The 143,419-nt window shown below is 44.1% G+C and overlaps 5 protein-coding genes across 20 annotated transcripts in view; 4 read left to right on the forward strand and 1 right to left on the reverse strand.

Annotated features, from left to right (window-relative positions):
* Positions 1 to 3,260: 3,260 nt before the first annotated feature.
* Positions 3,261 to 12,759, forward strand: LOC111863184 (transcription factor HES-1-A). Of its 3 annotated transcripts, none has more exons than XM_023849256.1 (6): positions 3,261 to 3,597; positions 7,504 to 7,599; positions 8,489 to 8,623; positions 9,411 to 9,651; positions 9,998 to 10,143; positions 11,144 to 12,759. In XM_023849256.1, the coding sequence occupies exons 1-6, from the start codon at positions 3,496 to 3,498 to the stop codon at positions 11,453 to 11,455; spliced, it is 1,032 nt and encodes a 343-aa protein (XP_023705024.1). In that variant the 5' UTR covers positions 3,261 to 3,495; the 3' UTR covers positions 11,456 to 12,759. The 3 variants fall into 3 exon arrangements, with proteins under 3 accessions (XP_023705024.1, XP_023705031.1, XP_023705041.1); XM_023849263.1 differs by having other exon boundaries at positions 8,492 to 8,623; XM_023849273.1 differs by having other exon boundaries at positions 3,261 to 3,567.
* A 12,633-nt stretch (positions 12,760 to 25,392) lies between these two features.
* LOC111863075 (probable tRNA N6-adenosine threonylcarbamoyltransferase, mitochondrial) lies at positions 25,393 to 38,050 on the reverse strand. 4 transcript variants are annotated; one of them, XM_033751044.1, is made up of 8 exons: positions 37,391 to 38,050; positions 37,171 to 37,304; positions 34,402 to 34,517; positions 33,178 to 33,306; positions 32,153 to 32,360; positions 27,837 to 27,985; positions 27,473 to 27,675; positions 25,393 to 25,667 (listed from the first exon to the last, which is right to left on the reverse strand). In XM_033751044.1, exons 1-8 carry the CDS (start codon positions 37,654 to 37,656, stop codon positions 25,559 to 25,561), a joined length of 1,314 nt encoding a protein of 437 aa, XP_033606935.1. In that variant the 5' UTR covers positions 37,657 to 38,050; the 3' UTR covers positions 25,393 to 25,558. The 4 variants fall into 4 exon arrangements, with proteins under 4 accessions (XP_033606935.1, XP_023704830.1, XP_033606938.1 ...); XM_023849062.2 differs by having other exon boundaries at positions 34,393 to 34,517; positions 37,391 to 38,049; XM_023849071.2 differs by lacking the exon at positions 25,393 to 25,667 and adding an exon at positions 25,674 to 26,683 and having other exon boundaries at positions 34,393 to 34,517.
* A 51-nt stretch (positions 38,051 to 38,101) lies between these two features.
* On the forward strand, positions 38,102 to 61,958 carry LOC111863215 (RNA-binding protein 33). 2 transcript variants are annotated; one of them, XM_023849320.2, is made up of 16 exons: positions 38,102 to 38,150; positions 38,705 to 38,804; positions 38,930 to 38,994; positions 39,601 to 39,752; positions 41,675 to 41,887; positions 43,073 to 43,402; positions 44,422 to 44,663; positions 46,490 to 46,804; positions 47,868 to 47,969; positions 49,126 to 49,455; positions 51,227 to 51,307; positions 53,515 to 53,680; positions 57,185 to 57,576; positions 58,221 to 58,493; positions 59,102 to 59,272; positions 60,713 to 61,958. In XM_023849320.2, exons 1-16 carry the CDS (start codon positions 38,137 to 38,139, stop codon positions 60,848 to 60,850), a joined length of 3,084 nt encoding a protein of 1,027 aa, XP_023705088.1. In that variant the 5' UTR covers positions 38,102 to 38,136; the 3' UTR covers positions 60,851 to 61,958. The 2 variants fall into 2 exon arrangements, with proteins under 2 accessions (XP_023705088.1, XP_023705096.1); XM_023849328.2 differs by lacking the exon at positions 47,868 to 47,969.
* A 95-nt stretch (positions 61,959 to 62,053) lies between these two features.
* On the forward strand, positions 62,054 to 115,846 carry LOC111863225 (solute carrier family 2, facilitated glucose transporter member 1). Of its 10 annotated transcripts, none has more exons than XM_023849357.2 (13): positions 77,267 to 77,294; positions 78,785 to 78,810; positions 79,396 to 79,428; positions 80,095 to 80,154; positions 80,493 to 80,513; positions 106,381 to 106,479; positions 110,296 to 110,512; positions 110,622 to 110,755; positions 111,361 to 111,574; positions 112,168 to 112,355; positions 113,019 to 113,234; positions 113,378 to 113,581; positions 113,728 to 115,846. In XM_023849357.2, the coding sequence occupies exons 2-13, from the start codon at positions 78,799 to 78,801 to the stop codon at positions 113,869 to 113,871; spliced, it is 1,542 nt and encodes a 513-aa protein (XP_023705125.1). In that variant the 5' UTR covers positions 77,267 to 77,294; positions 78,785 to 78,798; the 3' UTR covers positions 113,872 to 115,846. The 10 variants fall into 10 exon arrangements, with proteins under 10 accessions (XP_023705108.1, XP_023705116.1, XP_023705125.1 ...); XM_023849365.2 differs by lacking the exon at positions 77,267 to 77,294 and adding an exon at positions 78,307 to 78,434; XM_023849383.2 differs by lacking the exon at positions 80,493 to 80,513.
* Positions 115,847 to 121,173: 5,327 nt separating this feature from the next.
* Positions 121,174 to 143,419, forward strand: part of LOC111863091 (neuralized-like protein 4) — a 28,989-nt gene continuing 6,743 nt past the window's right edge. Inside the window, exons 1-22 of the mRNA XM_023849115.2 lie at positions 121,174 to 121,345; positions 122,307 to 122,408; positions 123,435 to 123,548; positions 125,594 to 125,741; positions 126,059 to 126,315; positions 126,952 to 127,152; positions 127,528 to 127,668; positions 127,814 to 127,910; positions 128,258 to 128,357; positions 129,407 to 129,583; positions 130,564 to 130,654; positions 130,780 to 130,997; positions 131,126 to 131,319; positions 134,342 to 134,506; positions 136,235 to 136,505; positions 136,840 to 137,108; positions 137,981 to 138,147; positions 138,224 to 138,450; positions 138,572 to 138,872; positions 139,527 to 139,685; positions 140,862 to 141,041; positions 141,740 to 142,301. Coding sequence (XP_023704883.1) covers positions 121,187 to 121,345; positions 122,307 to 122,408; positions 123,435 to 123,548; positions 125,594 to 125,741; positions 126,059 to 126,315; positions 126,952 to 127,152; positions 127,528 to 127,668; positions 127,814 to 127,910; positions 128,258 to 128,357; positions 129,407 to 129,583; positions 130,564 to 130,654; positions 130,780 to 130,997; positions 131,126 to 131,319; positions 134,342 to 134,506; positions 136,235 to 136,505; positions 136,840 to 137,108; positions 137,981 to 138,147; positions 138,224 to 138,450; positions 138,572 to 138,872; positions 139,527 to 139,685; positions 140,862 to 141,041; positions 141,740 to 142,301 — 4,300 coding nt within the window. The 5' untranslated portion in view covers positions 121,174 to 121,186. The remainder of the gene's footprint in view (positions 121,346 to 122,306; positions 122,409 to 123,434; positions 123,549 to 125,593; positions 125,742 to 126,058; positions 126,316 to 126,951; positions 127,153 to 127,527; positions 127,669 to 127,813; positions 127,911 to 128,257; positions 128,358 to 129,406; positions 129,584 to 130,563; positions 130,655 to 130,779; positions 130,998 to 131,125; positions 131,320 to 134,341; positions 134,507 to 136,234; positions 136,506 to 136,839; positions 137,109 to 137,980; positions 138,148 to 138,223; positions 138,451 to 138,571; positions 138,873 to 139,526; positions 139,686 to 140,861; positions 141,042 to 141,739; positions 142,302 to 143,419) is intronic.

A 143,419-nucleotide genomic window follows, 5' to 3' on the forward strand; every position in this document is an offset into this window, starting at 1 on the left:
TCAGTCTAAAGTTACGGCGTCCCATGACAGGAAGATTGGCGAATAATGAATTGTAAAGGACATGGGAGGAGCCAGGATAACTCAGTCAGTATAGCGACGGGCTGGACGGCTGGGGTTCGATTCCCGGCAGAGGCAAGATTTTTCTATTTTTCATAGCGTCCAGACCGGCTCTGGAGACCACCCAGCCTCCCTTTACCAGTTGAGGAGACTCGGAAATCAACGGACGAATTTCCGTCTTATGAGTCCAGTCCGTATACTTCAGAGCACCCCCCCCCCAAAAAAAGCAGGAGACACCTAACCAAACTAACTAGATTCGGAAGCGTGGGATAGAAACCTGATGACGTAATCACCGAGAGTGTGGCATTTCAGAACAACGAGGCTCTTTTAATTGCATTACGCCTGCGATCGGCTGTTTCGATTTTCCGCAACACTCGCTCGTAGGTTAAGTTTCCTATGGGCACGGCGCTTTGATGCTGCTCCCTCATTACAGCCTGCGTCTCAATAAAGAGCTTCGGGGAGATTACGTAAATTATTAAACCTTTGGCGCCTGAAGATAATTGGAAGAATACATAAAAAGCTAGTTCCTACCTCACAGAAAACATTGCGTCTCCATTCAAAAGACCAATCGGCGATACTAAAGCAATCCTGGGTAAGGTAAAGGCAAAGCTGTCCCTCTACTTAACTAACTAAAGCGCTAAGCCATGGACTGGAGGTGAAGCCCAGTTCTATAGAATAAATCGGTCAATCAGTCATATCTGTAGTCGCGTCACAAAATCAAGTCTGCTCGCGAGGTTAGCGGATTCCTTGAAGACTTTAAATGTCCGTTCCTGTTAGGGCGCTTAAACAATTTTAAGCATTGTGTTTAAATATGCTGTGTCTAACACAATTTTTATGATAAATGGATGGAATTGACGTTATTTGTATCAGCAAAGAACATAGTGCCGAATATTATAACATTAGATTTGCAAATTGTTATACAAAGTGTTACAGGCTATTTCCAATTTTTTCTTTCAATTTTGATGCGTACTGTAAAAATGGTTTCAAATTTCTTCATAGAGTTTTTCTGCATTATAAAATCAGTCCTGCTTGTAACACTTGACATATTTTAGCAGTCCCTGGTGTCATAAAACAGGTGGAAGCAATAAAATCATTTGGACTTCTGCTAGCGCTGCTTACACTCTTTGGATTTTCGAATATTTTGACTAAAGGACAGAAGATGAAAGCTTTGCTATTCAAGAAAAGCCAGAGGGGTTCCTTCTTCAGGTTAACCTTCCGTTATAGCTGCAAGAGATTACTGCCCTTTCTAGGGCCGTGGACAGACAGTTTCATCGTGGCTGAGATACAGAGCGCGATCTGTTTTCTGTGCGTTCACAGTGAAATCGAATACTGTGCTTTCAATTCAGCCTATATATACATCAAGCAGATAACAACAAAAGGTATGTACATCGAATGTTACAATATATTTTAACTCATTAATCTGCAGAATCTTCATTAAAAGTAATGGCTCGTCGATCAGTTTGGGCATAACTCATAAGTATAGTCGTTTTTGTCATTGTTCAATTAGGTATCATCTTAATTCCTCAATTAGGGTTTTACTCAAGTCTGTCTGGTAATTACTGCATTTAAAAATAAAATTTTCGGACTGTGCGCGCGCTTCCACTAGCGGAGTTTAAATGCCCGACTGGCCAAAACGGTCAGCTGAAGCTTACCGCCATTTCAAAAGTCCGGCGTTTAAAGGTTAATACCAATGCGGCGTCCGTAAGTGCGACACTAGCCCTCACATATCTACAAAACTCTGAACGTTTGAGGAATACCGATATATCGCAGAAATAGTCTCATTAGTGTTTATTTGTCTCATGCCACCAAGAAAACACTTCATGGCTCTATTACAAACTATTTTCACACGATCTCCAGGCAAGTTCAACTACTCTCCGCGTGTATGAACTCATAACTGGCTTAGATATCCGACTAGACGCGGCTGGCATTCCTGTCTCGTGCAGACACTGCACCGCCACCTTCACAGAGCGGCGAATAACCAAGCCACACATGGGAAAACAATGGCATGGGATATCGCCTATTCCGCTCCCTCACCTTGGGTTCCTTTGCATCTACTTCCATCCTCACGGTAAGGATGGCATCTTCTCTTTTCTCTAACCCTGTCTTCTCCCACTGATGTCTCTGCCTCCGTCTGATTCGTTATCCTCGCTCTCCTTGTCTCCTATTTCTCAGATGTTCTTTTAAAATTTTCGTCACATTTTATTTAGCATGCCCGGGAATTCAATCCTTTCCTGATATGTCGCCTTTTCGTCATTTCCTTTCCATATCCGTTTTCTCAACGCTACTTCACGTGTGAGCTTGTGCGTTCCAGTCACTTCGTGCCTCGATCTGTCTGCTTCTTGTTGCTTCGTGTCTCGGTCTGTCTGCTTCTCATCACTTCCTGTCTCGACTTGTCTGCTTCTCGTCATTTCGTGTCTCGGTCTGTCTGCTTCTCGTCACTTAGTGTCTCGGTCTGTCTGCTTTTCATCGCTTCGTGTCTCAGTCTGTCTGCTTCCCGTCACTTACTGTCCCGGTCTGTCTGCTTCTCATCACTTACTGTCTCGGTCTGTCTGCTTCTCATCGCTTCGTGTCTCAGTCTGTCTGCTTCCCGTCACTTACTGTCCCGATCTGTCTGCTTCTCATCGCTTGCTGTCTCGGTCTGTTTGCTGCTCGTCGCTTCGTGTCTCGGTCTGTCTGCTTGTCATCACTTCCTGTCTCGGTCTGTCTGCTGCTCGTCGCTTCGTGTCACGACCTGTCTGTTTCTCATCACTTGCTGTCTCGGTCTGTCTGCTGCTCGTCGCTTCGTGTCTCGGTCTGTCTGCTTGTCATCACTTCCTGTCTCGGTCTGTCTGTTGCTCGTCGCTTCATGCCTCGATCTGTCTGTTTCTCATCACTTGCTATCTCGGTCTGTCTGATTCTCGTCATTTCGTGTCTCGGTCTGTCTGCTTCTCTTCACTTACTGTCTCGATCTGTCTGCTTCTCGTCACTTACTGTCTCGGTCTGTCTGCTTCTCTTCACTTACTGTCTCGGTTTGTTTGCTTTTCGTCATTTCGTGTCTCGGTCTGTTTGCTTCTCATCGGCTCATGTTTCGGTCTGTGTACGTCTCATCGTTTGGTGTCTCTACTCTTCGTGACTTCATGTCTCGGTCTGTCTGCTCTCCCCGCCACCATACTGCATGCAAGGTGAGGCGGCCGGCCGGGCTGTGTCTCTCAGTGCGGCACGAGCGCTCTCTCTCGGCGGTCACCGCAGCGCGCTCTCTCACGTGTACAACAAAAGAATGTCGGAATGAAGTGACGCAACAACAGTGTTACGAGATCACGAGATATTAAGAAGCTTATCTTCAGGAATTCGCTGCGAGTGCATCAAGTAATCAAAATTTTCGTGTGAAATGATAATTGATTTCCCGATGTGACATTCGAGTTCTGAAACCTTTTGATGATACAAACAACCTGAGACGCTATGACAGCGAGACTTGTCAGCAGCAGTAACAACAAGAACAGCAGCAGCAACAACAGCAACAGCGTCAGTTTGGTGAGCAGCAGGCCGTCGGAAGGGCGCAGAGTGAGTCGCACGTGATCCATCTTAATGTTATCATACTGATGACTGTTCGCACGTGTTTCTCACTGCACTCCTACATGCTGCACGTCCTATAAACCTCAGCCTCCCTTATTTTACGATCCTCAAAATTATTTCATAAGGGTTGCGAACTTTTAAAATCCTGTGTAAGATTTGAGTTTTCCACGGCGGCGACTATGAAGAAAGCCGTCTTCTGGGATGTGGCAACGTGTAGATATTGTGTTAACCGACGTTTCGGAGGAACGTATCGCCTCCATCTTTTAAAATCCTCATGTGTATTTTAGAAGCCGAGATAGCTCAGTCGGTATAGGAACTAGGCTAGGGGCTGGGCGATTGAGGAATCGGGGTTTGATTCCCGGTAGGGGTAAGAGAATTTTCTTTTCTTCATAACATTCAGCTTGGCTCTGGGGCCTACCCAGCCTCCTATACAACGAGTACCAGGGCCTGTTTCCCCGGGGATAAAACAGCAGGGACGTGAAGCTGACTACTCACCACTGTCTAGTGCAGAGGTTAAGAATAGTGGCGGTATGCTTCCACGCCCCCATACGTCTTCACGGCGTGCTGCTTGATTAAGGCCAGTGATAACTTTACCACTGTGTGTAAATATTGTCCCTAGTCCTTTTACCGTTCACTTTTCTTGGGCCCCAGTTCCGCGCGGAAGAAACTATTTTCTGCTGCCCATCCGAAGAGAGAATTACGACTGTTTTATTAATTACAAAGTTGCGTACCATCTGGTGAGACAAGAGGCTAAGTTGAACGGTAAGCGGAGGTGGTCATTACCGATTACCACGAAGGATCCAGAAGCAGGATACCGCGATTCGAGGCAGGTATCTCCCGATGCTCTCAGCTCACAATTTGCAAACAACTCCCGTAGAAATGATTATTGCTTCCTAGTTTTCTTGATTACGCTGTTTCAACTGCGAAGGCTTCACACGGGAGTGTCAACTGTTACACAACCCCACTTCGAAGTAAACACGGTTTCAGCATATTGCCTAAGTCTGAACAAAATCTGTCCTGATGAGTCAACCCATCCAAAAATTCTGTCATTACAAAATTCAAATCTCAGACGTGCAAAGCTCTGAGGATGGAGGGGTGAAGCGAGGAAGACATTCAGAAAATGAATTTATTTGTTTCTGCATGTTTCATGAAACCGCGTAGTTGGCAGCACTGATCCAGAGCAGGTTTGCAGATTGGTAACGCTCTAGATATGTATCTTGACCAGAGCACCATCATGGCAGAAACTTTTCGTGTCGAAGTCCCACCAGGAAATTTCCGCGCAGTACCTTGATTAGGTCAGGACCTCTTCCTTCTAAATCCTTTCCGATTCATTATTCAGCAGTCACTTACCACTCACGTTATATAGTCGACAAGGGACAAGTATCAGCACAGACAATATAATAGCGAATGTCGGGATGAATTGTGAATCATGAATTAGAAGGTGTGTGCACGGTAACGGCACCACCAGGCACTTGCATGAATGGACGAACCAAAGAAAGCCACGACACAGCTCGGCCGGACACAAATAAAATGTAAACCAGTTGCAAATTTTCTCGATCTCGAACTAGATGGTTAGATATATCGGCTCTCAGTGTCACAACAGGCCGGGCACCTCACTGACGGGGAAACAAAAAATGTCTACTGAATGTTCAGCTGCTCCAGGCTTTACATGAGACGCAAACTAACTGCATGAAGCCTCCAACTGGCCTTGGGCACGGTATCCATGGAAACCGTGACCTCACATGGCTGCTCAGGAACTTCCCGCGGTTTGCTATGGGGCCACAAGTTGGTGGGAATGTGGAGCCCTATTCTGGTATCTGCCTCGAGCGACTGAGAGCATCCAAGGAGATTCACTAATACGTTAAACAACGGAAAGTTGGCCTACATACAGTCAGTCGGAAGAACCTGTAGAATCCTGCAAATATGTATGTAGAGTTGTCCCTACGCCTAAACACCACACTGCCATGGCCTATAGGCAATTGAAGGTATTCACAAATTTGCAGTCATACCGCTGCGTAGATGTGAGTGGTCCTACTGCATCAAGGGGGGTGAAAGGGTCTAAAAGTTGGTCCGACCTTGGAGGGTGACCCCGGGCGTTCAGCCCATCAGAGTAGCCCCACAAACTTTGTACTGTGTGTTTTACTGAAAATGACAAAGAAATACTGCTTGTACTTGTATTCGTGATACGAAGGTCCTAATTTTATTTAAATATTTTTTTTTATAATTCGCTTAGGTGGGGGGGTGGAGTCCAACTGGGTCCACTCGGCACGGCGGCCACTGATTGGCCTATTGTAGCCTGCCCCGGGTGATTATGATGATGGAGAATTTGGTGGAATGAAGATTGGCAGGGGAAACAGAAGTGCTCGGAGAAAACCCGCCCCAGCGCCACTCTGTCCACCACAAATCCCACATGACCAGACCCCGGGATCGAACCCGGGTCGTCGCGGTGGAAAGCCAGCGACTAACCGCTTGAGCTATGGCGCGGCCTATGAAGGTCCAAAGTCCCAGTGGGACGGTGTGACGTACCACACTTCAGTACAACGAATCGTCATGCAAAGTTCTGATTACAGTGTTTCATAGTGGAGCCATGCGGGGAGAACTGCTGTGTGAAACACTTGTCCGCGGAACTATGTGCCTGTATCCCACAGACTACGTTAAAATCTTTTTGTTTATTTCAAGTAAGAGCAGAGAGAGCTGACCGTTTCAGATCGAGACAGTGCTATTGCAGAACCCAGTCGGCCGCTTTTCGTAAGAGGAGCATGCACTGAGCAGGTTGGCATAGCGGAAATACTCTAAGACTCGTAGCCCACTCAAAAAGTCCTCGGTTCGAATTTCGGCGAACACACCAGCTATCTTGAAGAGATTTTTAGTGGTTTTCCTTACTTGCTCCAGGAATATGCCGGACATATCTGGATTAGACCATGACAGCTTTCTTCAAAATCATTTCCATTTCAATATTCATCTATCGTCCCGTTATCCGTCGCTGTACAGCCCAGCTATCAACAAGATCCACCCCAAGAAGACCGTGCCACTAGACTGACCGACACAGGGTCTCTTGTTTAATGATACTGCTTCAGTTACAGACGTCATACAGCACCGAAACACACGGCAAGATTCTCAAACACGGTGACTGTGTAGCAGTTTGAAAAGAGGCGCTCGGGATGCATTCCAAGGGCATTCATCTGGAGACACCGAGTAAAACCTCGAAGATATGTCATGATAAGGGGCGCAGATTCGAACCCACATGGCACTGGACGTAGTACGTTTGGCAGCCTATCCAAATATCTGATGGAGGAACCAGGTTCAGTGTACGCAGATTTCTCTCTATTGGAACCTAGTCCGCTAGATCAACGACGTTTCGGAGGAAGCTTCTGGCTCCATCGCCAACGTAGAACAGTAAGCTCAGGAGTGGCTGGCCCGAACAAGCGTTAGCGTCGTCCCCTGAACCTCCCGAGTTGAGCGTGTGGACACGTTACGTTCAGGAGTCCTGTGCTCTGGGTTGTCGTGTCGTGCAATCTGGTAGACAGGAACTGACATGCCACCAGTGCGTTCCACCGAAACGTCCCTACCTCTTATCGTAGCTCTCGGCGGGCGTCACATCCCAGCACCGAAGAGGTAGCTGACTGACCTGTCGGAACACGAAGGCTCGCGAGATAGATGCCAGCCGGAGGCCGAAACAAGATACTTCTCTTCGGCGAACTCAGTGACCGGAAGAGAAATAGGAGAAGTTTTGTTGTCGTTGTTAAGGTGAAGTCGTCCCTGCGTTTAATTAAGTGTCACTCCATGAACAGGCATGGGGGGAGGATATATGGAGGCGAATGGTGGGCCCCAGCGCCGGTCGCTCGCTGCAAGCGAAGTGCGGGAGACGCTGACGTCGTTACGTTTTGATTGCAGGCCAACAAGCCCCTGATGGAGAAGCGACGGCGAGCGAGGATCAACCAGTCCCTGGCCGTGCTCAAGACCCTGATCCTGGACTCGGCTAGGCTCGAGGTAAGCTGACCCTAGGGTCACTGCGCTGTGGATTCGTACGCTTTCTGAGATTCGGTAACCAGGCAATGTCTCGTCTCTTTTTAACTTGGAAGTAAACTGTTGTCATGACAACTGATGAAGAAACAGGTCGCTTACTTGTAAGACCCACGAGATAACATTAAAATTTGTCATAGTAAGTTCTCGGGGGCATGAACTGAGTCCCACTGTCACAGGATGGGGAATTCTTTGCTGTAAATATTATGATATTCTGTGATATGACACCGTGTAGTTTGGTAGATAGATATAAAGTTTCCTAGGAATTTCTACCTCCATCTTCGTGAGAGAACAATAAGGCACGGGAAGAACAAGCCAGTGATGTAGGGAAGGGAGGATACTAACCCTGTAAGTCAGCCGTAACGTGGGAACCTATCTACCAGAATATACGGCATCACATCTCGGAATGCCGCCATCAGAACAGAGACTCTCGCGTGTGGTGATAGTTGTCAGGAGCTCAGGACGTCACTGAAGCTCACGGAGGCTGGGGGGGGCAACCAAAGTACTCGAGGGCCACGCCTAGACGGCGGACCGTATTTTGAAAATCGCGGGCTCCTAACCACCCACCGTTTGTTTACTGTAAGACGCAGTTGGTGTCCAGACTTCATGGCGTCGAATGGTAGGCCGATTACTGAAAGATGAATTGGAATGTGTTTGGATGGAACCGGCACCTGTCCAATAGATATACCACCAGTCCGGTTTTTGCCTGGAGGGGCTGAGGAAAACCATATAACCTCAGTCCGGTGTTCGAACCGAGCATCTCCCAAACACAAGTGTAGAGCGTTAGCGCTGCGCCAGCCTGCTCGGTTAACCTCTGTCAAGAGACCCTCAGACTAACCAAGATCCCGTGTTGCAGCAGAACACTAAGCATTCCAAACTGGAGAAGGCAGACATCTTGGAGCTGACAGTTCGACATCTTCAGCGACAGAGGACTCTGGGATCAGCCGTCCTCAACAAGTACAGGGCCGGCTTCCAGGAGTGCACGCGAGAGGTAAACAGAAACTGACCTCTGGGTTGCAAGAAGGGGGACGTGCAGTGGTTGCAGCTGCATAGGGGGACGGAGGGTGACGCGCTGTAACATAACATATACTTTCTGATTCCCACGTAAATATAGGCCGGCGCTGACTGACATCTTCACGTCACTGCTCTTACTACAGAGACAACGCGGAACAGTGGAAAGAACCACTTCGTTGAAAGTACGAGAACCTACTAAGGAACCTTTTGACGATGACGTCAAAACATACGTCACCCTCGAAGTTTGCTTTAGTTACACTAGTAATGGCGAGGATAAAAGAAAATATAAACTAAAAAATATATATTTAAGTTAAATTGGACAGCGGAGATGGGAGGAGTAGACGCGACCGAAACGTCTATACGTATCAAATTGCACACGTCACATCTCGGATCCCTTTAAGTTTCGTGCGAAGCCTTTCTCCGCATGCGCACGCGTCCATTTCGGGCCCCCGTAAAAACTGTTGCCCTCTACAAAAGCTGCACGTCTCCCAAAGGTCTGCTCATTGACACTGAAGGGACTTTGAGGACCATATAACTACTCCGTCCTCAGCAGTGTGGGTAGTGTGAGGCGATCTCTCATGTCATGATAGCCAAACCAAGTTTAATGGAAAGCTAATTAGGTTGCAGACAGCCGGGGACGATTCCTCACTTTTAACAACATGGAAGGCCGGCCTACATGCCTCACGGAAGCTATACGCCACTGATCTAGCCTATACTTTAAGAAGCAGTACGCCCTTGATCACCAAACTGCTTCTCCACGACAGGTGAGCCGGTTCCTTGAGTCGCCCGATCTGGCGCTGACGCCCGGTGCCCCCACGCCTGCCCTGGACCCGACTATAAAGCAGCGTCTGTTACGTCACCTGGACACCTGTGTGGCCGAACTGGACCTGGACATCGGTTTGTCGTCGTCTGCAGAGGGCAAGAGAGACGCCGTGAAGGCAGAGGCGGACAGCGAGGCGCGGCCCGACAGCAGCACCACGACGGGAGGCGACGAGAACAATAACGGTAATCAGGCCAGACCACGGGCTGTTCAACGAGTTAGTTCACAGCGGCGCGCGTGTTCGCCTGGTCCGCCCGGGTCTTCAGTCCCCAATACCTTATTAGCTCAGGCCAGCGCCGTTTCCTTTCACATCCTTCGCTATTCATTATTTGCCGATCATCCTACCACTCAAGGCTACACTGTGTGAGCTACTGGCAGCGTCGTTATTCCCGGCCCTCGTTAGCAAAACTGTTTCTTTCCTTCAGATTCTCTGCTCTCAGTTTTTGTATGCGTTTCTCATCCCGTTCGATCTGCATACCTCACCACTCCGTAACACTTTCGTAGCTCCATTGTCTCCGTCCTGTGTCGCAGGTGCGCCCAGCAGTGTGGGGGGCAAGACGACCCCACAGTCCACCGGAACCGTCGCAAGTCCGGAACCAGACATGGAGCCCGTGACGGCCGTGGCCACCACATCGTCGCCCATCGCTGCAAGCCCCAACACACTCTCCGTGGTGCAGGTAGGCACTGCTGTACCGGCGAGACCAGCCAGCGCGTTATCGCAAACTGGGAGAGTCAGTAAATGCTTCACAAATGTATATAAAACGTAAAACATGTGATATTCAAACCTGAAGGAACCTCCACCAACATTCATATACACTTGTCCCATCGCCTTACCAGTGGGCAGCATAGAAGTCTTTTGACTGTTGTCTCAGCCACTTCCGCACCCCCGTTTCAACTTCCTCATCAGCGAAACATTTGCCACCGTAAAAAGGGATGTTTCTTTATGAATAGCCTCTGCATTCAGTCCTTTGCCCACAGAAGGCGCATAAGAGAACGATGCTCTACGGTATTATAGTCAAGTACGGTCGCCATTTTGACTACTGAAACCAGCCTCTGAACATGTGCATGCCCGTCTGCTACTTAGACTATCACGAACATAGATTGTTCTGCTGCCTAGTGATACACATAGAGGACCTATTACGTATATTACAGCTGTTTTACTTCCACTTGTGACCTACGAACAGACTCCCCCTCGTATTATTTTCTGTCTAAACCATCTTTGAAGGTGCAGTGTCACCAGACGGTGACATGTCATCATCATAAAGTTACTAGATCCCGGAATCACTGTATCGAGCTCTGGCTGAACGCACCGTAAGGTTGCCTACTCCAGGCATGACGCGCCTCAAACGTGACTAACTGAGGTGCAAGTCAGTCAATGTTCTCGACCCTGCTCTGGATGAAAACAGATTTTCTGTGTCTGAGATGGCGTAGAGGCAAAGCTTTACGTTTTCTGGCCCTTGTTACTGGACAGAGATGAGCGTTCGGTTTCACGCCCCAACCCCTTATCTTTGCCCACAAAACGGTTCTGGACACAACAGTGATGCGATAGAGCCCAACTCCCTTACCAGGAATCGAACCCCAACTCCAGAGTCACTCAAGCCTGCAAGGAATGGCATGTCCATTCTTCACAGACGAGGATAAGTGAACCAAGCCAGGGCGGTTTTGTCTAATTTCCAGGTGATTCCGTCACGGCTCCCGGACGGACAGGTCGTGTTCCTACTCCCTAGCCACTATGTCCAACTCGCGGCGGCAGCTGCTGCTTCTTCAGAGGTTGGCAACCCTGCACCATCCTCCACAACGACGCTATGGGCGATGAGCAACAACAAAATGTGCATCGACAACAACGCGGGCATTGTTGCTATCGACGAGTCGCTCGATACCGAGTCCTCGTCGGATCAACCGATCGATTTCACGGTCGCTAAGAGGAGTGAGGATGGCGTGCAGGCGGGAGAAGTGAAGGAAGAAGGACCCGTGTGGAGGCCGTGGTAATGGAGAGGCTGACCGACGGCTGAATACATACTGTTGGCATGAGAACGCGTGGCGCGTTGCCAAGACTGTAAATAAGAAACTAGGGCTGTGTCTCATTGTTGTATATATATTGTGTAGACCCACATACAGTCTGCTTCCATTAATTAAGAAGTAACTTACGTGAAAATATGTTCGTGAGGACATGCTGTAATTAACTTTACGTCATGAAATTCCATTAACTTCGTCGGGGCCCGTTGCCCAGCTCAGTGCAGCACATGGCGGCCTGACTGTCCGGTTACTGGCAACGCTGATAGTTGTTCTCGACAGTGGTGCTATTGCGATTAATGGCTTAGTCAGTCTGGTTAGCGAATTAATTCATTAAATATCGACAAACGACTTTCCAACACAGATATGTCCGTTCGTTGTCCGATGTGAAGGGGTGCGTGAACTGGGTTCGAAATTAGCTGAGTCTCTTTATGATGAAGTCATTAATATCCTAATCTAATATAAAAATACGTAAATTGTCCAGTGCCCTGTTTCCTGCCGCGGCCCTAACACAGAAGATATTGCGGAAAGCACTACCTGCTCTTGCCAATATGTACAGTAGCCATGGCAGTTGCGGCAGAGATTTTGGATGTGATTCGAATCCCAGTTCCCAGTTCATTTTTGTTTTTAAATGCAGTTTCTTAATCTGAGTGCTATTTCTGTCTCAAAGATTTAGCTGCTACATAACGGGGACACCGAGAGGGTACCGCTGCTTGTAAAGAAGCGCTAAGGGCGAAAAGCCCGCAGTTCCCAGGAAACTCACAGCAACTCAGTCACATGCACCAGTCGGGTTGGAAACCAACAACCCAAACCGTTGGTACATTAAGTTACAATTGCTCTTTCAAAAGGTTTAATCGATTGTAGTCGTCGATTTGTTCAATTTTCCACTTAAAACGTTATTTGTTGCAACAATAAAGATAAGGTACTAGTGGGCATTGTTTAACTCGCGCCGACACCAAAACACGGCCTTCGTGTTAAACCCGTGCTGTCAGTCAGGGTGTTGTTTGTGGCGTCGTGTTGAGGACTGGCGACGTGGTGTACCGATATTCTCTTTTCTTGGAGAACATATCCGGTTTGAGGCCGGCCCACTTATCTGTATACCACTTCCGTGTCTGTGTGTGTATGTCTCACTTTAAAACCATATTCTGTAACCCTAAGCCTCCACTAAAATTTACTGAATGTGACGTCACAGCTTGTTACAGATAGGCCTAAGAGTGACGAAACTGGTAGACCACATGTATATGTTGTAAATAATAATGCAATATAGAACGTTAATTTAATGGTTTGTCATTTATTATTCCCTTAAATGGATCTTAAGGATGTATGAAAGTTTGAACTGCATTCCTTTGGCACAAAACAGGTGAGATTCTTGCCTAGCTGAGCAACTATTAGCTCCTGAAGACGGACGCTGCTCCAGAGATTGACTCAGTCCATGTGCCCTTGTGGTGACACCCTCTGAAGCACGAGGGATGTACTGTATGTTATGCGTCGGACGGACAGACTTCAGTTACGTTTCGTAATGGAGATGTTAACACCACGATCAAACCTCACCGTCAGCTAGCTCTTCTCTTCCATCCAATTTCAGGAACCTGTGTACACTCATCATTCAACATATCGGGATAGCAATAGCTGCTGAAGGCTGTATAAACGCACAGAGAGGCAGACTCAAATGCAGACATGGCCGTGGCTGTCGGAAGTGGTCCCCCCCCCCGGATTCTGGAAAACAACATAAATCGAAAAAAAGAAGTAAATACAAGAAGAATTCACAATTAAACTCTCAACTGACTCAACCAAGTCAAAGTCAATGTCAAGTTACTTTACGACTGGAGGTTTACCTCAAATCAGTTCATCTTGGCGCCAAACCCCTTGAGACTCACGACCAGAGATTTTTTTTTCCAACTGAACTCTTCCGGTAATAGTCCTTATGTAACGTCCTCTCTGACGAGAAGATTGGTTTGTCTCTTATGAATATGGTTTGCTTTTGTCAAGTGTACGTATCACACATGTAGCATGTTATTGAAAATCCCTCCTTTTGCACTGTATAGAAGTCCTCTCTGTCGGCGCAGGCTTTGTAAAGCAAATCATGTCTATCTTGCTTATCTTATGCTACAACGGCAGCTTCGTCACTTGAAAGGTCGTAAGCTTGACCACCGCCACGTTCAATCCTCTTATATTTTCTATGTCTGGCGTTGCGTTTTCCTATACTGGGAATATGTTCATTCTCATGTTTCTGTAAGACTTCTGTTTGTTGCCAGCATAATTTTATCATATAATCGTACATGTGCGGAAGTTTCTGTCGGTCTGTAAGTTAAATTGCTGCTGGCCTTCGTCAGCACAGTCATTCCCGGCTTCAGTCCCCTCGAGATCCATGACCAAAATTTTTTTCTCTCCTAGATAGGTGTTTCGAAAGCGGGCCTCTTTTTCGACGAGGGAGGGGGTCGGTCTGTCTATATGGGCGCTACGTTTGTTGCACCGCAGTTTCAGCACGAGTATATCCACTCTGTAACGGCGTCCAGGTCACTACGCCCTTTGTGCATCCTTTGCCACTGCATTATACTGAGTAACATTTATACAAGGCATACAGAGGTTTCCTGTCAGTGCAGGCTTGTGCAGCAGGTTGTGCCTTGACTTAGTCAGCTCAACCGCTCAAATCACTGAGTAAGAGTCAGAGTTACTTTACAACTGGCGGCTTACCGCCAATCAGTTCGTCTTGGCGTCAGAGACTTTTTGGCAAACTGAATGAGCCCTTGAGGTCACAGCCCTTATGTAACATCTCTGTGATTAGGCCCCAATCACTGCATTACTAGTCCTAGTTATATAGCCTCGGCACGGACCGCAGAGAATATTTTCTTCCATTATTGCGTGTTCTCTCGTTGCCGAGCAAACAACGTGCCCACAGAGCTGTTTCCTAGCTACGGCCGTTGTATTGTTGCCTGTTTACACAGCTGATACTTGGCAATGGGACTACATGTTGCAGTATTTTAACATGTGATACTCTGCCCGTTAGAATTCTAGCAATTACTGGAACAACAAGCCACCCAGTGTGACATTTAACAGAACAAATCAAACCCGAAGCCATATCCTTACATCGTTAAGCACTGATTCAGTGTTCGGACGTGAAGTCTCTGTCATAAAGACATATGGGGGACTGGAGGTAAGCTCCACCTTTCTCGACCTCGGCACTAGATGCACGTGGTCACCTTCACGCCCCGGCCGCCTTGACCCGGGGAAATCGCCCTTGATACCCGTTGGATAGAAGGCCCGTGGGCACCACATTCGGTATTGGCACTGTGGAGAGCAGAAAAATCGTGCACTGCTTGGAATCGAACCCGGGCCTTGCAACCAGTAGAGCTATCCCAACTACTTGTATTTTATTAGTAGGTTATTTAACGACGCTGTCAGTATTGGATCTATACAGCGTCGATGATACGTTGAGTGGACACTGCGGAGTGTCGGGTGGAATGTGAACTGGCAGCGAAAATTCGATGTGCTCGGGGAAGAAACCGGCCCAGTGCCAGCAAAAGTGCCACATGACCTGACTTGGGACTGAAGCCGCTGACTGACCGCGTCAGCTATGGCACGGCCGATGAGGATTCATTACGTTTCTATCTTAGTCCATTAAACAATGCGGTTCTAATTCACCAAAGCAGGTACATTTAAAAAATTAACTACTTCAACGCCTGCCGACAATTAAAAAAAGAGCTATTCATTTCAGCCTCACATGTCATCGAATGATACGCCATCTCCAACTAATAACACCTGCATAAAATTCAGTGGCAAACGCCCCCTATATTATATTTATATAGCACTACACTCCACATCAAAATGTTATCAACAGTCGCACAACAAACATGGTACACGGGAACAAAAGACTGGTCGCTGCTTTGTGATCCCCTATACGTGTATATAACTTGCAACCTGCAACCTATTGACACTAGAAAATTTGTTGCTATGGTAACCCAAAACTGCGTAATTTCAGAACTCTCACCCACCCCTTACATTACTTTCATATATACTGACGGACACGTGACATTCGAGCGTGAGATGTCCCGAGGGAGTCGGAACAAGAAGTGACTGTGTTGGCGAGGGCCAGCCAGCTCCTATCTGACACGTCGCATATAAGAATGCCCAACTTACAGCTCGATTTGAGCACAACATACGTACAGTTAGTGTCAATATCTGACAAAGACTAAGTTGACTTACCGATTTATCCATGTAACAACAAGTTAACAAGATAAACGGTTAGTAAGGTGGTGACTGAGTTAATTGTTTAGTAAGTTATGGACTTACGTACCTGCTTAGTAAGTAACCGAGCTGGTTACTTAGAAAGCCTAAGTTTATAAGTGAGTTACTTAGTAAGCTAGTGACTTGGCTGCTTAGTTAGCTGCTCAGAACGTTTGTTGCTGAGCAAGTGAGTGAGTGAGATTATTGCTTAGTAAGTTAGGGAAGAAGTTAGCTGCTTTAAGCAACTTGGCACACACACACAAAAGTGCAATATGGGCCCGAAATTAAAGAACGGGCCACCGCTGACCCGGGGCTGAGACGTCGTGGTGCCCCGCAGCGCCTCAGGTTTTAATTAGGCCTTGTTTCCGCTGATCGCTCTCCTCCCGCCCACGTCACGGCACACGAGCAGGGGCGGTCCCCTGCACACGGTAACGGTGCGCACCCAGTCGCTCTCTGTCTGCTCGACAAGGCAGTGGGAACGGTGATCACCGTGCAATGCAACTGTCATCGATCTAGTACGTCTGTCTTTAACGTAACTGATAAAAGGGCACAAAATGAGTGAATACAGCAACAAACAACGCTACAGGCTCAACAACTGGGAAATCGGGCTTGGATTTCTGGGAGGAGCAGCAGACTTCCCCACACAGCTTCCTTTTCCACTACGCAATGGCAGCTCTTTCCCCAGAGGTAAAGCTGTAGGAGAGCGAAGCTTATCACACACCTCTCTCTAATGCCAAGGTTAGGCACGGTGGAACTACACTCCCACTCCCCAATACGTCTTCATGGGATGATGTTCAATTAAGCGAAAGGTACAATCTTACCTGTACCCTTGCCCGAACATATTGTGGCGTATAGATCCGTTGCTAGGCAGCAGATTCTTAATAATGCAACAGTTGGACGCAACAATATAAGAGCTGCGTTTTCTATGTGGTCCGTGCAGAGATGTTATAAGCAAGGGACACCAACCAGACCCCGTCTATAGCCACATATACACATGAAAATGTATTAGCATTTAGTATACTTTCCTTAGTTTGATAAATGAAAGTAGGCTTATGATATCTCCGTGCTGTCTGTGTGTTTCTGTAGCCTTTCCTATTAACGTTTGAATGCTTGAACCAATCTTTTTGAAACTTGGCATGTATATCATGACACCCGAGTACATCTCAATGACGTTCTTCATAAATACCTCCCTTCAGTCTGCCTGTCTGTGTATCCCGCATAATTGCTCGGCAACGGTGCGGTAAGAACGTTATCGCTACAGCGAATACGCACGCAAGAATGTAAGAATTGTTAGATGCGTCGTTTTCTATGCGGTCCGTGTCGTATCAAGGAAAGTATGAGATTAGTTATTCTCAAAACGTCTTGTTAAACACGTTATTGTGTGTTTATGTTTCCTAAAGTAACAACAAAGAGCGGTCACATCCACAAGGCCCTGTTCTTGCTAAACACAGTGCTCTAGAAGAACGTGGCAAGATACTGGTATGGGCCTACGTAATAATGAGGTGTGAGATGCCAACTTAATTATTTTGCTTTCGTTCTGGCCATTTCCTGCGTTCCGTGGTATCGTATTTTCTTCCCGAAATGTTAGTACATGTCTACCAGACTACACGACGTCACATCTTCATAATCACCTCCGTGAGAAACTCAAGCTCATAGGAATCAAGAGTGTTTACTCAGACTTTGTAGCTTGTTCAACGGTTTCCGCCTGACCAGAATATACGGCGTCCGCTGGAAGGACGGTTTGTGGATGTTCAGCTGAAGAGAATGCGAAGCGAGCGGACAGGGACTCACTATGAGCCCTATCCTGGCATCTGCCTATTGGAGAGCAGCAACGTGAAGTGAGTAGTCCCTGGAAAGGGCTTCGAGAGACAGACACAAGGAGAGTGATCGTGTGTCGGGGGCTTGCGAGAGGGCGGCAACACGCAACACTCGCCGCGACCCGGTAGACAGACAGGCAGCGCACGAGAGCGAGCCGAGCCCCGGCGCAACCACGCACCACGGTTTGTAGTCATGGCAACACACTGGACCAGAGGAAGGGACTGATACGCGACACCGCCCGCCCCTAATGAGTGACGTCGTGGCCTATTTCAAGACCGACCCATTTCTTACAGTCTCCAACCCTGATCGAAGACTTCTTACCGCTTCATTTGATACATGGTCGCTAAATAGAGGCCAATCTTGGTTAGTACTTCTGCCACTTATTCGGGTGGTGCCGTGCACGCCCAGCCTAACTGGGAGATTTCTCTCAATCCCTCCAGCCACTTGCTGGTATAATACTTCAAATCAGGCCACGACCACTTCATTCCATATCATTTCAATTCATTATCCACTATCATCCTAACATTTCATGCTATACTTATGTACTGTAGCGCGTAGAGCCGTTATCCAACGACCGCGAGATAAGCAAATATACAAGCGCCACTTCTAGGCAACGGCTCGGTAAACAGGTTCCCGTAGCAACAGACACGAACGCAACAATGCTACAGCAACAGAAAAACGGTGTTTTCTGTGTGGTTCATGCCGAGCTGTCATAACCGGGACGGTTTTCGGACAAGTACTTATATATAACAAAATTGTGGTGGTGACAGGCATACAAAATCCTCAGAAGGATGGGACAAGGTGAAGCCAGACACAGAAAATATAAGAGGATTAAACGTGGCGGTGGTCAAGCTTACGGCCGTTCTAGTGACTAAGCTGCCGTTGTAGAATAAATACGTAAGATAGGCATGATCTGGTTTGTAAAGCCTGCATTGAGAGAGGGGGTTTGTATGTAGTGCTACCGTATAAGTGCGAAACGTACAGTTGACAAAGGTGAAGCCTACTCGTAAGAGGCAAACCCATCTTCTCGTTAGAGAGGATGTTACGCAAGGATTCAGCTGGGGAAAAAATCTCTGGTCGTGAGTCTCAAGGAGCTTGACGCAAAGGCGAACTGATTGGCAGTAAACCGCCAGTCGTAAAGTAACTTGAGATTGACTTTGGCAAGTAATTAGTGCTCAGTTGAAGGTCTGGCTGTGAAGAGAAGACTTTATGTGTGTAATTCAGTGAGACTGTTATAGTTCCTGTGTTAAAATCTGTTGCCAGGAAACGGCTAGTGGAGACTGTAATAGAATAAGGATATCAGTCAGTGTTAATGATCTGTAGAGTGTGGAAATCTGCAATGTACTAAAGTAATTTGTAGCTGCGACCTGTAAGTGGTCAATAAATCCAATATCCAATCCCAAACCCCGTTTATAGTCACTCATACATATGACAATACACACATATATAATCTGAGTTACTGACAGCGTCGTTAAATAAACAAAGAAAAACAGATATCACGGAGTTCATGGTGGGATCGCTGCGCACATCTAGCACATACTGAATGTTGGTGTGGAAATCGACCGAAGAGTTACCATAATAATATTAAAATGGATATTAATGATATGTACTTCGGAGATGTGAAACAGATTGAACTAGGCGCTGAGTGAACTCACCGACGATTAATTTTGAGGACGGGAGTAAAATAAAGTTAACAAAAGCGGGCACTGGCCCAGCGTCCATTTGCTCGATCCGCTGCTGCTTCTGACGCAGTGACACGCTGGCACCGAGCGGCCAGGTCGCTGCGCGTGAGCAATGTCTCATGGCACGGATCGGGGTCGAAGAGGGGGCTTCACATCTCGATGCTAGCATGTGATCAGGCTACGTTGATAGCCTCTGACCTTAGAACAAGGCTGCTGTTATGGCTTATTAGTTCGATCTAAATTAATATCGTCCTAAATTCTTCATAGTACCTTTTGGATCGTATTTTATACCAATTACCTTGACAGCATAACTACCTCTGTTACTGCTGCTCCTGAAAGGGACCGTAACATTTTATGGTCGCAGCCCCCCCCCCCCCACACCCTACACACTGATGCGTGGGGAGTCTCCATGACAGCCGGAAGGCTCTTCAGTAATTTCAAGTAGCCTCTGGCGGCGGTTGTCAGAAATGATAGGGCAGGTATGGGCCGCGTTCCCAGCAGGTTGACTGCCTCCAGTTTCAGCTGTGATTACACTCATTAGGAAAATGATGAATAGTTGGGAACAACGGCCCGTCACTCATGCGCACCTGTCCCCCGTGAAATTGCAGCAGCAACACTATAAACGGAAGAGCAAAAGTATGGACATTTCGGTGACACAAATCATAAAAGTAAAGTAAAGCTATCCCTGTAACGGGCCATGAAGGCCCATAGGGTTGTGAGACGTTGAGGGTCCCACATTATCTAGACAAACGGCTCAAAGACGGCGGTAAGGTTGTCAGCCTTACGCGCCGGCCGCGCTTTACTCCCCAGGAAAATTGCTAAATTAATTCCTGGTACTATTTCTGTTAGAGGCTGAGTAAACCCCAGGGCCTAGTGCGGCTGGAAGGATTAGGTCATTTGAAAAAAATCCAATGACCTCATCGGGACTTGAACCCGCGACCTTCCGGCTTATCTTCAGGTAATTTTTAGTTCAGAGAATTGTTATCCTCGTCATCCGTCTTATTCAAAAGGACTGCCTCAAATCCAATTGGAAAAGACGCTAAAAGCGTATTCTCCTTTCCGGCGGCTATGGGGGCATAACCAAAATGGCGTGTCAAAACGTAGGACAATTTTCTCCGGAAACTGAAACTAGCCACAGGAGCGAGGATGATCTTATAGAAAGAGGATGTCGATTGGATTCATCTGGCTCAGGACAGAATCCTGGGGAGCCCTCCTGTAAACGCGGTAATGAAACTTCTGGCTCTAAAGACGGGGAACTGGTTAACCAGCTAAACGACTGTGAGGTTCTCAGAGGTCCTTACTGGGCCCAAAAGGGTACTCCTTTGGGGGGACAAACATGGTCAAAACTTGGAAGTCCAATCAATGGGCCACATCAAGAATATTTTAAATACTACCTTCATGTCCGCAACACGCCCTCATACGTGTTATTTGTGACGGTTCCTGGCACATTGTTTTTGGGGCATCCGGTGCGACATGAGCAGATCGTGTGAATTATAAGTTATAAAATCCGAGGGCTGGAATTCTATCAGGGCTAAGGAGGGGGAGTGCGAACAAAGGGTCAGCATCTAGATGTTTTAATCACGTGGCATCGCCAACAAAACCTGCTCTTCAGTGTAGCCAGCCCAAACCAAGCAGGCTGGTGAGTCGGTGGGTTGGTTGTTACAATGAACCCTCGCTAATCCGGATTAAATGGGGGGGGGAGGGGTGATCGTCCGGACTAATGGAGCAAAAGACAGCCCTAAAAGACAAAGAAACCTGCAAAGTAGATAAATGGAAAATTTAATATGGGCAGTGCTGATGAAAATAAATACAAATAAAATCACTGCAGCAGTTTCTTCCTGTCAGAAGCTGAAATCCAGGGTCTCCTTCATCCAGCTCAAACCAATCTTGGGTTTCAGTCTCTAGAGCTGCCCTCAGCACAGCCTGGAAGTTCTCTTTCTTGAATCCCTCTTGCCCCTAAATTCCATGCGTCTTTTAAGCGATGTACTCAACTGTGAACAGAATCTTTTTTCGTATTTCGATCCGGATTATCCGACATACGGATTACTGTAACCAGATTAGCGTGGATTTACCGTATTTGTCTGAAATATCCTTCAGTGTACGTCTGCCTTAGGGGAGAAAAGTCATGTGTGTTTAATGTTATCTCCGGAACGGTGATCTAGTTCGCACCATGTGCTGAAAATAGAACAGGGCAAGTTTCTAATGATGAACAAACGATCTACATCACCATCTGGCGATAACGCGCCCCTACGAATTGTTTGGGCACAGTATAGTTAATTGTTTAATACGGTTGAAACAATGTCCAAGTCTAGATTAAATATTTATTTTTAATCTGCAAAAAAGCAAAAATGGCAAACACTCCCACCGGGATCCTGAGGGGTTTCTAGGCTTTCCTCAGTCTCTCTAGGCTAGTATCTCATATTCGGCCTCGACATACTTTCTAATGTATTAATAAGTAATCGGCGATCTATAGTAGAGTTACCGAAACTCGTCGAATGAGCAGCAAATGAGTAACCTACGAGTACATCCAGACCCTCTGTCTGTCTGTCTGTCTGTCTGCGGAAGTGGGAACTGGTAGAAACTTAACAAAGTTACTTCTCCCTCCAGGGTTGCAGGGAATCATCTCCTAATTCGACTGTGAGAACTCAGAGAAACCACACGATATGTGTTACCAGTCGACAACGTCACACGAAGAAAATGAAACGTTCCCCTGAATAATATGATGACATTTCTTCTATACGAAGCATTTTCAGATGTACAAATAAGTTACTAAAAGAAATATAGCAAGTTAGGAAATGTATGCATAGAAATAATTCTAACGTGTTCGCTACGTTACTGCGTTAATTTTTTTTTATTACGAGCATAATCTTCTCCATGTCGTACTATTATTGCTCTGCTTAAAACAAAACTAAACAGAGTTTCTGTAAAGATAATTTAATATTTCTCTAAGAAAACAGGGATTTTTTGTCACCAGATGTATGGTCTACGAATCCATATTTAGGCTATATTACCGAATACCACTTCAAGTAGGCTTATGAGACTGTTGGATCTAATTTATAAAATCTTAACAAATTAAGCCACACGATTTTGAGGTTATAAGGTGACAGTAAAAAATTCTATTTAATTATTTCGGGAACCGTACTAATTACTGGAAAACTGTATTGGATATAAAATGTTTCATTTTTCGCTAAAACGATTGTTCGGAATATTTTCCGTTCTAATAAATATTTTGCCTGTAACACTCGATGTGTGCGCATAAATGAAAGGAAGTTTTCACGTAAAGGGTTCGTCAATGTTGACCGATTATTGCCAACATTGGTTGTGCTAACAAAGATTAATAACACTTTTCGACATCAAATTTAATAAAGATTCGCTTAGCGTTTCTAGAGTTGCTGCATGTAGACCAGACAGACATAACGAAAATATAGACAATTTTTTTCAACCGTGGATTGTGAACGTGCCATAAATACACGCAGTAATTCTAAGTACGCAGGACTTGATGGAATTTTTTGGCTTTCATACAGATTTTTATCTATCCTGCGTGAGGGCAGGCAATGGGAAAGGATAGTGTCTAAAATACTTTCTCTAACAGAGGAACAAGTTCGAATACAGTAGCCTAATCTAAACAATCAGATATTTACCTTACTTGTGAATTGACATAATACAAAATGACTCACCAATAACTGTGTCGCTATTTCACTCGCTGTCCTATGAAGTTCATCTTTAACACTTCAAGCGATTTAACGGGGTGTGAAAGAATATGAATGTGGCGTAGAATCTGTTGTGCAATTTCCATTTATATCTGTCTCCAATGTATTATAGAAATATCATTATTAAACTATGTCACAGATCACAAAAATTACAGCATAAACAGAAGCACTTTATCGAAATAAAACAACGAATTGATGATAAGAAATAACTGAATTGAACAGATTACATATTTCGCTCGCGAACACATGATTACGATTCCTTGCCCTCGATATCTGATTATCAATCGTACACCCGAAATAATATCGATCCCGATTGATCGTGTGATATTTTCGATATATCGCTCGCATTCATTGAGTATTAGCTAGGATTTGCGTTGTGAATTATTTAATTACTTTATTATTTAATGAGTCTTTGTACTTTTCTCCAAGTATAATTAGAATGCTCAAGTCAAGGAGGTTGAGGTGGGCAGGACATGTAGCACAATATTAAAATGGATCTTAATGTTATGGATTGGATTGATCGGGCTCAGGATAGGGACCAGTGGAGGTATCTTGCGAACACGGTAAGAACCCTCGGGTTGCATAAAATGCTGAGAAATTCTTGAGTAGCTGCAGATTTGGCGTCTCCTCAAGAAGAGCTCAGCTCCATAAGTAAGTATTAGCTAATGACAATGTGAGTAGCATAGAACTGTACTCTTAGTAGTGAACAGTGGGTTGGAAAATATGTGTAATGACACAGTGCTGCCCTGATGTGAGGTGCAATCTCACTGTTGGCCAAGGGGGACTGAGGAAAATCAGGATAAACCTCCCTCACAATATAAGGACTCAAAGCAGAGGTTTGAACCTTAGACCTCTCAAATAGGAAGCAGATATGTCAATTTCTCACTCTACTGCAAGGTGCTGTTGTCCCATTGTACCTGAAGTGAAATAAGGTCAATTTTTAAATGAAAGCATGGGAATACAAGATGTTCCACTTTGGTCAGAGCAGACAAAGTAACCAGTTTTTTTCATAACAAATTGTTACTCTGTAAGGCTTATAATACTGTAGTATGTGACCATTAAGAGTTTACACCAAATAATAATCTCTAACAAAATCCTCTGCTCACCATAATGGTGTGAAATAATGCAATGCTAATATGTTTTAATTTCTTTCAGCAGAAATGGACTTGAAAAATTGGTTTATGCTTATTAATAAAACTTTGATATGAATAAAACACTAAAAATCTGTGATAGGTAAGAGGTAATTTCATCAAATCATTTGTGGAAACTTGTTTCACATGCAAACACCATTTTTTTTTTGTTCTTGTCATGTCATGTGAAATATGAGAAAGAGAGCAACATAAAGGAAGTGACTTAGCAGGGAGTGTGTCCAGACAAAACAGGAGCAATTAGAGTACTTGGTCTATTGAAATTTGGGCTTAGAGTATATTTAACATCATACATAAGTGGTTAATACACCTGCTTCATGGTTGGACAATCAGGTTTGATTTTCGACTATTTTTCACAGGTATTTTGTGGTTTTTTATAGTCTGGAAAATGTTTGGGTTGTACCTACAGAAACAGGCTATGACCAGTTTTTTCCTAATCAAAACCAATATAGCAGTCACATCAAGTATAAGCAGTTGAGAAAGCACTGGTAAAAAGGTAAAGTTGCTCCTGTGCCTAACTAATTAAGCACTATGCCATGAAGGTGTATGGGGGAGTAGATGTATAGCTCCACAAAAGAAACAAAAAATTGCACACAGTTTTGTAATAAACATACGTGCCAAAATTAGTGAAGTGTAACTGTTTGCATAGTGGTGACTATGAAGATTACTGTTGTCTCTGGTGTTACACCATATAGACTGTCAGAAGTTTACCAATGTTCTGAATGCACATACTACCTCCATCTTCAGGATGGTAAAGCAGACAGCACTTTATATTTTAGAAACAATGAGCTAACCACAAATAGCAGAATTTATAGAACAATACAGAAGAAACTGGAAATAATATGGATTCTAAAGATATCTTAGAACATCAACCAAATGGAAAGAGATGTTTAGAAAGATCTCCGAAACAGTGGAAGGGTTCAGTTTCGCAATATCAGCAACAAGTTTCAACATGCCCAGTAGTAGGAAAATGATGTTGACATATATTATGCAGGAAATCATTAAAAGTAGATCAACTCATACAAGATTTCAGGTTTTTGCATTACTGTACTGATTTTCTTGGTTATCACAATTCTCACCCATCTCATATATATGGATTTTATCACCTTTATTATTTTGTGATGCTGTATACCCTAGCAATAGTTTACCAACATTTCAGAGACACATACTGCCTCCATCTTTAGGATCAAAGAGCATCATTATTTGACCCTGAAGATGGAGGAAGTACGTTCTTCAGAAACTTCTACCACACTACAATGTGGTACATCCAGAGGACATTATTTTACTATGTAGGGTTTTATTTTGTAGAAAGTGAAATAACGAAACATTCATTTGAAGCATACTGTATGTTTATTTTCCTTTTGATGATGATACATAATTGAAACGTTTTGTGTGTTGATACATGTACGTGTATTTTATCTAGAATCATGAACTTGGGGATATGCGTAGCTTTCCCACAAACGTCTGGAACTCTGCTATAGCAGTGAACATGCACATTTATTCCTGACTGGTGGAGTGTTCCTTAAGTAAAGGTGTAAGTTTTATCCATTTGCACTTAATGCTGGCCTTAGCTACTTTATCTGTCCAGTCCTCTCCCAGAGGGCACCTGCAAACAAGAACATCAATCTACAGATATGTCAACATACATGTATGTAGGTTTTCTGATGGGCTACTAAAAAAAACAAGAATTTATATCCAAACCATTTATATTGCTGTTTGATGTACATTCAACAGGGACATGAGGAAGCATAGCAAGGTTTTTTAATTAACAAAAAAAGAGAAGAAAAGGGAATTGTAGTAGTTATTGTTATATTTTTAAAATTCTTAGTGATGTTATAGGGCAAGTACAGTTTTTGTTTATAGTCTGATACATTCTAGGATTGTGGAGCTTTTGACAATGATGTATTTGGTGAGTTGACTTGTTCAAGTGTTGCAGTTGTAACAGTATGAATGCAAAATAAATATGAAATACCGTACACTACTTTTTGACATACTTTCCACCATATTTTGAGCATCCTGTTGCATTGATGTACGTTTATAGTCTTTTTCATTTTCCATCTATAATGCAACAAATTAATTCACATTTAATTCATACACTGATCGTTATGTGTATAAAATGTTATTAAAATTACTGAAATATTAATATATACACACACACACATGTTATTATGCTGCTACATGCCTCAAGAGGCCATCTTCAGGCAACACTTATTTAGAGATTCTAATTTGCTGTATCCTTAAGCATCTTCGGCACCCAGCACAAACACAATTTCCGAAAACATAGTTTATCAGACGTAATTTTGTGAAGTGATCGTGAAATTTATGGAAAATGCAGGGAAAGTGATGAAATGGCGAATCGTCTGTTCTCTTGAATCTTCTCTTTCACTGCACACACATCTTCATTAACCACAGACAGTCAGCCACTCTGCGGATCGTGATGCACATTTTCGTGTTCTTCATTAAAGTGTCTTACCGATCTCCGTACCACTGAATCACTCATGGCCTGTTCTCCATACACCTCACAAAGTTAATGAATGTCAGCTGGTTTCATGTTTCTTGCATTCAAAAAAACGATTACAGACTGCATATCACATGTGGCAGGCTTCTTGATTTTCTTGAACACTGTAAACACACAGGACGATGCGTAAACACAGATCGATTGTCTTCAAATGGCGCCTGTGCCTTCCCAAAGGACCAGTAAACTCTGAATGCATGTACACCATCATGACCGCAGCTCTGCAGCGGCAAAATTTGCAAATGCAACTTATTTTGTGGATGCACCTCGTATAAATGATGGGGTGGGGGGGTCAATAAGTAAACATCTGAAATGAAGATATGTTAACTTACTTAATATTTCAACATGGATGTCAAATAGATATTGTCTAGTTCTTTGCATAAATGCCATAGCAACTGAGGTGTGTGTTCCAAAATAAATAACCTGTTCTGTGTCATACAAAAAATAAATTATGACTCAGGGTTTGCTTCCTGTAGATGGCACAATGTTGTCTAATATCAGTATGCATTCACTGTTGCCCAGTGATCAAGGAAATAAGAAAGGTGAATGCCCAGGGTATCCCAAAATGACAACACCAGCTTGCACTCAGACTGCTCAGATCTTGTGCCTAGCACCAAAGAAGCACTACAGTAGCAAACATGACTTCCATAATGATCAGATAAAAGCTGAGGTGTGTCAGTGGGTATAAACACTGGGGTCATAATCACACACGTAGTACATCGCTGGGACAGATACCTCATTTAGTCTGGTGGTGATATGGAGAAAAAAATGGAGGACTTCTCACTTACTGCTTGTTGTTTTGGACATCTACATCAAAGTAACAGACATGAGTGTGACAGCCTAACATGACATTCACTGAAATACCCATCTGTACATCCATATTTGTGTAAACTCACTTTGAGTCAATGTCCACAGAGTCCAAGTCATGAGTGATGCCAATGTCTGCACACAGTCTCTCTATGCCATTCCAGGCAATCATGATTCCATTGTCAGTACAAAGATGTGGTGGGGGGACAGCCAGTGAGTAGCCCATGTGCTGACAGACTAGCCCCATGGCACGCTTGATGAATGTGTTGCATGCCACACCTCCAGACAGCACCTGTTCATCAGAAACAGGAGCCAAACTACATTCACTCAGCACCACATACAGAGTGATGTAGTAAGTTAGTGTTTGTCACAAAACAAGTTTATAAAACAAATCTAACCTGTTTACAATCAAAGAGACATGTTTCAATTGAACATACACTCTGATATACAAACCAAGGTTTTGTTATCTCTGGGCAGAAGGTTCTGCAGGGTCACAAACTCCATACCACGTTGCAAACGCTGACACAAGTGACGTGTGACTGCCATCTGAATGCCTGCACACAGGTTGAATACATCTGGGATCAACTCATCTCCTTCGACACCTGGTATGAGAAGCAATCTTATCAGCGGTTGGAAGGTTATATACATCTGAGGTGCCCAGAGCACTGGTAAGGCTAAGCACCACACTGTTTGCCTGACTCCTATATAAGCAACTTATGGACATTCCCCACTTTCACCTTGACAACAGAGACAGCAGTTTCCAAAACATTGGTTGCAACTCATCTTTGAAGTAGATGAGTGCCCAAGAAGATTTTAGAACTGAAAGGTTCCCAAAAAGAGGCAGGATCTTAACAGTCAACTGCTTAAAGATGAGCCCGTGTTGATTAAATTTCAATAGCAAATTGCTGATTTCTAGCCCAAAAGACACAATATGGTATGTATTACATGTGAAGCAGACTTGATAAATGCATGTTTTAATAGGTGGGAGAAATAAGGGCAAGGATAATATGGAAATAAATGTCCCATAAATGTGATTTGTGTAAAGAAAAAAAAAAGTAAAGCTATCCCTGTAACCAGTTGTGGAGGTCTATTGGGTTGTGAGAGGTCAAGGCTCCCACATTTTCTACACAATTGGCTCACAGATGGTGCTGAGATTGTCAGCCTTACGTGCTGGCTGCACTATGCTCCCAGGAAGATTCCCGGTACTCCCATTTCTGTTAGAAGCTGAGTCGACCTCAGGGCCATAGTGCAGCTGGAAGGATTAGGTAAATTGAGAAAAATTCAATGACCTCATCAGGAATCGAACCCATGACCTTCCAGCTTGTAGCACAGTGCCTCAAAGAACTACACTAGTGGGTGCCCCCTTATAATTTGTGCATAGCATTAATAACCAGGCACACATCCCTAGCCACTTGAACTCCAGAGAAAGAGACCCCGAGTACATACGGAATGAGCTTGCATTCAATGGTGGTGAGAATCTCCTCCCCTGCCAGGAATATATAATACGGGAATGCGCACAATGTGCATAGAGTAATTGTTTTCTATTCGCGACTGTATTCGGTTATTGATGTGGTTAAGTTTTTGCATATGGTAATGTGGTATCTACTGCACTTTTTATCACAGTGTTTACACACACACGCGTCATTTGCTTCGTGGAAACGTTCGTTCTTGCATATCTTGTGGTGGAATCCGTGTGTTGCCAACCTAGTAATTGTGTGTCGTAATTTTCTGTTGGGTCCTGTCCAGGTTCTGTCAGTCATTGCATCAGTGCTGTAGAACTCTTCCCATATTTCCTCTCTTTTTTGTTTTCTTTCTTTGATAACTTCCTCTGAGTTTTTTGTGCTTGGCAGTTGATATCTGAGTTCTTCTAATAGGAAATTTTCCTTGCAGAGTTCGTATGTTAGTCTGGATTGTGTGTTCTTAGGAAGCCCTAGCGCTAGTTTAAGGTATCTTGCCTTCACTTGTTCCATTTTCCGCAGGTTTTGTTTGGATAGTTTTTCCCAGGTTATCTCTATGCCATATAGTAGTATGGGACAAATTTTTGCATGGAATATTTTCATTGCTGTTTCTAGCGATAATAGTTGCAGGTTTCGGATGGTGTATATAGCTTTGATGGCTGCTGTGCATTTTTCTGTTATGTGTGCTGTGAATGTTGTAGATGTAGACTGCAGTGTTAAGCCGAGGTATTTATATTGTTTTACTGATTTTATGTGTTCTCCATTAAATTTTATTTCATCATTTTTTCCTTTTCTTCCTCCTTTTCTGAAAGTCATTAGTTGGGTTTTGTTTTTATTTATTTGAAGTTTGTTTTGTCTTGCCCAGTTCTCCAGTGTAGTGGAGGCTTCCTGTAGCTCCTCAATATTTTTTCCTCCAATTGTCATATCATCGGCATACATAATTAATTGTACCCCTGTGTGTTTTTCCATTGTTTTGGCCAAGTCTGCTGTTGTAATATTGAATAGTAATGGGCTGAGGGGGTCCCCTTGCAGTATGCCATTTGTTTGGGTTATTTCTTCGGATTCTGACACCGTGTCTTTTATTATGATTTTATTGTTTTTGAGGATGTCTCCTATTAGTCTTGTTGTTGTGTTCTCTTCTCCTACTATTTCCTTCAGTTTTGTTGTGATTATACTCCTGTCGAGTAGGTCGAATGCCTTGCTATAATCTATGAAAACTACATGGTATTTTCCTCGTGGGTGTCTTAATGCTTCTTCAATTGCTTCTAGTAGTGCTGTGATGGCTTGTATCGTTGATCTTTGTGGCCGAAACCCAAATTGATTTTCCGGGATAAGTGAGTCTACTGTTGTTGTTAAACGGTCAGTTAGGATTTTGGTCAGTATCTTGAACATTGTGTTTTCTAACGCTACCCCTCGGTAGTTGTTCGGGTCTTCTGGGTCTCCTTTTCCCTTGTACAGTACTTTCATCAGGGATTTTCTCCAAATTTGTGGTATGGATCCAGTTTCGAGGCATCTGTTGTATAGTCCCGTTAGTGGTTTTGATATAATGTCCTTTGCTTCTTTTATATGTTCATAATATATTCCATCTGGTCCTGCGGCTTTCTTGTTTTGTGTTCTTTTTATAGCTTTTAATACTTCTGCATGTGAGATTGGTTGACATGCCCTGACGTCGTCTGTTCGGGGGCTGCTGGTGGGTGTATTTTGGCTAAGTATCTTGGTGAAATGCTGTTCCCATATCTTTATATTTACTTCTTGTGGCATTTGTTTCTTGGTTGTTTTGGTTGCCACGAACGGGTCTTTCTCGGCTTCTTCGGCTATCATTTTCCCTTCATTTTCGATGTGTTCCGTTTTCTTACTTTTTATCAGTGCTTTGTATCTTTCTCTTTTTTCTGCATATTCTTTTAGTTCGTTGCTATTCTGAGTTTGCCTTGCTCTGTGTAGTGCCTTTATTGTTGCTTTTCTCATATTGTAACATTCTGCATCGAACCATATTTTGGCCTTCCTCTCTTTGGCTGTTGGGGCAGCCTTCTGCAGTATTTCAGTCATCTTCCGTGCGGCATCGTCGATTTCGTTTTGTTCTATTATTTGCATGATGTCCTCTTGCTTTCCCAATATGTATTTTTCGATTCTTCTTGTTTTTTTCAGGGTGCTTGTTTCTGTTTTCATTTGCTGTTCTTTGCCCCCATATTTGAATCTTGTGCTTATCGGTAGATGTTTCCTTAGTGGTGAAGTTGATGATGTTTTTATTGTTTGTTGTTCTATTTCTATCTCGTTTCCTTTCTTGAACACGAGGTCAATACAGCTGCATCCATTCGGCGCTATGTATGTCATCATATCTGTTCTATTTGCTAGACAGAATCCTTCTTCCTGTAGTAGCTTCGTAACCTCTTGGGTTTTTTTGTCAGGTTTATCAATTCTACAGTTTATATCCCCTGCGAGTATGGCTGGTTTTTTGTGGTCTAGTCTACTGACTGCACTTGCTATCTTCTCTATTGCATCTTCTATGTTGCCAGGAATGGAACCTCGATTCTCCAGTCATCCATCCCATACATAGCCTAGTGACTATACTAAGCTACCTGACTGTAATAACAGAAGTAGTGTACAATAGGTGCATGTAAATTATATCGTAAGTTAGTGAATGAACTCTTTCTTTCCACATACACACACACACTAGAATATTTCAACTCATAAATGACAGTTTGCTTGATAAGACAGAGATAGGTTGCTCAGTGGTATAAAAGAGACTCGACCACAGTGATTACTGTATATTTAATAAATAAAGAACCAAAAGTCAAATTAAACTAAATTTGGTAGTGCTACTTCCTCTAATGTTCATACCACCAGCATTATATAATGGTGGACCATTTTTTCTTACCATATGTGACCCCTGCCATTACATATGTACCCTGTGACAGGTTATGTTAGATCAGGGATTTTTTCCTAAAAACATATCTGCTTGTGGTTTGATGCTGGGTTTAGCACTGAAGTTGAAATATACAATGCACTGGCAGATATGCGACTTTTGAAAAGTTTGCCAATATGCAGCAATTGTTTGTCAGAATGTGTACTGACGCATACCAGCTGACAAGAAGGCGTTACATGAAGTTAAATTAGGTTACATACATACACATGCATCCTCGACACTTTTCTATTCTAATTTTGTTTAAATAACTTGGCAAAGAAAGGGTTAATTACTTGTGCAAACTGGATGGGTTGAATAGCACTGAATACACATGATGAACTGAGAAGGATGTGGAAAGAAGTGGTCTCCTGCTGCTGCTTACTGTGCAGCGTTCTCTAATTGGACAGTACCATGCAGTTTCTCCTGCTGCAGAATGTGTCTGCGGACACAGTTCTTGATGCCAGCCATGCTGAAATTGCAGTCTCTGTACTGTGCCATCACCATGGGGAACTCGAATGCCTGAGGATCTGTACTCTTGCTAGCCGCTAGCTCAATGGCCCTGCCACCTGACAATGTTCGAAACTCTGGCAGGTTTCGCAACTTCAGTCGCCGAGCTGCCTGGCAAGAGTGAAAGGTATTTACTGTGGCAAATGCTAACAAAGAGAGGTAGGGGTACTGACTAACACATGGCTCAGATCATGGGGACTCCTCCTGTGAAGCAACCACTTCAAAACTGAAGAGCAGGGTGGAGTCTGAGATTGAAGTGGTTCCCAGGAGTGAGGATGGGACTCAGCAGGCACATAAAAGGGTCCATTGGTTTCATAAAAGCAGGAAATCTCTTGAGCAGATGAGTAACCCCTAATTTGTCAGGTTAATTGACATTGCACGAGGAAAAGTACATCAAATGTGTGGAACGTGTGACATAAGCTGCGACGGCAATCATGTCTTGGACATGAATGGTGACGTCTTCATACTACAGCCTGAGATTGTCAATAAATTCATCATTTTTATAAAACCAAAGGTTTGTCACATCATTGTACCCTGTCCTGAGCCAGTTAATTTATTTCCCTTCCTCACAAGGTAATTTTCCCGAGATATGGCAAACTCCATTGTTGGTGAAATTTGTCACTGCTTCTTCATACCATTTTTATCACAAAGTGTACAACCTCTGTCACACCTTAGGAAACACATTTCGTTTCATTAGTCTCTGTATGGGCCACCTTTCTCTTCTACATTAATGTTAGTTTAGCAAGTTCTTTAATCATTTAATTGCCTGTGTGTCTGGTCACTAACAATGGAAAAAATATTTTTACATTCAGATGTTTTTCTGTCTTTATAACTCAGACTACATCATACTAAATTTAAAGTATTAATAATTTCTTGTTCTTAATACAAATTTTACTTTTTCTGTAAGTAGCTGCAATATTATAGTAACCTTGTCAAAAGCTTCTCCTGGTGCATCATCCAAACTTTGCCCCAGCAGCAAGAACTTGTCCACAGCCTGCACTACAGCTAAGAGGCAGTGCCCTCCAGAAATAAGAAGAACCAAGAATGGGAAGTCAACCTGAATTGATAAGCCATTATCAGAGAGACTGTCAGCAAAATAGACATAAAATAAAACATCACGTGTAATGTTAAATGTTGAGGACTATCCCCAAGGACGAGTCCTGAGAGTATATTTTAATGGCACAAGCTGGTAACCAATTTAGTTACCACAGCAAGTAATCAGCTTGCACCTCTTGTTGCTGGGCTTGGTTCCCTCAATTGGCAACTTCTCAATGCCATCCACTCAGCTTAGTTTTGGTTTTATTAAATATCAGTTTTAGTGGACCCTGCATCTTCCATCCCAAATACATGAGGCTAATCAGCTCCAGTACAGCCCCTCATGACATATTCTGTGACATTTATATACAACCCATTTCCATCTCATTTGCACAGGGTCAAGTTTTAAAGACAATTATGTAGGTATATACAAGACGCACAAGAGGTGACAAAGAAATTCTTACATATGTTGTCATACTGTCATGGAATGTGGCACCATGTTGTGTAGACACTTATCAAAGTTCTGGTGGAGTATGCTGCATCTATCATCTCTACCTTGAAGATGAAGGCAGCATATTCCTTGGAAAAATAGGTAACCATTTACCAGTTTACACAGCATGATGGAAATCTTACCATTCTCCACAATGCGAACCTCTTTCACTTCTGTTTCTCTTATTTTTCAGCGACTTCTTCATTCTTAACTTGTCACTGAATTCACATTTATATAAATACAAACCATGACACCAGACAGGTTAGTGTAGCAATACTCCTCTAGCCCTTTATTCAGGGGGTGCTTGGCTAGAATCTTGGCCAGAATTGTGGCTATCCTGACAGGTCTGTCATGGTTTACCTCAGTTCCTCCAGAGAAGTGGCAGGAAAGTACATAAAATCTGCCATTACCATGTCCTTCCATATACTTTCCAGTTAATTATTCGCTTGTCTTCCTACCATTCTTTCTGCACTATATAGTCTGGCAACATTGTACAGTAAAACAGAAATAGAAAACAAACTGTGAGAGGCCAAGTGAATCCTGCAACAGCCAAAATCTGCTCTTGTGCATCCCATACAGTATAGAAGAGCAAACATTAACATTAACCAGCCAATATACCTTCTGTACCATTCGGATCGTGAGAGCGTGGGCCTCCATGTGGTGTACTGGAATTAAAGGCTTCCCTGATGTGCGAGACAGGTGCTTCCCATAATTCATGCCAACAACAAGTGACAGGGGTAGACCTAAAACATATGTAATTCCTTTAAGAATTAAAAAATAGTGGAGAATCAAGATTACAGTGCTCTGAGGTGTTACACCATATAGGTGCCAGTGATTCAGAGGAAGCAGTTCCTTCATCTTGAGGACAGAGTAGTAAGCCAAGCAGGGAAGAAATTACATGTGATACAGAGATGCCATGAGACAATGGGAATCAGTATCCCTGGAAGGGAATGTTTTGTTGAAGAGGGAACTGTGATTCTCAAAACGGCTGTGTCCATGTGGAGAGAAAAGAAAGAAGAGAGGAAACAGACAGGGAGAACAAAAACTGAGCAGAAGGAAGAAAAGACCACATGAAAAGGAGGCCCTGAAAAGAACAGTGATATTCTTTGTAGACTATGATCAGGTATCCTATGCCTTTTGCTATTAAATTGTTTGAACCCTATTGCTGTGAAAAATAATACAAAATAAGCAATGCAATTAAAATTCAGGAATATCTGTAACAAATAACTGATCAGTACAAAACTCTTCCATGAATTCCAGCTCGATTATTTGTTTATTTAATTGCAATTCTTCACCATCATCATGTGACAGGATAATTGTCAAGGATGGTTCAGGAACAGTGTGGATGCAACCGTGGCCTGCTTCATGGTACTAACCCAGCACTGACTTGGAGAAATGGAGAAAAACCAGAGAAAATGCCACTCAGTACAGTTGGACCTAATTTTGAACCCAAAATCTCCTGAAAATAAATAGAAGTGCAACACTTGCTAAAAATCTTCACTTTCTTTTAATATTATCAGATATATGTGAAATCTGTGGAACTATTTTAAGATAGCAACTAGAGGAATAAAAATATTATGTTTCTGGACAATATCCATTGTCCTGATGGATGTCAGTAGCACAACAAAAACTGACATAACCTCATTTATCTCTTGGAAAAACAACACAACCAATTTCCTCTTCCTTATGGAAAATATGTTCCAAATAGATAAATCTGAAAAAAAAAGTTTTACAGCATGGGCCCAGGTGACTGAGGAGGAAGAGAACTAAATGGAATAGATTACAGTATACACACATACACACATACATACATCACATTCCATAGATCCAAAGTAAGTCAGAATGACTGTAGGATGTGGAACAAGTCATACAAATACAAAAGCCATCTGGTACCGAAGCTGGTATCAAGATACTGTATTAAAACACTGTAACCACGTGATCTGCTGTGTAAATAGCAGAAATGATAAGTATTGACATGAAGAAGAAAAGAGTAACCGCACTGTAAATAACAAGTACATACATATAAAACAAGAGATAACAGCAACTATCATAGGTATGTACATAATTTAGAAGTTTACAACAGTAAACCATCAGTAGCAGGTTGTATCTTCTATGACAAATTGCTTAACAACATAAAACAAATATGTAACAACCAGTTTCAAGAGGAATTGAAGGACTTACTTATTATTAAGGGATTATATTATTCAATGAAGAATTCTGTAATGTTGGCTACTGACAAGCAGGTGTGAAGAATAAGCTCTATTTCTAAAAAGTTTATACTACAATCACTAATGTATTTTGATAAATATGTCCTATATCAATTTATTTTCATCTACAGGATAAAATAAAAATAAAATGAATAAGTAACCTTGCTTGGGACGGGGTGAGACTGAGTCCACTTGGTACATTGGCCACTAACTGGCCTATTTATTTATTTTGTCTCTATAGATCATTGTTACATGATATAGGACAAGTCAGTTACTGTACATTGGCTGATTACAATAAGAGAATAATGTTACAATACTTAAAATTGTTTACAATAGATTACAATAGTTAAGATTTCATACGATATTCGTATAGTGTAAGGTGGAATCCATATTAGGTCCCCTCGGCACGTTGGCTTCCATATGTCCTATTGTACCTGTACTGGTGATAATGCTTATGGAGAATTTGATGGAATTAGGAGGAATTGTGCCAGCCCTGGATGACATATGAGTATGGAGAATTTTAATGGAGCATTACTTGGAGAAAATCTTCTCCAATGTCACTTTGTCCACCACAAAACCCACATGACCTGACCCGAGATCAAAACCAGGCCATTGAAGTGGGTAGGAATTATATCTGTGTGTGTGTGTGTGGATATATTTTAAACATTTGAATACCTCATATGACCAGTGTAGATTTTTTTAAGTGAATGCTCTAGCTGTGTTGTACATACATGCTTTGTATTTTTATGACTTATTCCATATCCAATGCTAATTTCTGACTAACTTCTGAACCATGAAATATAACGTTTGAATGCATGTAAAAGATTTGAGCCTTCCGTATTAATGTTATAAAGTAGCAGTGTACATGATTTATTATATTTTACAAATAAGGTACTGTCATGTAGAAGGCACAGTATTAATTTTCATTTTCTCTCCATGACTTACATTGCTGTTTCACTATTAGCAAAAGGGCCACAAATCCAGAATGTTAAAGCCTTCAAATAAAACAAGGAGAACACCACTACAAGAACATGGAACTTACAGCCATGAACATTCTCACTGAGAAAATAAACTGTTTCTCTCTTGCTTCAGTTTCTGTGTGATCCAGTAACATTAAATTTTTTTCCCACCAAATTTAAACTACCCACTTGACTCATGTGACACAAAAAAGTACAGAATCCATTCATACCAGGTTTCACAGTTGTTGCTATTGCATCTACATCTGAAAGCTCGATACTTGCTATCCTCAAGGCATCATGAACTACATGTTCTATGTGTTGTTTGTGTAGGTCACGGGCAATTGGGGGAATTATACCACCATGGCTGCAAAAAAGGAACCATGTATAATTACACAGTGGCTGACATATCCAATTCGTATATTAGTTAGGAGTAATGAATATCTTTATTACTTGAGATGAATCTGTTGCTGAGAATTCAATGCCTCCCCTAGGATCTTTCCATTACTGTCCACAATAGCACACCCAGTATCATCACAACTTGTTTCAATTCCAAGAACAATGCCTGTAACTTTACTTGAGTAACGTCTGTGATACATAAAATTCATCGCAATTTTTAAACTTGACCCGAGCCTTACATGCTGTATTCTGCGTCTTACAACATGATGCATGAATTGTCTGCAAATTCGATAGCATACTATTGTTTCGATCTGCATCATATTTACGTAAGAACGAAACTTCCAATATAATGTATCAGATGATATCGTAGCGCATTTTAAAGACTGTTTTTCTGTGTATTTGAGGTTATGCTTGGAAATTTGCGAGATTCTTTCAAATCTTCTTGGTAACAAACTCAGTCCGTTTTATTGTACTTGAATTAACCTATATCATAGCATATCTTCAACTGAAAAATCTGGATATGTATAACCGTTTTGTAAAACGAAAATGTGAGTAACATTAGTACACTCCATGTTATGCTTGAACTTCACGCAAAATTTTCACGTTCCATACGTGTGTACAAACAGAGAATACAGCACGGATCACTTCAGCTGCTTCAACTCTACCAAACTCTGCCTCCTTTCACGGTACATATGTAGCTAGGTAGCTACAACGGTTCGGCTCCCTCAAAATAATGTAACGGGTCGTGACTATTCTCTTTCCCATGGGATGCCTAGCGAACCTGGCGAACGCTGGCGAATATGTCTGACAACAAGTAAGGAAGCGTCAATTAAGATTTTTGATTAATTTTTGCGGTCTAACGGTTCAGATTAATATTGTGTCTTTATTAACGAATTTTGAAGCAGGCTGACATGCTAAATGGCTTTATAGCATGCCATAGCACTATAATGGCGAAATTTCGTATTCGTGTATGTTTGCAATAAATGGTTGGGTTAGGAAGGGTGCACTAAACGATGTTAATATCTCATACATACTTGGTTTCCGCATATTCTTGACGCATTCTGAGTTTCGAGTTCTCACTGCTGTGACTATGAAGATATTGTCTAGGGTGTGAGCTCGTGTAGTCTGATTGAAGTTTACAGACGGCTCGAAAGAAAGTTTGGCTTCCATCTTCAGGGTTTAAAAGCTAAGCCAAGCAGGCGGATGAAAACCATTTTTGCTGCTTGCGTGGCTTACTATTCAAGCCTGAAAATTGAGACAGTTTATCTCTTTTGAAACGCCAATAAATTTCTCCTATACTCTGCAGCATCACATTCCAGAAGATAGTACCCACTTAATTCACTCTTTGACGGGTTTGTTTGCCAACAGTGATGACACACTTCTAGAAGGAGATATAGGCGACGATGTTGACTATGATTTAGGAAATGAAGATGAAGATGCCTTATTGGCAGATGATTATGATGTGCAAGTGAGTATTTCCATGCAAGTCTTACTGGAAAATTTGAAATAAAGCATGTTTGTTGACATACTTGTATGAAAACATATGCACATTCAGATAAACCATGCTGTACATGATTGTATTCCATATTACAGGGATCAAGTCACCGTACAGTTTATTTAGGAGAACAAGACGTATTGGGGAGCCGAGATGGATATCGGTAAGTTGATATAGTAGTTTATACAGAAATGCCAAGAAAATTATGATTTAAGCAGCCTTAAATTTCTTACTATGATGGTCAGTGCCCAAATACAGTTTTTCCTTCATTATTTATTTGTTTATTTAGTCATTTATGTTTTGAAACATGCAAGAAACACAAAGAAGTAACATGAGGTTATTATTTCTGGATCCTTGTTTTTATATATTCCTTATGGTGGGGAGGGAACATAGTGAAATTAGTAATAATGTGACACAAATTGAGAATTTAACATAAATAAATGAAACCGTTTGTGACCTCTTACAGTTGGTAACTGATGGTGATGGGTTGTAAGTGGAAAGATGTGTTTTCTAAAGCCTCCCCTTTTGTAATATCATGGGATAATAGTGGAAGATTGTGGCAGTATGAACTTTATTAACATTTATGTTGATTACAAATCTGTACTCTGCTGTCACCCATTTGTTCCAAATTTCAAACTCCAGAAACTATTTTCTGCTCGTTCAGGTATGTTGTCTAGCATGTTTAAGTAGGTGGCTGGATTGCAAATTAGAGTTAGGACACAGTCCGCTCACCCATGCATACTGTATTGTGTTTCATGAATTCTAACAGCAGGGAGCCAGACGAACCCTTTGATGATGTGTTAGATCTGGGTGTCACAGAAGGAGATGATTTGGACTCGGAGCTTCAGGAATCCCAAGAGCCAGAGAAGCTGAGGCACATGAAGGACTCAAACCTCCTGCATCGTGTAGAACAGCAGCAGGGTGAGGCCAACATGATATGAGGCAGTGGTAGCTGTTGGCAACATTCATGTACTGATGCAGCTCAAGTTTTACTGTGCTATCGGACAACTCAACTCTTGATGGATTAATCTTGCTAAGGGCCCCCATACACACACAGTTTGACCTCCTGTTCAGCCTGCACAGTTGAAGGCTGAAAGGCAAAACTGATGCGTGTGGTGCTGCTGGCCGGCCATTCGTTTGGACTGTTGGCCTGTAGGAAACCCGTCAGTTCTACCTGCAGGACCATAGCACATGACGTGTGTGACTCAGCAGTATAGGCTGGAAGACCGTGACTGTGGCATGAAGCCTGCCGGTATATCTGCGCGTGTATGGGGAAGGAACGGGAGAGGGAAAACTGGAAGTTTTGCGTGTAAGGTCAATCGGAAGGCCAAACTGTGTGTGTATGAGGGGCCTAAGATGTGCCACGAATGCACAAAAGATGTAAGTCACTTCAGTCCATCAGTGTAACCAACAGGTAAAGGAAAATTGCACTACAAGTGAACTCTTGATTATTCATGGCAGTGGAGAGAAGTAGCATGTATAATGAAAAAGAATGGATAATGCAAAACTGTGGGAAATACCCACTGTCCATGCTGCACACAAAACACAGCACCCCAGACTGCACTTGTTTGAAACCCAGCTCTGCAAATCTCTGTAGAATGGGGAGCCGGGCGAAGGGGGAAGTGACAACAGGCTTGTACCTGCCTGCATTTCCCCTGCTTCTACCCACAGCTCAGTCCTCAGTTCTACTGGTCATACTGCTTGTCGCTAAAGGAGGAGGAAAATATGTTTATAGCAGAGTAAAGCAACCCTTAGGTTGGGGCATAAGGCAGTAGTTTACTGAAACAGAAAGTTATGCAGGTTGAGAAGATGTACAGTCTACTGCAAATCATTGTAAAGCATGACTGATATGTATTATTGAAATGGATGTCATAATGGGCAATACTTAAACCTTTACAGGAATCTATACTCAGTATCCAGGGCCTTCTGAAAGTTCTGTGCTTAATCTGCAAGTAGGTTGTTGAGAGCCTACTGTATAATGGCTTTGTTTCTGTTGTGATGAAGCTTGCAGTTACAGCCTGTTCAACATTCCCAAGCCTGTCCCTACCTCAGTTTATAAGGCAGACACCTCCACCCTCTGTGATAAGATGTTGATGGATCTATGAGATATACTGCATTTTAACATGGGCTCTGAATGGTGCTGCTGGCCTGGTATTCCTCAGATACAGAAGGTTTTGGGTTCAGGTTTTGTGTCAGTTTCGCAGTCTGGTGTGATATCTCTCCAGCCCTCCAGACTGGCGCCACAGTTGTATGTGCAGTTGGACCTCAGCAGCTCCTCCCCTTTCAGTTCATTTTCACTAATCGTCTTGCCATGTAACACTATGTATTCTGGGCTACTGACAGGGATGTAAAATAAATATGCATGCATATTTCAAACTTCCATTATGTTGTTGATGAAGCAAGGAAAGACATGCAGAACACACTGCACATTTAATCCAGCTGGTCATGAACTGAAGACTGTAGATACAGAAGCCTGGCATTGTATGTACAGACCAGCATGACGCTGCACGGTGAGAACCATTCTTGTTTCAAGCATACGTGTTTGTGATGAGTCTGTTTACTTTGAATAGATAACATTAAGAGAGATTTGAGGTTCTCATTGCAGTGATGTTGGAGGTTAGTGTCTTCATTGCCAGCACTTCAAAGGAGCATGCTGCCTCCAACTTCAGGGTGGAGAGGAAAAAGCGGTACTCAATTAAATGAGGCCAGGTCTTATGTTGGAGTGAAGAGATGTGTTGCATTTGCGGGTGTTAATGTTGTCTGTCTGAAGTGGAATGCAGGAGAGGAGACATAATTTTAAGTTGTGCCGGCTGTGTTGCTGAATGCGGATTTCCCTTTCACAGGGGAGCTGATGGGCACAGCACATATCTCTCAGGAGACCGGGTATGTGGAGGGACAAGAGATATCAGTCACTCAAGGTGTGCCTGGGGTAGAGTCTGAGGAAGAGGAAGAAGACGCAGAAGAGTCCAGAGGCGATCGCTTCAAGACAGAGCGCACCACCATTGTGTCCCTGAAGACCCCAAACAAGTCTTATGGGAACATTCCAGATTCATTGGGTATGCTTTGTTGCCAGTAGCAACAGCAGGATCAGTGTGAAAGTCACGCTGATACCTGCCACACTGTTGCATCACTTTATGATGGCAGCCACTTAATTGTGGTGTCATACAATTAGAAATGAATGGTGAAGTTTGTGTTTGGTTCAGAATTTGTTTCATTCTGGTCAGTCATTTACAAGAATGATGGTGCAATTGACAGTTACTGAGCCCCTCAAGAAATGACTTGGCTTCCTGGAACTCAGAAGAGTTTCATCACAATGTTCACATGATGGGCAAGTATTCATGAGATCCAAGGTTCTGAACTTCGCCTAGAGACTGGCTGCCTTCACTATGGTCCTTGTGACTTACCTCAGTCCCTTGAGAAGAATCACAGGGTAGTACCTCGGAGCAAGCCACAACTTTAATGTTTACTAATAATCTGAGCTGTTGAAAGTATTGTTATATAAATCAAGAATAATGGAACGTAGGTCTCTCAGTCTCTTCCCGTGGGTTTTAGGATGAACACTCTGTGTGTATGCTCTTAGTTTCGTCCTCATGCTGTTAGTCGTGCCAGTCCCATAATTCCTCCTGTGTTCTTAATTGATGAGTTACAGTTGTGAAACTGCTTGTTATGCAACTTTGTCTGTCCCCCTGTTATTTCCGCTCTCTTGGGTCCAGATATTGTCCTCAGCACCCCATTCTGAATCCATGTTCTTTTCATAGGGTCAGAGACCAGGTTTAACATCATGAAAAAAACAGGTGAAGTCATAGTTTTGTGTATTTTAATCCTCACATTTTTATGTCGGGTTTGAGGTTCTTGGCAACAGCAGACGTGGAGAATCCAGTGTTGTGGGATGTAACAGAGTTCTTCTGGACTGCATGTCCTACTGTCTCAAAAGATAGAACTCTTCACATTCGTAGCAGAAAAATTTTGAACTGAGTGGTAGTGAGCATTCTTTGAATTTGATTGCTGTTTCAGTAAATTCATTGTGAATATCTGTTTTGATTCTCAAGTACTTGCACATTGATATGTGCTGTAAAGATTTGTTGACTGTCCTAATATGATTTTCTTCTGATCAGGAGATGTTACAGTAGACTCTAATTTAGTGTTGAATGAAATGGTTTAGACAGATGTGTCAGGTCATCCTTGAGTGAGTAGTTCACTAAGCTGTATTGTTTGTGAGTGGTATGTGTACTCTGTTTCAGACAATGTGTGTGTGGAAGATGGTAAGCAGATGGTGAGACGAGATGGAGCTTGGAGAGGGGGTCGCAGGGGTAGGGGGGTGTTCATAGGACGTGGTGCTGGTGGAGGTCCTCGACCACAGTTCATTGGTAATTTCAGTGTTCATCCACTTCAGCAGCAACAGCAGGGGTTTGCTGGGCCTCGTTTTGGAGTAGATGGCTTTGTGCGCCCAACTGGCCGTCCGGGTGCTAGAGGAGGCATTTACAGTCGACCACAACTGAGCCAACAGCAGCCTCCTCACAAGATTCTTATCAATCCCCACTTCAGAGGTGCTGTGCAGCCACATCCTGAAGGTAACATATTTCATATTAGCATCCTTCCATCAGTTCTGTTACTTTGCAAAATTATTATATGTCCAAAATTATGTGTGTATTTTTTGTTTCTTCCATTTCATCTACATGTCTGGCCCATTGATGTCTGGTTGTAATGTCCTAAGAGTAACCCTTTACAATTCATCTGTGTAACTGGGCTGAAGCTGAGACACTTTGAAGCCAGCTTAATTGTAAGGTAGCCCATGTGAATTTTGTAGTACAAGTAATGGTGTTATCTCACTTCCAAACCATTGAGCATATCACCAATGATCCATACTTATCTGCCATTGTCCTTAACTCAACTGTATCATTCCTCAGTTCAGGTAGACTCCCATAGGAAACTGTCCTTGGAAAAGAGGTTGTTGCCTGGTAATGGCTTTCATCAGTATCCTCTTCTGCTCACACAGTTGCTGGTTTTTGCCCATCTCACAGCTTGCAAATAATTCATGGCTGCAATTAACTCATGATGATGACTGATGGTCAACTTGGCTGGTGTCCTCGTTCTATAACCTTGGGTCAGACCACACAGAAAACACCGTCTCCCACAATTCTTCCGTTGTCAAATCACGTATTTGTTGCAATGGCCCTCTCTTCTGGCTCCACAGTTGTGGCCTTCAGCCATTATATCACAGTATTCTAACATAAAGTTCGTGCTGCACAGTAAACACAGTTGTCCTCCATAGGGAATGTTAAAGTAGAAGCCATATGTGGTTGCCGCTTTGCTAGAAAGACTTCATCGTCCGACAGTCCTCACAGGCTGCTATGATGTCACAGCTGCAGCCCTCAGCTGAGAGTTTGTCTCTGACCTGGTCCATAGTGGAGTCAGAATGAAGAAATTTGCTGATGGCTGATCTCTAAATTGTTTGTGATGGTGAAGAATGTATGTGGCTCATCTGTATGGTGTATCTGCTAATTGTATGAGTGGTTTTGGACATGTGAGGTCTGATGCTTGAGAACCCCAAAATGTATCGTGCCTGTATTTTCTTCTCTGTTCATTTCAGCGAGGCTGATCTGGGATCCTGAGATGCCACCCAATCAGACACTACAATCGCAACCACAACCGCCGCCACCCTACCAACCTTTGGAAACTGCGTACCAGATCACCCCACCAGGCAGTGGCTACACAGTGCAGCAGTTTCAGCCCCCACCACCACAGCATGATCCCCACCCATTAGCACCACCCCTGCGTTATGACTCACCCTCACAACAAAGAGACTACTTCCCTCCAGAGCAGTCATATACAGTGAGTACCACCTCTTAGCATGAGTCAGGAGTTCCAGCACTGTGTGGGGTAGGCCTGCATGAAAGTCTGTGAAGCCATTCTGATTTGTGTTCAGACCACAGGAAGAAGTCCCATGGATGGTGGGGAAAACAGTGCTTGAGGCTTCACCTCTCTTCAGCCAGCCCTTGCCTGTGTCAACTGGGCCATGGTGCTTGGCACCGAGAAAGGTTATGACTGCCGACATTCCTGTACACAGAATGGCTATACAGATGGATAGGGCACAGAGGAAAGTGTGCTGAAGGGGAAGCACAGCAGACATTGCTATTCTCCCTGCACTTGGTGCACTGTGGTTCATTCACGGTTGTTGCAGACTGTAATGACAGAATTGATGGGATGACAGTGGAAGGACATGGAATTAGTAATTCTCTATATTCAGGATGTGGAGGGAGCTCTTCATGTTCTTGTTGTCAGCCCCAGGAAACCATTTAATGTAAAATGGACCAGAAGGGATTAAGGCCCGTGTTACTTGGTCATTTTGCTGCATATAAGTTGCTCATGAGTTTTGTGAAATAATTAAATTTTAAGGTAAGAATATTGAAAAAAGGTGCAACAGAAATGCGTTTTCATAGCCCAGTGAATGAAATCAAATGACACAGCAAAATGAGAAGTGTGCTTCTTGATGTGGACTAAAGCGAAATGTCAGACTATATGGTAATGGATGCTTGTTCACACACTTTGCTGTATCTTTGCAAAATTCATAACATCAGTTTTTTCATGAAGAAGACCAGGTTTCAGTAGATTTGGCATTTATTTTTGCATAGTTATCTGTGTAGAGCATTTTTAGCTGCACCCTTTCCCTTTTGTAACCCATTTGCAGTGTTACGTGGGTGACCTGCAGCCAAGGATGAATCAGAGCGGCCAATCCTTTGCTCTGAGAATATGAATACCGTAAGAGGAGCAGGAGAGGCAGTCTCTCTGTAGCAAGAAAGCTTGTTGAGCAAACGTGCATTTGAGACACGAGAAAAAATGTAGACCATTTTTACAATACATTTTTTACAAAGTAGCAGTCACCACTGGACTTCTCATGAACACATAAGCAAAATCGCTTGATGTGGAAGGAAACATTTAAGGCAAGAGTTTGGTTATAGGCATCTAGTGAAATGTGTCAGCCCGGAAGACCACAGTAACGATATTGTGACATAATGCCTGAAAGTGAGAATATCAGAGCCAGAGGAGGCGACCATTGCTAGCCAACTGGCCAGTAAATGCACACCACATCAAGAAACATGCAGGCCATCGCTAGGCAACAACCCTCTTACATATCATGTAAGAGTAGAGGCGTTGTTTTCTGTGCAGTCCGTCCTGGAGCTATATAACAAGGACCAATGGAACAAGCCAGTTAGTTGCCGTCAAGAGTGAGTTGCAAGCCGGCTGCCATTCAGTGAGGATGTGAGCTCAGAAGCAGAGAAATGCCCATTGTTGGGAGCCGTTACCTAGCAACGCTTGGTGAAGATATAGAAGTCGTAATGTTTGGAGTAGCGATTTATAGAGTGTGTAGATCCATGTAATTGTTACAGTCTCCTGTAGTTACGAGTTATAAGTGTTCAGGAAATCCAGTTACCAATCCAAACAATGTGTCTAGTCACTAACACTTGAAAATATATACCTAGTAATTGCACATCAGAGTATGTGGTGTCAAAAGCTCATACAACCTGCCTGCCTTGTGGCTGATGTCCAGCTGATTTACAGTCTGCTGCCCAATCCTACAGAGCAGCCAGTGTATGTGAACACACTGCACCTTTTGCTTCAGACGTAATTCTTTCCCTTTTGAACCATTTCTGTTTCAGCAAGAGCAACCCACTGTTCCCCACTGGCAGGATAACTGTGATCCTTTGCAGCAGGGAGGCAGTGATATGTACGCACAGCCAAGTCATGTCCCCCCGGGAATGGAGTCTGATATGCGCCATCCTAACCATAGCATGGGAGAGCCAAGCATGAACTATGGCCAGCCTGTGTATGGCACTGGAATGGAGCAGTATGAGACAGTGTTGCCACAGCAGCAGCAGGGAGTGTTCCATGAAATGTTGCCACCCCAGCAACATTATCACCCTCTGCCACCGCCAGTCTCTTCAGCCAGTCACCATATGCCACCACCAATGGTGGTAAGTATGCAGTATGCCATTTGTCTAACTTTTCCTAATGTTTCTGGTGATACCTATTTCTGGCATCAAAGAATATAACAGTGATCTTACCACGAAGCCATAGAACACAGATATATGCAAAGTGAAAGTGTGTATGCAGTTTTGTACGCTGGTCAAGATATACAGAATGCAGAAGTTTATGATGAATTTGATGATGGTCTGCTGCCAGATTCGTCCTCTTCAGTTCCTAGTATAGTATTCCTCCAAGATTTATTTTCCATTGAGAAAACAGACTGAATTAAGTTGTATCTGGGGGCACCCTGTCTGAATCTTGATCAGGATCGAGATGTTTGTGGTTTTCCTAAGAATTTTAGGCAGATATCAGAATAATTCTTTATATGGGGCCATAACTGCCTCCTTTCACAGCCTTCCCAATTTGTTACGCACTGGTAATCCTGTCATTCAGCTCCATAGTCTGAGCTGCTGATCATCCTGTTGCATAAACCATAAATAAAATATGATAATAATGATATCATCCCATTTATATATTGGTCCTGCAAATGATCTCTTCAGTTCAAGTTTTCTGACCAGAATTTGGCATGAATTTTGCATATTAGATGTGTGCTACATGCTCTGCCCATTGCACCCTTTTTGGGTTAATCACCATTATATTTGGTTAAGGGTCCAAATCCACATAATGAAATTTTCCCTTATTCCTGTCACTGCCTTCGTCTTAGGTCCAAATATTTTCTTGACTCCTCCGTTCTTGAATAGCCTTGGCATATATTTTCACCCACTGAGACACGCATCTCTCTTTGCAATTCCCACTGTGCAACAGAAAAGTTTCACACAGAACTTGTAAATTGAACATCAAGACAAGTGACAAATGTGAAATGGAGAGAGTCTAAATGGGAAACTCAATATACATACTCTGTGTTAGTGTTTTGCCTTTCGTAATGCCTTCTAGTAATTCAGTTTGTCAGGTCGTTAGTTTTAAAACTACAAGAAGTTGTTATTACCAGACATTTAGCTGTATCTTCCCTGACAATATGTACATTTGAGCTGTGTTTCTTTTCTGCTACCGATGGAGGCAAGTGTGTGGCATTGTGCTGCAGGGGTCAACGCTGACGATGGTGTGCAACTCATATCGGCTAGCCATCCTGTTCCATCACAGTATCACAGTCAGGTAATGGACTGTGTGCTGTAACTGCTATAGAAAGTTAGAACTGACATAGATTCTGTCATATTGCTTCATAAGGCAATGATTCCTTTCAGCAGATCCAGTTCGCAGACATTTTGATGAAAGCTTGAAATTTTGTATCACAAACACAGCCCTATTTGTGCTACAGAAACTGAGAGAAAGAAGTACTTTCTTCTGGGATGACTTGCTATAATCTGTTAGAAGTTAAAGCATAATGTTGTCAGTTTTAGGGCAGTTTTCCAAAACTTAGCCATGTGAATGAATTTTATAAAGTGCTGTTGACCCAGACTTCTTGATCAGGTTACGGAATATTGGGCATGGAGTTTATCGATAAATTAGATTGAATTGGGTAATTTTACTTGGTAATTAAGACAGGTAATAACAATTAATAACCCTTCAGGGTGGGTTGAAAGTTGGTTATATGGAAATAAGTATAATTTTGCACCAGCCAGAACAATAAACATCACTAATAGAAGCTGCCACAGTTGTAACCCATGTGTGTATGGAGAGCAGAGTCCAGCAACTGTGGCTAAAGTATGTCGGAGAAGTCTGAATGGATCCAGATTGGCAGAGCACAGTTGTCTCCACAGATCTGGACAGTGGCAGTCCAAAACTCAGAGGAAGCTGTGCATGTATGGCTGCCTATTGTCCTCTTAGTATGAAATGAAGTTTCTTAAATGCTTGTAGCATCAGCAGGTTCAGTCATAGACAGACTTAAATTTTATTAGGATTTTTACTTTTAACACAAGTAAGCAGGTTCAGAAGTTTATTGTTCTTCAAAGTACAAAATCATTGTTAGTCATTACCTTGCAACAGACTTCACAGCACCACAATAACACAGAAGGAAACCAGAACTGCTAACAGTATTTTGGAGCACCCTAGACTCATTGTGTGAGTAGCTACATCATTGGCATGTGTAATATACATGTAAACACCATAGGAGGTGGCAGTGAAGCACTGATTTTGGCTTTTGATGTGATGTTCCCATGGTCAGTGTTGTTTTGTGAGTCTCAGTAGTCCACGGCGGGCATGTGCGTGTTTTTAACAGTGTGCAGAGTGGTCAGAGTGCTTGTACTTCAGATTTTAGCATTATTTCTGAATGTTTTAGGCTGTGTCCTTTTGAAAGAACTGTTCTGTTTAGGGAATGTATCGGTTACCCACGCCAAGTAGTGTGTTGGGCCCGGTGAAGTTCCGTCAGCCCAGCCCGGTGCCGTACCGCCATCCAGCAGGCCCTGGCTATATGAACCAGGGTGGCAGACCATCTGCGATGGCACCTCGGTTCCCTCCTGGCATACAGATGAATGTTCCACAGCAGCTGCAGATGATCCGGCCCAGGCCCCAGCCCAGCATCCCGGTGCATCAGCAGAAATCAAACCGAACGCCTAAAAAGCGGTCTTCATTTGAAGCAGGTGGTGGAGGGAGTGCTCAGTTCAAACAGCTTCGGTTTGATGCAGCCACAAAAAGGAAAAAGGTATTTCTGTTTGGCTATTCAGTGGGTTTTGTGGCATAAGTGACGGACCGTCTGGGTCAGTGGAATTGAAATTAAATTTTTATGTATTTGCACATGTAGCATGCAAGTGCTGACAGCATTCAGCACCAGACTAATTGCTTGGATCTCAGTTCCTGCCTTCACTGTTCATACTAATATTATCTGTGTGTCCATGTGCGGAGGCTGTGAATGTTGTGTCACACGGACAGAACAGCAAGACAAGCCACTGCAGCACATAACATTCAGATATAAGCGCTGCACACACGGCTATACGCACAGCTGTAATAACACACAGATCATCCACAATGTGGCACCGAATGCAGCGCAACAGGATTCTAATGGACTTCTAATTATTTCCATAAACAAATAATTTAAAAAAATTAATGTTGACTATGGACGTGTGACACAAAATTGAGCATACAGTGGCTCACAGGATTCACATATACCTGATGATGGCAGTGTATGGTTGAAACGTAGTAAGGTTAGATGTATATGAGACAGAAAATAAATGTTGCATTTAAGATGGTAATATACAGGGCATTAAAAAAAGTGGTGTAGGTTTTAAGAGGTTGTACTGACTGAAATGAGCCAAAAGTCCCAGTGAATATATGTCCAGAAATTAGTGCATGCTGAGATATGGGTGAGTTCATGTCTGGGCAGGCATCTTAGGTGATCAGCTGCTAGGGCATGTTGCCTTTTCGACAGGCTTGGAAGTGCCATGTACTGTAGTCTTATGATGAATGATTTACCAGTATTCTTGGAACATTTGCATCTTCCTCAACAGGAACATGCGGTTTGTGCATGATGGGGCAGAACATTTTCTCCATATTGTCAGATAGCACCTGAACCAGACTATTGATGAACAGTGGATGGTACACAGAGGCCCGTTCATCTGGTCTGTACAATCTCCTGAATCTCCTGAACTTAATCGCCTGGATTTTTGGCTGTGGGGACCCCTAGAGGTTTTGTTCTATTCAGCACTCATCAGTGACATATATAGGAGTTACAGCAACAACTGTTCCCACCTTGTGACTCAAGGTACGCGGGTTCAAACCCGGCGGAGGTCGTGGAATTTTTAAGGGCGGAAAAATCCAGGGAACAAGTCCTCCGGGAGGGACTTTAATCCGTGGGTCCCGTGTCGTAGCTTTACGGCACGTAAAAGAACCTCATGTCCCAAGGGGACCACTGAGCCAAATTCAGGACATTTCCCACCCAACAGTAGACTCTAACGCCTCTGGTAGATGGGAGAAGCATCGAGATACCGCTGAGCCAGTAGAGGCCAAACTCGCTGGCTGACTCGGGACTGATGGCACGCACCAGTACCGGTAGGGAATAGAGACTGGTAGAATATCATAGGGGGATGCACAATGGACCAACAGTTGGTCTAAGTGCATGGGGAAACCCACTCTCTCCAATACAATACAATACAAATACAGCAACAACTGGAGAATTCCCATCAGACGGTTCAAGTGAAACCAGTAATTTTCGACAAAGTGTGCACCGCTGTGTGATGCAGAGCATCTGCTGTAGAGATCTCTCAGCAGACACTGGTTTCCGGACGTATGTTGACTGGGACATTTTTGCTCATTGAAGTGATTATTACAACACCTCAAAGCCTGTAACCATTTTGTTAACATTCTGTATATGTATGAAACAGGAAGTATACTTCTGTTAACTGATAGCTGTGTGTTTCTGTCCGTTTTGTGATGTTAGACAGTATTTAATTGACACCAATCTTTTGTTGCCGACACAGAGAATGCCAGATATGAGCAACCTGCACGAGGTTCAAACTGTGGATATGCTGCCTCCTGACATGAATTCACAGTTGCAGCAGGTAAAAACCCTCTTGTAACATTAATTGATATTTCTTGCTGCATGCTGTGGTTCAGTGGGTGGCACTCCCGTTTCGTATTTGGGAAGTCCCAGGTTCTAATCTTGGTCTCAAGACCGGCTATCATGATTGCGAATTTTTGTGATTTTCTCAGTCCTTCTAGGCAAATGCTGATGTAGTGCCTTAAAATAGGCCATGACCCACTTCTTTTCTTATCCTGTAATTTAGTGTTGGCCAATCATGCGACGTTATACAGCCTGAGCTCCTGACAGCATCCTTAAATAGAAGTATAAACAAACAATCTCAGATTTTGTTCTGATATTGTTTCCATTACAGCATTGCTTGATGGGTGGAAGGCTTCAAATATCTCTTTCATTTGACTTCAGTACTGTGACTTGCATCACAAATGGTAACTGAGAGTTATGATTACAGTTTTGCGGAATGTGGTGTCATGAAATGTGGTAGGTTGTCACTATTATTTCAGAGGAATACTCCAACCTTGGAAGTGTGAGTACAAGTTTTCCACAGTACATGTCACCACATTCCAGAAGACCTTATAACCATAATACCCATCTCTGTGGGAACCTCAGATATCTTATGATATCACATTATTACCATGGATGATTCTGAGAGGTGGCTATAGTTTCAGTCCATATCAGGTACGCGGTAGTGTAGTTGGTTGAGGCACAATGCTACAAGCCAGAAGGTTGCGGGTTCAAGTCCTGATGAGGTCATTGGATTTTTTTCAATTTACCCAATGCTTCCAGCCGCACTATGGCCCTGGGGTCGACTCAGCCTCTAACAGAAATGAGTAAAATGAATATTCTCGGCATGTAAGGCTGACAACCTTACCACCATCTGTGAGCTGATTGTCTAGAAAATATGAGAACCTCAACATCTCACAACCCTAAGGACCTCCATGGCCGGTTACAGGGATACCTTTGCTTTTTTTACTGTTTTGTTATGAATCTGTGTCGTCACATCTTCACATGAAGCATGAAATAAACTTTGTTTTAACTCCTTCATCTCGCATTTATATAGCATGGACATACCCTTCAGACGAGATTTTCTTTTTTGTTTTTGAAAGATTGGAATAAATAATTCAGATGTTATTATTTTAATATCTCCTCAACTTACATTCCATGATAACATGCAAAAGGTTAAATGCTTAATGAATATATCGTGTGAGTGTATTCAGCACAGAAGCAGACACTGGGAATGAGTATGTTTCTGGCTGACCTGGCAGACATGCTAGATAGTCATGAATATACATGGGATTGGTCCTGAAAGGGTTTAGAAGTCTCTTTGTACGAGGTGTGTTCAAAAAATGACGGGAATTTCCGTATTTTGGAAAAAATATTTATTCATTCGTCTACATTAATGTTGTCGCCTTCAAAATAGTCCCCATTCGATATTATGCACTTACGCCAGCGCTTCTTCCAATCATCGAAACACTTCTCAAACTCGATTTTTGGGATAGCCTTTAGCTCTTTCAGCGATGCGCTTTTAATGTCATCTATGCTTGTAAAACGACGGCCCTTTAAGGTTCTCTTTATTTTTGGAAATAGGAAAAAGTCACACGGAGCCATGTCTGGCGAATATGGAGGCTGGGGCATCGTTACAGTATTGTTTTTGGCCAAGAATTCACGAACAAGCAACGAAGTGTGAGCAGGTGCATTATCGTGGTGCAAGAGCCATGAATTGTTTTTCCACAAATCCGGGCGTTTTTTTCGGATTGCCTCACGCAAACNGTATACCAACATAATAAAAAAAAAATTTTGACAATTGGACTCTCCAAACCCGCGAAATTTTAAAATTCCCGTTATTTCCTGAACACACCTCGTATAAAAAGAAATGTTAGTCTCATCACAGTCTGTAATATTTATTTTAAATATATTTTATATATATGGAAAATTATGTACTTTTTTTGGCATGTTTTGGACTTCATCCATCGTCTGGTATGTAATAGACAAAAGACCACGACGTTTCGGAGACCAGATCTGTCTCCATCTTCAGGTGGGTAGGGATGGATACACCTACTCAGTTGGGCCCATGAGAAAGAGCTAGTCTCAATCACTGGACCAGTGAAGGTGAAGACCAGGGAGGGACGGGGATGAACTCACTTCCACAGTTTCAGTTCTCTGTGTTCTGCTGCATATGAGGACGTGTGGTGACAGAGGTTGGCTGTACTGCTGTATTTCTGTTGGCAGCCTGTGGAAGAGGAGGACGAGGAGACACGTGAGTACCGCAAGAAGATTGAGCAGCAGAAGCTGGAACGAGAGAAGTTCCTGCAGCGGAAAGAGGAGAGACGTAAGTTGGCAGCATTGGAGAAGCAACGAGAGTTGCAGAAGAAGGATGTGGATGTTATGCCTGGAGGTAAGCAGCGAGCAGCTGTGTGCGGCGTTAGTAGAGAAGGTTGTGAGCAGTTTCATTTCATTTATTGTATTAAAAGATGAGTGCCGAGACATTGCACATGCTTCCTAATATACAGTTCACCTTGATCTCATTATCTTGGAAACAAAACTGGTTGTGGCTTGGTGGACTGATGCTGATTATTACATACAGAATGACAGTGAAACCTTGTCAGACCAGTAAAGCTGATTTCAAGAAATTCAACATTTCACATTTGCACCTCTAGTGTACATACCGTTATTTTCCTGAATATACATACCGTGACCTCAGTTTTATTCAAGGGAATGTTCTCCATAAGTTACCATGATTAATGAAAATTCTTGGATACATTTTTAAGAGAATCACCATTTTGTGTTTTAAGTCCCATTAGAAGGAATCCAATTTTTGAAGCTAAAATTGTAACTCTTTAATACCAGTATGGATAAAATCAATTCAGTTTCAGGTACTAGTGAGATGTATGTACACACACACACACACACACACAGACTTTCGAAAAACCATTTTTTCTTACTCGGGGGTCCCAGATAATGCAAAATATAAAAATCTTGAGATTGATATTTTCATGATCACAGTACCACTTTCTCATTTGTACCATATATGTCAGATCACATAGATGGCATAGTGACTGGCTACGGGCTGGATGACCAAGGAGTCAGAGTTCGTTTCCTGGTAGAGTCAAGAACTTACTGTTCTCAGTGTTGTCCAGACCAGCTCTGGGGTCCACCCAACCTCCTATCCAGTGGATACCAGGGACTCTTTCCCCAAGAGGTAAAGCAGCAGGTGCGTGAAGCTGGCCACTCACCTCCAGCTAGTCCCGAGTTCAAAAAAATATGGATCTATACATCTATTCCCCCGTACACCTTCACGGCTCAGTGCTTTATTAGTTAAGCACAGGGACAACTTTACCTTACCTTTACTGTGTATATCAGAGAGTAATAGATTCTAATTTTGTTCATCCTCGTCTGTCACACTAGCAATAGTATAAAATATTATTAACGCCATCCAGTGTGGTTGATCATTTTTTCTTTCTTAATCTAATTATAATTATTTATAAATCTGTATAAATAAAAATGTAACTGTTGGTTTGTCTCTGGTCGAAGATCTCCAGAAGTTCTTCACCGATTGCTTCGAAATTTTGACAGAATGTTGCATTCGAATATGCACGTGTTTTTATGTACCTATTATGTAGATGTCACGCCTGTGACAGCTAAAAACATGTCACATGTTCGGAATCCAGGAGTCGTTTCCATAGTAATGCTAGAACAGACCGTTGCATAGGTTCCGTTGCGTAACAACGGATGAAAGCAAACACTTCTACAAGGTGACACTGTAATAATAGTGTCTGTGTGTATAGATAATGACCAGTGACATTGTAGCAGTAGTTTCCACATGTATTGATATATCCTTCTGAGGGTGGTCGCTCTGACCAAAACATGTAGAGGATGAAAGATTAAAGAAAGGAAAAACCATTTATCAGTTACACTGGACGGCATTAATAATCTTTTATAATAGATTCTGTTTTTTTGTGATCATAACTTTGAGGACATAATCATTAACAGAACTTTTTTTTAACAAACATGTCTGTTGCTGAGAGCAAAACTATGGTCTCAGCAGTGTTTAGGTTCATGCTACATGCACTTGTCTCAGTACATCCTCACAGATTTGCAGTGATGTTATATTGATGCGGACAGAGACGTTGAAGGAGTTGGTAGTTTGTATTATCTGTAAGTTCTAAGTTTCTAGAATTACCGGGCTTTTGGACTTTTCTCCATTGTCCAGTATTTTAGAAACTAGAAAACACACCATTTCGGAAAGTGAATCTGTTTCTGTCCTTAGATGAGGTGTGAGGAGGGGACACCTACTCTGTTGGGCCCCTTAGAATGTGCTAATCTCAGTCACTGGATTGAAATTGAGTGACTGAGATTAGCTTTTTGTAAGGGACCCAACAGAGTAGGTGTCCCCTCCCTCACCTGAGGACAGAAACGGACGCAGTTCCCGAAATGTTGTGTTCTCTAGTTTCTGAAATACCGGACAGTGGAGAAAAGTCCAAAAATCGAGTAATTCTGAGAATTGTACACCATCATCAGAACCCTGTAGAATCTAGTGAGTTTCTAGTTATGTGGTTTGTAATTTAAAATATTTGACATGGTTGTGGACGAAGTGGGAATGGGGTGAGGTGTCCTTTGGTGTCCACTTCCAGTTCTCATCCCACCAGATTGTGATCCTGTCATCACCACTGTATAGTCTCCATTGTGACAGCATCATGACATAAGCATTACAGTTAGCCAGTTCTTGATAAAGTTATTGGGGATGCATTTGTTACTCTCATGGCCGCTTGCGAATGTCCCTAGTGACAGATTAATAACTGCCCAGTTAGTCTTCCACCTGGCAGCAGGAGACTTCCTTATAATTGATTTATTTCTTATTAGGATGAATAAATCCATGTGGACAGGATGGCCAGACCATTGGTGAAATTAGAAATGCATATTATAACAGATCTGCTCAACGTGTTGCCAGGCAACAGCTCAGTAAACACAGTCTAACGCAACAGTAGAGGAAGCTGTGTTTTCTGTAGATCTAAACGACGTCCCAGTAGACTATCTGGAAAGCGATCATGTGATGTGTTTACTGTAGGTCCATGTCTGTTTTGAGGCTATATAAGTAAGTGTGACAGAATTCGTTCGGGGCAGTTACAAGTCCACCACAAGCTGGAGGAGTGAGTCCAAAAGAATTTTTAGTTCCGAGGTTCCAGAGTGATTGATGACAAAATAGCAAGAAGACTTCATAGTGAGTTGACATGCTACTTTCTGTGTTGATGTCCATTGCTAGGAGACGACTAGTGGAAACTGAGAATCCCAGTGCATGTGCAGCGGTGGACTGGAAACTGTGTAAATAGGGATAGTGCTATATTTATATGCAATTATTGGTGCTGTGTATCAGGAGTAATAAACCCGTTCATCAAATCCAGAACCCACGTTATTAGTCACTAATACATATGACAGTATAATTTTTCATGTGAAAACCTTAATTAAAGGAGAGATTTTGGGAGACAAAGATGTAGATATAAAAATTATGTTAACATGGATCTTTGAGAAACAGAGTCTGAAAGTGTGGATTGGGGTCACCCGGCTAAAAACAGTATCTGAAGTTGAGCTTTTGTGAGCTCTGTAATAGATCTTTGCAGTATATTGATTGTGACAATCCCTTACTATGGAGCTGATTAATACCACTGTAGGATTATTGTTCATAACAAGCAGTTGTATTGTTCAGCGATATTTAAGATGGCGTTTCCAAAAAAGGGAATGGGTGATTGGATGATTGGTTTGTAGGTTGTTGAACAGTATTTTATCAGCTGTAGATGTTAATTGCTGAGAAGCAGCTGTCACCCATTCTAAGACATTAGACTAATGATTGCCTCACAAGCTGGAGGAACTTCATAATGGTAACACTTGCTATTCTTTGTTTCAGGCGATGGTTCCCAGTCATTGTCAGATCCTCCACAGGGCAACGCAATTGCAACGATTGTTAATCGCAACACTGTAGAGCCACAGCCTGCGATATACCACCCAGTAATTCGCCATGTCATGCCACAGCAACAAGCACACCAGAAACTTCAGCAGAGCACGAAGATCCGTGCCAGCGTTCAGCAGCAACAGCAGTTCCACCAGGATGTGCGGCCATCACAAGCACCAGCCATGCTTGCCTCTGTTGGGGGTGTGTGGCAGGTTAGGGGCAAGAGGGGAAGGGGCACAGTTAGAGGATGCAGTGTTGGCAGGGGTCAGCAAGGAGTCTTGCACCAACCGCAGCTGGTGTCAGTACCGCCATCTCAACAGGAAATGAAGAGGGAGCCCACGGCGAAGGTAACACACAAACCACTAGTGGCTGCAGCAAGGTTCTTTTCCTTTCCAGTATTATGCCTTGTGAGCGAGTCCTGTTGTGGTTATCATGGAACAGTTTCACTTCCTTCTGTATTGTTCCTTGGATTCTGCTTGTTGAAAAGTGACCAGAATTTTGGGAACATGCAGCATGAATAATGTGTTGAAGTATAAATAGTGAAAGAGCAAAATCAAATTTGAAGTTTGCAAAGTCCAGAAAATTAAGTGGTAAGTTAGTAAATGTAGAAAGGTAATGTCATTTGAGGCTTCATGACTCATTTATATGCCGTTCTAGACCGTGAAATGTGTGTTACATTGGAGGTGATGTGCTGAGTACAGCTGCCCTTAAAAGCATTGCTTGGAGGTAAATATTGAAGTTGCAGCATTTGTGGAATACAGCCAGTTGGATATTAAGTTCATATTAAGAGCAGAGTTCTGCAGCAAGTTAAGCCGAGGTGTTCGGGTTTGTGTGGAACTCTGCGATCTGTAAACCCTATAGTTATAAGAGCAAGATCATATGACATTTGTCTGTGTGCTGTCATGCCTTCAGTTTCCGGTTTGTGGCAGACAAATATATACACTTTTCCTGTACTCATAACAGCCCAAATAAACCTGACCAACATTTCCAGGTTGCTGTTCCGGGGCAAAGGATTGTCCGGGCCCCTCAGCCAGGGACTGTAGCGAATCAGCCTCCTGTGATGCCACGCAGACTGGTGCTCACACAGAGTGCAGGTCGCCAGGTGACACCAGTGCCTCGGCAGGTGATGCCGCAGGCTCCGAAAGGTCGTACTGTGGTGCTTCGTGGAGCAAACAGCGGAACCAAACCAGTTCAGCAGCAGCAGCAGCAGCAGCAGCAGCAGAGGGTCGTGGCACAACAGCAAGGGGCACCATCGCGACAAGCGGTCAGTATATGGAGCCTTGCATTTCCAGTTGCAGATTCTGCATGGTGAGGGATGAAGACATTGGTTCAGTTAATTCCCTGAGCTTCAGTCCTAAAAACTTTGTTCTGGCATAGTTCCCTTTGTCAAAAGATTGATCAGTGAGATGACTTTATTCTTTTCTCTTTTTTCACAATCTTTTTTTCTTTTTTGTTCCTTTGCGCCTCCTTCCTCTGTTACAATGCTTCCTTGTACCTGGCTGAGCCGTCTTGTCTCGGATCATTCCATAGGTCTCTTCCCTTCAAATAACCTCAGCATCGTTATTCTATCCATCCTTTTTACACAGCCAAACCACTGTGGTCATTTTAGCTATAATTCTTTTAGCAAATTATGAAGTCAACTTCTCTTAAAAATCCAATTTCCAGTTGGATCTGTGTTAAGGTCAGTTGGGTTCTCTTCTGGGAGCAGTGTCAAAGTTTCTGAAGTTTGATTCCTGCTGCCACCACATCAGTTCTAGAACCCTGCCTGCATGACAACCAGTGTCACTTTCTGTAGCGGTTAATTTACATAAGGAAGAAAAACATTTATTGCAAGTGGTGCTTACAGTTAAAAGTACTGTGATGGACTTGCAGGGTGGTGGCCGGTCTGTTGTGGCAACAAAGGTGATGACCCCACAGCAGCCGGAGGCAGCAGCTCAGCAGCCGGCAGTACCCAGAACCAAGACAGTATCAATTGAGAATCTGGCAGCCAGCACAACAGAGCAACAGTTGAAATCCCTCTGTCAGGGCATTGGGGTCCTTGAGGTAAGTCAGGATGTTCGTATATGTCTGGCTGGACGGTAGCTGCAAGTTTACAAGAGAAAGAGTTTACTCACGAAGTTAAAAACAAAATACTGATAATGAGGATATGAATTGCATCCAAAACTCAACCCCAGTACTGGCACAACACTTGAACAGCCATGGCTACTGTACATATCTGTAAGAGCATGGCATAAATGTCTTAATATATTTGAGGGTTACTTTGTTGGGTCCATGGTGGGAAACAGGAGATATGAAAGTTACACTGTTGTCTAAACTAGATTTAAATATTAATGCCTTTATGTGGTATTAAAATTGAAGAGAAATCATAATCACTTATTGAACAGTGAAATTTAGAATTATACATGAGCTTATGCAAAATGATTTAATCTGACATATCAGTCTTCCGAACATGTGACTTAAACAGCTGAGCTCTGAGGGATGTGGTGGCCACCCACAAGACTTGGATCTAGTTCCTGCCACTGAATGCCTCAGAGGGACAGCATCAAAGGGAATAGCAATGTCCGACACAAACTCTGCAGTTGCTAACAGGGAACAACAAATGCCAAAAGTTCCTTCTTGTAAGATAGCAATTTTTTATAAAACAGTGACTGGTGTGTGTGGTGAATTGTGGACTGTCAGTTGAGAAATTTTTATGTGCACCACTGATAGAGGATGTTTGCTGAACATTTCATGAAATTCCCCCCAACTTAACATTTGTCCTAATTGTACCTTGTCATGGGAGTTCACCTACTTCTCAAAGATCCATTTTAATGTTATTGTTCTCTCTGTGCCTTTGTTTCCCACGTGATTTCTTTTCATGACATGATTCCAGGAGAAATTTCTATCACTTCATATTTACGCTGTGCATGCTACATGTCCTGCCAGTCTCATCCTTCATTTCTTTGCCCAAAGAATATATGGTCAATATTCTCATGGTGGATAATTTCCCCAGTGTTATCATGTGTAGTGTGGCCCGTATGATGATGTTTTAGAGCAGAAAATTGTAGGATGAAGTTTGTTTTAATGAACACAGGAAATGGTGAAAATGTCTCCTTTAGCCTTGGCTGTTGGTGGCAAATTAACCTCAGTATTTTGAAGTAACCTCCTGAGGAACTCTCTCACAATGGCACTCCCTATTGTCATCCATTATACATGCCAGCCTACACTGCAAAAATATATGCATGGAAGCTGATTGTGTTGCCACGTACTGAAGGTTTTTGTGTATAATGTTAGAAAAATAGAGTGTAAGTTGATTTTTCCAGTTATGTTAGCCAGCATTTATATGACTGATGCACGGAAACGATGTTTCTTGATTGTAGAACTTTGTTCTCTGTCATTGAGATCAGAGATGGAAGATTAGAAGATGGGCCATGTTGTGGTTATTCAGTCATCATCCTTAACATTCACTGTAATTGGCTGGTCTTTATTCTTCTTGTCTTGCAGAATATTCAGATGTTGCCGAAGCAGCGATGTGCCATTCTCAGGTTCACCAACCCAACATCAGCTGCTACATTCTACAAACGCTACCAACGTAAAATCATTGACCTCTCATTGATCACTGTTTCCCTAATCCCCCAGTAATTCCTGTGATCCTGCTGTGCCCTGCACAGTGCTGTCACATTGTGATTTACATTGAAATTTTTGGTCCTTATGCGAAATGCATATTGCCATCTTCTCTTCTTGAGGGAGTAGTTTCGCAGTCTGCCAGCAGTGACTGTTGTTCTATCTCTGCTCTGAGTGCTGCATTTACTTGCTATATCTGTATATGTATATATAGCTGTGATGATTTTAAATGAATTCTGCTGCCAGTTGATGTCATCCAGTCTGTGGACTGAATCATTAAGTGGGATTTGGTCCACACCCCTGCTGTACGTTCCAGGGTCTAATCTCTTCTGCCATTATTCGCTGTTATCGGGATGTCTCTTACCGAGCAGTGAATTCTACGTTCCACCTCTTTTAGTTAGTGCCCAAAGATGTGAAGCTCCTCATAATAAAGTATCTCATGATTTGAATGATGTACTGTCACATAAAAAGAACTGACTCTGTTCTGTTGATAGTCTTTTATTTTGTGCTGTACTCATTTGAGGTTCTTGGCTGTCAGCGAGTGAAACAAAGCTTTGAATCTTCATGTAAATTCCTGTGTTTTCCATAATGTTGTATAGTCAAGTCGCAACCCATTTGAATTAGTCACAAATCAGTTGTATAAGGAGTGGGTATGTTTGAAAATTCTGAGCAGTCAGTGAGTTGCCCATGTTCCTGTCATGACATATTGGGCCAAATGCAGGGATCTTATAAGTCAGATGACTGTCTGAGTGTAAAATAGCAACAGTTGTTCATATTTCGAATGGAGGATCATCACACGAGCAGAGGCATGGCATGGTACAAGTACCAATGAAGAATAACATGGGTTCTGAAGGAAGGAATGAACGAGATTAGAAAGAGTGTTATTGTTCAGATCACAAAGTTTCTGACAGGGGAACAGAGAACTGATGAAAAGAACGTTTAACTTACCTTTTGATGTATATTGCTTTTACTTTTTTGACTCTTTCACTTGGTTTTATTATTTCTATTATATGAAGAACAGGACTGAATATCCCACACAACATTTGTACGATGAATGTGTTGATGCTGCTATGTATGGTCTTCTCTTTACTCCAGAGAATTATATCAGTATGTTCTGATGTCTTTATCTTCTTCGTTCTTGATCTGGGACGACAGCTATTTGTTTTGTCCTGTACCCTACAGTCCATGACCCCATTTCCTGACAGTCAGTACATTCCACAGGCCCACAGGCTGATGCTCTTGTGCATTTGCAAGCTGCAAGACATCAATCAGTATATGCATCCTGGTTTGAAAACCATTTTTGGTCGCAGAGTTGAAGGCAGTGCTGCATCGCACAAGGTTTCTTGTTAAGTAGTTTCCTCTGCCATCATCTCTGCTTGTGGCAATGCATATTACAACACTGACTCCAAATTAATTAATTTTTCATAAGATGTGCAATGAATTTGAAAGCTCTGTTAAATGTATGGGTACAGGAAGTGAAACTAAGTCACTGCCATTAGCATCCACATATCTGCAGCAATGTCCTGATAGTGTGTAAGAGATGAGTGATCCAAATAGGAGGAGCATTGCAAGGCTAATTGAATGTGATCCAGTCTACTCTTAAACGTTAAACCTTGTCAGCTGTCATTGGATTATTGCATTCACAACACTTTCTTTGGTGTAAGAAAACAAAATCACCTTCTAGCATTCTGTAGTATGAAGCCTGTTTCACTTATTGTGGCATTTCTGCGACTCTTGAAGCTAGAATTTGAACAACTGAGGGATTCAGCGAAGTGTCAGAATGTCAGGAAATGTAAGAGTTTACTGAGGCCCAAAGTGAGCGCTCACACAGATTGCCTGTCCTTGAATCTTCAGATATGAACATTTTCTTTTCAGTGAGGCTATGCACAGCAGCCACTTTGAACACCATGTTCATTGCAGTGCACTGCGGAATTCGAGAGATCTAAGTTATGTGGTGATAAAGATTCATGTTGTGGTCTTCTGAATTATGATGCCGTGTAGTCTGGTAGGTACGTCTGTCATGAAGGCGGAGGCAGTATGTTCCTCGAGTGTGTTGGTGCATACTTATCAGACTGCATGGTGTCAGAACCCAGAAGACTGCAGTATGTATGTTTATGTCTGCTTTTTTATACAAGACAAACATAAGTGCCCATTTTTCATTGAGAATATGCCTGCTTTCCTTGTCACTATTACAACTTGCAGTAGTTAAAACTACAAAGGGAACATAATAGTCATATTAAGAAATAAAAGCTTATGTGCATATTTGGAGTGAGGACTCAAAAACCTTCCACATCACTTTGACATCCATGGCTACCATACATATATTGCAAGAGTAAAGATTAAATTTTGTAATATCTGTTGGATCCTATCTCAAGTATGTGATAGAAAACAGGACTGACAAAAATGTTTTTTTTATATATACATTATTAGATGTCTCTCGAAAACGTTCCTTTGTTTCTAGGACTGTGGGTGTGGAATTCCAATAGTCTTCTGTCTGTATTGTACTAAATCATGACACTGCATTCTCAGACGAGTCATTTTTCTTTTAGGGGAAATATCAGATCAGTGTCCATAATGTTTGCAGTCATCACATCTCAATTAGCCTTGTAGCAAAGCAATTTATTTGTCTCAGACTGTGATATTCTTTCTGTGATCTGTAACCAATCCAGCATCATGGTGGATATCTGAGAAATCTCAGATGATTTTAACTGTGTAAGACATTTTTATTAGCTTTTCTCTTTGCTATGTTTTTTATTGGTTTTATACTGATGAAGGCCTTTATTTTAAGGCTTGTGATTTAACAAAGATACCTGATTTTGGGGTTTTATTATTAAATATATCAAGTGCTTTACTGAGGCCAAGGGAAGATGTTCCATGGACCAACTCCTTCAATCTCCCTTGACTTATACCCCGCAGCCCACTCCAGCATACTTCCCTGCATCTAACTATTCTAACATGAATGTTGGTACTGATAACCACATGATGACCTTCACTAGCAACAAGCACTTTGTGGATTGAATGGGAATACAGCAGGCAGGCACTGTCATCCCCACCAACCATGGGACTTCTTTCTGTGGCCTAAGTATAGTTCAGAGTGGTTTTGGATGTAAGAGATTTTTATTCATGGTGTACTCCAGCTGTGTGACAGCGCTGACATCATGACGTTGACATAGAGCTTGTAGTCTCATACAGTCCTCTACACAGAAAATGAAGCAAGTATATTCATATTTATGTTATTCAGAAATGAAATTAAATGAATGAACTCCAAAAATCAGGTTCTCTACCGACAGACTTTTGGGTCAGTGTTAGTGATAATTTGTATATTTATAGTTTTAGAGGAAATTAATATCATCAAGACTGATAAAAATAACTCAGGGAGATTTATTAGGGTTCAGAGAAATGCACATTTTTAAAGCTTGTTCCCATTCATGTAGGAAGAGCTGGAGTTGTCCCGTCTTTACATTAGCTGTGTTGTCAGCATGCCGCAGCAAGTTGTGTGTCAGCCTTGCACTTTATAATATTGTAATCAATTAAGGGATGTGCCCATGTTTGCTCTGTGGAATTAAAATTCCCTGCTTTTTATGTCTGTTTTGAAACAAAGCAGTGGACAGAGATGTTTAAGTAAAATGGCTGTTGAGTTGCCAAGTTACTGTAAGTCACTTATGCAAATTTTCAAAATATAGGAATTCTTTAAACTTTTTATATTGTGATTCTTTTAAAGTTTGCAGAAATGGTTTACAGTGCTTGGGAACTTTGTGGCTGGATCAGCAGTCTTGGTATTGTAAACTTGATCTGTGCACATTCCGTCTCTTACATGTTCATGGTCAGTCTGTAGGATAAATTCAGAGACGCTTTGGCTGTTAGCTTGGCTGGTCACTCAGCATGAACGAGCACATAGGTGGGTTTATTGAGCCTTGCTTATGAATTATCCTGATTGACACATAAGGATACAGTCACTTGACAACAAATTGATGTGGCCCAGTTAGTAGTAAAGAAATGCTGCTGTTGTCATCAGAAACCAAATATACTGTTGCATTATACAGCTAATGTGAAATGGGACTGCACCGGTGGAAAGTGCCTTGTGATTATGCGACTAAAGAACTCAGGAGAATGTAAATGTGAGAGAATAGCATATAAACTGAAATCTTGAGTGCTTACTGCTACAGGTTGAATAGTATTACCATCTCTTTAATATTTTTATGAATTACTTGTGCTCTGTAAAGCTAACGTTCTGAGAATCAGCCATATCAGGTTATGGCCTCATTGTCTATGCTTCTGATAACCTCAGTGGCATGTAACCTCAGTTACATGTTGTCTTTACTAATTCAGGGCTGGCAGAGCAGATCTTTTGAACTGTGCTGTAGATTCAGTTTTGGGATTGTTCTAAGCAGATGTGTTTTGAGGAGGAAATAGATGGACAGTAATTTGAGTTTAGTTTTGTCTGGTATGTTTGATTTGTGGATCACAAGTTCCAGTCATCATTTTCTGTGCCACTGTCTGCAACCTATTGATGGAACCTCACCAGAACTGTTCCCTGTACTGCAGATCTGCCGTGTTCCTCATGTGATTGCAGTAGTCCATTTTCTGAACAGTGTACCAGAAAAACATTTATTGAATGTGTAAAGTGTTAATGGATAGGGCTGAGTGTTACCAAGACACAGAACAGAAGCCACAAGTTTTCTCTCTCTTTGTTATTCTTTGACTTTTCTTCTTTGTGTGATACAGTTTGAGGGCTTTTCTTAAGACTCCGAGGACTGATGTGCCGTGGCTTTGTTTCTTTACTGTTTTGATCACTGACATGTCTTGGGTATCCCCCAGAATTTGAGGATGTCTTTGCATAGATCCTCGTCTCTAAATTCTCTTGATCTTCATATCATAGAGCCTTGCCTCCATAAACATTTGCCCTTGTTCTCATACAGTTTGGTTACTCAAAAACCCAACTTTCTTCTCAAAACAGCTCATCTCCAGGATTTGACCATGTTCACATAGAACCTTGTCTGCAAAAGTCCATCATTTTTCATATAGAGTTTTCTCCAGAAACTCAACATTGGAATGGTTTGGCTAATAAAGTTCATATTTGGGAACCTTGAGGTCATAGTGAGGTTGGTGCACAGTAGTAATGTGTATCGCTGTCAGTGAAAGGCTGTTAGAAATATTGGGGAGCAATAAATGTTTGTGACCCATTGCACAGTCACAAAGCCTTCTGCTGTAGCACTAAGCACTGTGACAGTTAGATGCTACTGTCTGGCATTATAATTACTGTGATATGGAAACACTGGTTCTACTCAAGAGACTGGACTCTTATCAAAATAAGGTACGTACACAATTTTTATATTTATGTGTGTGTATTGATTTTGCAATCTGTGATACAAAGTGACACCCATTCTTTTGCTCTCTTTTGCATGGCAGTTGCGTCTGGATTTCTGGCGGAAAAGAAGAAAGAATTACTTCTTAGGTATGTGCAATTGAAAAACAGTTTTTCTCTTTCATTATGTTTCTTTGCTTTCAGTTAGTAAACACTGCAAAATGTAGCTGAGTAGCTCATGTGCTGGACATTTTCCACCATCATGTTTTGTGCTGGATCCATTGGAAGGAGGTAATGTCTGTCGCCAGACTGGAAAATAGAGATCACTTTCATCCGATGAACCCAGCAGATCAAGTGCTGATATATTATGTGGTGACAGAATCAGAGGCAGCTTATTCAAAACTAAAACAGTGGAAAATGTCCAAAATGTGTATTGGTTTAGTATTGCACTATGATCACAGACCTGTGGGCTTACATTCACTCAGAGATTCCAGAAGTTTATACATTCCTCGCAGTGACGTGTAGTTATGTGATATGGTGACACTGAAGTTCTTGCCTCCTGTGTTCCAGAGAAGCAGTGTGAAAGGATGGAGCTCTCAGGACTGTCTCTTCATGCAAGGTGAGCAAGCAGTGTGGTGTAGTGTGTTGGATTGTGATATTCTTCAGATCTCCACGTCATTAATCATCCTACCATTGACAGTGTGTGGTCTCGATACTGACAGCTTCATTAACTAATGAACTTGGAAGAGTGTCTGAGGTGTTGCAAAGGATGCTAGGCTCTGTCTCAGTGTTAGGCTGGAGGAGGGGTTGAGTAGCTACACAGCCAAGGGAACCTCATGACGTCCTGACTATGAAGCAGGACTGCGTGACATTTGCTGTCTTCATTATCTGAATATTGTCAAGGGATGTTTCCATGTGTGCCAATCCTTACTGTCTTCCTGAAAGCTTTCCTCTTCTCATGCCCCACTCCAGTGTTGTCAGTCTGTTAGCACACACTCAGCATCCATCACCCTGCTGGTGATAATATATCAATCATGTTTTTAAATATTTGTTTCATTTCTGTTCCTTCTGTGTGTTCAGATCTGTGGAAGCTCAATTCTTCTCAAGAAGTCTGTCTTGTCTTACTGAGAGTACAATATTCTGTGGAAATGTTATGGGCACACAATGTACACAGGTGTGCGGTAGTTGGCCGTGTTGACTCTCTCCATTGCAGTTGCTTATTCATTGCAGATGTTGTCAGTCTCCGGTCCTGACCTTCGCATGCATGTGGCAGCAGAGAACAGTGGTTTGTGGCCATTCAGATACACGGTGTATCCAGGATCAGTTAGGACTCATTTTTTTAAATTTTGCCCTGCAGTGCCATCTGTTGGCAAGTGACTCTCATAAACCTAAGTTGCACTGTAATATCTTCGCTCTCTGCCTGTTCATCGCCCTACCACAAAATCCCCCATGAATGCATTTGACTCAGCTCAAATCTTCACAGTCTTCATCTCGAGGATGTCCTTGCATACATATGCTTTGTGAGCTTCCAGTTGTGTCCCTCCAGAGCCTGAGGTTGTCATGACACAGGGCCTGATGCACTTACTTTCCCTTCATATGACATGGACCACACAGAAAATGACATGTCCATCAGTTCTGTTGTTGCATGTATTCCTTGCAGTGGGAACATGTTTACTGAGCCGTTGCCTAGCAATGATGAGAGGGATATACATACAGACACACATACTGGTGGGAGGGATTTATAAAGGATGACATTGAGATGAGTTCAGGTTCCATGATATTCATACCAAGTTCCATAAAGATTGGCTCAAACATTCAAAAGTTGTTAGGGGGACGATACACAGACAGCGTGATCTCATAAGCCTACTTTTATTTTTTTCAAAATAAGCAAAGAGGTCATAAATCGTTTCTTACATAGAGCATTGTTGGTTGCTGAATACATAGCAACAGTTAAATCAGTCAGTCAGACAGGCAAGGCCAGTCCTGGTGAGACTACAGGTGGAGGTGAGGTGGCCCCTCATAGTTAAATGAAACGTAAGCAAAATTGTCATAACCGTTTTCGAGAAAACCGCCAATTTGTATTTTGGGACGCCAGGTTTGTAACTGGAACATCAACCTGTGATACGTGAACTCTTGTATGAAATCTGTTAATGCGTTAATGAGACAGACAGACCGACAGCTTTAAAGGGGGACTCAAAGGTTGAAAATCCATCAAAATCTCGAGATAGGATTTTTTTAGAATAACAAAGATTATAGTTTGTTGGTAAAAATTTTTCATTGTGCTTAATTAAGCACCCCATCGAGATGAGCTGCATGGGTACTTTACTCCCGGGGAAAGTCCCCCCCCCCATGCCCATTGTATATGAGGCTGGATGTGCCCTAGAGCCGGTCCGGACTCGGCAGAAAAGAGAATTACTTGTCCCTGCCAGGAATCGAATCCCGATTCCCCGATCTCCAACCCATAGCCAGGGCACTGAGATGACGTAGCAGCCACGCAACAAAATTAATTTAGCCCAGCTGTTTTCATTGGGAATTTCTGTATACCAGGTTTCATAGGAATTCATTTCGAAGAAGGTCCTTAGCTTGTGCGCAGAACTGTACCAGCACGGCGACGTTGCATGTGCTGCGCCATTCATCACTTACACACTTGAGTGGTATAAATACTTGCCACGCGACTTGCGCGTCACCAGAAACTTGGCAACGCACTGTACAGTGTTACGTAGGCTCCACCTCCGGAGGCTGGATGTTGTGATTGGTTTTCCTCAGTCTCTCCGGACAACTGTTGGGATAGTAGTTACTGTTTCTTCCCAGTTCGTATTACTTATGCAGTCAGGAAGCAGCCCGCCACCGAGCGAGTTAGTTCGTACTGAATGCTGGCATGGCACCTTGACCTACGGCCCCGACTTTCCTTTCATTTTAACCCGTATCACATCTGCGATCGATTTGCGAGTCGTTAATGGCGTACAGATGTCAACATATTTGGCCGGGTTCGCCCCTTGTTGGGGATTAGTCCTCAGGAGTGTTCGGTTTGCGTGGAGGGGGGGGGGTTGAGCAAGTGGCAGCGCCCCGGGTGAGAGTTATTGTGGTGGTGATCGAAATACGTGATGTAAGCCGGATTGGAGTCCACGGTTGTCTGGAAAAGAATGAACGCATGCATATTAAAGGTTAAGGTTTTCCAGGATCCCAAGCAGGTTGACAGCCTCGGTGCCAGTCTTGAGCAAATAGAATGCCCACTTACAGACTTAAATTACGTAATGCAGTGGTTTCTGTTTATCTCTCTGGAACTCTAAATTCACGTAAATATTGTTTAAAAATGAATTTCCCAACTCACAGAAAAGCTTACTTCTTCGTTACGAGAACTACGTACGCTGGTTTTATCTTTTTTTTTTCACGAGTATCACACGAAGTACACAAATATACCGTGTGAGCAAAGTGCAGAGTTTTGTAATGTTGCGTCAAGTGCGTTGGGCCCCATATATGGGAACGGTCGTTGCAACTCGCGCCGCCACTCGAACATCGCGGGCTGGAGACTCTTCTGGTTAATAGTTCCGTCCCTTCAGCCGAATAGCAACTCAAATTGGGCTGCTACAGGTTTCTTTCCGCACCCTTCCCAGTTTATTATTCACTGGTCGTCCTACCATTCGATGCTGTGTAGTCTCAAATACTGAGAGTATCCCGTCCAGTAAATTGCTGCTGGCCCTCGCCAGCATAGTCGTTCTTGGTTCCTAGTCCCCCAGGACTCGTGAACCATTATTACTCTCTCACGACTCTGGGAGTCGTGCAGCTCGTTAAAGAAACAGTAAATAAACAAAGGGCATGTGCTAGGCAAGGTCATGTACCCGTACGTGTTGCTAATTTATGTTCGCCCCAATCCGACTTTTTTTTTATTTAAATCAGAAGTCTTCTATTTTCAAAATTCTGACATCACATTTTGTTGCAAGGAGCAGTCAGTTGCTTTCGTCACCAAAATCATTGGTTCTGACAAAACCGGGGTTCGATTTCGATTCGCCTTGTGTTATCGGTGCTCGGTTTGCGGAACGCCTTGTGTCACCTTCATTTGTGCGTTCTTATTTTGGCCCTGGGCCCGCGAATGGTTCTCGCAGAACTCAAGTCGCTGTCTGGCCGCGAAAGTGTGCGCTAGTGCCCGTAAAGTGCAGCGAAATTAGTGCAGGTTTGTATGACATCAGTAAAATCAGTTAACAGTGGAATCTTGGTGCAGCCACAAGAAATGTAGTCACGTCACAGTCTTGGAATTCAGGAAGCGTTTGTTCCCGTTTTGGTAGCAGAAAACTACGTTGCAAATCATTTTCATGAATTACATAACAAACACCAGGTGGAACAGAAAATTTCATCTTTCAGTTGTTTTCATAACAAAAATCAACGCACTGCCGTTTTTGTAGATAGTGTTTTGCTGTTAGTGAACTGGATCTGTAGAAGGAAGAGTACAAATCTAAAACAACTAACTGCCAATCTAGCAAGCCGTGCTATACCCCAAACCGTTCGACAGTTTAGAAAGCTTCGTAAACTTTTCGTTGTTTTGTGTAGGCAGTTGTTTCTTTGGCTTTCTGCCTGTGTAACTGTAATAACCGGTTAGAAATGTCTTCCTTTGTCTTGGGTTTCTGATACAGGAATCGGTACATAAGGGGTGCAACAGGTTCGCAGAAGTTTGATTCGTTTTTGGAACAACATCGTTACCCCCCAGCGTTGCTTCACCATTGGAAACGCCTCGAAACAAAATGAATATTTATGCTCTTTATGCTCATATTAAGGAGAGAGGGTAAAAAACTCGAACGGAGAAAATTACATAATGAGGAACCATACGTTATATATATTCTTGACCCCTTGTTTTTTTGGGGGGGGGGGATCATTGAGTCAAGAATGGTGATGAAAACATAACATTTTGGCTCGAAAAGCACAACGGAAGAGACAGCTAGGGACTGGTTCGCATACCGGGGGGGATAACATTAATACGTAAATGCGATAATGTGAAGTGGGTTGAGTGGAGCCCGAGTGCTGCAGCAACGCGTCTGGCCGTACATCTTAGCTATTCTCGTCCCGATGCGCTTGGTGTTTTGGCACCTGGCCACCTCGAGCTTGTGAGAACAGTGTTGGCCCTGTTGGGTATGGAGATAGAGCTCCACTCATTCTTAACGTCAATCCTACATAAAATTAAATTATTTGCTTCACTCTCCCGCTCTCATCTATTTATTTTTGTCGTATAGAACATTACTTGGTAACGGGAACTGTTCAGTGCGATATGAAATATGTTTTCCGTTCGGATGGTGTTTCACATCGATCACCCGTTTAGATCTAATTACGTGTGTAAAACGGAACACTTCACCAGGTTCTCTGGATCCCGCAAAAGTATATTTTAATGTATGATTCTTTGTAGAGGCGATGGATCAGGAAGATTATGGGGTGGGCTATATAGAGGAGGACCACCCCCTGCGACCCCAGGCGGCAGCACAGTCGCTCGCTCTGCTGCAGGTGCCGGACAAATCCGGACGACGTTCCAGGAATACGTCTATATCATCTTCTGTGACTGACCTTGACGCACCCATTTACACGCGGGAAGACGTTCGGTCCACGCAGCATCATGTGAGTACATGCACCTCATGTTCCGATATACACGCCTCATCCTTGTATTCAGCCATTGTTCTTGCTGGGCTTCATAACAGAACTGAGCATGCGCGAAAAGAAAGTGTTCAGTTCTTCAGCAAGTGTTGTTTCAAGGCAAGAATTTCGCGCCATATTCTGGCAAATACGGCATGTACTGATTTTTATTAAGTCCCTCCTTTAAGACTTTAATTGATGTTGTGTTAATACAAGCTGTTGAAACTCTGACCTGGCAGAGAATCGAACATTTCAGTCAGTAATTTTATGATGCCGCTGATCTCACTGAAAGCCGATGTAGGCCTGTTCTTTATTGCAAGTTGGCACACCCTGTATAGTATAAGTTACGCTGTTTACTCGAGTCTACAGTTCGTGAGTTGGACGTGTCATTTGCTACGTAATGCACGTAATTGATTCGAATGTCTCCCGCTCTCTGATTTCTGTTCGATCGCATTACGCTGTGAAATAAGGTTTCGAAGCCGTATCCTTTTGATTGATGCAAGTGAGGAGTGATGTCACACGGGAGTACTGAACGCGATGCAAGTTGGGGGTCTGACCAGGTCATATCTCTGTGCGCGGTTCCTGCTCCTTGTCACTTACGCCCCCCCCCCAAAAAAATTGTCACGTGTTGAATCGCCTGATTCAGAATTCTGGGGAAATGCCCTTCTGTATCGATCATATGCGCAGGGGGGTGTGTAGGACGTCTATTGTTTTGCGGTATTATCTACACTTATTGTTGCCAGGATTTATGTATTTAAATGCCTGTAGTGGCCCCGGATTCGTCATCCTTGCATCCCCTTGTTCTTCCTCTATAGGTTCATAGTTCCATGCCCCCACCAGCCACCCGCTGCACATCTCCTGATGTACAGTAACCCTTAGAGCAGAGTACCACTTTCTTTAACATTAAGGAACCCCACATTATGGTTCTCACAGTAAGCAACACTTGCCGGTTGACCTACGCAATGAAAACATTGTGACTTTTCTCTGAGGTAGGGTAAAGTTGTTCCTTTGCTGAAGTAATTAAACAAGAAGTCACGAAGACGCGTGGGGTAGTGGAGGCGTAGCTCCACCATTCGTGATCTGGGCATTCACTGGAGATGAGCTATCAGCTTCACGCCCCGGCTGCTTTACCCCCTGGGAAAGAGCCCCCGGTACCCATTGGATAGGAGGCTGTGTGGGCCCCAGAGCCGGTCTGGATGGTGTGGAGAAGGGAAACATTTCTTGTCGCTGCCAGGAATCTAACCCAGGCCATCAACCCCGTGGCCTGTCGCTATACCGACTAAGGTATCCCGGCTCCCTTTTCTCTGACGTAGCAACTGAATTTTGCAACATTACTTAGATAAATTTGAACCCTCTAAAGTGGTAAGGAAATTGGGTGTGTGTTTGCGGACCGGGTTCACCTGACTCACGGTTGGGTACAGTTGCGAATTCATAATAATGTTCAGGTTCTGCATATGGCTAGGAATTTACTGACCATCTGAGAAACCATCAGCTTCCCAACGGAGCCAATATCTGAGCACTGTTTCCCCTTGTGTAAGGCTGCGTGCACTACATACACGGAGGAGAAGTTGCCGTACGTTCCCGTGACACATTTCCGCTGTTGTTTCGAAATTCCTGTTTAGGTGATGCATACGGCTCCCTACATGGGGATCAGTCAAACGTAAGGTCTGTGTCGGCATCCATGCTTAAAGCGGGATTTGTGCTGGTACTTTGCCGGGCGTTCTCCGTGCGTTAGCCAGTATCACGATATTTGAGAGGCGAGTTGAACAGGACCGCCCGCCTTCCTTCTGCTGTCCACGTGGCTGTGGTGTCGTGGATCTCCGATAGAGGTTCTTGGTTCGCATCTGGCCACAGTAACGCGAAGCCTCGTTGGAACTTCACGGTACTCGACTCCGATGGCTCCGTAAAGCGAAGCGACAAAATATGGTGAAAAACGGACTGGCACGGCAGACTTTTGTACTTGTGAAAGCGTCCGTCCAGCTCCCGAAGATCTGTTAAAATAAACTGCACTGAAGCAGTGAAATTGCTTATTTGTTACGAAACTCTCTGCGTATAATCATCGTCGGCCAACTCGATATTGGCAGGTGTTAATGACTAGACACGGGGTTTGGGTTTACTGAACGTTGAACACACACACACACACACACACACACACAAAGTCTTCTGAACCTGTTACATCTTCACTAGTCTTTGCTGGATAGCGGCTTCTATTCTAACAGTGGATATTCCTCTAGTTCCGGGCTCACGTTCGCGCTGGCTGGCGACTAATTAACTTACTTCACAGTTACTTTACGTCTGGCGGTACACCGCCAATCAGTTGTCTCGTTATATAGCCTCTTCATGGACCGCGTATAAAACACCGCTTCCGACAGTTCTTCTATTGTGTGTGTATTTGTCTCTGCATAGACGTTGCCTAGCAACTGCCGTCTCTTCTGACTCTTATATTCTGCCTTTCAGGCGCCATGCTACAATACTATTTACCACCGTAGCGCCTCATAGTGATTGCTTTATGAACTAACCATTTGCCAAGCAATGAAGCAACGATGGACATAAGACAACTTTTCCACTGAAACCGGTTATGGTCGCATAGGAACCAAGCCAGAAACGGAGAAACGGATAACATTGTACAAAAGAGTTTTACTGTGAAATTGTCAAATTTTCTATCTGCGTGATTGGAGATGAATTTTTGTATCACTCCGCGCTGTTCGGTACTGATGGACTGTGCATGACTGGGGCCAGTTACCTCAGCCATGTGATCCAGAATGATAAATAATACCAAGATCGCCCTTTGACAGACGCTCTCGATGACGTCACACATTGGCGTCGTTCAAGCGCCGCTGCTTTTGGATTCGGAAGCGTCACGAGGTACCCCTCCCGCCCGCAACTCAAGCTACAAGAATTCACAGTGCCTATTTAAATACAAGTACTGCTTATGCTTGCGTAATGGCGGGTCTGGTCGCTCCGCTTGTGTTAGATTCGTACTTCATCGTTCTGGGCTGTTGTGATCCGTCATGGCGTCAGACTTTTGGATCCGTGTGAAGGATGTGGCTTTGCGCTAAACGTTTTGGGGTAAATTATGTAAATAACAGGAACAAGTTCATTGGCTCATAGGTGTCAGGAGCACAGGCGAAGCGCAGTATTTCAGGATTCGATTCGTACCTTCACATCTCTGTTGAAAAGTGGGTCGGATGGTTTATGAAAGCAATAGTTTCCTCTTCTAGGAGCCAAACGAAGCCCATAATAACGCTCTTTGGGCCTAATGCAGAGCTGTTGCCAGTTCGCTGAGAAGTTTTGAACGCACGCACGCATACACACTGCAGACAACTTACGGCCTGCTCCATTTCTGGAGCACTTTCACAGAGGTCACACAAAGGTCACCGTTTGGCCATGTCAGGAAGTTCCAGAATAATATACGGGATGACGTCGCATTGAGACGTAGTAAGTGTTGGAGTGTATCGATTTGCCCCTGACCCCGCTCACCGGAGCGCCCACCGCGCGGGCCGCTCGTCANTACGAGCAACAGTGACATAACTCTGAACACAGTTCCGGAGCAGAAGTAACATGAGTGACGCAACAGTAAGCTGTTTGCCTATCGGAATACAGAATACTTCCTCGTTTTATGTGTGGTTCATTCGTTAGTAACTATGAAATGTTCCTCCTACACAATTGTCCCACATTGTCCACCACAAATCCCACTTGACTGACATGAGATCGAACCCGGGCCGCCGCTGTGGGTAACTACCGTGATTGGGTTTCACTGAACTGTATCCGAGAAGTGAACACTTGACGTCTGTTCTCGCTTTCGGGAACTTCAGCTGGCGATGTCGCTCTCGAAGGCCGTCAGGAGGAGCAACGCGAAGAATGCGTCTAATCTTCTTGTGCTTCTGAACAGTCTTCGGTGTAAATGTTTCAGCAACAGAAGGGAACAGTGTCTGGCAGTTCTGTAGCTGCTTACCGGATTTAAGATCCATTTTTAGCCTTCTTCCCATATTTTGAAAAAAAAAAATGAACGAGGTTTTGCGTGTGTGTTTGTGTGTGCCCCACCCTATCAAGTTCTGATTGCCTGAACCAATCTTTATGAAATTCGGTATGTATATCGTGGCACCTGAGCCCATTTTAACGGCGTACTTCGTAAATCCCTCCCATCAGTTTGTGTGTGTGTGTCTGTACGTGTGTCTCTTCTATCGTTGCTAGGCAACGGCTCAGTAAACACGTTACCGCGGCAACACAATTGTTGCAGGCGTCGTTTTCTATGCGGTCCGTGTCATATGAAAGGAACGTAGGCAATTCTTCCCAGAACTGCTTGTAATATTATGCAGCCATCTACGAGTACATTTCCAAAGTGGCCTCTTCATTTTAAGTTTCATAACTAAACTTTGTTGTGCATTTATCATGCCAGTCCGTGTTTGTAGGTTGAAGGGGCAGCAGTGTACCCACACATGTGCCCTTCTTGTTGGAGTGGGGGTCAGTGCTCCGCGTCCCGGAGGGGGCTGAGCTGCTATTGGCCACTTGAGCGGGTGTGTCTCAGAATAGCTACTGCGCAGTTACAGATCATTTTTAGGGTTAGAAACTACAGGGAGTTTCAGAACTGCAGGCACTGCGCATGTGATCTCGATGTGTGACTACATCTTTTGAAATGTGATGCCGTGTAGCCTGGTAGAAGTTCACCGATGTTTCGAATAAACCTATATGGAAGGTAACCAGTTGGAGTCCCGGCCTGCAGTCTGGAGTCTGGGTGTCTCACCCAAACGTTTCCATTCAAAATACAGAATTAGGGAAAAACAGGCCACGACATAACTCAGTTTGTGTTCCCCAAAAATCGCATTATTCGTAGTAGGGCGACAAGTCACGGGAGGGTGTTTTTTTATTATTATTATTTAACGTCTACTGCACGGGTTACGCACAGTGTTAACGACAGAGAACGGTTAAGTTGTGAAATATATGGAACGAAGTGGTCGTGACTTATTTCACCCCTCCAAGGAACAGAGGTGAATATGTGAAACATTTTCTTTAACATTAAAACGCTGTTTAACCCACAGTGTGTTTATGTGTCTCGTGTATTTCTCGCAGTGAACAGCAACTGTATCCCCAAACAGCATTAGCCGGGTGGGCTCTGTAGCGGTGACGTAATGTGTTTCCTGTGAGGTGCGAACTGGGTTTGTATATATTGTTCAGGTGAATTTGAGGCTGCAATTATGAGGGTGTTATTGCACATGCTAGTCAGTTTTCTTCTGTGACTTCCTTTAGACATTACCTGGAAAGCAAACGGAACGCCTGAGGAGAACGACGAGAGACCATAATGCCTGTCGGATTTGTCCCCCCCCATGCTTTGAGGTTGGCGAGACATGTTGCACGCAACCTGTACATGATGCCCTCGACGTTCCATCCTCAAAGCCGCTGTACTGTAGCACGAAACCCCCTGTGGTACGTGGGCGTGTATTGCGCGGGGGTTGCTCGTGACGTCAGAATATTATAAGCGGGCGTACGACCCTTAGCCACAGTAGCTGTAAGGTGACGGGTGTGAGCGCATCGTCAGCCCGCCAGGTGACTTGACCCTTCATCTCTTCCTTGTAACTGTGTGTGTTGTTTTGTGTTCGTGTTGTGCTGTCTGCTGCTGTGTTCATCACCGCGGAAACTAAAGCCTGTTACTATAGAGCAGATGCGGGGTAATCGAGTAATGTAAAGTCACTGCAGTGACCAGATACGGTGTAGCAAGTTCTGGGAAGAACCTGTGCGGCGTAGCAGAGAGGCCAGGGAGCGGAGAGCTGTGAAACATAACCTCAAACATGCACACATCCGCCGTTGTTGATAATGTGGAGGTGTGCGTGCGCCTGTAAGCAGACTTCACTCGCTCGACTGACAGAAGTAATACGTTTCTGGAAGTACAATAAACCCTCGCTAATCCGGTTGCAGTCAATGCAAATGTCGGATAATCCGGATCGAAACATGAAAAATTCTGTTCACAATTGAGTGCATATTTTAAAAGACACAAAGCATTTAGGAGCAAGAGGGCTTTCAGACTGTGTTAAGGCAGCTGTAAAGACTGAAATCACCCAGGAAAATGTCCCAGATTGGCTTGAGCTGGATGAAGGAGACCCTAGATTTCAGCTTCTGACGGAGGGAGAAATTGCTTCAGTGATTTTCACCAGCACTGCCGATATTATTAAATTTTCCACTTATTTTCTTTTGTCTCTTAGGGCGATCTTTTGCTTCATTAATCCGGATGACCTCTTCCCCCAAATTAATCCGGATTAGCGAGGGTTTGCTGTGCTGTTAGGATGACCCCCCACTGGCATGACCCCCTTACCAGTTCGACATCGACCGGTCGGTCGTCAGGTGGGTGGATCCAAGTGCTGTTTGAGGGGTGAGGGGGGTAGTGTCCGTAAGAGCCCAGTGGCAGGAAGCTGACTGTGATCTGGTGCACACGGGATCACGTGACGCAACGTTATCACTGGCGGCCACGGCTTCCCGTTTGGGGGTGTCGCTCGGAACACGAACGGTGTACTGTGGCATTATCTTCGCATTCAATGTTATCCGACTCGTTCCGGCTGTCGTCGGATTTCTGAGCGACAGTAATCAGATTCATAATGCAAAAGAGACTATATCCAGAGTATTTTCGTTGCTAGGCAACCATTTGATGCATAAAGCGATCTGTGTGTGTGGCGAACATGGACGCGAGAATGTGTAAGTGTGCCATAAGATCAGCAGTTTCATGCCTGTAGTTCATTTGGGCTCGCGTTTGCAATTGTTGCATCACGTTCCCGCGGAATCGTGAGGTGACCATTTATATCGCTGCAGGGCTTAGGAGATTATGTCAGATCTGTCTCTGTGACGTGATGTTCAGTCTCCTTCACGATTTGGCGCCCTCGCAAGTTATCCGTAAGCTAGAAGTCGGCATTGCAAATTGCAGACGTGAAGAGTCCCAGTTTTCCGATCACTCATGCAGGGTTCCAGCGGTCACTGGGTCTGCTTTTGCCTAATTAATCTGTTTTGCTTCCATTCACGCTGCTTCTGTCCGTCGGGATGACGGGAAGAGAACTCAGGACTCATGGACACGGAGGTGAGATGCTGCATCATCATATGTTAATATTTATATTTGTTCACGTCCTTTGTTCCTTTATTGCTGTCCAACTTCACAGTTCTTCACAGGCACTACCTGCTTCGTTTGGGGGGGGGCACTGCGCTACAAGTCGAAAAGTCGCGGGTTCGATTCCCGATGAGGTTATTGGATTTTTCAGTTGGCCTAATCCTTCCAGCCACACTATGTCCCTGGGGTCGACTCAGCCTATAGCAGAAGTGAGTACCAGGAATCTTCCTGGGGGTAAAGGATGACCGGCGTGTGAGGCTGACGACCCCACCGCTATCTATGAGCCGATTGTCTAGAAAATATGAGAGCCTCAACTGCCTGTTAGAGGGATATCTTTTTACTTACCTGGTTCATTTCTCCTGTTACTTTTGCCCCTATTTGTGGTTTTATAAGGGAGCCAGAGCCTCTGTCTGCACTTGCGACAGCAGGTAGCGGTACGGACTCTGTAAAGGTATACACGTATGTGTAGCTGTTACAGCGCCCAGTCATTTGCTTGTTTGTAACTCATTTCGTACCGAACTGTGACATGTACAATTTTCTCTCGCACGCTGCCTTCAGAAGGAGAGGCCCGCCCCGGAACTGCTCGCAAAGGTAAGCAGCTGTGTGCAGACAAAAGGGAGGCTGTAGTCTAGAGGCTTCTTTGTTCTTTTATCTTATTAGAGTTCCTCTGGGGCGCGTGTTCCGGCAACTTGAGACTTCGTCATCATGTATCATGCCCATAAAATTGGTCCAGAATCTCAAAAACGCGAGTTCTGAACCGATACTGGTCAGTGACGAGGAGAATCCGAAAACATTCCAAAGTATGGGCCTACACCTCAGCGTAATAAATTTTCGTCCGTTTTAAGAAATGGCTGTTGCAACGGGAAATGTAATTTATCGTGTATAAATTATCATTTTGAATAGTTATAAGACAATGAATATGTCCAGTGGTTGATAACATTTTCGTCCGAATTTAAATATTTTTAAAAAAATATGTCATCGGACAAGTTTTTAGCTTATTTCTTTGGATGCTGCTAGTACTGTTCCCACGGTCGCCATGTTGGAGTTAATAATTTGCTGCAGCGGTTTAAACTGCGTCGTGCAGTGACTGACTTTCTGAGTTTTATGATAATCGACCGATTTCTTGACAGATTATTATGGCAGCATATCCTGATGACTTTCCTTCTTTAGCTTCAAGTTTAGATGTGTAAGTAACCTGCGTTTGTTACTGTCAGTGTGTGACCATGTGTGATGTTGTTCATGCTGCTATTTGGACAGTCTCCAGCCGAAGGAAACGGGAAGCTTAGAAGTCCGGTGGCAGGGCCGGCCACCACTAAGGTAACTATGAAACCAGAATCTCTCGTGTGAACTAAGTCTGGTAATGAGGCCTTGCGTTTATGTTTTGTAAGCAGTCATACAGTCCAGAGATGTTCTGGTAACACAGGCAGTTATAACCGTATTTTGCGGAATTCTGGCACGAAAACTGGAAGATGGCGCTGTTTCAGAGGGTAGTCCGGTTGCTGTGGTCAGTTCACTGAATGCCACGGCGCTTAGGCACCCTCAGTGCCTGAATGTCAGCCTTCGTGACATGTGAGCCAAGTTATTTTGGCTTGCTGAGAGCGAAAGTTCTATTTTCTGTCCCAATAATGACACACGATTTGTTTACATGCTCTCAGCTTCCCCGGGATGACAACCATGTAAGTGAGACATTGTTACCGCACTGTTTAGTTGCCTTTGTTAACAACATCAGCGCATGCGTAGCAATGCACGGCATTAGTTTTAGCTCTCTCAGTGATATTTGTCTAAGAGTTTTATAATTTCAGTTTGTGTTTTCTTTGCGGAGTATGCACAAATTAACTTGTCGTATCTTGCTGTGTTGCTCATAATGCAGGGGGTGGGGCAGGGGTGCCCACCAGGTTGCCTCAAAATGCAGGAAGGGACACACAGTTTGACAAGCCCATAGCAACAAAGCACTTTCAAGCCTTAACATCACGTACAATGTGGATTTGGTGAAGCAACGGGCCACCCTGCGTCGCGGGTTCTAGCCAAGCAGCTTTATGTAACACCTCTGAAAGAGAAACGACGCGTCTCCGCTCCCAGCGCCGTCGGTATGCGACGTGATATATGCACGTTCTGACCTGAAGATTGAAACGCATGACACGGCACTTCTGCGGCACTTCTGTGCGCACTCACCACCGTAACTAGCAGCCTGTGTCATTAGGCGGGACATGTAGCACGCGTGTGGAAAGAGATTGTTTGCGAGTTACGTGTTTTTTGCCACGCTGTTAGTATGTAGACTCTACAGCGCTGAGTGGTAGGATGAATCGGAAAGGATCTGGAAGAAAGTGGTCTTGGCCTGACCAGTGTACCATCCCTGCATTTGCCATGAGGGACCGAGGAAAATCACGGAAAACCTCAGTCAGGATAGCCGGTGTCCATGCCAAGATTCGAAGCGGTTACTTGCCGCATACGAATCTAAAGAGTTTCCGGGATTCCAACCCACTCGGCGATAACCGTAAGTGGGAGGACAGTATTGCAGTATAGTGTGGAGATGTGAATTGGTTCAGGGATTTTGTGAGCACTGTGACGAACCATAGGTTTGCATAGCAACAGGCCAACAGAGCACCAGCTATGTACGTGCATTTTGTGGTTTTCTGAATTGACACTTCACTGCCTGTCAATGCAACAAAGTCAACGTATAGGCCTACATGCATTCCTTGTTGCTACATGTTTCGGCCACACATGGGCCATCATCAGGCAACACTTATTGTTCGTAAGATATTTCCATCGTATCTTTTTGGCGGCTAGTTCAGTATTTTTATGTCGTGTACTTTTGTTGTGTATGCTTTAGACAGCGCTAAAGCACGCATTGATAGAAGCCCCTACCTAGATGTCTTAATCCAGAAGACTGCAATTTGAATATTTGATTTCTATGTAAAAACTTGAAGGTTTTTTCGAGAGTTAAAAAGTGGTGACGACTAGGTTGTTGCCGTAGTTCTGATCAGGCCAAACTGTGGATCGCGAGCCTAGTGCGACTCTTGAACCGTTCATGAGGCTCACCGAACAGAACACGCCCTCTGCGTACACACCCGTTGCCCGGAGAACGTAGACCCAAACACGTGCGCTGTCAGGGTCTCCTGAACCTCTGGCAAGTATATCGTGACATGACGGGGCTTCGCTGAACACGTTCCCGCGGCAACACGGAATGCGCCGCTGTTGGACAGTGAATTGTTTGAACACGTTTCCACGGCAACGAATACGACTGAAGAAGCAATGCAGCGCATACAGAGTCACGTCGATTCCTAGGCAACGCCTGCAGAAACGTTTCCGTTCTCGCGGCAACGAACTTCCAAAGCACAGTAACAGCGAAGAAGGCGAGAACTCTCCTGTTGAAGGAGGCGATCTTCGTACGGTTCGACCTGAACTGACCAACAGAAGAGAGAAGTGAAGTCTTTATTTTATGTGGTGTAGTTACAGTAACCTTTAGAGTGTTATCAGTGTTCGTAGTCGCGAAGTGTAGGACTGAGAGAACTGATTGTAGTTCCGCCTGGTGAATATCCAGTAAACCGATTCATCTACTCCGGAACCCTTTAATTACTTGTCGCGTTATCAGGATAAGTGACAGTATCATATGCAGCTCCAATGCGCAGTAAGTTTTACTAACAACCTCTAATTATAATTTGATGATAACCACAAGTGTGCGCTCACTACAAGACCCTTGTGTTCCTCTGTAAGCCAGTCCCAGTTTTTGCATTCTTCCTTGGGTATCATTTAAATAATTTCGCATTAAGTTCATACGAATTGACGAAAGTTTCTCAGCCAAAGTGATATGCAAGCATTGCAGCAACGGTTCGGTCTTGGACGCGAGTAAAGTTTAATTTCATAGTTCCGGTGTTGTGACTGAGTAAGTCCACGGGGCTGAGCCCTTCTTGAGAAGCCGCCAGTCGAATTTGAATGTTATTCTAGCTGCTGGGTGTTGTGATAGTGAGAAGGAGGTACTTCTGCTTGTTTCAACATTTACGTGTAGTTGTTTATGTAGTATGGCCTTCAAACTTTTGTGCTCAAAAGATTGCCTTGAGAGCTGCGCATCTTTCATAGATCCTCCAAGTTCTTACTGGCACCATATTGCTACTGGTGGTAAACTCAAGTTAAATAATGCAGTAATGGGGTGGCACGACCTTCACACCGAACTACAGGGGAAGCTGCGAGAGGTCACACCCAAGTCCAGGTTGCAGAGAAGTTGGCAGCCATGTGTGCTGCGTCAGGGTTCGCTCTTGAAGACAATTGGGTAACTTCTGTTATGTCATCGTTAATGCAAATCCCAAGGCAAGCTCAGCGGTGAAGAGTCCCAACTATCCTAATGACTCCATTTATCCAATATAATTTTAGACATGGCATAATCAATCCTTCCAGATCTTTCCAATTCATCAGTCGACGCAGTATAGTCTGGTACTGATAGCGTCATAAGGTAAAGTAGGAAGTGTTCAGAGATCGACTCTGATCCCTCAGGCTGGGTGTCCTCAACCCCTCGGGCAACCTTCTGGGGTAGTTTGTGTGCGGCACAGCGCCGCCCGGACGCATGCTACAATGTCTCTCGGAGCACGGAGGTTGACATTGCAATTGAATATAGAGTGGGAGGGGGAAAGCTATTAGCAATTTTAAAGAACCGGTTCCACTCCCCTCCCTGACGGTACAATCGCCCAAGTGAAACTCGTCTCCCGTCAGTCCAGTGTGCGCAGTCAGATCGACAGGGATCGCATTCAGTGGGCCGTAAGAAGCTGCGTCCGTTATGCCGAAACAAGCGACTCAGGTACGTGGCCAGGTGGCCCAGCTTGCATACCGAAACATTCTTCTTTGATTTGTATTCTTGTTGCTGTATTTTTTCATTTAAAAGGAGGAATGTTTCAGTAACTCCTTGAAGTACATCCGAATAATATACATATAACTGCAGTTCGAAGCTCACAGGACACGTACTTCTTGTCCATTTTGAAGGTCAACCGCTAAATGGAATTAGGGAAATAATCGCTGCTTGTTGGGAGATTTGGTGCCAAACATGGACAGATTTCATTTGTATTTAAACAGCATTAAGATGTTTGTCTTTGTGTTGGAGAAGAAGCATTGTAACAGATCTGCTCAACGCGTTGCCAGGCAACAGCTTGTAAACACGGTCCAACACGCAACAATAGAGGAAGCTGTGTTTTCTGTAGATTCAAACGATGCTGCAATAGACTGGCTGGAAAGCGCTCACGTAATGTGTTTACTGTAGGTCCATGTCCGTTCCGCGGCTATATAAGCGTGACAGTTCGTTCGGGGCAGTTACTAGTCAGCCGTAGGCTGGAGGAGTGAGTCCAGAAAAAATTTTAATTCCGAGGTTCAAGAGTGATTGAAGACGAAATAACAAGAAGACTTCATAGTGATTTGAAATGCCAATTTCTTTGTTGAGATCCGTTGCTATGAGACTAGTGGAAACAGAGTCCTGTTGCGTGTGCAACGGTGGACCGGAAAGTGTGTAAATAGAGACAGCGCTATATTTATGTGCAATTACTGGTGCTGTGTATCAGGAGTAAATAAACCCGTTCATCAAATCCAGAACCCATGTTATTAGTCACTAATACACGTGACAGTATGTTTTCTGTGAAGTAGAAAGTGAATCTTTAAACTTTAGTTACATGAATTTGAAAGGGGAGCCTTGGATTCTTGTTGTTTTTGAATGCATGGACGGAATTATCAGGACCAGGGGCGGGTAGACCCCAGCGCCTCGCGGCATCACCACTGCCGGCACCAGGAGCCCGCGATGTGAACGTGTTGCCCGTGCCCCGAGCGTTTCTGCTGATCTGACTCTGCACAGGAGCCCCTACTCACGGTGCCGGGTGGGGTTGGCGGTGAGAATTTGAAGTGCTCCATTCCTCTGTCATGTTGGAGGTATGTCGTAATTAGATGTGGAGTAAGAACTACTGCGGTTGCTGATTGGATTTAGGTGGCTGGTTGTCACAGAGTTATAACTGACCAACTCAATGGCACATTATTATTTACTGCAGTTGGGTGTTCATCCGATGGCAGTAGAACGTACACTGACGCAGATAAGGAAGTTAGGCTGAATGTAAAGGGAGCAATACAAGACAAAGTACCCAAACATATGCAGTGACTATGAGTACACACGTTCTCACAGCGGCCTGCTGTGCAAATAGAGACACGTAAACGTCCAGTCATGCACTCCACTCCACTCTGTCAGCGCATTCTCACATACTTGAATAGATGCGTGAACTTCTGCGTTATGGGGGGTGTGCATCTCGTGTGTAAGTTCGCGTAGTGGATTCCATGGACTTGTCACATGCTTGTTATGCTTACATATACTTTCATTCATCAAGGGCTCTACAACCCATTGTTGGACCTTGGCCGTTTTTCTTTCAGTCTCGTAATCCTATACATAGTCGGTAGGACTCCTTGGATGGGGATCAGCCCGTCGCAAGGCCGCTACTTACACAGAACAACACGAATAGAATAAACGCACACAGACATCCATGCCTCGAGTTGGATTCGAACCCACGATCCCAGTGTTCGAGCGACCGAAGACGGATCCTGCCTTAGACTGCGCGACCACCGCGATGGGCACATGTAATGCCACATAACTGAGAATAAGGCAAATTGGAACGAAATAATAGCACATGTGAAAGTCGCTTGACGCGGAGCGCTGCTGGCTGGTTGGCCAGTCAGTGCTGTCAGCTCTGGGCCCAGTCGCAATCTCGACACAGGCGAACTTCCGATCAAAATACCGTAAGTGCCACATGTCTACAGGATCTCTGTCGCGGGCCTCAGTGGGTCAGCTGCCCCCGTCCGGACCTGAAAGGACACGTCAGAATTGTGTTCAAGGAGACAGTCGTGCTTCTTGCAGTGTCGGGCGGTGTGCTCAGATGCGCTGCCCCAAGCTAAGTGGCAGTTAGCATTGTGGTAAAGCCTGTGACATTTCTGCATTCCCGTGTTAGTCGTCAGTATCGAGACTGTGGCCTCAGTGATGTGCTCTGCAGCAGCCGCTGGAGAGGAGAACCCGACCCTGTGCCTCTTTGCCCAATACAGACTCCAATTGACACAGCGGCAAGGCGGGAAGACAGTACAGCAGTACAGTCGTGTTCAGTGAAGCAGTAACGAATTGAAAGAAAGTGACGTCCACCCACAAAATATGATACACTTTGCAATGTTTTCAGATGTTGTTCACACTTTTCCTTGACCAACTCGCATACAATGTATAATCATTTGAATGTTTCCACCTCCCAACATTTAGCGACATCCTCCGTTGTGCATCACCCGGACGTGTATTGAGGACAAGGACGTCTTTTGTGTACGCCGTCAGCAGAAGCTGCGGCTGCTGTGAGATGCCCGAAGGACCGCACCGAATTGGTGGCGGACCCTTCAGAAAGCACTCATTGTTGACAGTATGAAGTCATGGAAACGGACGTTGGTTTTAATACAGTTGTTAATGGGTAACAGATTTACTGTGTAGCCTGATATTCAACGAAATTTGAAAATGTTCATGCTAACATACGATAATTTATGCAAGTAAAGTTGACCGCAATCGAAGCAGGTTCAGGGGCTAATCTGATGAACGCTGAAAAGTTGTTGCAGTCGACTGACCGGCTCCTGAAAGGCCGTCAAGGTCCCGTAGGGCGGAGGGGCTTGAGCAATGGGCGGCCTTCTCGTGTAGCGGAAATGGTGTCCACATTGTGGGGGCGTGGATTCAGCAATCTCACCATGTCGGCAGCTTGATAGCGTGTTATTGTGACGTGGGGCACGTATGTTGTTTAACGACGCCATTGTCAACGGTAGAATTATGTAGGGTCGCAAGGTGAACTGTAAAAGATTTGGGTGAAGCGGCCATTACCGATTTCAAGACGCATTTGCTTCAGAAAGGCTGCAGGTAACCACGTTAGCCTCGCGACGTTGTGTGCCAAGATTCGAACCCGGTGTCCGCCGATTACAAGTGAGAAGTGCTCCCGCTACAGCGCCTCGTTGCATGGGGCAAACAAACTGTTGTACATGTCGGCGTCGAAATCTCAGGTAGCGTCGCCTTTCCTTTCTACAGGCAGTGTCCCAATATCTAACTGTACGGTGAGGTGCTCATTCATGAATTTCTCAGCTGTATGGAACCCGAAACTTCAATACGATGCTCTCAAGAGCTCGCCACTGGTCCCTATCCTCCGTCAGATGAATTCAGACCATACCACCTCATCCCCATTCTCAAAGATCCATTTTAATATTATCCTCCCATTTTCGTCTAGGTATTCCTATTGGTCGCGAAGCAGTGGATGGTCCTGTAGCGCCAAAAGCTACAGTAAAGTAAGTAAAGTAAAGCTATCCCTGTAACAGGCCGTGGAGGCCCGTAGGGTTGTGAGACGTCGAGGCTCCCGCATTTTCTATACAGTCGGCTCACAGATGGCGGCAAGGTTGTCAGCCTTACGCGCCGGCCGCGCTTTACTCGCCAGGAAAATTATTTATTTAATTCCTGGTACTCATTTCTGTTAGAGGCTGAATCGACCCCAGGGCAACACTGCGGCTGGAAGGATTAAGTCAATTGAAAAAAATCCAGTGCCCTCATCGTGACTTGAACCCACGACCTTCCGGCTTGTAGAATAGCCCCTCAACCAACTACGCTACCGCGTGCCCCAAAAGCTACTGTAAAGCGTTCAATTCCTAATGGGACGCGAGAGAAAAACGGTCGGGGGGAGAAGAACGTGTTTACTTTGAAGGATCCAAGGCTGTGCCCGCTGATCCCATTTGAATGAGGGTAAAGCGTTGTGAAGCGAAGAAGGGTAAATAAATGGGAACTGGACTTCGTTGGGAGCACAGGAAAGAAGTTGGCCAGGAGCTTTACTGCGCATGATCGGATCGATTCAGTTCCTGCGCCTCAGGAAAAGCTTATCATCATCTCCTTTACGACTGGCGATCAGTTAGTGTTTTTTATTCCGAAATTGTGTGAAACACGTGCATACACTGTACAGAGCGCGGAGATTTTCTGTGGTAAGACTACTGCCGGTATTTAAAAGGCTGCACTGTGGTCGTGCGGCAGGTGACGCCGTGTACTGTAGCTCATCTTCCGAAACCAGAAAATCGCAATCTTAATGCACTTGCTTGTTTCGAGTCCTGATGGTTCCCACCAGTCACCTAAACCAGCCGTGGCTCATCTCCACAAGCTGATAACCGCATTTGAATATGCGACGGTCGTCTGCACTCAAGTGAATAGACTGGCGTCATTACTCTCTTGTTGAGCAACGTGGTGGGTGTGTTCATGCGTGCGTGCACCGCGCGAGGGTCACAACTGGCAGTTGAAGGCGCGATCTTGAGAAATGTCGGACGGATGACGCCATGAAATTCCGTTAATTTCTCTCCTAGTCTCATGTAACGACGCTCTTGGTAACCCGGGTCAAGCCGTGTCATGTGATGGTGAGTGGTCAGTTGGTGAGGATGTGGAAGGAGGCGCTTTGGCCCTCATTTAATGTGTAAAATTTTTCCCTGAGATTAATTAAGCAGCACGTCATGAAGACGTATGGGGCAGTGGATGTATAAGACCCACGTATTCTTGACCTCCACACTAGCTGGAGGTGAGTGTTCAGCCTCACGCTTCGGCCGCTTTCCCCTCGGGGAAAGAACTTCGGTATCCCTTGAATAGGAGGCTGGGTGATCCCCAGAACCAGTCTGGACGGCGCGGAGAGAAGAATCTTGTCTAGCGGGACTCGAACTCCGAATCCTTGGCCGTCCAGTCCGCAGCTATCCGCTATACCGACTGCACTATCCGGGCTCAATGTAATACGCTACCAAAGTATTCTCCGACGAACCGAAGAAAATCGCGAAATATGTTGGGACAGTCGGTGGTCTAGTCAATATTTAAGCCGAACACATCCCTAATACAAGTCCACAGCTTTACTGCCTGAGTGAGGTAGGCCGGTGACGCCGTGGTTCATGCGGCTGGACGCGCCCGTGAATGCTGGAGCAGACGCACACTTCACGCAGCACGTCACGCACTGCAAACACTACGCGTTGCGTGACGCACACTTCACGCAGCACGTCACGCNCATGTACTTTGGTACATGTAGGTACATGTAGCATGGCAGAGGGCGTAGAGAGGTGGACTGGCCAATACAAGGCAAGCTCCCATGCCACATTTACGAGCTGTGTTAAGTGGGAACTGGCAGCTGAGCGGTGTCGTTCAACCGTGTAACGGTGAAGGTTTCGATTCTGCAGCAGTGCGCCTGGTGAGCAGTTGACGCGCACAACAGTAGAGCGAGTTAAGTTGCATACACAGCGCGTCAGAGAGGAGAACATAGAGCAGTGGAGCGGATCTCAGCATTCCTAACGTCGGTTCTAGACGGAGATCATTCATTTTCGGTGAACAGCGCTGGGCATGCATCGGATAGGAGACTGGATTGGCCCCAGNACGTTGTTGGCTTTGAGACTTGCTGCTATGTGTTGCAGGCAGAAGGTACATGTAGCATGGCAGAGGGCGTAGAGAGGTGGACTGGCCAATACAAGGCAAGCTCCCATGCCACATTTACGAGCTGTGTTAAGTGGGAACTGGCAGCTGAGCGGTGTCGTTCAACCGTGTAACGGTGAAGGTTTCGATTCTGCAGCAGTGCGCCTGGTGAGCAGTTGACGCGCACAACAGTAGAGCGAGTTAAGTTGCATACACAGCGCGTCAGAGAGGAGAACATAGAGCAGTGGAGCGGATCTCAGCATTCCTAACGTCGGTTCTAGACGGAGATCATTCATTTTCGGTGAACAGCGCTGGGCATGCATCGGATAGGAGACTGGATTGGCCCCAGAGCCTGTCCCACCGGGAACAGAACCCCTATAATCTAGTCACTAGTCAGTCTGATGTATGATCTTGTGTCATGTTGGAAGCTGTAAAATGCAAAGGTTGAGATGTGGGTGGGGCGTTGGGAAAATGGGTGTGGCGGGGTGTGGGATGGTGGCCAAGGTCTCATGGCACGGGCCTGTGCGCGAGCCAAGGAACTGTGGTCACAAAATCATACCATCCGACCCATTTTGAGCCACTTTAATCCAGTTCACACCTTGTCACCCTGTTTTATGACGCCCAAGGAATGCAGCGGCCCAGTGGGGTTCGGCACTCCTCCATATTCTGGGCGTCCGGGTTCAAATCTCGGCTGTCAAGCAATCGGCTATACAGAGAAGAGAGTCGTCATGTTTTCTCTCGCTCCCCCCAGGCAAATGCCAGCGCTAGGCCCGCTTCCTTCCACATACCTTCTAGTTCATAATCTGTAAGCATCTTGGATCTGTATCATTCGACACGGTACTATTTGATCTATTTAAAACGTCATTAAATAAAGAAAGAATAAGAAATGAAATATCGTCACGTCTGTGAGTGACTATACATGGTATTTGGATCGGTGAATAGATTTACTGACCTTTTATAAGTCGTAACTACAAGTAGCTGCAACACTGTCGCTATTTCCATATTTTACAGTTCACTAGAGCACACGGTCTAGTGTTCTCAGTCTGTTACTAGACGTTACCTGGTAACGGCTCCAACAATCGCTCAAGTCCTCTCTTCACAGTTCCCCGTACAGAACTGAACTGCCAACTCAAGTCAAAGTCAAAGTCACATTGCGACTGACGGTCAGTCAGTCTGTCTGGCATTGTCACTATGTTCACTTATTTACAAATTAGTCTTAATATATAGTATGTATGTATAATATATACAAGGCCTCTGTCACTGTAGGCGATTGGCAACTGACCTTGTCCCTTGCTTATAACATCTCGGCACGGACAACATAGAGAACAGTTCTTTTATTATTGCGTCGAACTGTTGCATTATTAAGAATCTGCTGCCTGACAACGGGAACGTGGTTACTTAGCCGTTGTCTAGAATCGGCCCTGGTATAACCGCCCATTTTTTGCAGTCGTTCCCTAGCAACGGATCTATACGCCACGACATTATCCTCCGGGGCAACGTACGCCCAAGTTTCCTTGGCAATATTGTTACCCCGGGACGAGTGTAACAAAAGGAAGGCAGATCAAGACGGAAAGGCGAACACTGCGCATGTACCACAGCAACTGGCTGGCGTGCACGCGTGTCCAACAGAGGTCTATGCCCCTTGCGCCTGATTTCACTTTTTTGCGACCAGCTTGGCAACGCCGTAAACCATTAATGTGATGTTCGGGGAAAGCCTGCTCCTGTTCAGATCGGAATGTTTTTATTACCCTGTCGTATGTAAAACCCCGAAGCGAGAACTAATTTTGTTCGGAGTCCCTCGCCAAACTGAAAGTGTTTGAGAACAGGGCGGTGTTTGGGGTATTTGGAGGGGGGAGGGGTAGAGTGGACACAACTACACACTGAGGGACTTCGCACAACTGTTGTACCGTATAGAGCCGTTATTATGCGACGACTGCGAGATGGGCAGGCAGTTTCTAGGCAACGTCTCAGTAAACACGTTCCCAGAACAACGAATCGATGCGCAACAAGCGGGGTGAGGTTTTCAACTCGACTCGTGCCGACATATCATAAGGGACAGGATTCGAGCTTGGTGAATTCCATGTGGAGGTGGGATCGAGTACCTCCACCGTAACCCTGCGAGTCGTAGGAGGCGACGAAAAGGGAAATCTCGAATCTGAGACAGTAAAATACGATCGCGAGTCCCACTGTACTGGGACCCGAGAATGACTGTGCTGACGAGGGCCAGCAGCAATTGTAAACGACAGACCCGTGGTCTCGTGAGAGAGAGCGCCCCACATCAACAAACCCGCAACTGTCTGACGCCAATAAAAAGCTGTCCCAGACGGGTGCTTTATTCCAAGTCAGACTGAGCTTAGTCAGTAGTCAGTTCTGTGCGGGAGTCTGTGAAGCTGGGGCTGCTCACAGTGGCTCCAGTGGCGCGATAAGGCACCGAACCACGCCCTCTGGCGTCCTGCCATTGGTCAACGGGGCCGAGCCCTCTTCTGTCTGTGTCAGTCGCGTGAATACTATACTTCACCGCAGCGGTCGGTAGGAAGGTCGTGCTACTGGGGGTCGTCAGTATGATGACTGTGTTGGTGGAAGTGGGGTGAATCTTTGCATCTTATTTTGTGTGGGTGTGGACCTTGGTCTTACGGGAGGGTGGCGGATGGTGTGCAATGCAATTCCGCAATTCGTACCGTTCGCCAGATAGCACTAGGAGGACAAGATGGACGGAATGTAGCGCGCAGGGGGGAGATTGGCATGTAGAAATCTCAGTCTGGGAAGATCCATGTGGTACACTTCTGCGTAAATGGAAAGATGTCACGCGATAGAGTGACTGTAGACAGGGTTTGGATGTATTGGACACTCATTCAATCGGTCACTACACTTCACAAATCACTGTCTCACAAGGACTAGTGTTCTTAGTCACGATCTTCATTGCACTGCTTGGTAACGCCTTCTAACAGTGGACGTTCCTCTGTTTCCGGGCTCACGTCATTGTTGCGTGTACACAACCGTTATCTAGCAACGGATATTATTCTGGTTCCACAGTTCTTGCTTTGAGCAAATATCCCACAGTATTATTAATGTGGTATGAGGCTGTGGACTGTATTCTTCCGGCTTGAGATCTTGTCCAGTGGCGGCATCTTGTGAACACGGCAATGAGCATTCTGGTTGCATGGAATGCCGAGAATTTCTTGATCACACCAGTGCCTGTTAGGTCCTGAAGAATAAGCCCTACGTTGTGGGAGAAGTCTCTACCGCTGGGGGTTGAGGCAGGGTTCAGATGTTGGACCGGCTGTCGTGTCGTATTTCCGGTGAATGTTACGAAACTGGAACAGGCTTCTACAGATGAGGCTGTGTAATGGATAGCTACCTCCGTCTTCAGGGTACCAGCCTTATGTCCCAGAAGACTACAGTCAGCACGCCGTGACGCGAATTAATTTCAGATTTGGGTCGGGTCATGCTTCCAGTTTGTATTTCCACCCCCCGCCGTAACTGTACGGTGCTCTGACGCAAGTTCTGCAGGGTTAATTGAAACCTGGATTGCAAGAATGTTTCACCGAATGCATGATACTTCATCGCCACCGCAAAATCCGTTCCATTGTATATATCCTCAAACCTCTTCCTGTCTCCACAAGGGCTCCCCACTCCAGCTACGTGCAGGGAAGCACGTAGGCGGAAGTGACGTCACAAGCATGCGGTTGTTGCATCCCCTGGCGGTTGAGGGTGGAGTTGGAATCTTGACTGATGCAACTGGCTGCAAAATATCATTGCAGGCGAGGTGGTCGAATAAGCCTACTTTAATTTTGTAAGATTTGAGGCTTTCACGGCGGTGACTATGAAGAAAGCAGTCTTCTGGGAGTTGGCACCGTGTATATGTGGTGTTAACCGNAATTTTGTTTTTCAGAAGGAGGAAAGTATGCTGAAAACCACAGTTCCGTTGTTCATGGATTGTTTCTACCCACCAAGTAAGGATCATCATCAGATGGTTCCAGCTTAAAGAATTACCGAGTGGTAATATCTTTTCATGTGTCAGTTGGCTTCGTGGTGACAGTTGACAGCATGAAGTGGCGCTGTGTGGGGGGCAGCTCACGGTATTCTCGAAACTGCCATAAGCGGAAGTCTGCAGGCGCACAAAACGGCAGTTCTGTTCCCTTAATACACGTAGCTGGCCGTGAATGAGTTCTGTATGGATATCAGTCACTGATACGAGAGGCTCTGGAGGACTGAGAGGGGGGCGTGACGGGGGAGGCAGTTGCTTTGTACCCCTGGTCAAATCAAGGAGGATATCAGATGTACAGGCATGTACAGAAGTAGTGCATACAAAGTTTTGGTATGAAAACGTTTAGGGAAAATACCACTACGAAAACCTGCGCGTAGCTGGGAGAATGATATTAAAATTCGTTATAAAGACCTAGAATGGGAAGGGTGTGCACTGGATTCATCTGGCTCTGGACAGAGATCAGTGCCGGGCTGTTGTGAAGACGGCGATGAATCTTCGGATTCTATATACTCTGGAATTTCTTGAGTGCTGAGCAACTATTAGCTTCTCATGACCGACTCGGCTCCATGGAGTTGGTTGTTCTCTACTGATTTCTGTCAGTAGCGTTGAATGGTAATGTCTCAGGCAGTGTAGCAGGTGTCCTAACCGAGATTCGAACCGAATACGAGTCTAGAGGGCTACCGCTGGGCCCACCCGCCCGGACAGCCGTTAACGCGTTACAGGCATCATAGTAGTTATTTGTTTAGGTTTTGTTTGGAGTATCGTTATGAGCTGGTCTGTGTATTCGGAATTGTTAGTGTCCGTCACGCGGCCGCGGTATGTGCTGTTATGTATTACGTGTAACTGCCCCCCGCTGCGAGTACTGTATCTCACATGTCGTCTCCTGACCGGCGGCTTGCCTGCCAGTCGTACTTCCGTTACTGACGTCAGAGCGTGACAGAGTGCTGCGAGGTTTGGCTGATGTTGTGTATGTGTGTTCGTCCTACCCACTGACAACTGTGGAATTGTTAGTGTCCGTCACGCGGCCGCGGTATGTGCTGTTATGTATTACGTGTAACTGCCCCCCGCTGCGAGTACTGTATCTCACATGTCGTCTCCTGACCGGCGGCTTGCCTGCCAGTCGTACTTCCGTTACTGACGTCAGAGCGTGACAGAGTGCTGCGAGGTTTGGCTGATGTTGTGTATGTGTGTTCGTCCTACCCACTGACAACTGTGGAATTGTTAGTGTCCGTCACGCGGCCGCGGTATGTGCTGTTATGTATTACGTGTAACTGCCCCCCGCTGCGAGTACTGTATCTCACATGTCGTCTCCTGACCGGCGGCTTGCCTGCCAGTCGTACTTCCGTTACTGACGTCAGAGCGTGACAGAGTGCTGCGAGGTTTGGCTGATGTTGTGTATGTGTGTTCGTCCTACCCACTGACAACTGTGGAATTGTTAGTGTCCGTCACGCGGCCGCGGTATGTGCTGTTATGTATTACGTGTAACTGCCCCCCGCTGCGAGTACTGTATCTCACATGTCGTCTCCTGACCGGCGGCTTGCCTGCCAGTCGTACTTCCGTTACTGACGTCAGAGCGTGACAGAGTGCTGCGAGGTTTGGCTGATGTTGTGTATGTGTGTTCGTCCTACCCACTGACAACTGTGGAATTGTTAGTGTCCGTCACGCGGCCGCGGTATGTGCTGTTATGTATTACGTGTAACTGCCCCCCGCTGCGAGTACTGTATCTCACATGTCGTCTCCTGACCGGCGGCTTGCCTGCCAGTCGTACTTCCGTTACTGACGTCAGAGCGTGACAGAGTGCTGCGAGGTTTGGCTGATGTTGTGTATGTGTGTTCGTCCTACCCACTGACAACTGTGGAATGCAAGTGGAAAATGGTCACGTTTACCTGCTTCAGGTGGCCTTGAAGCGGCCATGGAATTCACACACGCACACATTTCGCGTTTGTCATGTCACGTGTTATCTATCGGTTGCTTACCCAGCAATGTCAGGCGCAACCCGTTTTCATGCTGGCTCGAGCAGAATGAAGCATTATTATTATTGTTATTATTGAGAACCCGGGTTGACACGGTCAGTGTAGCGCCTAGGCTAGGAACTGTACAACCGAGAAATCGGGGTTCGATTTCCGGCAGGGGCAAGAGATTTTGTTACCTTCATAAATCCCGGACTGGCTCTGGGGCCACCCCCGCCCTTATGCAGTGGGTACACGGGGCTGATTCCCAGAGATTAAGTGGCCCGGGGTGAGAAGGTGACCATGTCTTCTTGGCATGGTGCTGAATTAATTAATTAAACCCAGGATAACTCCACGAACTTATCACCTTTTTCATGCGTGCTACATATCCAGCACATCCCATCCTCATTAATTGTTGATCCTAGTAATGTTCTGCGGAGAATACAATCTGTGACAGTCCTCATTGTGCGGTTTTCTTCAGGCTTCTGTTACACCCTATCCGTGAGTTTCGGACCCACATGTCAGCTACTGAGCGGTAACCCTGTTGTGACGTCGGCAGCCTTTGGACGCTCTGCTTGCAGTCACGGCTGCTGTCCCATAAGCGGACTGTGTAGTCTGTCTCCGTGATTAGGGCAGGTAGCCTTACTCTTTCTGAAAATGGGCACACCATGTTCCTCCGAAACGTTTGTAAATTTTTACCAGAACACACGGTGTCATATCCACAGCCTCTGGAATTACGTAGCCAAAGAAGTGTTGATGGGAGGAACGCAGTTTCATACTGAGGCAGGCAGAAGTCGGGTAGAAGCGCAGTTCTATGTGTCTTCATAACGGAAGCATTGTGCTCTTTCGTAGAAATGTACAGTGGGGTGGTGTGGACTGGAGGGCTCTTGTGAACACGATAATGAACCCTCGGGTTCCATAAAATGCTGAGAAGTTTTTCAGTCACTGCATAAATGACGTCCTCTCAAGAAGGGCGCAGCTCCATGGATTGTTTCACCCGGACTGAAATGGCTGCTCAGTATTGTCAGTTGGTGGCAACTTGAATTGTGCTCTAGGGCCCGAGATAGGAATGTGTCACACACAGACACACAGCGCCAGCCACACGATATATCGATCGATTCTGTTCTACAGAAATACATAAAACGACTTAACAATGAAGTATGTCACACAATGTTCATTGTCCAAGGACTGTAACAGTCAGGCTTACCAGTCAGCATGTTGCTTGTGCGCGCCCGCACTGCCCATCTGCGCGGCCTTAGAGGCCAATTAGCGACATTAGGAAGCAACAGCTGTTAATTTCCTTTGGACTCGATCGCAGTTTAGCTGATCTCAGCAAATGGCCTGCAAGGTTAGCGCGTTCTTACGGTTACGAGAGGCTGTTCCTGGACATTATCCACCGTCCGGTTTTTATTTAAAACACAGTGTTTCGGAGACTTGATACTGTCTCCGTCTTCAGGTGGAACCTACTCAGTTGGGCTCAGTTGATAGAGCTACTTCCTATCTCGGCACCAGGAAATGTATTGTGCAGCCAGGGAGGCGTGACATGCCAACTGACAGGGCTCACTCTGTCCCTTATTTACTTTCGCATGTTGCAGATGTGAGAGTTCACAGAATGGGGTGCCATTTGTAAAATTTGAGAGTTCCACAGGCATGATGATTTATACTGTCGCCCCGTAAGGTCCGGTGAGTGTTTCGGAAGAACGCACTGTCTCCATTCTCAAGGGGTAGAGGTTCGACCCTGAAGACGGGGAAATATCCTTCTCCGAAACACTGGTGCCACGAGACGACCTCAGCCTGAACCCGAAAACTTCGTGGCAAGCTGGCTCTTCTGTTTGCTTCAGGGTCCTTCCTGGGAGCATCTGTTGGTACGCTTGAAAGAAACTGCTTCCTGAAATGCCTTGGCTTCAGGGGCCGTGAACCCGCGTTTGTGTCGAAGTCCACAGCCATGGACTTTGAAGCCAGCTCGCCTCTGCCCCCACTTGCCCTTATACGTGCATGGTTGTTTCGACCTGTGGACTCGTAACTGCACAGCCTTATCGCAGGGCGCTGGAGACGGTTGCGTCACGAGTCGCACTCAGTCATCAGAAATACGGAGGAAATTTCGAACGCAAAACCCCAAGGTACAACAAACATGAAAGCTGTTTTGAACGCTGTGTTTCGTTTGCCTGACCGTTTCGGCAAGTGGAGCTGTTTTCGTCTTCAGTGAGGCAGGAAATGTTGCTACTTACTTGGGCCCCTTAGAAAGAGCTAGTCTCGACCACAGGATCAGTGTGAATGCGGAATGGACCGCAGTTTCCGAGGCGTTGTGTTTGAAAAAACGTAACACACCTTCATGAGAAACCTTTCGACTTAGCCCGAGAGACGCACGCGCTGCAGCGTGTGTATTCGTGTGGTGGACAGTGGCGTTAAGGGCTTCGTAAAAGCAGGTAGCCCCTTGACCGATTGGGAGAGTGTGAACTTTGGAAGGACTGCGACACCTACTAGCAGCAACATGCAGTTGGTTGTCCAACAACTGTGTTGCAACTAGGGTCTGCGCAGAGCGCTCTGCGTCTCGCTCGTTGCTTCATATTCGCCATTTCGACCTGGACCCAGCCAACCTGACGGATTCTTGGATTTCCTGAGTTCCTCCAGGAAATGCTGGCCTAGTACTGGCCACGACCGCTTCCAGCCACATCCTCTCCAGTTCATGAATCTCTGCTCATACCGTGTGACGTCATGCCTTAGTATCAGGTATTGATTGCAAATTTAAGTAAACCGTACATGAACATGAACAGACGGGCCGTGAAATTAATTTTTTTCGTTACGTCACAATTATGATCATAAATAGATGTGAAAGGGAGGAACTTTGTCCTGGGGACTTGGACCATGCCACTGCTAATCGCGTTGACAACATATATATGCTCCTCGTCATATGACCCTTAGTAAGAACAGATGTCCTCTGACCTGGAGGCATTTGACATATGGTGGCTCAGCATCCTGACTTCTGGACAGTGGTTATCAAAGTGAGGCCCGTAGTCTTGTCCGAAACAACCGGCTGGCACACAGACAGAACATCGAAGTGCCAACAAGCGATGACCGCTTGGGTAGCTCATGAAAGGACTGAAGTAGTGCGTCATTTGTTTCTTCGGCCTGTTAGCCATGATCTCTGAAGGGGGAACTGATTTGTGGTGTCATGTCTGTGTGTGATTTGGTTGAAGCCGTATGTTCTTGTAGCACATAAAACGATAATAAGACGGCGACGTGAAGGTGTGTACAAGATTAGATATCAGCTTGCTGTTGATAACGAATAGACAAGTGCAGTTAGACTTGCAATGCGTTTTATGAAAATGCATCATAAAAATATATACAAATGTGATAAAAAGGGTAAGGTTATCCCTGTAACAGGCTGTGGAGGCCCATAGGGTTGTGAGACGTCGAGGCTGCCACATAAGACGCTGGGCTCTACTGATGCTTGCTTCTGCCTGAATAAAGAAGAACGTACGAAAGAGATTTCCAGTAAATCAGTAAGACCGCACTGTACTCACGAACAGTATAGGATTTGAGGTTCACACAACAGTGGTTATGAAGAGTACTTCCAGGAGCATGTCTCCATCTTCAGGGTTGAAGAGTAAGCCAGGTTCTTCTTGCTGCTTCCTTCACGGTGGTTTCTTTCTTGGCTTACTCCTCAGCCGTGAAGATGGAAGCGACTTTTCCTCCGAAATGTCGGTTGACTTTCAACAGGCTACACGGCGTTTTGTTCCAGGCGCTAGAACGGTTCGTGCGAAGTACAGCCGTCAGTACACATGAAGTTCATTGCTCCGCGTTTTGTTGTTAGAGAACTTGACCCTTCCTGTACTGCCCGTTTAGGTTTATGCTCTTAAAGGAAGCGTCAGAGCCAAACAATGGCTTTTCAGCACGAGTTCACGGGTTCAATACCCGCCAGCTGCTCGGGTAAGCTGTCGATTGTAGTTCGTTCTGTTTCCAGATGAATATTCTATCGGAGTGGCGTCGTGTGCCTACATCCCAGAACATGACACATTCATTCGGATTTCTGTCACAATTCAGATGTCGTTTCACACAACATTTTAGCCCGGTTTCCGAAAACAGAACAATGCTTAAGAAGAATACAAAATTGGGGGCCCTTGGGGGCATTTATAGTGGGGAAATCAAGCGTTGTAGTGCACACAGATCAAAAGTAAATAAATTGGCTGGGGTGGGCATGTAGAGCATCTGTTCGATTCTTAAAGGGACGTTGAATGTCCTGCCTTCGCAACTTAAGATAGGCCGCACACCGGCATCCGCCAAGACATGTAACAGTCAAGACACGATGTCTGCGACATGACGCAAAGAAAGGAGCACAGTTGAAACGAATGAGATTATGAAATCCGCCGCACAGCTGTCTGAGTCATGATGCTGACGTCAGTTTCATGCTGAAGAATCACGAATGAAGCAACACTGCGTATTTTGTCTCGTGTCTTGATGGTTGTCTTGACGCAATTGGTGTGCGGCCACCCTAAAGCTAATGTTATCAGATTCAGATTGCAGTCCCAAGCACCCACAGGGTGTTCAGTTATGAAAGTTTGGCGCACGCGCATGTAAATTTCTCTGTATCTGCCGACGTTTTGCATTGACTTACTTATAAGCATTTTTTTTCTAAAAGGCCGTTTAAAGAATGCGATAAAATTTGAAAATAAAAAAATACTGCCTACTGACTGCCATTACATGCAGCCACATGACGTTTCCATGCAAAGTGCAAGGCTGTTGAAAGTTACCAGGTTATGCTTTTGATAAACACTATTGTTTTTGTGTTTGCATTGATAGATAGACGCCAGGGGCTGCGTTTCTTAGTTCAGCTGAAATTTTGAACCAAAATAATGTAATTATAACCAACAGCGAAATCTGTGAAGGTGCGTTTCCTTGACGACCACTGGCCGCAGGTTTGTTTCGAAACGAGTGACGCGAGTCACGCCGATTTGCTCGGAATGCGGACAGCGCTCTCTTGACGAGAAGCATGCGGTAGGTCATGGAAGGAAAAAGAAAACGTTTTTATTCGCTCTTCTTACGAAGTGCATAAGATGTCCTTGCAAAAGTGGTCTGTGTATGCAAATGCGGGCCTGTGGCGGTCTGTACTGAACTGAATACTGCTCTGCTCTGCTCTGCTCTGCTTGAACATGAATGAACAAGTCATATGGACTTCTTCCGGGATGTGACACTGTGTAGTTAGGGACATTTCGGAGGAACCTGATGCCTACTTCTTCAGGGCAGATAAGTGATAGAAGTGCAGAAATGATAGGGATGTGTATGGAACAGAATATGTATACATATATAGCCGAAATTAATAAAATAAATTTAAAATACCAATAAAATTAAACCATGAGCATGGAGGCAAGCGTCGGTTGATTTCTACGAGACTACACGGCGTTACATGCCGGCAGACTATAAACTTCATAGTGACCACTACGCGAACCTCAGACCTCACACACAGCCCCCGATAAGATGGCCGTTGCAAGGAAGTGCGCGTTTGTCTCGCTGCTGTTTCCTTGCGGTGTGATTACACTTCCTGTGTTAGATGGGTCATCACAGCATTGCCCGTCCTCCGGTTGCTGAAGTGTAGGGAAGTTGTTGACCAGCTGCGCAGCGGGCGGCTCCCCAAGAAGGGCTCAGCTCCAGGAATACGTAAACTTCGAGGAAAGTGAGCATGTAGTATGTAGTGCATATGGACACTCCACTGAGCGGGTACGTGCGCACGGCTGGTTGAGGGCTTCTCCCGGATCCGGAGCTCTTTGCTTCAGCGGAACTTGCCACTCGCTGCATGCTCGTTGAGAACAGTTCATTGCGTAAACTACGTAAATGTGGAGAGACTGCCGCCCCGTGGCGCTGTGGCAGCGCCGTGCTCGAGGGGTTCTGTGTTCGGGGCTCTCCCGCTTCCCCTGCTGTGTGCTGTTAGGTAGGTCTCAACCAGAACATTCAGAACGAATGGTACAGAGGAGCGGAGGCGAAGGCTTGTATGCTGCGGGTTTCGAGCCACCAGTAAAGTGTAGCAGTGTTGGAGGATATCTCATGTTTTACGTTTCATATCCATCTGTGTCCTATTTACCGGCAGCTCAGAAGTTGCGAGGGTTGCGTCCTGCTTACGTAGCGACGCTGTAGCCCCGAACAGTGTGATGAGCGCTGGAATTTCTATGGAAGGTGCAGACGTGACGTAATTTGAGGCGTTGTCCTGGCATTTCTCTCATTGAAGTAAAGGCAGACCGCGCCTCGACACGGCGCTGAGAGCCGCAGCGTTCTAATTTGGTTCACAGTCTTCCAGACTGGTGACTTGCTTCTTTGTAGGAAACACTGCTTGGTCGTAAAATAATTAAAAGGTTGGTGCGCTGCCAGGCGATAACGGCGCTTGCTGTGTACTAATACGAGGCGCGCTCGCCGCTTCTAGCCAATGACAGGATGCCACAGCGCACACCTCCATCTTCCTCCAATAGGAAGTGTCGGTTTGTCGCCGAGCCCCCCTCTGCTTTAAGCAGGGAACGCATAACACGCGGCTGAGGGGGGCCGTGGGCAATGCGTGATCTGAGTTGGAGCGGGAGCGAGCCAGACATGCCGTACTTCAAGAGATCCGTGAGTAGATTGCACACACTGGAACTCTGTTACATTGTTGTGTTGTCTTGTGTCTCGTCGCGTCAGGCGGGCAGCATATGCCGCAGTACCCCTTACTTCCATATGGGCTACCCTGGGGCTCCGCGAAGTAGTGTTTTCTACGTTCTCAAACAGGGTACAGCGCCACCGTTGTGTGCCGTGTACGTGCGGCAGAAGAAAACATCCCGTAGAGCCAGATTTATTCAAAATCTGCCACGTCAGGGCCTAGATTATTTTTGCGGGGACAGAAAGCAGGGATGTCACCCCGTAATTACGCCTCTGCCCAGACGAGCTAGTTAAGTGCGTATTAAGAGCTTAAAGCCTAGTGGTTACCATATGTACCACCCACTTTAACACACTAAAACTGCATTCTGCCCACAGAGTGTATCTGTGTGTTCCGTAGTGTTCTCACAGTAAACGGCGATTACTTCACCAAACAGCATTAACCGGTTGGGCTTTGTAGCGGAGACGTAATGTTTTCTGTGGGGTACGGACTGATTTCTTATAATATTAAATTGGAGCATCCTGTTGCACTGTGTAAATGTGACTTTGCTGTCCACTTTTTTTGCCATGTACACGTATGTGCAACGTCGCGTTCTCTTCCTTTGTATATATTATTATTTCGAATAAATTCAGCCTTCTAAGGGTTAGTGGGTTCGGGGTGACTGCAAGTGCGTTCATCAATCGGGGTGCAAGGAAAATGTGTGGACCCAGCAGTGATTGTGATTATTGTTGCCGGTACTGTTATTGTTGTTATTGTTGCTGTCAGAAAGCGGAAGGAACTGTCTGCTTAATGAGGGACTTAGTAATTTTCTATCGATCACCAAATATTATGCGGTGATTATATCAAAGGAGATGAGATGGGCAGGCCACGTAGTATGCACGTTACAGGAGAAAAATATGTACAGACATTCGGTATTAAAACCTGAACGCCTATGCTTAGATGTAAAAGTGCAGTGAGACCTCGTTAATTCGGATTAATTGGGCGCGAACTCAGGTCCATATTGGTGGAAGTGCGAGTTGTAGAAGCGCTGCTGAAGATATTTTCAGGGAGTTTTATAAAATGGAATTCACGTGTGTCTTTAGGCAATACAGATGTATTTTTGAACTTAGATTTAATCTCATAAAATAAAGTGTGAGTTTTGGCATCAGTCTTGAAGACATTTTAGCTGGCCGCAGTGTGATCATAAGGTCGTAATTAGTGAGGGTTCGCTGTGGTATGAGAGTGTGTGATTGTGAACTGGATTGATCTGGCGCAGGTTAGCGTCCAGTGGCCATCTGTTTGATGGGGGGGGATTTCGTAGCCGTCCGGCCCAGTCTGTGTGCGCGATGTGCAGATGTAAGATTGCCATACTGCATCTGTTGGGTGTGTCTGGACGCTGAGGGTGTTGAAGAGTGTTTGGACCTGAGAGGGATAAAGTGGCGAGGCTAGAGAAAAATGCTTAATGGCTGACTTCATTATTTATTCTCTTCACCGAATATTATTATTAGGGTGATCAAATCATGGAAGAGGAGATGGACAGGACATGTAGCACAAATGAGATTAGAAGGGACATGCATGCAAAGTTTTAATAGAAAATCCTGAAGGAAAGTAACTCACGTATAGGCTCAGCAACTCAGTCTGGATGTTGCGTCAGGAACTGGGCTCATGTCATGCGTTCGTCACGCTGGGGATTTCGTAACTTCGTGCTGCACGTGTGACGTAAGAACTTGTAGTACTGACGCACTGTCGACATGAAAGTAATATAGTGGGAAATATATGCGTCATCATAACAGCTGAAGAAATTAACCCCTTCAACAAGTGCCCTCCGTTTTGCCCGCAGATTCTCGCAATAAACAGTGCTTATGTCCCTGCACAGCTTTAGTCGGTTCAGCATTCGGTATTTTCTGCAGCCTAGGAAATCAGTTTTTAAATAACGTACGTATTTATGTGAGCTTGGGGCTCAAAAGGGCGCATATGCAGTCTGTACTACTGGAGGTTTGGCTAAATCAATTTGAAACAGGAACAAACCTCTGCCTGTTTTGAACCTGAGCCCTCTTGCATCAAACGCAGTAAGGCCCAATAACATTGCCTGTGCCTGCTGATGGAATTACAGGACTCGATGTCATTGGGGAGGACTACTGAAGGCTGTGTTAATCCTTTAAACCCCGTGATAACTGTGTATGTGCCTACCGCCTGCTATACAAAAAACAAACAAACAAACAAACAAGCCCCGTGGATCTAGTCCGCAAGCGAACTATACCGACTGAGCGACCGCCGCTTGTCGGCGAAGTTAGTGCTAACTGTCATGGAGAAACTCCGAATTCTGCCCACGCAGTGTGTTCGCGTGTTCCGTATGGTTCTCACAATAAACAGCATTAACCGGCTGGGCTTTGTAGCGGCGACGTACTGTGTTTCCCCTCTGAGGTAAGACATGCAAGCCTCAGGCGATTAAACCGACTCCAGATGATTTACGCTAGTAGGATTTTGTTGCGAGGGCCATGAACCATTTATCAGATCAGACGGAAATGGGATCTGGCACCGTGCAGTTACTTAGACTTGACTGAGTGCCACTTGGTGGTCTTCAGCTAGTCGAGAAATTGAAGAAAGCAGTCTTCTGGGATTTGGCACCGTGTATATGTGGTGTTAACCGACGTTTCGGAGGAACGTATCGCCCCCATCTTCAGGGTAGAAGAAAAAGTATAAGAATTCTGCAAGCGACAACACCGTGAGAAACGGTAAAGCAGACTGGAAATACGTTCCTCCGAAACGTCGGTTAACACCACATATACATGGTGCCAAATCCCAGAAGACTGCTTTCTTCATAGTCACCGCCGTGAAAGCCTCAAATCTTACACAGTCGAGAAATTGTCTGCTTTTATGCAAGCCGAAGGTTCCTCGCCATATTTACAGAAGTATGCCAGTGATTCGTGTCCCGAGCCAGTTCAGTCCACTCCAGTCCACAACTTGACACCTTATTGATTTGATTGATATCTGTTTTGATGTTATCCTCCCAAGTGGCGGTGAAGTTGTCTCAGCTTTCCTGCTCAGACTGTACAGCTTGAGCTCCCCTTCTCACGTCAGAGGAATTGTTATGGGTTCAGTGAAAGTTAGAGTGGCTATGCAGGCGCTCTCTATACACTGGCAGGTCTAGAGTACCGTAGTTGGTTGAGGCACTGTGCTGCAAGCCGGAAGGTCGCGGGATCGATTCCCGACGAAGGTATCACATGTTTTAATTGACTTAATCTTCCATCCGCACTATGGCACTGGGGTCGACTCAGCCTCTAACAGAAATGAGTACCAGGAATCTTCCTGGGGGTAAAGGGCGGTCGGCGCGTAAAGCTGACAACCTCACCGCCATCTGTAAGCCGATTGTCTAGAAAAATGTGGAGCCTCGACGTCTCACAACCCTATGGGCCTCCACGGCCTGCTAGAGGGATAGATAGCTTTACATTATTTTTTTACATTTTTTCGTCAGAGAAACGAGACGTGAGCCCCAGTTTGCGGACTTTGTTGTGACGGTATTGACAGCGCAGGAGAGAACTGAGAAGTAGGGGCTCGCATTATCGACCGTTTGTACGCGTTACCTTGCGAACCCCATTGCCGCATCGCAGTAAGAAATGCGGGCGTGTTCGGAAAGCTGTCATTACGACTGAACGCGGCCCATTCCAGAAAACAATAACGTTTAGTCGAAATCCGATTCGAAGAGGAGTTTCTAACTGCGTCACACAGAAGTGGTTCCAGGTTCGATCACTGGGCACACATGACTGGCACTAATACTGACGGAGTCTTATTTATTGTTTCGATTGATATTAGTAGCGACGTTGCTGACCGAAAGCGGTAGAGCCAACTGCCGAAACGTCGGTGTTGTGGTTCACATTGCGACGCTGGCAGTACCGAGTGTTATACAGATCCGCGTGGTAGGATGATTTATGAATGGGAAGGGATCTGGAAGGAAACATTCTTGGTCTACTCGAAGTAGTGTCCCGCCATTTGCCTGGAGTGACTGAGGAAAAGGACGAAAAAGTCGCTTAGAATATCCGGCCGAGCCTCAAACCGAGCACCTCCCAAACGCAGTTGTGTAGAAGCCGTGTCGCCAAGTGAATGCGCAGCACCTCAGTACCTTCTCCCCTTGCATCAGAATTGCGAGCGTCGCCACTGTAGGGCTCTGCTGGGCCGTGTTCTGAGCACGGGTGAGAACCAACAGTGAGGTTGCCTGATGCACGCATCCTCGGACTTGTCACTCTCTGTGGAACTGAAACGGACACGAAAAAGAATGAGATGGGCAGGACATTCAGCATGCAAGGGTGCCGCGAGAAAGGCGTACATTATGTAGCTCAGAAAACCTGAAAGGGCAGATCTGGACATAGGTAGACGCATAATCTTAAAATCTGTCATAAAGAAATTGGGCGAATGGATTGGATTCATGTGGCTTCGGCTGGGGGCCGGTACATGTAAGCGTGGTCATGATGCCTCTGGTTCCATGGACGGCGGGGAATTGCCTTGACTGGCTGAGCGACTGCTGGCTTTTCCAGGTGGAAACATAAGTGATCTACTGTTGCTTTTGTTCCAGGGTTTCAACGGGCGCCTTGTTTTCGCAATTGCCGCCGCGGCGCTCGGATCGGCATTCCAACATGGCTACAACACTGGTGTTGTGAACGCACCCCAGAAGGTAAGGCTCCTCTTACTCACATTTTATGTAATGCTGTTCTGGTATCTATGGGCGGAGGGTTTGATGGGCTTGACATGTGGCACACATTACGGAAAGGGAAGTTAACATATAATATTGGCACATTGGTAACTATGTGTACCAAATCTCATGTCCATTTTCCTTAGCTTAGGCCGCTCATCCCGAGGTTCCGTCCGAGTTAACCGCCCTTTATGACATTTCGTAACAAGGTTATTTTTTATGGTGAGGAGTTGTTAGCGCCACGCCCAACCCCAAACTGGAGGACCATCCCTTTTCGGCTGTCCGTGACAGCTTATTCAATATATTGGGAACAACCCTCCATATGTGGAGGCCGTCTCCTCCATCCGCAACCTGAGGACGCGCCATTCCTTGGTGACAAGGAGCCCAGGGAATGTAGCACGAATATGGAAGAAGAGGAATGCATATAGGATATTGGTGGGAAAGCCAGAAAGAAAGAGACCACTAGGGAGACCAAGACGTAGGTGGGTGGCTAGTATTAAAATAGATCTTAATCGGATGGGGTGGTATGGATTGGATTTATCTGGCTTAGGATAGAGCAGTGGAGGTCTTTTGTGAACACGATAATGAACCATTGGATTCCATAAAATGTTTCGAAGTTCTTGAACAGTTGCACAGCTGGTGGCTTCTCAAGACTAGGCTCAGCTCCATGGAGTTAGTGTGGTAACTATGTGTACCACCTCCTCGGCGCTGTGCCCACACGATGTATTTATGTGCTCCATGTAAGTCGCAATAAATTGCGTTCCTTCCCCAAGCAGCATTAACCGTTCGGTCTTTGTAATCGAGACGCGCCGGTTTCTGTGGTGTAGGAACCGAATTCTGCATTGACTCGGTTCACGTTCAGCCAGCCGGCCGGCTGGCTAACTGTCAGTTTGCACCAGGAAGGTCCTGCGACGAAGATTCTCCGTGATTTACCTCGATCCTAGAGCAAATGCTGAGCTGGTATCTGAATTTCACTTTGCACAGCTTCACATGAAGCGCCTGCAACATATGCCGTCATCAGCTTGCGACCGTTGCAGACATCGAAGATGCGAGAATCAGCGCCACATTTCGCGCGATCACCATGTTATCAAAAACACTACCCTCAAGAAGTACTATTTTAGAAACAGGCACTTCAGAATCCTGCGCCTGCGCAGATGCATTCAGTTGCTGTTATTTCTTACATTTACGACTGCTATGAATAATAATATTCCTAGGGAACGCTTTAGTGACAGCCAGGCAAAAACAGATTTCATGAGACTCGAGCCAGACATGGCAACCCCTTATCGTGTTGGGTCACAAACGTCAGACGCTGATGTATGCAGACCCGCAAAACAGAGAAGCCATTTGAGTTGCGGGACAGGCGGGCGTTGTGCGAGTGTTGGGGTGTAGCGGCTGTTCGGCAGAGTTGGCACAGCGTTTCCATGACAACGTACTGCAGTCGGTTGTTATGTCTTTAGATGCCGGCATATGTCCACCAGTTTGAGACATCAGTGTGCTCTGGCTTTGAGATTTTTGGGCAGTTGACCTCGAGAACTCTTGGGTGCGATCTGGGGCAGAAATGCGCAACCACAGGGTCGGGTAGCCCCCCAGTTGCGCAGACTGGTTTCCTCTGTTTCGCTGCCTTCCCCTCGCTTGAAGGATTACGAACCGCCATTGATAGGTTTCTGAAACTGAGAGTACGTGCATGAAGTGAACACCACGGAGTCTCGGAATAGTTGCATAATGAGAATCTTTATCGTTGAATCTGAGATTCCCACAGCCGTAAGTATGAAGGGTTCGGTCTTGTGAAGTAGGCTGTCGTGTAACAAGGCAGATAGCTGACGTTTCGGAGGGACATATTGCCTCCATCATTCGGGACGAATAGTAAACCGGACAAATAACCGGTAAGAAACCCTGCTTGTTGCTGGTCACTCTCCTGGCATACTCTCCATCCACAAATATGGCTGCATTTCGTTTTGCCGAAACGTCGGAGAACTACGGGACTACACCGTGGTACATATCAGAAAGTGATACTATTTAATGGCTTCATAGTTTGTATTCTCCTGCTATTAAAATTGTCAAATCAAGAAGGTTATGATGGGCAGGACATGCAGCATACATGGTAGGTGTCAGAAATGCGTTCAGTTTTTTTTCAACCCCGAAGGGCATTTCGAAGACTTTGGCGTGAGTGGTAAGATAATATTAAATGGCATGTCAGTTCATCTGGTTCAGTTATACACGACTGACCTTCTCTTGTTAGCGCAAGGAACTTGCAGTTTACATAAAACGCGGGACTTCTGTTGAACAGCTGAGCTACTGTTTAGCTTCTCTTGCTTCCGGGGTTCGTTACTGAGTGAGGACATCAGCTCAGTGTGCCGTGTGTTCGCTAGGCTGCCGACCGACCCTATTTCGGCACTTGCAACGTACGTCTGTGTGCTGACGCGCTGTCAGACTTGTGACATGTATCGACCATCGCCTGCTGATTGTGTGCTTATTGTACGGCTCTGTATGGCGCTGAATTGGGAAGAAACAGTCGTGGCTGATTGGCGATACCATCACGGCCTTTGCCTGAAAAGACTGGAGAAAAACACGAAAGACTTTGGTCAGGATCAGAATGCACAACTAGTCCGCCGAGTGAATCCGTTGTGTCCCGTCATTCCATTTATTTCTGTATCCGTGGGTTATCTTAATGTGAATGTGGTGCAGGCCTTACACAGCGTTTCAGAATCTGAATTCCCTTGGCGTCAGCAGGTAAAGTGGCGAGAGGATCTCACTAGGTTGGCACCGTTAGAAAGCGCAAGTCTCTATCATTGGTTGAAACGGTATGTGTATCCAATGCATACGTTAGACAATGGACAGTGTCCAACGTAATATTCCCTGATGAAGCAACCATTACCACCAACCTTTAGACAATCGAACTAAGCGGTTTGGTGTAGCGGTAACATCTCATATTTGTGAGACTTTCCTGGAACTCTGCCCTTTGTGAGTGAGCTTTTCGTGCTTTCCCCCGCTCTTTGCACGGTAATGTTGGGATAGTACCTTAAATTAGGCCTTGACCACTTCTTTCCATATCCTTTGCAATCCTTTCATCATATCATCCAGTGTCACGCACTGTGAGCTGCTGATAATGTCACATAAAGTAGCAAATTGAGGGCGCAGCTCAGTGTCTTCAAATGCCCTTCGAGATGTGTCGTGTGATATGCTGAGCGCTGTGCATATGGGCCTGTAATTCTGTCAGGCTGGGGTCACTAAAAAATTCTCCCACTTAGAGGAGACATATTTGGCTTCCCCAGGAAGAGGTCAAATGGAAATGACATGCGTCATCATGCCATGTTGACATTGAACATTACGCTGCCCATCGGAAAGTTTCCGGATATGCAGCCGGTTTCCTGAGCAACAGATAATGACAAGTCACTGTGACATGTGCTACCATATTCCTATGGGGGACATGCTGTGCTAGTTTTCCTGCCTGCTCATCTTTCTTCTGTTTCCTGCATCCTGTGTTCCCCAGTATGTTCCCTCTTTACTCCAAGTTTATGTTGCTCCTGTACGTACATGCCACGCCATGAAAATGAATGGAGGAGCAGAAGCAAAGCTCCACTAGATGCAAGTAATCCTGGGACATATCACGTTCTAATTTTGTTGCTTTTCTTCTAGTCTCCTTCTTATAAAAGTGTTCAGTTTAGATGAGTTTTCTTATACCAGAAGATTCCTTTTTTTAATTTCTGTTTTTCCTTAATCCAGTGACAAATTAGTGTATATGAATGTTGAGTTGTGTAACCTCATGTGAACTGTAATCGTGCCTCATATCTGTTCCAGCTGATAGAGGAATGGATTACAGAGACAGAGCAGAACAGGACAGGCCAAGTTGTGGACCAGTCCAAAGTGACAATCATCTGGTCCATTGCTGTAGCCATCTTCTGTGTAGGGGGTATGATAGGAGGTGCCATCACTGGTATTGTGGCAGAGCGGTTTGGCAGGAAGGGTGGCCTCTTGCTAAACAATGTGCTGGTTGCGCTTGCTGCCATATTTGAAGGTACGCAGTCTTCAATCACGAATGACACAAAACAAAGTGTTCTTTCTCTGTAGCACCCATAGTCCATGCTCATGGTTGGGCTAGTTAAGATCATGCAGTTTTTTTGCAGGTGCCTCAAAAGCAGCAGGCTCTTTTGAGATGATCATCATTGGCCGATTCTTCATTGGTATCAATTCCGGATTGAATGCTGGCTTGGCACCCATGTACCTTGCAGAGATATCACCGGTGCACTTGAGAGGGGCGGTAAGTTTCACCTTGCATTCATGTCACACTCACGGCTCCACACACAAGTTGTATTATAGCCTGCAGCAAAGTTATTCACTATCAAGTGCAGGATGTTATGTAGAAATGAGTTTTTTCTAATTCAGACATGTTATGTTTTCACCACCACTGTAAGACTTATAGAAAATTTGTGGAACTTCAAAATGTTGCAGTAAGAGATAGTTCATGTGTATAATGAGACAGCTGTAAGGTCTGAGATTCTCATGATTGTAAATGTTAAGGCTCAGACCATCTGAGTTGTGAATGATTACCTTACAATACACAAGATTTCTCTCCACAAAAGTACACAGCATCATATTCCAGAAGACCTCAGCCATAAACAGGTGTTTATTGCATAAGAGCGAGCCAGACAATAAGAGACCCTGGTATGATCCTCCACAGTGGCATGTGTCACATAACCTAACACCTAGGCTTTTCTTCTTTTGCAAAATTTAAGTATGAAATACTATGCCACAGATGAATTTTAACTTGGAATCAAATATGTGTTTGGGCGGCCTAGAAGGTTTTCTTATATGTATAGAGATGTTTTGAAGGTGAGGTTATGGAAAATGGTGTACCTGTTACAGGTTGGTACTGTTTACCAGCTAGTCATCACCATTTCCATCCTAGTATCACAGATTCTCGGGCTGGAATCAATCTTGGGCACAGAGGACTCCTGGCCTATTCTCCTGGCAATCACAGTGGTTCCCGGGATCTTCCAGTTGGCCACTTTACCCATCTGCCCAGAGTCACCAAAGTACTTGCTGCTTAGCAAGGGGCAAGAAATGGAGGCACAGAGAGGTATGGCTGTGAAACCTCAGAGTGAATGTGAGAACAGTAGTGTGGGTGCTTATGGGACGCTTCCTGACTGACTGGTTCTCTGTCACCCGCAGAATTTCAGATGCTGAATCTGAACTGTAATTGTAGTACTTGAGTAGAAGCAGGGGTGTCGTTCTCCAAGCAAAATTTGGGGGGAAGTATCGGGGTATGCCAAACCGCACATTAGGTGAAGTTATATGTGTGTTTAAGTCACGGGCTTCTGGCATGTAGCACTATGGAGTTTCATAGGTAATTTCCAACATTTTAAAGGATCAAACTGCCACCATCTTGAGATCATGTAGATGTGGGCAAGACTGTCTGCAGACTGCATGGTGCCTCATTCCTGAAGACTGCAGTCTGAATACAGTGTCTTACAGTTCAGTTGAATGTTGTGGTGATACATTAGACACAGGCTGTTATGATGCCTTCACTTCAAACTGAAGGTTTCCTTACATTCTGAGTGTGGCAATGTGATGAACATTTTAAATATTAAAATGGGTTGAACTTCTGTTGGGCTACGTTACGAATGTTTAATGAGATGAGTGACTAGCAGTTGCTCTGTCCTGCCATTCCAGCACTGACCTGGCTGCGAGGTAGTATCGAGGTGCATGATGAGATGGACGACATGCGCAATGAGTATGAGGCAATGAAACTTGTCCCCAAGGTCACCCTCAAGGAGATGTTTGTCAATGCCACTCTCCGCATCCCGCTGATCATTGCCATGATGGTTATGGTGGCCCAGCAGCTGTCCGGAATTAATGCTGTAAGTGTCTGAACTTGTCTCCTCTTCTATGATCTTGGTATAATTGAATATATAAGATGTATAATGGATGTATAAGGGGTTGGCCTTCTCGGCCCTTTGCAGCGCGACCTACAGTGATCTGTTGTGCTTTACGCTATAATTGTGCCTTGATTGATAAACCCCTTGAACACTACTTTAAAGACATGTTGCAGTATTTGTTGATTACATTTGGTGTATGTTGATAAATTAAATGCAGTCTGTGGTTAAATATGGACACAGAAGTGTATGTGGGTGCCATCTGTTGATGATAAGACAAAATACTGGCATGTCATAAGAGTGAACTTCAGAATGTCTTGGATGCCATGCTAGTCATCAGTGTTGATGCATTTCATGAAAAAGAATGTCGTAATTAACCACTTGAGCTTAGGTAGGCAAACAAAAAATATTGAGGGAATTGATAGGAGAAATCCTCAACTGCACTCTGTGTAATTGTTGATCTGGGGCAGTGTTCCTCCTGTACCGTAGTGATGTGTGTTCCTGAGTTAACTAACGGTGTACAGGACATTGGGCAGCGTCACTCTTACATACTTGTCCCCATCTCTTTCAGCATGAAATGACATTTGTCACTGTTAACTGACTGACAGCTGTCAGCTGCCACTTAATGACATCTTTATCTGCTTCCAGGTCATGTTCTTCTCAACGAAGATCTTCCGGATGGCGCAGCTGGATGACAAGAGTGCACAGTATGCTACATTGGGAATGGGTGCAGTGAATGTGTTTATGACTCTTGTCTCGATGGTCATTGTGGAGAAGGCTGGTCGCAAGACCCTGCTACTCATTGGGTTCGCTGGCATGTGCTGCACCACTATTCTGCTCACCATCTGTCTCGCCTATGTGCAGGTACTCAACCATTCCATGCCAATAAATGTAAAAAGTAAACACAGATATTCGCTTTTGTCATGGGACAGTGGACCTGAATAAGGAGAACTGTGACGGACTTGTGGAGGTTGCTGCAGACTGATGCGAGCCACTTTGTGTTCCAGAATGCTGCTTTGTGGGTATCGTACATCAGCATTCTGCTCGTCATCCTCTTTGTTGTAATGTTTGCAATTGGACCCGGCTCCATCCCTTGGTTCCTGGTGTCGGAGTTGTTCAACCAGTCAGCACGAGGGGCAGCAACGAGTCTTGCCGTGGCCATCAACTGGACTGCTAACTTCATTGTTGGCATTGGCTTCTTGCCACTGCAGGTCAGTTCCTGCCATTTGATCATACCCTGAGCCATTGTGCCTATTGTTCATTATCTTTGTCAGCTGTAGCCCTAACTTCAGTAAGTAAACATACAGACATGCATCTACATGCACTGCAAATTGAATATACTTTTCTACCATTGCAGGAAGCTTTGGGTGGAAATGTATTCATCATATTCACCATCCTGCTGGCCTTGTTTGTCCTGTTTGTGTACAAGAAGGTTCCTGAGACGAAGAACAAGACTATAGAAGAAATCAGCTCCATGTTCCGACAGATTTCTTACCAATGAAGATGTGTGGCTGAACAGTGTTGTTCTCTGTAATCGTGTGGAGAAATACTTGAGACAAGTCCCTAATTGTGATCTCTCCCTTTATCTGTGTGTTCAAATGTTTGCTGTTTATGAAATGTAGGTTCATATCAAAGAAAATGAATTAACAATTGTCCAACAGTGTCCAATGTTTTTACGCCTATTTGCGTAATTTTACGAAAAAGGAAGTAAGAACTAAATGCTGTTTTTGTCAGTTGTTTTTTAATGTTCAGCATAATCCACAAGTTTATCTAGACATCAAGCAGCAGGAATAGCTACATTTGTCTGTGACATGTGGAGAATTAATCAGACACATTTTAGCTGCACTTTTAATTATTGCATTATATGTTTATAATGTTAACATAGTATTTATGTAAACAGCAAATTATTTTAGCACAGGTACCAGCTGTTGAAGGTGGTCATAATGAGTCTCGACTCAGTGAAGCCTGCAAAAAAATGGGACAGTAGTGATTCTGATGCGTTCAAATCGGAATGCAAAGTAGTGATTTGTGCTGCAGGTTGCACCAACATCTTGTACATTGTCAACTGGCTTATATCAGTATTTCTGTTATTGCAGTTTTCTGCGCTATGGGACATGTTATCATCAGTCTACTTGGTTTTCACACCCCCTTTTTATTTAAAATAATTGTAATAGGGTCTGATCTATCAGTTAGGGAGCCTACACATCTCAAAGACCAGACCAAGTGTGTGTGTGTGCGTGCATGCATGCTTGTGTGTACTCAAGAACGTAAATGTGAGGGATGAGCCTTTAGAGTACCGTTTGCTGTGTTGAGATCTACTGCGGCTTAGTTCATTAATGTAATAACCATTCAAGTACAACACTCATGCATTTATATTTTCACCCAGCTTGACATATTTAGGTCCTAGGATCATTATCTAGGGTATGTGATATATGATTACATAAATTATCATACTTTTACAATGCATAGGTATATTGGTTTTGAATTATTGTTTAAATAATCATCTATTTGAAAATATGTAGTAGTATATTTTATATTAAAATAAACATCTAGTACAGTTAAAATTTTGTGGCGTGTAGACCTGTTGCTGTTCACTGGCTACAAGATAAGCAAATATACAACAGCCATTACTAAGTAACGGCTTTGCAAAGAAGTGTGTGTCCATGGCAGCAATTGGAGGCAGCAACAGAGGAACAGTGTTTTCTGTGCAGCCTCTGCCAAGATGTTATAAAGAAGACAGTGAAGTGAAGTCAGTTCAATTGAGTGGTGAGTGACTGAGTTAGTCATTCAGTCAGCTGGAAATAGTTTGGGAACCCCGAGGAAGGGGAGTGTCCATTGGAAGCTGCTATGGAGCAACAGCTAATGAAAACATGACTGTGGACACTAGTGTTTGTGCACGTGTGTGTGTGTGTATGTAATAGTGAATTGTAAAGTGTAGTCACATGCTTTATCATCAATCCGTATGTAATATAATTTGTACAATTTTTATATTTCATATATATTAATAAACTATGTGCAGTGTTTTAGTTTCTGTAGTTAAAAACTCATGTGGCATTGTCATTATTATTGTTATTTTATTACATGATAGAAAGTCTTGATAGTTTATGTAACTGTTGGACATGTGTCCTTGGTAATGGTTTTAGGATAAAAACATGTCAGGCCAAGTGAAATTATAGATCCATGAGTGTTGTATTTGATTGATTTTCGTATTTAGCAATTAAATATCGTTGTAATGGTATGATGCAAAAATAAGTGAAGCTCCAGCAGAGGACTGAGGTTGTTATGACATGCTGGCTGGCACTCCTCATGTGTGATGATAAATGAGTCTGAAGAATTTGTGTGGAAGGGCCAACATGCACAGACAGAGACTCATCCTAGTGCTACTTTGTCTGCCACAAATCCAGACACAACCACCTGAGACTGAACCAAGGACTCTGTTTAGAAGTGACAAGTATTTTTAGTTCTGTGATACAGCAGGACGACAAGGTGGCTTACATTAGAATACATGTCTAGATATATTTTTGTAATTTTTGGGCTTTGTCCATTATAGAAAGGCACTGTTGAATGAGGGCGTTAGTACCCAGCAGTGTTCCCTTGAAGAGCATAAATCTCGTGACCTAGAGCAGTGTATCTCCGCCGCTTGGTTGCGGCCTGGTGCTGGGCCCTGGCGTTGATTATACCGGACCGTGATCTTATAAAAAAGAATTTACCAGGCTGCAGTCTCACAATGGTTGAGAACCACTGACCTAGAGGATTTGCTGTTATGGCTAGTTCAAGTTCAGTACTTCTCAGGTTTAAAGTTAACGTAGCCGGATATTGGCACGTTTCAGTTTCATTGAACAGAGAGTGGTAGTTCTGAAAATGTAGTGAACTGCAGGATTCATGAAGATGTTGGTGTGCCATATGTAGCTGTCAGGGTATTACGGTAACACAACACTGTTTCTCAACCAGCTGGCATGCCGTAACATTTTTAATTAATTTTTGTTCACAAACCTTGGTTATAGTAATGAAATTCCATCTTGCCATCTCATTGGCTTGTGCTCCAGCTCCTTTGTTAAAACTGTTATCTACCTCAACGTTTTCCTCATCTCACGCAGTGTTCAGATTAGCCATTGTCAATTTGGACTTTTTTTATTCTGGTCACTGTTGCCATTTATTGCTCTTTAATAAGATGTTAATATTCCGGCCCTGGAATGTGACACCACTGTAGTTGGATGCCAGTGTTTTAGAGTAACATGCTGTCTCCATCTTCAGGATTGGAGTGGGTGGGTCTGTGTGGGTTGGGTAAATTGCTACTGGTCCTCACCAGCATAGTCTTGCAGCAGGACTCATGACTCTGGGAGTCATGCCACTACCTCTGGAGTGAATGGGTTGATGATGTGGTCAGTCATGTTGCAAGGAAGATGGTCGCATGGATCCATAAAACAGGAGAGAAGATGGAGCCTGTTTCAGGCACCCTGAAGAAGGAGGCAGCATGTTCCTCCAAAATTTCGGTGTCCACGTACAATACTACATGGTGTCACTATACTGTCATGTGTTGGCCTATTACCGTAGCAGCGGCAACGCTCCGAAGGTGTTACGTCACCCCTGGCGGGGAGGGGGTGTCCTGCATAGCGCAAATAAGTCACACTACTAACACTCACAGTGCAGGCACTCACCTCCATGGTTACCTAAACTGTACAGCAGAATGCTTTTAATCAATTGATATTTCCTTTGTACTGAGGTGTGTATCACAGTGAATTATATAAATAGAATGTTATTATTGTACACACATGTACAGATGGTGTTGCTGTGAGATATTTTAGTGTGTTGCCACATGCCACTGGTTGAGAGGCACTGGTACGGTAGATTGTGACGTCTGCATAATTGAAATAGAGTTTTAATTTGTACACAGCATCACTGACCCTGAGTGGTAAATTTGCTTGATTTTGATACTATTTGTTTTGACAGCTGGAAGCAGTGAATGGTCTTTGTCGTGTATGTTAATTTTTGTACTGTGTTTTGGCTAATGTTACGTATATAAACAAATGGTAGCACATAGCTAGTCAGATGTTGAGGTGCTTGCACGTTGAACAGACACAGTTAAGGGTGCCAACCATAACATGGCCTGTCCACAGCTTTCTGTTACTGATTTCATCAGAAATCAGTTCTGATGCGGTTTAATTTTTAATTCACTTTTTGTACTCAGTAAAAATGTAATGTCAGTCTTCTGGGGACCGTGACACCATGTAGTTTGATAGATAGGTACCAGTGTTCCAGAGGAACTTGCTGTATACATTTCAGCCCTGATGGTTGAAGCAGTATGTGTCCCCCAGAACATTAGTACCTGTCCCCCACTCTGAATGGTATCACATCCCGGAAGGCCTCAGTCTTAGTATTCACTGCTGTTAGATTCTCAGACTGCACGCAGAAAAATGTATTTAGGAACTTGTTAACTGTGTTGTGAAGACCTGGGGTTTGTTTCTGTACTGTAAGAAGCAAACTTCTGTGAAGGTACATGAAATGTTTCAGGGGATTTAGTTAAAAAAATGCGGGCAGATTTTTGTGTCCTGCTGTTAAGATTCTGAGAAGTGTGTTATTCCATTGCTGAACCATTTTGAAGTTGGTTCCAGTCACTTGCTGTTAGAGAAAGGTTTGTGTGGTGGAAGGTAGGTGACACATTAGTGAGAAATTCTCAGAAAAGATATACATTCAATTTAGGATATGGATTCAGATGTCCTTATTTCTTAATGTTGCCTTTGTCTCATAGTAAAGTTTTTGAAGCAACTGGTATTCAGCAATAAACCAGTGAGAGCCAGGCCTGATGAAACATTTGTCATTTTGCTATGTCTTGTTGAAGTTGCACAATTATTTTGAGACATGAAGTTGTGGACAGCAATTCTGTGTTAAAACAGGTGGGGGTGAGCAAAGTCCTCAGTCCATATATTCTTTTAGATGTGGCAGAGGTGATATCCATCAAAACCAAAGAGTAGACTACTTCTTTGAAGTATCTTGAACGAGTTTTTGTCTCCTTTCTGAGTAATGACATACATTTTTATGTAAATAAAAGTGTGCATGTCATGCTCGCTGATGTTTTCTTGGTTTCAGGCTGTCTGTCAGTGTTTACATCTTTGGTTATATATTAAAGTGATATGAGATAGTAAACTGATTGCCCATTTAAATATAAAATATAAGTGATTCTGCTATCAGTTCTGGCTGTGGCCATGGAAGCAGAAGAAACTTGCTACTGAAAAATTGCAAAATTCTTGTTAGTTTTGAGTCATGTGATGAAGATATTGGATTCTGATTACATTGGATGTATCATTGGCAGGACTTGATTATAGTTAATGAAATTGCATCCAGAATTGACGAGAAATGCTGTTATTTTCTGATGCCTGACAGCCAGCAGCTTTCAGCCTGAGCTCCCAGGGAGACATGAAACATATTAGTTTTGGCAACAAGTTGTAACATGTAGATCATAATTTATCTTTTGTGTATAGTTTCTATTGAGGATTCCTAGTTGTATGTAATTGGTAGTACTGTATACAGCAAGACTGTGCCATAAGGGAAGATTGCCTGGTTAATATATTGGAGAATTGGTTATGACTTCATACAATTCTTCACACTGTTCTTCCATTTGTCTCTTGATCTTCCTCTTAGTTCCTTTCCACTTGCTGTAAGCTTTGCTTTGACTCTGTCAGTTTTTCAGCTTACATTCCCATTGCAGCTCAAATAATTCCTCTGCTCCAACAGGGTGCATGAAGCTGTATGTCCATCTCCATCAAGTGTCGAGTTTAAGAATGCATGCATACCTCCACTCCCCCATGCATCTAGCAGAGTGATTGTTTAAGTACAGGACAACTTTACCATTACTTAAGATCTGAACTAGGCTCACGTGGTTCAGGATAGAGTCTAGTGACATCAACTTTTTAAAAAGGACCCAAAGTATGAAGTTAGTGAGGTGCGCAGTGTTGTGTAGATATCTCTTTTTTCCTTGCCTCTGGCAAGGATAGAACTGAGTACCATGATGCCCCTGTAGCTTATGTCTGGCCATTGTTTGGGGAACAGGACACCATTGCTAAGGTGAGCAGGGCCAGGGAGGCCAAATAGACTGTAACTGCATTATCAGCCACCATAACTGTGTAAAAGAAACTGCACTGTATCTGACACCAGGTGTTCACCCCATGATGGTACTGTAATTAGGTCATGGGAAAAGTCCTGGGTGCAATGTGGATGGGAGTGGTTGAGGCAACCCCCTTTCATGTGCTGTAATATTCCCCTCCAACTTATGGCAACAAGCACAAAGCACCTGTCTCTAGTGAATGTTATCACTACAAACATTCCTTCGAACACAATGGCCTTGGGGAACTTGTGGAGGAGTATACTGAAGAGGGAAGCATAACAGGTTGTGGATGTTTAGAGGGGAAACATCAATGACTTCTTTCTGTGGCCTCAGTATGATGACATAAATCATGAAGTTCTTCATTATCTGATATCCTAAATTGCTCATTTTCTGGAGCCAGCTTATGTCAAAAGATATTCCTAATCAAATTTCAAATATTCTGGCATTTGTCAGAGTGCGTTGGGAAAACCACAGAAGCACCTGAGTCAGGATAGCCAATCTTCATGCCAAATTGTGAATGTGGGACCTTCCCGAATACAGAGCAGAAATTGTAGACATTCAACCATAAGAGTCGGTTGAGAGATCCATAGATGATGATGATTCAGTTCATAATGTTGCAACAATTTGATAAATACACATTACAAAAATGTCAGCATGTTTTTTTTTAGGACCTAAAAAAAACCTCTCCCATGTCAGCAGTTTCATATTAACTATACACTGAATATACAGTGTGAGTAGTCTGCAGTTGGTGATATTGTGATTAAGGAGTTTATACAACACTATTATGGAATTATTATGTTTCAGGATTATTACAGATCTAGGAAAATAGTCATAATAATTCAGATTACTAGAAATTCATGTTCTTAATATGTAAAATAACTAACAGTATTCTAATATTGAACAAAAATTGACTTCTAAAACTCAAGATTGTTTTCATGTGGAATTTGATGCTGTACAGTGTGACAGATCTGTACCAGTTTGTCAGAGGAACTTCATGCCTCATTTTCAGGATAAAAGAATGTCTTCTTATTGTATTTTCTCCTTTCATTCTGGAGGTAGATGCAGTATGTTCCTCCAAAAAGGTAGTACCTATCTACCATACTGCATTCCAGAATACCACAGTCTTACTGATCATCATTGTGGGAACTTCAGACTTCATAAGACAGATTTATAGTGTATAAATAAGTGATATTAAATGTGACCCAATTTTGAGTATGGAACAGGGTGGTAAACCTTGTCTCAGTACCATTTACACATGTAAACAGAAGTATGAAGAGGTAAGTTACTATTTGCAACATTCAGATGTGCTGTAGACTTCCAGATAAGTGCTAGGCCACAGGTGGATGTGGAGCTACATTCTGATAAGGATCAGAGGATGTTTGAAACCCTGAGCATCAATAAAGGTAACAGTCAGTTATCTGGTCTGATTTTCTCAGGCCCTCTTGGCAAAGGCCAGGATAGTGCCTCCAATTAGGCTACAACCACTTTATTCCACATTCTTTTCCTTATTTATTATTCACGAACTACACAATCATTCCACAGAGTCTGAGATACTGACAGCATCGTTAAATCACAAATGTTGCCCACAGGATGTTTTGGTTCAAAATATTGCGCCAAAATGGCACAAGGGGTGGGGATGGCGCTTCCCCCAGTAAGACCGAAAGGGGGGGTGCGGTGGGTTGTATGAACACAGGAAGGGGATAGCAAATTCACAATGGCAGCAATGTTTCATAGAAGATGCGGAGAGAGAATTACATTAACAAATGGAAACAGAACAGCGATTCGCAATTTCGCTGAATTCAATTATGGTTTAGTTCTAAGCGCCGAGCCTTTGGCAGAAAATCAGTTATTCGAAGTCAGAATAGACAAGAAGGTGAGAGATGCTTAATTGTTATGATGCCGTGTGGGACCACTAGCTCGATTAGTGACAAGTTGATTTCGGAAATTAATGTTCAAGAGATTATATACTTTATATACAGATTCATGTACTAGAATAAATTATATTAGAAAACCGGGTATGCACATTATGTCAGTATTGTTTAACTGTCATTTCGCATTTATGTGTGAAGTTTTCCTTCAAGATGAGAAGGTCAGAGTGGCGTTGAAATTGTGTCTGTCATCGTTATATGTTACCGGTATTGATAAGGCTGAGTCTGTTATAATCAACAAAAATTGTATGAGTGGTGTAATTCTGATAGGAATTGGGGGCAGCCTTCACAGTAGCGTGTAAATTAGGCTTTTACAGAATGGTGAGTTCGGTTCTGTTTAATGGCACTGAACATGAAACTATAATAATTATTTCTGAAAATGTTGACCGAAGCCGCCGTAGCTTATTTCAAGGCACTATCCGGAAGTTGCTTACATAGAGCTCTTCATACCTAACACATTAACTATGTGGCATTGTTTTTGATTTTGTGCAGAATGTTCAAGTCATTGCTCCCATGTTGGAGGTCTTGATTTTTCTCATACATCCTTCATAATCCAAAAATCAGGCAGAACTATTTTCATTTCCAGTTCCTTTAAATTTGCCATTCACAATAATTCTTTCGTGGTGGGTCTAACCTATAAATATACATTTAGCTTGTTTTTCACTACAAGTGAATTTTACAAGTATTCAGGAGTTAAATGCAGATCAGATGAGGAGCGAACTGAGCACACAATTTTGGTAGCAAAACCTCATGAAAAGTGACCAGCTGGAAGACAGAGTTAGAGACGGGAGGATGACAGTAATATTACCATATGGAAATGTGTCTTGAGGATGTGGACTGGCTCAGGATCTTGTTATGTGTTGTGTTCCATCTGTGAGGATAGTCAGTGCCATCAACTTCTTGCAGATAAGCTCGTGGAGTGGGAGTGTGGAGATTGGGGTGACAACATGTGATCCAGATTTGTTGGAGTTCCCTTCTAGTGCCACAGACCTTCGTGATGGCTCATGGGTGAGATTTTTTGCTTTATATAGCATTACTAAATTTTCATACATATTCTGTATGCATGACTGAACTGTTCATATCCATGGCCAGAAGCTGTCCACAGAGAAAGCTGAAAGAGGGCAGGGTTTACTGTTACTGTAATTTATGTCATATCCAATAATTGCTTGCACAGTACAGTAGTAATGGAAAATATGTGAAGGATATTGAATCTGAGGTTCTCACAACAGTGACTGTGAAGAATACAGAGTTCTGGGTTATAAAGCCATGTACTTTGGAGAGATCCCAGTTTATCAGAGGAACATACCAACTCCAGCTTCAGGGTCGAAGAGCAAGCCCAGCTAGAAGCTAGCAGAAATAGCAGTGTGCTGAGCTGGCTCAGCTTGTTCCTCCAGAACACTGGGCGCTTTCCCTGAACTGTACAATTTTTCACTTTGCGGATTCATACGAGAAAGAATTCCTTAAAAATATTAGAATTTTGAGTTGTGTTATAAAATAAATGGACAAGCATTCTGCAGAGTAGCATGATGGGCATTCAGTCAGGTCTGAATGTATCATCATGGCTCGATAGTTTTGATAAAATCACAGTTTTTCTTAATCTTCAGTTTCAGATCCTGAAGCTGTTGTGGTAATTGAGATTAATTCTTGTTATGAATACAGCCTAATTGTATTGGAGTTGTGGTGCATGGGCCGTAGACTGAAAGGCTGCAGTTCAGGTCCACATAGTGGTGCATGTCATCCCCACTGTGTACACACTTTCCTCCTGTCATGTTGATATACATTAGCCAGAGAGATGTATGGAGCTATACTGGGGCCATGGAAAGAAGTCCCGTTCTTCAAGCTGTTACACTTCCCCCTACAGCATGCTTCCTGTATATTACTGTCAGCATGCTTTTTCATTGCAATAATCTTTGCTGGCAGCAAGTGTGTTTGGCTTTTTGACTTGAGCCATAAGTGGCTGGCATGGAGCGGGAAGCCTCGCTGACTGTCGTCACCAGTTCTGTGGCCTCAGCACACTTCATTGTGTTGTTCCAGATCATGACGGGCAACTCAATTCTGAAGGATGGGAGATCCGTTGTTGAGGTGTATGGAATTGACCTGGACAAGCTGAAGGAAGGGGAACGCATTGGTGTCATGAGGACATCTGAGGTAAGGGATTGCAACCTCGGACAGTAACGTTGTGAGGGGGGATATGAACTGGCTCATGATACAGTCCAGCCCTGTTGGGGCTCTGTTACTGTCACATGTGTTAGTCTGCGTATTTATTTCAGAAACTAGTGTGTAGTGCTTCCACCCCCTTAAACCAGAGTGGTTACTACATGTAGCACCTGCTTTAACATTCAGAAACTCTGCATCCTGCCCACAGAGTGTATTTATGTGTTTCATATTGTTCTCAGGATAAACGGCTATTATTTCCTGTAGCAACATTAACCGGTTTGTCTCTGTTTATCTCTTTTTCTTTCTTCTGTGAGGCAAGAGCTGAATTGTTAAATGTTATTAGGCATACTTCAGGTTCCAGAGGGTTAATTGCCATTGATTTTACTGCATTTTCCTGCAGTTGGAAGAGCAAAGGCGTGACAAAGTCAGGCTTATGTCGTGTGTGTGTGTCCCTCCCTTGTTTCTTCAAAACTGACTGATGGATCTTCATTTAACTTAGTACAATTGTTATGGTGTTAACTGCTGATAATACCAATGGGGTGACATTTGTACTTCTTAATACAGGGCCCTAAAATTTACTTTGTTAATACAAATTGAACTGAAGAAGGATGAAGTGACAGGAGGTTGGAGGAAACTGCATAATGAGGAGCTTCATAACTTGTACTCTTCTCCAAGTATAATTGGAATGATCAAGTAAAGGAGGATGAGGCGGGCAGGGTATGTAGCACGAATGGGGTGAAAAAGAATGTGTATAGGATATTGGTGGGAAAGCCAGAAGGAAAGAGACCACTGGGAAGTCCAAGGCATAAGTGGGTGGACAATATTAAAATGAAATTTCTTTATTAAAACCGTCACAACACAACAATATTAAGGCCAGTGTCTAGTTTGGCACTGCTACATGTTTCGGCTATTAAAATCCATTATCAGGCAAAATACATGGCTAACATACAACACCACTGAACTGCAGTACAAATAAATTGGATACAATAATATTAATTATATTAATATTGTATATTATAACTCAACAGGATGCATGAAAGAAGAAAAAATATTAAAATGGATCTTAGAGAGATAGGCTGGGTTGGTATGGATTGGATTGATCTGGCTCAGGATAGAGACCGGTGGAGGGCTCTTGTGAATGTGGTAATGAACCTTCGGGTTCCATAAAATGCTGGGAAATTCTTGAGTAGCTGCAGATTTGGCTTCTCCTCAAGAAGGGCCCAGCTCCATAAGTAAGTAAGTAATACAAATTGAATTTTTTTTATTGTTTTTGAACATAAAGCAACAGTATCGTGGCAGTGCAAAATCTGTGTGTAACCTTTGATTTGGCGATGACTATGAAATAACTGGAGTTAGGCACGTGGGGCATTTTGTGGAGATCATAGACCCTTTTTCATGAGTTAAGAATTACAGTTACAGAAATTGCAAGAAAGTGGGGTTTTAATTTAGGAGAGCTATACTAACCTGAATGAAGAAACTTTGTGCAGAAATGTATCCATGGCTGATATAATCGTCAGTATGCAATTCCTGCTGGCCTCATGATGTCACCTCAAGCATCTTTAGGAGTGTGTGCATTTTCAGGCCCTGTCCATAATTTATTGTTTTGTATCAACTCCAGTATTGTCACTTTTTATTTCCCTCTGAAGTCACAGAAGTTTAACTGCTTTGCCTCACAAACTTCATCTTACAATGGTAATGCAATACTGGCTTGTGTTTATTGTATTTACCCTGTTTTATCAAGCAAAAAACCTTCTGCTTGCTGGATCTGAGCTTCTTGCAGCAAAGATTATGAAGAGTACTGCCTTCTGGTGTGTAGTGCTGAGTAGTCCAGAAGAATTCCACCGTTGTTTTGGAGGAACTTACTGCCTCCATCTTCAGGCCCAGCTTGCTGCCTGCATCATACTGTTTTCTTGCCTGGCTCATTCTTTGACTCAGAAGATGGAGCAGAATATTCTGAAACGCTGTGGGACTTGTACTGGTCTATATTGTCTCTGTAAACCAACTCAGTAAGGAACGTTGTGTGGTGTGTGTTGCAGGGTGAGCTGGTGTTCTATGTTAATGGCGTGTCGCAAGGTGTGGCGGCAGATGATCTCCCAGCCAGAATCTTTGCAGTTGTTGACCTCTATGGCAAATGTGCGCAAGTCACCATCGTGGATTCTGAAGTTGGTGTTCCAGATTCTGAACGTGAGCATTGCGATGTGTTTATGTTATAAGTCTAGTTCTGTTACAGCTGTTCTTGTGTAACTTAGACGAAGATTGGAAGAAGCAAAGGGTTAGTTTTATTTACTTGTTTGTAGTTCATGTTTCAGTATTTCAGACTGTGAAGCATCAAATGACTGGATGACAGTGAAGAATGAATTGGAAGGGATACGGAAGGAAGCATAATAGTTCTGTTAGCATGCAGATTTATGTAACATTGCTATGGATGTTTGGGTTTGTAGCCCAACAGGCAATGTATTCACGTGTGGAGTACGTCACTTGCTGTCTGCTTTCTGTGCCAGGTTCAGAGTCAGAAGCAGAGATCAACAACGACCACGGCATGATGACGGTAACAAACCTTGTGGCAAATCTGAATGTTAATATGAACGTGAACACTGCCGTAGCTGTGCCAGACAGACTGCAGTTCCATGAACGGTGTGGAACCTTAGTGAAACTCTCATGTAATAATCGCACAGCTGAACGGAGGCGTCCTCTGGATGAGTTCAATAATGGAGTAGTTATGACGCATCGTCCGCTGCGAGAGAATGAATTATTTGAGGCAAGTTACAGATTTCAGTATTGAAGCACTTGCTGTCAGGAAGGGCTCTTCACATTCCTGGCATCTGGCCACATTCCTCCACCCTTCTTGTGTTTTTATGGACTTTAGTTATGAGTTGCCTTGCCTGCCATACTTTGTACTAATCATTAACTCTTGTGAGGGAGATGAGAAACATAAAGACATTTCTGGTTGAAAAATGTGAAGGAAGTAGATCGCTTGTATGACTTGGTATACATGGGAGGTTAATATTAAAATAAAATTTTCACATTTAAGGTGTTAAGATATGATCTAGTAATCAGCTTTTTCAATGTGGTAATGAATCTTCAGATTATGTAATAATGTGAAACTTCTTGATGGGCTGAGGAACTATCAGCTAGTTCAGTTCCAGAACTCTGAAAAGTTTTTCAGGTGTCATCCATGTCAATCTTGTGTTTTAAAATGTGAGATGAATGTTGGTCCATATATATGTCAGAGTATGAAAAGATCTGAAGGTTCCACAGCCTCTTAACATAGATACATAGATAGATGTGTGACAGAGATCTGATCTGTAACCATCAGCTGTATCCAGCTGTGTGGGGCCCAGCAGAACAGTGTTTGCTGTGCACTGTCATGTCCAGTGATATCTGACTTTTCCAGATTCGAATTGATCGCCTGGTAGACAAGTGGTCTGGTAGCATAGAGGTGGGCATCACAACACACAACCCGACAGCACTGGAATTTCCTGCAACCATGACGAATATGCGCAGTGGTACCACCATGATGTCAGGCTGCGGCATCCTCACTAACGGGAAGGGCACTCGTCGCGAGTATGGCGAGTTTAATTTGGATGAACTGAGGGTGAGCAAAGGTTCTGCTGTCTGTGGAGCGCAGCTTATATGGTATCAGTGGAAGACAGTCGTGAATGTTGAATAAGTAAGGATTTTAAAGGAGATGGCTGTAACTTATTTCAAGGTACTGTGACACTTGGCTGCAGATATCGGGGAAAACCACACACAAGTCAGTCAGGATAGCTGGGATATGGTGCCACATATCTGTGTAGTGCAGTAAGTAGGTGTGGAAGCAGTTGGCTTCTCAGCAGTATTCATACCAAACTTCACGGCATCAAAACCCAGAAGACTGTGATCTTGACGGTCATCACAGTGAGAACCTCAGGTCTTGAAGGCGATCTGCTGTGAAGTGTGCTTTGATTATGGTTGTGTGGGTGTTTCACAGGAAGGTGACCGTATTGGCATGATGAGGAAGTCCAATGGGAACCTGCACTACTTCATTAACGGGCTGGATCAGGGGGTAGCTGCCACCAAGGTGCCTGCCTGTGTCTGGGGTGTTGTGGACCTGTATGGTATGACTGTCAAGGTATGATAATTATGTCGTGCATCAGTGTGATAAGGCACAACACAGAAACACTCAAGTTCACTATAAAGTTGCAAGAGCCACAGCAGTGGTGCATGTCTGTCTGCAGCATACTGAACCTCTGCATGTCTGAATTGTGTTGCTGCAGGTAACAATAGTCGACAGAGATGAACGAGAAGAACAAAACCTGATAACGAGGCGGAACACGGCATTGAGAGACCACCAGATTCTCCATGGGCTGAATGGTAATACATTACAGTATAATCATGTATGTCTTGGATGTTGTCATGTTGTGTGTCAGCTTGGCACCGCTCATGGGTGCAGAGTGGTTGAAATGACAGCAATACTGCACCATGGGACATGTTCTGAATGGTGTGGGTCAGTAGGGACCAAACTCTAGAAATACAAGGCTCTTCTCGGGGTGTGCTACAGCATTCAACATGCGTTTAAAATATTTGAAATGCAAGTTTAGAACAGAAGGCCTTCTGATGGGTCACTTATCTCAATTTGATAAGGAACAGTGTGCTAACCCACTGATAGTCACCGCACACATGATCCCACTGAATACTACTATTATGTATCTTGTGGACAGATCTCCCTGATGAGGACTTTGTGGACCGGCTCATGTTCCACTCCACCTGTGGTACTCATGCAGCCGTCATCAACAACTGCCGCACAGCCCACCGTCCCAAGTGAGTGTTGTGTCATGCTACAAGGCATACTTGCTTGCTTACTCATGGAACTGAGCCCTTCTTAAGGAGCTGCCAATTCTGCAGCTACTCAAGAATTTCCCAACATTTTATGGAACCCGAAGGTTCATTACCATGTTCACAAGAGCCCTCCACTGGTCCCTATCCTGAGCCAGATCAATCTAATCCATACCATCCCATCCTATCTCTCTTAAGATCCATTTTAATATTGTCCACCCACTTACACCTTGGTCTTCCCAGTGGTCTCTTTCCTTCTGGCTTTCCCACCAATATCCTATATGCATTCCTCATCTCCCCCATTCATGCTACATGCCCTTCCCACCTCATCCTCCTTGACTTGATCATTCTAATTATACTTGGAGAAGAGTACAAGTTATGAAGCTCCTCATTGTGCAGTGCTACACGACTTCACTGTTTAAATTAAATGGTCTGCTTGTAGATTTGAATTATTTAAATGTGTTGTAAATGCGGTTGTTCAACACCCTTAATACTGACGCTAGCCATCAGTCATGATCCGAAGCCAGTTCTCTCCCCCTTCCTGAGGTCCAGCTTACAAATTAGTCAACTCCGTTGAACAGTGCTAATACAAAAGCTTGCCATTGGACATGAACATGAGACAATTCTGTCATCATAACCTGCTTCCCACAGAAGTTATTGTCTCTTGGGATGGCCAAACAGGGCAGCTGTGTTGGGCAGACCCCCTTCTGAGCACTGAGTAGTCAAGTTGTCCCTGTGTTTAATTAGTTAAACACTATGCCATGAAGACGTGATGGAATGGAGGTATAGCTCCACCTTGCTTGGCCTTGGCACTGGATGGGCATGAGTGGCCAGCTTCATCTCCCTGCCACTTTATCCCCAGGGAAAGAGTCTTCAGTGCCCTTTGAATAGGAAGTTGGGTGAACCCCAGAGTCAGTCTTGCACTGCTGGGAATCAAAACCCGGGCCATCCAGCCCGTAGCTCGTCATTATCATGACTCCCCTCCTGAGCGTTAAGGGTCTCTTAAACTGATGTAATTGTGTGTGTCTGCGCAGTGCAATGGATGACTTCAACAATGGAGTAGTTTTGACGAATCGTCCTCTGAAGTCGAATGAGCTGTTTGAAGTTCGTCTGGACAAGATGGTTACCAAGTGGGCAGGCTCCATCGAGATTGGGGTTACTACCCACAACCCCACAGAACTGGAGTACCCCTCCACTATGACAAATGTGAGGCAAGTAGATGCCATTTGATGCTGTGTATTTTAGTATCCTGTTGCACTAGTATTCTTGCCTTTTGTACATACCTGTAATCACTATCCTAAATGCAACACTTATTTTTAAAAATAATGACACGTTCACGGGGTTGACTCAGCCTCTAACAGAAATGAGTACCAGGAATATTCTTGGTATTAAAGGGCGGCCGGTTCGTAGGGCTGGCAAACTTACTGCCATCTTTGAGCCGATCGTCTATAAAATGTAGGAAACTCAACATCTCACAACCCTATGGGCCTCCAAGGCCTGTTACAGGGATAGTTTTTCTTTTACTTTTTACTTTTTTATGACATGTTCACACATGACATACTAAGATGACAGTGCAACAGCTTCAAGATTATGTGAGCCTGGTAATGGCTGAGTGAGGCTGAAACATGTAGTAAGATATATGAAAGATGAAAATAAGTGTTCCATGTAAGACAGTGGTTACAGGTATGTACATATTTACTCCTCCACTTCCACTGCCCAATTTCAATTTCCATTGAAAAATGTGTAATTTGCTAAACTTTGATACCATTTATTTCACCTGTTTCTGTATCCATATTTTAGACCATTTTCATTGTTTTAGTGTTCATTAAAATAATTTAAGGTAAGTCACATTAATAAGAAATCTGTGTAAGTCAGAATCATTAAAGTTAAAATTGCTTAAGTCAGGGCCTTGCTTGTTCATCTTTGCTTCCTGTGTGAGGAGCCAGGTTTGTTTATAGCATTAGAAGGGCAAGCAGATTGTGTCTAATGAGCATGATATTAGTTTACTTCATAGTCTTGACTTTGTCTGTGTTTTCTGGTTACAAGTTCTGTTCATGTTTTAAGCCCTAGAGACATGAGAGTGCCATAAAGCAGATGTGTTGAATATTTAAACTGAGAGATGAGTTGGGGCATGTTGCTCCATGCTATGGAGCTGGTCACTTTACTGTCCCACTTACGTTTCTCTCTTCAGGTCAGGCACATGGATGATGACAGGAAATGGGGTCATGCACAATGGAACTATGGTCATTGATGAATATGGCCAGAACCTGGACAGACTGCAGGTGAGGTTCACACTTCACAAGATGTCAGTACTCGTCTGATGTTCAGGAAGTGACATGTAAGGACTGCTGTTTGTTACTTCCCTAGGGTTAAACACAAATATTCATGCTGTTCGGTTCTGCGGTAGGTTGGTGACCGTGTGGGTGTGATGTGCAAAGAGAACGGCACATTACACTTCTTTGTGAATGGTTTGGATCAGGGTGCAGCGGCCAGCAACATTCCTGACCGTGTCTATGGTGTGATAGACTTGTACGGCCAGGCAGCTCAGGCCACAATAGTTGATTCTCTGGACTGCTACTCCCCTGACACAATCAACTCCAGTCTCTCGAACATGACTGTCTATAGGTAAAGTTGCTGTTTTTGTGTTTGTGATTTCTCTAATGATGCTGTACGTAGCGCTGAGTGTGTAGTATAGGTTAGTACAGAATGGAAGCCCTACATCACACTGGAATGTAGCTTCTGTTATGTTGCAGTGACCTTAGATTTCATCATGTACATGGCAAAAATGCACGTGTTTCAAACAATGGACTGACAGCATCACGACCACGTGCATTCTGGGAGTTCAACGATGCGATTGTGATAAGTAACCGAGCCCTGCGAGAGGGGGAGATGTTTGAAGTTGTGATTGAAAAGATGGTGGACCGCTGGTCTGGATCAATTGAAGCAGGTGAGAGCTTACGTTTTCCAAGAGTGCTGATTAATACTGCCATAGTGGATAACCAAGAATTTGTAAAACAAGAAGTAGATGAGAAAGCATCAGTCACTCTCCCTACGTTCATTTTATCCTGTTTCCCACCGAACATTACATGGTAATCCCATCATTTTTCTGTGGATGCACTTCAATATTTTCTGAGATAATGCCACAATTTTTATTTCTGAACCAAAAATATTACATAAAATATGAGGAATATGGTTTGAAGTGTAACGCAGACTTTGTTCGAACTGTGCAACGACTGTTCTGAATCGTTGTGCTGTGGGTGCATCTGGTCTGTCTTTAGTCTCACTTCCATGCTAATATTTGTTGGCAGGATTGAAGGTCACTTTGAAGCTGTCGCCACTACTGTTGATAGAAAGCTTACACCAATGTGATTGTCACAGAGGTTTCACAGCATCTAATAATGTGAATCACTCAGTCACTTTGGACAGTCAGTGGACAGCAATTCACCCACAGGCTAGGAACAGTCAGTCAGTTTAATAAAGTTAGATATTCAAGCTGCTGGAATAGATTTTTTAGAGAAGTATTGCCAGAAGACTGCCCAGCTGGAGTTCACTGCTCAAAGCAGCGAAATAAGCGCTGTGTTGTAGTTTAGAGTCTTATGATATTGACTGTGAAGAGTGTGATCTGGACTGTAATGCTGTCTTGTTCTGTAGAAGTCTACTCACATTTTGTAGGAACTTACGATCTCCACTTTGGGATCAAGAAGTAATTCAAGTGTTGTTGCTCCAAATCATGGGTGGCATCGTACCAAACTCATGGTATTGAGTATAGAGGGGGTGGGTTTCCCCATGAACTTAGACCAGTTATTGGTCCATTGTGCGTCCCCCTTTTTAATTTCTACTGTCTCCATACCCTACCGGTACTGTGCTCACTATTAGCCCCTTTCTGCCAGCGAGGTTCCAACCTTCTACTGGCAGTGGTATCTAATAGTCCCTTTCTGTCAGAGAGGTCCCCCCTCCTCTGGCAGTGGTACCTAATACTTCCCCATCTACCGGAGGCATTGGAAACTACTTTGGGCAGAAACTTTTTGCCAGATTTAGCTCAGAGGTCTCCTAGAGACATGAGGTTCTTTTACGTGCCGGAAATCTACAACACGGGACCCACGGCTTAAAGTCCCTCCCAGAGGACTTGTTCCCTGAATTTTTTCGCCCTTAAAAATTCCACAACCTCCGCCGGGTTTGAACCCGCCTACCTTGAGTCATGAGGTGGGAACGTTACCCCTAGACTACGGAGGCAGCTTAACTCATGGTATTACTACCCAGAAGACTGTACACCATTTACATATCCCCCCCCATAGTGTGGAAGTGCTTGAAGCAGAAAACTGCATGCAGTCTGACATCACATTTGCTGCACTTGCATTGGCTGTTTCCCGTTGCAAGGGTCTATGACAGATGGTGCATGCACATGACACTTCGTTATTGCATTCATTTGGCAAGGAGCGCTAGGCATGTTATCTACAAAGTGATGGTCTGTCACACACTGAGGAACTGAAAACCATGCACCCCTGGAAGAGATTCTTCTTTCTTCCTTTTTCTAGAAGCGCTCTGATGACTCTCATTTGAAAATCTGGAAATGGCACGTTTCTCTCATTCTGCATGAGATTGCAGGGTGTGCACCGAGCAATATTACATCAAGAATGTGGAGTGCGTTTTGTATCATTTGACAGACGTATGAATACACTGAACACAGCTGAGCAGCATATCAGTCCGTTTTACTGTTGTAGTCCACAATACATTTTGGCTTCGGAATTTGTTATTTTGTTTTTCTGCCGCATTTTCCTGTGTTCACAATTTCTTCTCCATTGAAGGTGAAAAGCATTCTTGCATCTTATCTGTCACAACCCTTCATGGTCATAAATGATTCACTGGTGACTGCATGTGCACCAGGCAGAAGCTTTTGGGTTAGAGAAAGCATACATTTTCTCTTGTCCTGCACTGTACTGCAGGAATTGATTTTCAGGTTTTGAAGAAACTGATAATGCAGGACTGGTATGCCAGTTGTCAGCAACCTTCTGAAGTTATTGCTGTACTAATCTCTGTGAAAGTTAAAGAACACTAGTGCCAGGCCTCTGCAAGAAGGGCAGGGTTTTGAGGGCCTGACCCTTTGCATCTTGCATGAACACCTAAAGCTTGAATTTTATCAAGAAATGTTTTGTATCACAAATATTGCTGTGTAATACAAAATGGAGATACAACGTTTATTTGAAATACTTTTAAATGTGGTTTGCAGTCAGGTGGCTAGGGTGTGGAGTGGATTCTTCTGGCTTTGGATAGGGTTCAGTGGTAATCTATTATGGACATAATAGTGAAATTTTTGGTTACGTGAAGGTGGGTATTTTCTTGATGTGCTGAGCACACAGAATCTTGTGTGTAAAAACACTGCTCCATGGCATTGGTATGTTTAATGAAATACTGCAGTGCTGTATCCACAGTGCCGTTATCTTCTCAACACACGGATGAAGCAGGACATGGCTCGTGTAGTATTCATAATAACAAGGTACTCGTATACCTGATATTGTGAGAGTGATGAATTCAAGGACAAGTAGCATGTATGCCAGAACCAGTTGGTTGTAAAACCTTAAGTTAAGAGAACACTACTGAAACCTTGGTATAAACAGAGGGATAATATTAAAATGGATGTTAGAGAAGTTGAGAGTGAAGTGGATAGAGTTGGCTCAGTGATAGGCTTTTGTGATGATGCTGATTGTTCCATAAAAGTAAAGAATTTCCTGAGGTGCTGATTCTGGTGAAATAAGGTTATGGTATTCTGTGATGTGATGCCATGTAGTCTGGTACTGAGGAAGAACTTGCCTTCAACTTCTGTCTCTTGTGGGACGGAGGCAGTGGGTTCCTCCTGACACCGTTACCCATCTACCAGAGTGCATGACCTCACATCCCAGAAGATGGGATTCTTAAGTGATGACTAACAGAAAACCCTGTACCTTAGAATTCATTAGTTAATTTCTGTTTAGGGGTAACTGCAATCCGACCTGAAGATCTGGATTTCCCAAGCACCATGACAGATATCAACCATGACACCTGGATGCTGTCAGGATCATCTGTCTTGCAAGATGGTGTCACATTACGGAATGGTTACAGATGTGACCTTGACACACTGACAACTGGTACACGTATTGGTAAGGGCTCGCTTTTTGATGTTTGGCACCTTTTAATAGTTTTCCAGCAGATGGTGCAGTCTGTTTCTACTACAGACAGACATTTATGAATGCACTTTCTGTTGTGCTCCTTAAGAACTATATTCCAATTGGATTCCGCTTCTTCATGCTTGGCAACAGTTTATATTACAACGTTGATCTATAACTGTGTTGCGTATACATTTTGTTTGTTCATTTCAAAGTACACCCATTGAACACAGTGTAGTTGGTTGAGGCACTATGCTAAAGCCAGAAGGTCGCGGTTTCAAGTCCCGATGAGGTCATTGGATTTTTTTCAATCGACTCAGCCTCTGACAGAAATGAGTACCAGAATATTCTTGGAATATTCTTGGGGGGTAAAGGGCGGCTGGCACGTAGGGCTGACAGCCTTGCCACCATCTATGAGCCGATTGTCTAGAAAATGTGGGAACCTCAACATCTCACAACCCTATGGGCCTCCATGGCCTGTTACAGGGATACCTTTACTTTCTTTACTTTTTTACGTTTCAAAGTACCAAATGTTGTCAAGTGAATGGTGTTCTTGCTTCATATTTGGCAAGTTCCAGGTTAAAATACCGTATTTACGCATGTATAGGCCGCACATTTTTTGCCAAAAATTCAAGAAGAAAACTGGGGTGCGGCTTATATTCGAAATATTCGAAATCACACGTTATTTAAAAAAAATTATATTCATAATTAGTAATACAGGGTGTAATACTCCTGAAATAATATTCCAAGAAAATTATTTTTTCTATAATTTCTGTCTGAAAATTGTGCTGCGGCGTATACACGCATGCGGCCTATACATGCGTAAATACGGTATTGCCCAGAGACACAGTCCTGATTTGTTCTAAATGTTAAAGCAAATGATTTAGTTTTGACATAATGATTGAATGTTTCTGTGGATCCTGGGTCCTCACTCTATGGAGAGAGACGTGCTGGATATGCTGTTCTCCACCCTGTTGCCTGCTTCTGTGACCACTCTGAAAATTGTCATCTTCCCTTATGCATTAACTGTATGGTATGTAACCTTTTTGAACAGTTAATTATTCAGTTGGCCAAGAAATTTGCTGCTCCTATGGAAACCTAAATTTCGGTACCATGTTCACATAGTCCATCACTGGACGTCATTCTGAGACAACAGAGTGCAACCAGCAGCTTCTCACTTAGGGCGTTTAAGGTTTCTGATCAAAATGTATGTATTTTTATTTCCCTCATTCATGCTACATCTCCTGCAATGCAATTCATAGTTTAATGCCAATATTGGGAGAAGAATACGAGTATGAAGGTTGTCGTCATGTAATTTTCTCCGGTCTTTGTTCATTTTTTGTAAATACAAATATCCTTCTCACAGTTGTTCACTACCTCTAGATATTGAGAAACCGTTGTAATCATTTTAAGATTTGGGGTCCTCATAGCTTAGAATATTAAGATTACAGTTGTCTGGGATAAACACTGTGTAGCAGTCAGCTGAATAGTTAGCAGCAAATAGGAACCTGCTGTCTCAGTCTTCAGGCTAGAGGTCTGGAACTCTGAATCATCAGTACCCCTCCACCAGACTTCATGGTGTCAAAACGCAGAAGGCTGTACTCATTTTAATGTTAGTTTTCCATTCTTTCCGTTTTAATGTTTTGTACTTCCCACTGTATGTGTTCTTAATTTTCTTGTAACGTTTACTGGCAACTAGCTCACCCTGTGTTGGTTGTCCAGGTATGATGCGGCATGAGGATGAGTCACTGCATTACTACGTGGATGGCCTTGACCAGGGTGCAGCCTGCGATGGAGTCCCCCTGCACGTTTATGCTGTCGTAGACCTGTATGGGCAGTGTGCGCAGGTGTCCATCATCCCACCGGATCGTGGAAGGGAAAACACGGCCCTTGCTGTTGGTGCTGTTAGTGAAAACAGCTCTCAGCCACTCAGTTTGCAGCATTATCAGCAAGCAAACACAAACAGTCACCCAAACTCTGAAACTACCCACAGGTATGCCTTGTACCTTTAACAGGGCTTGTGAACTGCAATGTAATGCGTAGTATGGTGCACCTGAAGACGTAAGTGTGTGGATTGGGGGATGAAAGTGTGATGGTTTGGACTTTGTGAACATGATAATTGTGACCTTTGAATCACCTTAAAAAGCAATGAATATATTTGTTGTCCAGCCAAACCACTGTCAGTTCTTAGTGAAGGACTCTGCTCGATGGAGTCAGTTTTCTGGTAGACAGACCTTCCATTTTCTCAACCGATTCACAGCAGATACTGAATCCTCCAAACTGCATATGAGCTCTTCAGTCTCACGGCTGTGCCTCTTCGCTTGTAGGTTTAGTGTGTCCTGTGGAAAGAATGTGATACTGCGCTCTGGCAACACCGTTGCTACTCGAGTGCGCAACTATGCGCATGCGTTGGTGTTCAGCAATACTGCTGTGGAGCCAGATGAGACATTTGAGGTGTGCATCCAGGAGGTGGCCCCGCAGTGGGCTGGCACGCTGCATATTGGAGTGACATCATTGCAGATCTCTGATGTATACCCTGCTGGCAGTCTTCCTCCCACAGTCTCTGGCCTCACAGCTGACACATGGTATATTACAGGTACGTGAAGTGGTTCCCCGAAGTTAGGGGTTGGGCTGTACTGTAGAATAACATGTTTATGAGCGAGTAAAATGGTGACTAGTCTGGTTAAAATAATATTCTTGTTATTAACTCTTTCCCGTTGTATTTATTTCCAGTCTCATTTCTTCCAGCTACAAATTAATTTGCTCAGATTTAAAAAAAAAAGAAAGAGCATGTTTTGGTGTGAGAGAGCACAAAACTACTGCCATCTGTGTCATTCCTGAGCTGTCCAGAAACATAAAGAACAAAGATAGAACATTCAGCACTGACTTTTTTTTTTGGTTGTTTATTTAATGATTGTGTCAGCATGAAAACTATGTAGCATCAGTCAGAGGATAATATTGAGCAGTTGGTGGAATAACCGTAAAGTGATAGATTTGTGAGCGATGAGAGTGGAGCTGTCTGGGAAGGCTTCAGTTTTCGAAGCCTTGTGACAGAACAGGGAAGTGTTAACCCTGTAACTGAAGAAGCACTGTCTTCATTTGAACACATAATTTGGATCAACAAATGACTGAAGATAATGGTGTGATGTCTAAGTGTATAATTTGTGCTCTTCACCTTATGTTGATAGGGTGATTATGTCGAGGACTTTGAGATGTACAGTGTAAATAGAACATAAAAGATGAACAGGAAATGAATGTAATTTTTATTGTCGTTTTCCTCAAAGAAGAAGCTCAGTTGGCATTGAAAGGAGTGAAATATTATGATGTGTATTAGGGAGAGGTTTATGTTGGTTTTGATGACAGGTGCAATATTGGTTATGGAGTGCGAGTTCTGGATTTCTGTATCACACTCTTGTGTTTTGAGAGCTGCTGTAGTTGTGTGCTAAATCTTTAGCTTTATGTTTCTAGGCAATGAGGTGCGTCGAAATTCAACCACTCTGAAAGTCAACTACTGTCCAAGTCTGGAGTGGCTGGTAGTAGGAAACCGCGTTGGAGTGCGGCGTGATGCAGATGGCAGCTTGCACTTTCTCATCAATGGGGAGGACATGGGGGTAGCAGCTACCAACTTGCCCAAGGTGGGGGACTGCTCAGGGGCCTAGTTTATTTTCTTACTGTTCTTTGAGTCAGTGTCTCATTGCTTGTCCTCTGCAGCGAGTGTTTGCAGTCGTGGACCTGTACGGGAACACCCAGAGTGTGGCTGTCACCAGTGTGAGGTCTAGTCAGGACCCCGGAGCTGCAGGCTCCCCCACCGAAGTGGAGGAAGGAGAGGTAGTTGCAGCTGGAACTATGGGCGAGTCACTTCGTTCCAGCAAGCTGCATGACTCATTGGAAATGCTTCTAGATACAACAAGCCCCACTCTGCACTCTGCTCGACTCCCGTAAGTGGGACGCACTTGTAGCTCTCTTCAGAGAATGTGCACCCGTGAGTTTCATGGAATGACTTAAACATTTCTGTCCAAAGGACAGTTCAGCCATCTGACTTTATATTATGTTCACTAGGGAGCTCAGCGCTGCAGAAGAGAATGGCACTGAGATGAGTCATTCCAAGTCTTGTGAAGGCAGGCTTGAGGACCCCTCGTCCTTGCTCCCTGTCTCAGGAACTGCAGTGGGTAATGCCACAGGTGTGCCAAACCAGGCATCAGCCGAACCTGCTGTTCATCCTGTTGTCTTGGAGTTCCACGAGAACCATGGGCGCAATGTGCAGCTGGGAGAGGGCCGCAGGACAGCCAAGCGAACGGCAAGCTATAACCAGGGCGTTGTTATTTCCAGCAAACCTCTGCCAAGGGAGCAACTGTTCCAGGTGATAGAGCGGGCATGTTTACTAGCAACATATTAATATGGTACCTGTCTGACTGTGTTTGATGGCAGTACGGTGGTACAGTAGCTGTCCTGACTGCTTTTATTGAGAGTATAGTAGAATCACAGCTATGCTGACTGCCTAGCTTGACGTTAGCGTCCCAGTGGACATGTGCTCATTTCACTGTTCATAATCATTCCCTAATCATACTCTGTGTTACTCATTAGTTTGTAAACGTAAGGCTTACTCAGTGCTTATTGAAGCGTCACACCATGTAGGTGTATGGGGAAGTGGCATTGTAGCTCCAGGTGTTCTTAAACTTGGTAACTGATGGAGGTAAGTGCTCATTCTCACCACTTAACCCTGACAAAGAGGCCCTGTTCTGTATCAGATGGGCTGTTTGGACCCCGCAGTGGATCTGGACACAGAAGCAAAGAGAAAAATCTCTGTTCACTCAGGAATGAAGCTCTGGTCCTCCAGCCATTAGTTCAGTCACTCCTCAGCAGTTTGCTTAAGACACAGGGTGGGTAGCAGCTTGCTGACTGAATCTTAATTTGCTTTGCAAGGTAGTGGACAGCAGCCTTCATGTCAGTTTGATCTTTCTGAAACATCCATACACACTTTTGATCAAGCCTGAATGATTTATCTGATGTACAGGTACGAATAGACTTGCTGAATTCTCGTTGGATGTCATCGCTCATGTGTGGTGTGACATGTCAGTCCCCCGAAAAGATGCACTTCCCCCTAACTGCTCTTGGTTTCAAGAAAAACTCATGGATCATCTGCAGTGACTCTGTGTTCGTTAATGGCGTAAAGGTGAGCAGCATGTGGCCGTAGCTCTGCTTGCATCCTGAGGGAACTGTTGAGAGCTTAGAAAGTGAGAGTGATGGAGGATTTGAGAAAATTATGTATTGAAGAGCTTCACAGTTTGTATGTACTTCTGCCTAATATTTTTAGGGTTATTAAATGAAGGAGAATGAGATTGGTTGGACATGCAGTAGAAGTAAAAAATTATATATAGCATTTAGTTTGACAGACCTAATGGGAAGAAATTCCTTTGGACTTACAGGTGTAGATGAGACGATAATATTACAACAGATCTAGGAGATATGAATTGATTTGAGCTGGCTCAGGATGCAGTGGTGGGCTGTTAATATATAAGATGTCAGTTTCTTGGCTGTAGGTGACTTTAGTTTTTACACTTCTCTTTTGTTTATGTCTTCAGGAGTTTAGAACTAGTCACAGTCTTAGAGCATCAGAACTGTTTGTGCCAATGGATAGCACTAATCACAGTTACTGACATTGGTCAAACCAAGCAGTATCTGCAACTTTGCTTCCATCTATTGGTTATCTTGTGGAAGACATTTTTAAATCAAATGCAGCCTGCCCTTTCAGGTACACTTAAATGACAGCATGTGTGGTTAGCAGAGAATGTCTTAATTTTAAATTATTTTTTATGTATATTGGTAAATAAAATGCATTCTTAGGTTAGCAAAGAGTGCAGAAAAGCATAATTAGCCAGCCATCTGTTGGTTATGAGATGAATTACTGACAGAATCTAAGTTGAAACTTAAAAATGTCTGAAATGTGTTACTGCTGTTTGAGCAGAGTAGCTAACAAGGAATCTTGTTGTTTGACTGTGGATCAAGCACTGTCAAAAAGTATCTTAAGTTTCCCCAAGTTCATCTAACATCTATGAGCTTGTGTCATGTGTAGAAGGCAGTTTCATGGAATGAAATTCCTGTGTGTTTGAGGTCTCTGGTATGGCAGTTTTCATATCCATTGTATGTTGAAAGTAGAATCTAGTGATTTCCAATGATGGTGAAACAAACTCCGCCACTGCCTGATGATGATGCGGTCTCATAGATGATATACAGTATGTACCATTTCTGTTTGAGACACCCCAAGCAGTTTTCAAAATGTCATTGAATAAAGCAGCAGTGACCTGAGTCCTGGTGCACTGGTATATTATGCACTGTTGTTGCTCTACAGGTGAGAGGAGGCTATGGACTCAACTTGGACAGCCTGCAGTCCTGCCATTTGGTGGGCATACTGGTGGACAGTGAATCACGACTCCACCTCTATGTGAATGGAGTGGACCAGGGTGTGGCTGCGTGTGACCTCCCTGCTGTTTGCTATGCAGTCGTGGACATATATGGGCAGTGTGAAGAGGTGGGGGCAATCAACATTCTGATTAACTGGGTGGACCTGTGGGGAGGTCTCATGTGCTTTTCCCATTGCCATGCTTATACCCATAGTACCTTCGGTTAGGACATGTCTTCTTTCCAAATCCCATCACTTCACCAGTCCTGCTTATCCTTGCATTGAACTAACTGTAGTGATGACAGTTGCATGCAGCACTTGAAACAGAACTAATGGCTAAAAACTTCGAATTTTGGAAAAACAAAATGACAGTATTTGCTAGAATGGCTTTCATAAATCTTTCATAAAGATAGAAGTCAACTTGTTCACTGTGATACCAGCCAAATGCTGCATTTGAGGTGAAGCATGTACCTGTTTCAGTAGTCCCCCCCCCTCACAATAACTGTCTTGACTGCCGTTTTTATTAATTTCTGCACTCAAATGGTAGGTCATGTGGTGCGTGTAAGAGGCCCTGCTAGGTCATGATCATGTGACCTGATCTGGCTGTTTTTACATTGCATTAGTTCATATGTTAAGAGGATATGGGGCTGCAGTGCAGTGCAGTTTGCTGTGTTTGGTGCTCAGCACTGACGTCTTTCCTTGGTGCCTGTTCTTTAATGCCTTACAGGAAGAGGGCTTTTGTTCTGTGGCTTAATTTTTTAATTTGATCTTTATGACCGGATCAGATTGGACAGGGTAAACTGTAATAATACATTTCATGTTACAAGGTGACGATCGTTGGCTCATCAGTGAGTTCCATTCAGGCCTCATCATTGCTGAGCACTGTTGAGTCAACATCAGCCATGGAAGAGACTCAGGATCGGATACAGCTGGAATCAGAGTCCCTGAGTGAGAAAGCAGATCTCGAGTGCGATGAGAAGGAGAAGCTGTCGGAGCTGTTGACGAGCTGTGTCGGTGGTGAGAACCATGGCACCACTGAGATCATGTCCAGCAGTTCCCCAGTTGTTGCCAGCAAGTCTCTAAACATGCCAATCTCAAGCTCTGCAGTATCTCTACCTCTCTCTGTTGTTTCAAATGCAATGAACATAGTTCCTAATGTTACGGCAAACGTAGGCTCAGATACGAATCTCACGGACTCTAATGTGGAAGCAGTTTCAATTACGAACACTCCATCAACGCACATTCTGACACCTAGTGCTGTGTCAGCTCAGTTAATGGCTAGTGGAACAACACCAACGTCCCCATTGTCCGCCACACCAATGGTTGCTTTGAAAAACTGTGAATATCTGAATGCGTGTGTGCGGTTCAAGAATGTACTCGGATTGCCAGGTGAGGATGAGCATGTAGCATGCATTAAGAAAACAAGTGCATGTATGATTTTGTTTGCAAGTTGTAAAGAAAAGAAACCAGTAGTCAGATAGGAGGATCACATGAAAATAGATAAGTGGACCTGCTGGTCTTCCTTCAGAGGGTTCTGAGTCTGATGCCCAGTGATGTCTGTGTGCAGGTTAGTCTGTGCACACCTTGAAACCTTCAGTTCTAACGCAGATGAAACTTTGAGAATGTGAACAATATGAGACCTTCCCTGTGGTTCTCAGCCCATATTAAGCTGTAGGTCCCCTGTCACCCTCTTGTTAGGCTTATGGGTGCCCACTCAGAGGATTCTGTGCCCCTACGTAGGTGGGCAGACGCGAGGAAGGTCAAACAGACCACATCTGGGGGCATGCGAGAAAAAAGCATATTGAGATAGATCCTCACGAAAGCAATTGTGAGTAAGTGAAGTGATAGAGCTAGCTGAAGCTGTAGTAAAATGGCAGGCTTCTGGGATTTCACAGCGGTAGGGTCTTCATGACTGTGAAGGTTAGGTTTCTGTGAAGCGTTGGTGGGACATGCCAAAAGACAGTAATGTTTGTAGGCAACAGTGTGAGAATCTCCAGTCTCAAATTCCTTGATTGGCTGAATAATTGTGAACTGCTAAGACAAATCAGTTACTTGTGCTGAGCCACCTTCCAAAATGAAAACAGCCCCACACAGAACACCTCCCCTCCCAAGAACAGTTTACCTATGTGACCTCTTTTTACGAAACTAAATATCAAAGATAGGCTGAGATGTGTGGTTATCGCTATGGTTAATATTCCGGTATGTGACACCATGTAGTTTGGTGGGTGGGTACCAGTGTATCAGAGGAGCCTCCTGCCTCCATCTTTAGGCTCTTCCTTGGGTGTATGGCTTCACTTCTTGGAAGGTTGTGATCTTAAACATACTGTGACATGATGGCTAAAAGCCAGAAGAGCAGACCCAGAAAAGTTATCCATTGCTAGGCAACTGTCTGTAAACACATTTCCACAGCAACCAAAATGTGCTCCTACATCCAACAGTACCCAGGCCATTGCTAGACAACAGCCCACTTAACACATCACTCAACAATGGAGGAATTCTTGGAAGTG

This window comes from Cryptotermes secundus, unplaced genomic scaffold (assembly GCF_002891405.2).
Source record: "Cryptotermes secundus unplaced genomic scaffold, Csec_1.0 scaffold1274, whole genome shotgun sequence".
NCBI lineage: Eukaryota > Metazoa > Arthropoda > Insecta > Blattodea > Kalotermitidae > Cryptotermes > Cryptotermes secundus.

Bases quoted from the DNA above. Each gene is read 5' to 3' on its own strand.
- LOC111863215 (XM_023849320.2), top strand. The intron at 47,970-49,125 runs GTAATGGACTGT...TGTTCTGTTTAG, and splicing joins CATCACAGTATCACAGTCAG to GGAATGTATCGGTTACCCAC. The intron at 53,681-57,184 runs GTAAGCAGCGAG...TCTTTGTTTCAG, and splicing joins TGTGGATGTTATGCCTGGAG to GCGATGGTTCCCAGTCATTG.
- LOC111863184 (XM_023849256.1), top strand. From the start codon at position 3,496: ATGACAGCGAGACTTGTCAGCAGCAGTAACAACAAGAACAGCAGCAGC. The intron at 3,598-7,503 runs GTGAGTCGCACG...TTTTGATTGCAG, and splicing joins GGCCGTCGGAAGGGCGCAGA to GCCAACAAGCCCCTGATGGA. The intron at 7,600-8,488 runs GTAAGCTGACCC...CCCGTGTTGCAG, and splicing joins TGGACTCGGCTAGGCTCGAG to CAGAACACTAAGCATTCCAA.
- LOC111863075 (XM_023849062.2), bottom strand. From the start codon at position 37,656: ATGATGCAGATCGAAACAATAGTATGCTATCGAATTTGCAGACAATTC. The intron at 37,305-37,390 runs GTAATAAAGATA...CCTTTTTTGCAG, and splicing joins CAGCAACAGATTCATCTCAA to CCATGGTGGTATAATTCCCC. The intron at 33,307-34,392 runs GTATATTGGCTG...TTATCAATTCAG, and splicing joins CGATCCGAATGGTACAGAAG to GTTGACTTCCCATTCTTGGT.
- LOC111863225 (XM_023849340.2), top strand. The intron at 106,480-110,295 runs GTAAGGCTCCTC...TATCTGTTCCAG, and splicing joins TTGTGAACGCACCCCAGAAG to CTGATAGAGGAATGGATTAC. The intron at 110,513-110,621 runs GTACGCAGTCTT...GTTTTTTTGCAG, and splicing joins GCTTGCTGCCATATTTGAAG to GTGCCTCAAAAGCAGCAGGC.